At 37.7% G+C, this 144179-nt stretch overlaps 5 protein-coding genes across 5 annotated transcripts in view; 4 read left to right on the top strand and 1 right to left on the bottom strand.

The window, feature by feature from the left end:
* Nucleotides 1–26809: 26809 nt before the first annotated feature.
* LOC149837147 (hyperosmolality-gated Ca2+ permeable channel 1.7-like) lies at nt 26810–89903 on the top strand. The gene is made up of 12 exons (XM_090007977.1): nt 26810–26924; nt 31403–31737; nt 32663–32812; nt 33048–33183; nt 43032–43133; nt 48393–48512; nt 48640–48720; nt 53835–54175; nt 88233–88478; nt 88758–89082; nt 89207–89440; nt 89679–89903. The coding sequence occupies exons 2-12, from the start codon at nt 31424–31426 to the stop codon at nt 89901–89903; spliced, it is 2274 nt and encodes a 757-aa protein (XP_089864103.1). The 5' UTR covers nt 26810–26924; nt 31403–31423.
* Nucleotides 89904–104076: 14173 nt separating this feature from the next.
* On the top strand, nt 104077–109014 carry LOC149837146 (putative serine/threonine-protein kinase PBL7). The gene is made up of 6 exons (XM_090005850.1): nt 104077–104513; nt 104839–105077; nt 107151–107542; nt 107828–107960; nt 108415–108504; nt 108708–109014. The coding sequence occupies exons 1-6, from the start codon at nt 104207–104209 to the stop codon at nt 108918–108920; spliced, it is 1374 nt and encodes a 457-aa protein (XP_089861976.1). The 5' UTR covers nt 104077–104206; the 3' UTR covers nt 108921–109014.
* A 21684-nt stretch (nt 109015–130698) lies between these two features.
* Nucleotides 130699–136482, top strand: LOC149837145 (uncharacterized). The gene is made up of 3 exons (XM_090007976.1): nt 130699–130775; nt 135963–136043; nt 136239–136482. The coding sequence occupies exons 1-3, from the start codon at nt 130699–130701 to the stop codon at nt 136480–136482; spliced, it is 402 nt and encodes a 133-aa protein (XP_089864102.1).
* Nucleotides 136483–136899: 417 nt separating this feature from the next.
* MEF18 (mitochondrial editing factor 18) lies at nt 136900–139138 on the bottom strand. The gene has a single exon (XM_090007975.1). It carries the CDS (start codon nt 139136–139138, stop codon nt 136949–136951), a length of 2190 nt encoding a protein of 729 aa, XP_089864101.1. The 3' UTR covers nt 136900–136948.
* A 1730-nt stretch (nt 139139–140868) lies between these two features.
* LOC149837143 (F-box protein SKIP24-like) overlaps nt 140869–144179 on the top strand; it is a 4098-nt gene continuing 787 nt past the window's right edge. Inside the window, exons 1-3 of the mRNA XM_090005849.1 lie at nt 140869–142432; nt 143381–143543; nt 143874–144179. The exon at nt 143874–144179 is cut by the window's right edge and continues 787 nt beyond it. Coding sequence (XP_089861975.1) covers nt 142170–142432; nt 143381–143543; nt 143874–143876 — 429 coding nt within the window. The 5' untranslated portion in view covers nt 140869–142169 and the 3' untranslated portion in view covers nt 143877–144179. The remainder of the gene's footprint in view (nt 142433–143380; nt 143544–143873) is intronic.

The raw sequence follows: 144179 nt of genomic DNA, 5'->3' as shown, positions 1-144179 counted from the left end.
ACCCAACAATGGGCATTCTATGGGCATGCATACTTTCATACCTTCTTGCACAATCACAAATCATGCCATATGCACAACCCACAGACACCACAATAGTTTCTCTTAACCATAGGCTCACACTAGAGCCAGCACCTATGCATGCATAAGCATCACAAAATCAGGTATACCTACCACATGCCACATAATATAATCATGAAATCATGAACATGCACAAACCATAGCATATTGCACATCATCACTCATGAGCCATGCATGCAAACTATCATATCATGCATGTGTCTACCATAATATGCTTGCTCATTGGATTATGTGACTCATTAACTTGTCATGAATGCATACACTTAATAATAAGTGTATGCTATTTCCATGCGAACACACCATCATGCATACCTGTTAACATGTCATACATAGTATCATACCACATTTACATGTTGGTACTTCACACATGCATTACCCACATATATCAATTCCCTCGTTAAAGACAGAACATACTTGTTGGAAAAAAATTCACCAGAACTTGTACCGAGCATAGACGACTCCAAAATTTATTCTAGAGCAACACCTGCATACCAACTTTCATTACCGATCGACCCATGATCTAGAATTCAATAAATATCTGGAGATAAGATTCTTGAACTACTGGCTGTTTTAGATGGCATGACATAACCAAAAATTCTATTCGGTCTGTCCCACAAAGAGTACATAACCAGTAATTCTACCTGCTAAATTTAAATTTCTAGTTTTTACTAGAATTTCCCACATGTTTCAGATTTCAAACAAGCCAAACCTCATGATAAAACTCATTACCCAAATTTTTCTAAAATTCTGGGATCAGACCCAGTTTCTGAAACTAGGCAGAACCGGTTTTCGCAAAACCTTGATTTTTACCCATACTTCTTGTAAATTCTGGGATTAACTGCTAAAGATCCAGCCTCAAGAATCTTTTTCATGTGTTCTGCTATATGTCATCTAATACACTAGAAAATCTTGGCTACAGACCGTGGATATTTAAAATTTTGAAATTTCTACAAGATAACTGGTCTGCGCATCTCTGTAAACATGGCAAAATTTCTAACCTGATTTACAGAGAGCTCTCAAACCGTAAGGCCTTTGAAGCCAATTTTTGGTATGGCGCCTCTTCTATAAGTATAAAAGGTTCTCTTAAATTTTGTGTCAACAGACTCACGATGTGTGAGGTCTGAATTTTCCTTCCGTACTAGTTAGGTAAAAAATGTGAAACAACATGCAGAAAAATTCAGGAATCACTTGAAATCGTACAAACTTTGCACAAGCAACCATTGAATATAAATCTCGTTATTTTTCACATGTATACACATTAAAAGTCACCAGTTAAACAAGATACAAAACCCTAAGCGAGTGTTGCAAATAATCAGATCTAACCTTTAGCATGCATACAAGGAAAAATTCCAACATTTCACTAGAAAACAACCAAGAAACTCATAAAATCATTTCCCAAACTTAAATAATCATCAAAACACATGCACATAATTATAATCAACCAGTGAGTAGGCTGAGAGTAATATAATCTAGTCTACATCCATAAACAATCTCATCCATACTTAGAGACCTCAAGGCTACACGATTTTGCCCAAAACACATTAGGATCTGATCTCGAATTCATGGACCTACGTATGGTACACTAATAACCCTGATCCAATCTCAGATTCATGTACCAATCAAACACATCAAGAGCATACCCATCTAAACAGACATAACTCAGACGTTGTTTTCTTTTTCAACTGATATACAAGTCATACATTGAACCATCGATCCAATCATAAAATGTGTTTCCAAGTTGCATCATCGATCGACATATTATATATATATATATATATATATATATATATATATATATATATATTAAATCGTGCTCCAAAAAAATTGTTTTGAACTTCAATCATTTGTATTCCATAATGTATCAGCCATGATCTATGTTCATGGCTAAATATATGTATCATAATACATATATCCCACCTTTGTATGTTATTCTTGTGCAACTTAGCACGAAGCATATACATAGAGTTTGTATGTATCTATTTTTAACAGCCAATGAGAAAACCAAAAATGTGTAGATCGGGCCTCCTCTGAAACGTGTAGATGGTGGGTTCGGTTGGCAGATCTCCCTCCTCCAAGCTGCAACACCTCAAGAAAGTATTCTACCTAGGGCGGCGTGAAGGAGAGAGGAGAGAAGAAACTAACAATAATTGAGAGAGAGAGAGAGAGCTTGGGGGGGCATGTGAAGTCCCTACTTATAAGGTGGTTGACCCAAGTCCAAGGTGTATTGGAAACTTTCCTTAGCTGTGATTTTCTTTAAGTCTAATTTCTAAAGTGATTCTCCCAGAACCTGTAAGAGGGATAAAAGTCGAAGCAGGTTATATGTCCCCCCCCCTCTGAAGATGGTTGTTAGCCACAATGCGTGTTTGGGGGTCCCAATGAGTGCCACGTATATAAGCTCGTGAGGCTCGTATCCTCGTGTGTGTCAGCATCACTTAGCATCAGAGTCTAGTACAATTACAAAGACTTAAGTACCCTTTCTCGCCATTCTTGCCATGAAACGACGGTTCGGGAAGATGACAAAAATGTCCTCCATTAAAGAGAAACGACGGTTCAAGATCCTTCATCTAGAAAAGTGAAACGTCGGTTTGATAATGATGTTAACTCTTTAAAATCCAAACGTTCCGTTTTTGCCTTAATCAGTAAACTTTCTGCACCATCTGTTGTAACATAAGCTCTCTTTGACGACACAAACTTTGTCGTCATCTCCTGCCACCAGACCCTCTTTTGCCATCGTCTGCTGTCGTCGAAGCACCCTTTGCCATCGTTTGCTGCCGCCGGAGCACCCTTTTTCGTTGTCTGTTGCCGTCGGAGCACCCTTTTTCATCGTCTGCTGCCGTCAGAGCATCCTTTGTCGTTGTCTGCTCAGTGACAACATTGTTTTCACCATCGACTACGTCTACCTTCTGGGTGTTTCTCCTCCACTGTCGGATTACCAAGGTTTTGTTATGCAAATAAATCGATTTGTAAATATGAATGCTAAATCTTACAATTGGTTTTACTATTCATGCTAAATAACACCTATTTTCATACCGAAACAAATCTATTTTTACCTATCCACCTTCTGTGCATAGAAAAATAGTTAGTACGATTTGTTCTTATGAAGGCCAAACATTTCAACGATGTGTAGTTATGAAGGCTATATTTCTACAACAATTTGTACGTTTGATGCAACAACAATTTATATGTTTGAAATAGTAATGATTTAATGAAACTACCACAAATTATTCTTAAGTTTGATAAATCATACAACAATGTGTACGTATGAAGCCAAACGTTACAACGATATATACTTATGAAAGTTGTGATTTATACAATGATTTGTAAGTTTGAAGCAACAACGATTTATACATTTAAAGCACTAGCGATGTGTATTTATGAAGTTACGTCGATTTGTACTTAGGTTTGCTAAATATTACAACGATGTTTACTTATGAAGCCAAATATTGCGATGATTTGTAATGTTGGTGATTGTTTAACGAATTGTATAATTTATATTATTATATACTTTGGGGAGACAATTGTAACGTATAATGATGTGGTTAAATTTATGTGTTGTGCAGGTTAGCAATGACTGAAGCTTGTCAGACAAGAAATCCCCCGTCGTTCTATGGGATGAATATTAGATAAGTTATTCGCTAGTCTTATCTATATGAGCGTTATGAAAGGTACCAAAATATAATGGAGATTAAGAATAATAAAGACAGGGACAAAGCATTGGAATTGTATTATGCGGAGGATTATCCATCAGATATTGAGGTTGAAGACCAAAGAAAGAATGGGGAAGAACTAAAGATGATGAAGAAGAAGAAGGATGACGAAGAGAAGGAAAAGCAAAGGAAGAAGAAGAAGGAGAATGAAAAGCAAAGGCAAAGGAAGAAGGCGGAGGAGAGGGAAAGGCAAAGGAAGAAGGACGAGGAGAATGAAAAGCAAAGGAAGCAACGGCAAATGAAGAAGGAGGAGGAGAAGGAAAGGAAAAAAAAGAATAAGGAGGAGGAGGAGGAGGAGGAGGAGGAGAGGGAAATGCAATTGAAGAAGAACAAGGAGGAGGAAGAGAAGGAAAGGCAACTGATGAAGCAGAAATATTTTGAAATGCAAAGGAGGATAAGGCAAATGAAGGAGGTGGAGGAGAGGGAAAGGCAAAAAAGGAATAATGAGGAGGATGAGAGGGAAAAGCAATTGAAGAAGGAGAAAGAAGAGAAGGAAAGGCAAATGATAAAGATGGAAGAGGAAAGGCAAAGAAAGAAGCATCATGATGAGGAAGAGAAGGAAAGACAAAGGAAAAAGAAAGAAGAAAAGGAAAGACAAAGGAAGGAGGATGAGGAAGAGAAGGAAAGGCAAAGGAAGGAGAAGGAGGAGGGGGAAGATAAGAAAAGAGAAAGGAAGAAGCAGGAGGAGGAAGAGAAAGAAAGGAAAAGGGAAAAGCAGGAGGAGGAAGAGAAGAAAAGGGAAAGAAAGGAAGAAATTGAAAAGCAAATGAGGGAGGCGATGGAGCGAAGGACGAAAGAAGTAGAAAAGAAGTGGGAGGTGGCAGAGCAACAAGAAAGACAGAGGATGGAGGGAGGGGATGAAGAAGAGAAAAGTATGACTAAGGTACATAAATTGATCCTGTCTGTCATGATTTACCGTGATAGGTATTACTGTGATAGTGATTACTATATATAGTGATTATTGTGATAATAATTAATATATAGCAATTACTGTGAATGATTTACTGTGATAGGTATTACTATGTATAGTGATTACTATGATAGCAATTACTATGTATAGTGATTACTATGTACAACGATTACTGTGTTAGCGATTACTGTGATAGTGTTTGTGCAACGATTATTATTTATAGCGATTGTTGTCTACATCGAGGTGTAGAAGTACAAATGAGACTAATTTACAATTGATACAAATAATATTCTATTTTGTGTTATAGGGAGGTAAGAAGAGAAATAGAGCACCAGGTGAAAAGCTTGGAGGGCGGTGTCAGTGGCATGTGGTTTTGTCGTGGTATGGACAGCTCAGTGAATATTAGAAGGATCGATCATGAAATATACACTTTGACAGCCTTCTGGACCAACATTATTTTGAAACATGATGGAACACCATGACCCACCTGGTAAATAAGTGGAATCATCAGACAATCACATTTCAGTTTGATTCTTTTGAGATCACCATGACCCTAGAAGATGTGGCGCAGATTACTGGCCTTAAGTGTTATGGCAGTGTTGTCCTATTATGGGATTCAAACTATAACGCAAGGGAAAAGTGCATGGCCCTTCTAGGAATGTCGATGGATGACTGAAGTCAATATATTTCTGGTGGAAGCAATTCTACAACGATGAAAGTTTCTTCTTTCCGTAATAAATGGGAAGGCTGGTCCGCTACACGTGCATATGAAAGAGCTGACCAAGAGTTATACAACTTATTTTTATATTTTTTTGGTCTTACTTTATTTTTCGATTGTTCTGGTTCGAGAATAAGTTATTTATGGTTGCAGTTCCTGGAAGACTTAGATGAAGTCGGCAACTATGCATGGGGTGCTGCTATGCTCGCACACTTATACAATCAACTTTATCGTGCGAGTAAGAGTACAAAAATCGCCAGGGGTTTTTGGTCATTTGTTCAGGTATTTGTTTATTACATATTTAGTACTTGTAGACTAAGCTTATTGAAGGTTGTAGTATTACTAATATTTTGTTTTTGTAGGCCTGGGCGTGGGAGCATTTTGTCGCGTTGCGTCCTGAGTGTGGCTCTGCGATTTATGGTTTTCCAAAGATCGGTTGGTAGGGTAGAATAAATGTCAATGAGGATAATGCTAAGTTCATTTTAAATGGTCTGCAACTAAATGAGGTAAATAGTTTAGAATCATTTACAATCGTTTCAACATTTATCATTCAGTAGTATAAATCACTGAAATGTTTAGCATTCTTAAGTAATCATCGTTGTAGGATTTTGTCTTCGTTAGTATAAATCGTTATCGCTTTAGCATTTATCTTTTAGTACTGTAAATCATAGTAATCGTTTGAATTCTTAGTAACAGTCATTGTAATATATTTAGCACTTGTTATTATAAATAATTTTAATATTTAGCATTCATTAGCATGAATAATTGTCTATACCTAAACTATAATCTCCAATATACAAGTTGTGTGGAGACCGTATGAAGATGGGGAGGACGAGGATAAAGAGCTTGTTGCTGAGGTTGTGAGACTGTCTGATCGTGATATTTGGTTGTTTAGCAATTATGAAGCTGAGTTGCAGCATGGTAGTCGAGTTCTTCTACAATCTCGCTTGGGACAGTCTATCCCAAAGAAGCCTGTGAAAGTCATAAGGAAGATGAATAGTGGTGGGGCCAGGAACATAAATTGGCATGAACGTTACAGAGAACAATTGTATAGCTGGAACAAAGGCGGTGTTTGTTCCATAGTGTATGATTATAAAGAACGACAATATGATCCCAACTATTTTCAAAAATATTGGAAACCCATGCGTCGAAATGTGGAGATTAAGAATATTGAAAACACATGCCTCCATCCTGTCTCCCATCATGTCACATCCTAGTATAGAAAACACGTCCATCGTCTCCCTCCTGCTACAACAATGATTACCTCAATAACAATACACGATTAAGAGCGAACACAACTCACAAAAGAGAACGTAGTCTCCAGCACAAGGTTCAAGATGTTAGAGAGGAAGAATAAGGACTTACAGAAGGAGGTGAGCAATTTGGAGAGACAAATGCGGTCACTAGTAGAGATGATGACTAGTGTTTATAATAAGATCGAGGGAACCAAGAGGCCACCGAGGATAAAGAGTCCACCAAGAAAAATAAAGAGACAATTTGTATGTCATAGTCTGGTCATACAAAAAAGTGTTGCCTAATATACAACTCTGTGAGTGATGGTTCACTCTCACAAACTACGCAAATGACCATTGTTCAGTATTAATCTTCATTGTCGTATAAAAAACAAGTGCATCATTAAATCATTCATAATCTACTGTTGACTTTGAATCTGCCCAAAACATATTCACAACATATCCATCTTTATCTAGTTGCATTGCACTAAAGAAACTAGGGTCAATGTTTGATTTCTTTTGTAAGTAATCAACCAAATAATAGATTTCTTCATTCTTCATGTTAGCTGTCGTCTTCCTTCTCAAGTGATTTCTTAGATCCATAGGTGTGAATGACACATTCTTGCGACCACCATCTATGTGCGTGCACAAATTGTATGTCTTTCTTAGTGCAATGTCGGCGCTATCAGCTATTTTAGCAATTGCAGCATGCGCTTCAATTACTTTACGATATGATCTTAACATAGGAGTCATAAATGAAGCAGATAAATCATGGTTATGATCACTGATTAAAGTACGAACTACATATTTTTCATTCGAAAGTCTTCTTAACACCACTCTCGCTGGACAACCACATCTTGAATCTGGCTTGCTCCTTGTTAGATTTCCACTTGACTTCTTCCAACCTTCCTTAGAACAAACATATATTTTTCTCACCATGACACCTTGTGCATTTTTTGATCAAGAATACCTTCTAACACTGAAGCCAAATTTTAAGGCATATTCATTGTAAAATTTATACGCAACATCCTCATTATTAAACTGCATTCCTTTTACGGGAACAGAGTCAGGTGTACCATCATGTACATTCCTAGTGCCTGCAACTTTATCAAGTGTACTGTCATGATCGTCTACCTCATTATCCAATTGCATTTCTTCTGATAGAACATTCAAGTCAAGAGTGAATCCAATGCCTACACCCTTCTTATCATGTGCATCATTAGTGTACATGTTCACTTCTTTAGGTGCGTCATTAGTACAAATGTTCACTTCTCTATAACTATCTAATGATTGAGATAAATCATCTTCATTATAACCAGATGATAAGCTCAACACTATTATAAGCAATATATCAATTTGTGATAGCCAGCGCAGACGTTTACTACGATTTATTCAAGATGCATATAACAATGGATACCGATAAAGGTTAAGCAAGTCAAAGAAATGATTGAATAAATCACAGTATAAAAGCAACAACGATTTGTTATTTGATTATACTATGCATAGAGTTGTTATTTACCATGCCAATAAAAGAAACGATTTGTTGTATATGTGTGTTGACGATAGTGATTCATGTGACAATGATTTAATTATATCTACAATGTTGTGAAGCAATTTCTATAGAAATCGCTAAATGAGGAGCGATTTGAATACGAAAATCGCCACCGCAAGCGCGTAACAATGTATTTCTGCATGCACATGTTTTAAAGGTCTTTCTACAAATACCTTACAAATTGATACTAGAAAACACATAATATCTTACAAATCGATATACATATCGCATAATATATTATAAATTAATACGACAATTCAGCATAATAGCTTACAAGTTGGCACTATAAAACACATAATATTTTACAAATCGATATACATATCGCAAAATATATTACAAATCAATATGGATATTCAGCATAATAGCTGACAAATTGATATTAACAAACAAAATAATATCTCACAAATCGATAGTATGGTACTACAACCGTGATTTGCAATACATTGCATATACTGAGTGAATAAAGGATATCGGATGGGGTAGAGGCCCTTCCTCGCATCTGTAAACAAGCATTCTTATCAACAGGTCCCAACGTCTTACAAATATCGTTAAGTTTCCAACCTTTAAAAGGACAAGATCCATCTGCAATAACAAAACAACGCTTTAATGGCACTCACGATGACATACGTTATTCAATGATAGCATAACGACATGGAAAGGTACTCACGATGCCTTAATGACACTTGTTGGAATGTTTGTGCATCATTGTTTTTTTTTCATACTTCCTAACGATAACGAAAAAGAAGCAAAGATTGTAAAAAGAGATTGTCGACAAATGCCCACCAATGATCAAACTAGTCGATCGCGAACCCGAGAATGTTTTATAACACAAGACAGGAAGGAGAAAGCGGCAATGTGTTGTAACACAAGCTAAAAACCAAGGTGGGAATGTGTACTCGAGACGATGGCAGCAAAGGGTGCGTCGTCAAAGGGAGCTTCTGTTACAGCAGATGGTGCAAAACAGAACGTTTGAACTTTTTAGAGTTAACATCATCCTTGACTTTCCGGATGCAGAACATTTTTGTCCTTTTCTTGAACCGTCGTTTCTCTTTTTTTGAATGGAGGACATAATTATCCTTTTCTCAAACTGTCATTTCATGGCGAGAATAGCATGAAAGGGTACTTAAGTCTTTGCAACCACACCAGACTCTGATGCTAAGTGATGCCGACACACACGAGAATACGAGCCCCACGTGCTTATATACATGGCGCTCATTCAGACCCCCAAACATGCATTGTAGCAAACTGTGCATCTTCGGGGGAGAACACACAACACCCTCTCGATAAAAGTAATTTAAACATACCTTGTGTGTCATGCTATGCTTACTTGGTCTATTCTCCTTCCCTACCTTAGTCTTTCCCAAAAACGTAAGAGATGGAGAGACATCCCAACCTACCTTGTTTTGTTTATGTTGGAACCAGCGGTGACCAAAAACAGGACTTAGGAAAATCGAGATCCCAAGCCTAGAGGCACGTTCTTAAGATCACTATCTTTAGAACTTTAATCGCCCTACTTTAAGAATTTCGAAGATACAAAAAGGGCTTGTTACGACTGAGTTCCTAAGTTACAACTAAGCTTGAACCTCAAGAGAGTCAGGTGACCTCTCCCACACTTGAACTTGACAAGCCAAAATCAAGAACAAAAGAATAGAAAGAGAAAGCTTGAGAATACGAAAACCTGATGATCCAAAATATGAAAAATGAAATTTATAGACTTTAAGAAGGCCAAGACATTTTTGTGATAAATGAAATTAAAGGCCATAAATCCAACGGTTTAAAAATTGAATAAAAATGACCCTGAACGGTCACCCACCTTTGACTAATAATCAAAGACCTCCAAAACTATCCAACAGTCACAATGCCCCCATAAACGCTATATAAATGCATTTTTTAAGTCTTTCAAAAGGTCAAACCATTCAAAAAATGGAAAGTCAAAAGATGGCTTGGTCAAAGCAGACCTCAGCACCATACATGCACCTCGCGCTGCTACGAGCGTGCGAAGTGCACGATCAAAACACTACATTATGCCTCAAGTGCCGTAGCGCACACACGCGTGCGCGTGTGCATGAACGACACGTCCATTTTTGCGCAAAGCACAACAACGTTCTCAAGTCACCCTAATACACATGGTTTACTAAAGTAAATAATAGAGAAGAAACACTATATTTAAACCACCAGAAAAATTTCTCCCTCTTAGATATGGGACTAAACATTTTAAAAGCACTTTTGGTGGGAAACAATATATCACCAAAAACTTTACAAATATACTATATTTTAAAACTTTTTCCAACAATCTCTCACTAGTTTCAAAATATACTTGGCTTGTATATAAAACTTATGCATTAGTGAGAGTGTCTACAGGACTTGAACTCCCACTTAGTGAAAGAAAACCTAAATTAACCAAAGTGCTAAGTGGACTTACCTTGAACTTAGCTCCTTATATTATTAACCAAGTTTTCAATTATACATTGTTTTTCAAAAGTTCAATTATGTTGATTTTAACTTGGCACATTTAGATCCTTGTGCTTGCCTGAATTCATGAGTGCTCTAGAGAATTGTCAATTCTCATAAGAAGTGACTCACACTTCTACACTCACTTAGGTGAGTTTGTTTAGGTGTTCTGTAACACACATTATAGCCTTAAGGCCTACAAACTCATTAAGAGCTATTAGCTCAACCCTCACATTAGTTAAAGCTCATGAGCACACATTAGGAATAAACTCACATAAATATGCTCAATACTTATCATTCATCAATTAGTTTTCCATTGAACCTAGGCATGTGGGATCTCCAGCGCTCTAGGTTGGGTATCCTTAGAAGATTACTTAATTAGCTTAATTCTCATTCCCCTCGATGTTTTACTATTGACATCTCTCAAAAGGCCTTTTATAAATGGGTCTGCTAAGTTTTGATATGACTTTACATATTTCAATGATATAATATTGTCATCAATCATTTGTCTTATAAAATTGTGTCTTAAACTAATATGTTTAGACTTTTCATTGTATTTCATATTACCTGCTTTACATATAGCTGATTATCTTTCACAAAATATTGAAATAGCAGATATGGGCTTCTCACCTAGTGAAATATCCACTAGCATATTCTTAAGTAATTCAATTTATCTACAAGCAGATGCCAAAGCAATAAATTCAAATTTCATTATAGAATGAGTTATACAAGTTTGTTTCTTTGACCCCCATTTAATTGCTCCTCCACCAAGGGTAAAAACCCAACCACTTATAGATTTAGAATCTTCAAAGTTAGTGTTTCAACTTGCATCACTATACCCTTCAATAATAGCAGGAAACTCAGTATAGTGGATTTCGTAGTCTAAAGTATGTTTAAGATATCTAAGAATCTTGTTCACAACATTCCAATATTGATGTCTATGATTATTAGTATATTTATACACCTTTCTTATTGCATACATAAGACTACCTACAACACTAACATATTTTTTAACACTTACACCATCATTAAGAATCAATTTCAGATTTGGATTATATGGAGTGCATGCAGGTGAGCAATCAATATATTCATACTTTGTAAGAATTTTTTCAATATAATGTGATTGACATAATGCAATGCCATTATTATTTCTCACAATTTTGATTCCTAAAATAACATCTGCAATACCCAAATATTTTATACAAAATATGAAAGATATTTTTTTTTGTTTATGCATTCACTATTAGAACCCAAAATAAGCATATCATCAGCATATAAACAAATAATAATATTAGAATTATAATCTACTTTACTATAGACACACTTATCAACATCATATATTTTGAAGCCATTATTTACCAAAAAATTATCAAATTTCTCATACCATTCCTTAGGGGCTTGCTTTAATCCATATAAGGATTTCTCAAGTTTGCAAACTTTGCGTTCTTGCTCTAGTACTACAAAACCTTCAGATTGCTTCATATATATCTCTTTATCTAATTTTTTGTTCAAAAAGGTTGTTTTCACGTTCATTTGATGGATTTTAAGCTTATATATGGTAGCTATGGTAATCAGAATTATAATAGTAGATATTCTGGTTACAGGAGCATAAGTATCAAAATAATCAATACCTTTTTTTTTTTAAATCCTTTTACAACTAAATGAGCTTTAAATTTATTAATTATACCATCAACTTTTAATTTCTTTTTAAAAATCCATTTACAGCAAGTAATTTTGCAACCAACAGGTAAATCCACTAATTTCTAAACATTATTAGATATAATTGAGTCAATTTTATCATTTATAGCTTTTCTCCAAAAGGTAGCATCTTGAGAAGACAGCCTTTTGAAAAGACATAGGATTATTCTCAAATAGAAATGTATAAAAGTCAGAACCAAAATTAGTTGGTTTTCTAATGCATTTACTGTAACTAACTTCAGTTTCAAGTTCAGTATCACAATCATTGGAATATTCAATCATGTCATTAACCAGATATTCATAAACTACATTACGACTGCCATCAAGAAGAGAATCAAATGCATTTTTATATTCTATGAAAGATGCATCTCTAGATTCAATAATAATATCCTTAGCAATATCTAGAAATCTATATGATTTACTATGTTCAGCATATCCAACAAATGCACATTTGAATACTTTAGGTCCAACCTTCTTTCTTTTATTTTCTGAAATTTTAACATATGCTAAACAACCCCAAAAACAAAATAACTAAGATTAGGTTTTTTACCAAAACACAATTTATAAGATGATTTATCAGATTTGGAATAAAGAACTCGGTTTAGAATATAACAAGCAGTAAGTAGAGTCTCTCCCCGCAAGTTGAGATGTAAAGTTGTATTAAGAAGCATAACATTCATCATTTCTACAAGTATTTTGTTTATCCTTTCTACTACACCAATTTGTTCAGGAGTTTTAAGAGCAAAGATTTGATAAATAATACCATTATCTCCACAAAATTTATCAAATTTTTTACCTAAGTATCCACTTCCACTATTTGTTCTTAAATGTATAATCTTGGTTTTAAACCTATTTTGCACTTCAGCAAAATTTATGTTTCATCAAGTAAATATAACAGAATTTTAAGTAGTCATCTATAAAGAGAATAAAATACCTATTGCCACCACGACTCAGAATATTATTCATCATACACACATCTCAATGCACTAACTCAAGTAATTTATAATTTTTTTCTACACTAGGAAATGAGAGTCTAGTTAGCTTAGTTTGAATGCATGTCTTACACTTATGATTATGTTATACTTTGTCATGACAAGGAAGCAGACCAAAATTATTCATATTATGAATGCAGTGAATTTAAATTAACGTCTTAATCGTGAATGCCAAAGAAAATAGGATTCAACCATATAAACAAAACTAATAGATTCATTTATGCTTATCTTGAACATATCACTAATGGCAAACCCTTTTTCTACAAAGATTTTCCCTTTGGTCACAGTTACAATCTCAAACTCAATAACAAATTTAAAACCATTTCGTGACAGTAGATATGTAAAGATTAATTTTTTTCAAACTTCTAGAGCATAGTGGATATTATCAAGTGTTAGGACTTTACTGGAGGTGAACTTAATTTTCACACTCCATTTTCCTAGCATTTTAGTTGAAGAAGAGTTTCCCATAAAGATATTGCATCCCTCCTCCACTACTTCAAACAACTTAAACAAATTCCTATCATTTGCCACATGAACAGTGCATCCAGTATCTAGGTACCAGTCCTTATTAGTAGCTACCATGAAAGTTTTAGAGATTATAGCAACAAGCCTCTCATCTGACTCATTGGGCTTGGGACCAATCCTCTTCCATTCTCTACATTCTCTAGCACAATGGCCAAACTTGCCACAAATATATCAGCTGATTTTCTTTTTACTAGTTAGATTTTTTTATTTCACTAAATTCTTTTTGTTTTTTTGGGTGTTCATGATTTTCCCACCCCTGTTACTAAAAATATTCACTTTAATATAACTCTCTTTAGGACTCAAATTCTTTTTGTCACTAAGACGAGTCTCCTCTTCAATTCAGATGTCCTTAAAAAGACCATCTAAAGTGATTTTCGCTTTTTTATGTTTTAGGTGATTTCTATATTCTTTTTAGGAATCAGGTAGTTTTCAATTATGACTACAACTTGAAAGTCATCATCAAGATATATACATTCTCTCTTGATCTTATAAGTCAATATTTGCATCTCATGAATTTAAGCAAGTACATGTTTATCATCAATAATAGAAAATTAACATATTGGTCTACAATAAACCTTTTATTATCATCGTCTTCTACATTATACTTGATCTTTAGAACATTCCATACTTCTCTAGCCGACTTCAAAGGAGAATACAAGTCAAAGAGAGAATCAGCTAAAGTGTTTAAGATATGCCCTTTGCATCGGTAGTTGTCTTTGTGCCACTTCTCTCGCTCTTTCTTCTATTATTCGGTCTCAACTTTTTCAGCAATAATAGTGGGACAAGACTTTTTGAGAACATAGTCAATGTGCAACTCGAACAACAAGAAAGAGACCTTCAATTGCCACTGCTTGAAGTTTGAACCATCAAATCGATCAAGTTTCTCAAGGTCATGGCTCAACAGATTGATGGAGTTGGATGTCGAACTAGAGGCCATTTTGAAGTTCTAAAATTTTTGGAACAAGCGGTAACCAAAAACATGATTTAGGAAAATTGATATCCCAAGCCTAGAGACACATTCTTAAGATCGTTATCTTTAGAACTTCAATCGCCTCACTTCAGGAATTTGAAAGATAAGAAAAGGGTTTGTTACGACTGAGTTCCTAGGATACAACTAGGCTTGAACCTCAAGAGAGTCACTGCTTCACGATATCAGGTATCACCCATACTTAAACTTGGCAAGCCAAAATCGAGAACAAAAGAATAGAAAGAGAAAGCTTGAGAATCAGAAAATCTGATGATCCAAAAGACAAAAAATGAAGAAATTTATAGTCTTTAGGAAGGCTAAGACGTTTTTATGATAAATAAAATTAAAGGTCATAAATCCAATGATTTAAAAATTAGACAAAAATGACCCTGAACAGTCACTCACCATTGACTAACGATCAAGGACCTCCAAAATTGTCCAACAATTACAATGCCCCATAAATGCTATATACATGCATTTTTAAAGTCTTTCGACCAAACCATTCAAAAAATAGAAAGTCAAAAGATGGCTTGGTCAAAGCGGACCTCAGCACCTCACATGCGCCTCACGCTGTTGTGAGCATGCGAAATACGCATCAAAATGCCACATTGCTCCTCAAGTGCCCTTGTGCACACATGCATGTGTGCGTGTACACGAATGATGCGTTTGTTCTTGTGTGAAGCATAACAACGTCCACAAGTCACCCTAACACACACGGTTTACCAAAGTATAGAATAAAGAACAAACACTCTATTTAAACCACCAAAAAAAAATCCTCTTAGATATGGGACTAAACATTTTCAAAGCACTTTTGGTGGGAAACAATAAATCACCAAAAACTTTACAAATATGCTATATTTTGAAACTTTTTTCAACAATTTATTATTACATTATTTTAGAAAACTCTTTCAAGAAAGTCTTTAATATTACAAGTAATATCTATTTTGATAACCATACTTAATTAGGATTTTCATTCCCAAATGTGTTTAACTTAGGAAATCCTAGTCATTTAGGATTTTCCCTATTTATTAGCCATATTTGATTTAAATCATGGATATGACAAGTAGGTGTGGATGTCCCACCCATCTTGGATTGGGTTTGACCCATTGGATCTATTCCTTATTGGGGCCCACATAGGGAGCATTCCACTCAATGGGTCCAAGTTGCTAAATAAAATCCAATTTAATATCTGAATCCATAGTCTAATTCAAACACACATTTAACCAAACCTAAAATGCACATTTAACCAAACCTCAAATGCACATTTAATAAAATCCCAAATTTAATTGCACTTTTAATTCACACTAAATTTGAACCAAGTATGAAACACAAAATTTTCATTTTTATTTTATGAAAAATTCACAAGTGTTTCATTTATATTCATGGATTTACACACACATTAGGTACTTATTCAAATGCATATTTGAATAAAATTAAATCCCTAATTGAGACATAATTTATCTTTATTAATTTTTATAAATGCCAAAAATTTAAAGGTATTACAGCAAGTGAAGTTGCCTCTCATGCATATTCATCAACGCGATCTAGGTCTTACACCAATTGCATATATGATGCATAAATCGACTTCTCACTAGTGTCGATGAATACATAGTTGCAAAAGAAACAGATCGAAAATGCCCTCAACTCCTTGTCTACCTTATGATCAACCTTCCCTCCAACACAAGCTAACTTTTCTTTTCATTCTTCTCGCCTTGCTATAATCATAATTGTTCATCAATCATGGCAACTTTAACCTTTCACCTTTGAATGAAGCCTTGTTTGCTACCAAATAAATTTGACATAGGCACTTGAACTGTCCAAACCTTGGTGCATTCACCGACTCCCCATGAAACTTCAGTCTAGTGATGTGTGCCATGTTTTCTAAGGTGATGGTCATCTCACAATTGGAAAACTTAAACATGTTGGTTGCTGGATTCCAGAACTGCACCATGGAATCTATGATACTATAACCAATCTTCTATGGTGCGAGCTCTAAGAATTTTTCAAAATGCATTAGATCCAGCCAATACTTTACTTTCTTGAATAATGTTAAGAATCACTCATGTGCTTGAAACTAGTAGAACTGATGCATAAGGCTTGTTAGATCCTCTACACAATTGTTCATGTTGCCATTGAAGATGTTAGATGCTTCTTATTTGAGCATAGATTTCTAGGCTTTCACTTACTGATACTACAGTTATTATGAAATATGTCGAACACCCATACTAAGATCCACATATTAGGTTCCCTCTCTATCCACGTGTCAAGCCTCCTTTGTACTACATAATAGGATTGGTCAACTAGTGGATAATCTCTTGTTCCTCTGTTTGCTCTATTCCATTAATAAGTGTTGGTGTATCTGTTGTTACCTCCATGACAATGTCTTCAATCATTATTTTATAAGAAATAAATAAATAATTTTCTACCAAAGCAAAATAAAGCAACTAGTGATCTATATAAAATTCATGTTCATAGCAGCTAACAATATTTTATATCTTTATGCTTGACACGAGTTATGACCAATAAGTTGGTGACTCTGTTGTATGTTAAGAAAAAACTCTGAGCCTTCATTGTTAAGAGATCGTTATTATTGTTGAAATAAAAGGAACAAAAGTAGGCATCAACTCTTTACATTAAAATATTGAAAGCATGCAACATAAATAGATAAAAACCATTCATAATGAAGCAAGAGTAGTTATTCAGATTTCATAGAAAAGTTATACTTTATAAATATATGGCCATAGTGATGAAATTGGAAGCACAAAAAAGGGCATGGGATAACATCTAATATAATTTTTCTTGTAAGGGGTTTTATAAAAAAAGTACAAGGTCATAAGCATGAAGATGTTCAAAATCCATCAATCACTTCTCATAAAGAACTATATTTAACAAATTTAATGATCAAAGAAAAACAATGCACTAAATACAGGAAAAACAATGCATTAAATATAGTTTCTTTTAGTGTAAAGCCCATGACCACATCAGATAAACAACTACATGAAAATGAATGCATACCAAAATAAGGAAACAAATCGAAAAGCGAAGACTCACATGAAAATGAATTAAACAAACAAAAACAAAATAGGTTGTTAACATGTAAAAATAACTTGAGAACCATTCAATTCTTTCACAAAATAACTTATTCATGCCAATGTTTCAAAAAATAGCTTATTCATGTCAAAAAATTTAAAAAAAATAAATGATTCAACCATTAAAGATGTGCTTATTAGAATATCTCACCACCGATGATGTCTCAGATGCTTAAAAAAATGTTGATGAAGTGTTGTCGTGCGACAAAGAGCAAACAATAGCGCCAAAGAATTTTTCCAAAATAGTCATTAAAAACAGTCTTCAAAAATTTTTGCCAAGGGAAACACATTGATGAAAATGGGTAGGGAACTACAAAAACCTTAGTTTGTGCAAAAAAACCCTCAAATGCAAACCATTGCTTAAAAAAAATGAAATGTCTCATTTAATGCTTGTACGAAGATTCATAAAAACATGGGGAGATTTGCATTAATGTCTTGAGAAAATCTATGAATCTCATGTTCAAAGTGTGAATGTTCGACAAGTTCGCAAATGAGGTCAAAACGTTCGCATACATAGAGGGTGTTCACGAATACATTCACAATAGAAATTTTCAAATGTTGGAAGACATTTACGGATGTACGTGAAGAGTATTTAGTTAAATGAGGTTCGCAAGTTTTCTTCGCAAAGGTCATACTATATTTATGAAGGTCATATTCTATTTACAGAGGTTGAATTAGAGTGAAAACGTCAAAAACATTCACAATAGGTGATTATGAATGCCAACACACATTTGTGGAGCTTGGAGGTTCACAAGTTTTCTTCGTGAAGGTGGTATATTTGTGGAGGTTGAATCAGAGTGTGAATGTTAGGGATATTCACAAAATATGACTGTGAATGTCAACACACATTTATGGAGTTCCTTGAGCTTAAGGGAAGTTTGCATGTCTTCTTCATGAAGGTCATACCATATTTATAAAGGTCACATTACATTTGAGGAGGTAGAATCAGAGTGCAAATGTTAAGGACATTCACAATAGGTGACTGCAAATGTTAGCACACATTTGTGGAGCTTCTTGAGGAGTATTTACTCAAGGGAGGTTCGTATCTTCATGAATAGCATACTATATTTGCAAAGATCGTACTATATCTGTGAATCTTCTTTGTTGGGATGAAAGTTAGCCTGGTTTACAAATTTGTTTATGTGAAATTCATGAGGTCTGCGAAATGGTCGTGTGAATCTCCTTTTTATTGAAAGGTTGTGAACTTCCCATAATGTACCTATATATCATGCAAACCTCAAGAGGTTCACACATGCAAAGGAAAAAATCTCCTAAAAAAGTTAGGAATCAGAGATTTTGGATATGTGAGGGATTTCATCAAATTGGCAGGCATTTCGAAAAGTGCACCATTTTGCAAGGATAGTATGTTCATTTTTCATTTATAGAAAGACATCCTTTTCCATTTAACTTTTGAAAAACTATAAAGGGGGGTTGGCATAGTGGGTTGGGGCCTTGGCCTCTAAACTAGATGGGCAGTCAAAGTTCAACTCCCATGGGCATCACCCCTCTATGCAAGCTGATGCCCAGCATAGGCCCTGGGGGTGTGGGTCTTAGCCTCAGAGTTTTACGTTGTTGGCATGATGACCATAGGTATGGCACATTGAGCCAATGTGACCAGGTCATCTGATTGAGTGCATTGTTTTTGGGTTATAAATGAACAAAAAAGGGTCTAGACTCTTCTCAACCATCGTTGAATGAAATTATGTGATAGGTAAGTCATCTTGCTCTTGCTTTTATAATATTATGTTTATTAATTAATTTTCCAAAATAATTATGACAGTAGGCACTCTTAACATTAGATGAAAATCCTAGTAATGGATAAATTTGATTGGAGAATATTTGAAAAAGGCGAAAACTTTGGTGGGTATTGTCACTACAAGAAAAAGTGCTTTTACTAGTGCATCCCCCTTGGCAAGCCAGTAAAAGAGCATTTTCACTAACACTATTTTATATAGCACAAGTGAAAATGTGGGTTATATTGGTGCTAGATGTACTTTGCCAGTATCAAAACTTTTTTGGTGCACACAAAACGTGCACCAATAAAAAAAATGGCACAAAAATAAATGCACAAAAAAACACATTTTTTTGGCTCACAAAAAAAGTGCGCCAGTAAAAACCAAACACAATTTAAAAAAACTGGTCTTTTTTATTTGTTCGCAGTCTCTCTCTCTCTCTTGCTCTCTCTCTCGACCACCACTGTTGGAGTCTCCTCTCTCTTCATGTATGTATGTGTTTCCTTTCTCTCCCTCTAATTTGCCACCACCACCACCACCACCACCACCAAAAACATCCCCTCTCTTTTTTTGTTTGTCTGTGTTCTCTCTCTCTCCCTCTCCTTCTCTCTACCACCATGTATCTGACTGCAACTCTCTTTGGTGTCCTTCGCTTCTGATGGCATCCTCTCTGGTATTCGTCAATTTCAGTGGCATCCTCTCTGACAACCTCACTAAAAGTATGCTAAATTTGATTTTTTTTATGTATGCTTTAGGTTTTAGGGGTTTTGGATTATAATTCATTTTTTTATTTTATTGAGTGAATACATGCTAAATTCGATTTTTTCACATGTATGTTTTAGATTTTAGAGGGTTTGAATTATAATTTATAATTTTATAATTTATTGAGTGAATGCATGCTAAATCTATTTTTTTCAGGTATGATTTAGATTTTAGGGGTTTTATATTTTAATTGCTAATCTAAAAATTCATTTAGTGAATGCATGCTTAATTCAATTTTATTTTCAAGAATGATTTAGATTTTAAGAGTTTTGCATTTTAATTGCTAATTTTTTTTATTGATTTCATGTTAAATCTCATTATTTTTTTCAAGTATGATTTAGATTTTAGGGGTTTTATATTTTAATTATTATTTTTATAATCTATTTAATGAATGCATGTTGAATCTAATTTTTGTTCTCATGTATACTTTAGATTTTATGGTTTTATATTTTATCTAATTTTGTAATTTATTTAGTGAATGCATGCTTAACCATATTTTATTTTCAAGTATGATTTAGATAGTGAGGGTTTTGTATTTTAATTACGAATTTAAAAATTTATTAAGTGAATGCATGCTTAATCTGATTTATTTTTAAGTATGATTTAAATTTTAGGGGTTTGTATTTTAATTATTAATTTAGAAAATTATTTAGTGAATGCATGCTTAATCTGATTTTTTTAAGTATGATTTAGATATTAGGGGTTTTATATTTTAATTACTAATTTAAAATTTTAATTAGTGAATACATGCTTAATTTAATTTTTTTAAGTATGATTTAGATTTTAGGAATTTTGTATTTTAATTGATAATTTAGAAATTTATTTAGTGATGCATGCTTAATCCAAATTTTTAGTTTTTCTATCACCCTCAACATTGAACCAAGTCCATACATATATTTTATTCAATCATGAATCTATAGTGTTGTATCTTCAATAAGATTATGATTGTTTTTATATTTAATTTTTTAAAATAAGTTTATGAAGTTTGGGCCAAATTTTGAACTTATAGGCAACACTTAATATTGCTTTAGAATCAGCATGGGTCATCATGAACTTGAGCTTATTCATAAGGCCAACTTTGCAGATACCATGTAAGAAACAACTATTTGTCCTCTCATGCATATTTTTAATATGTTTAATCATATTTCTAATGTAATAGATTCTTCAACTATGTGATGGAGGTACCAACGATGCACTTCAGAATGAGATAATATTGTTTTTCTAGTATACTTGAAAAGTTGTAAGGAGATATATGGGTTTTGTCATAAATGGTTTTCGGTTTCATAAGAAATGGCAAAAAAAAAAGAAGTTTCAAAATAGTGGTATCGTTGTCAGTGCCCAAACTTCAAGTTATTCAAGTGCAAGGGATAAAAAACTGACACTTGACGATGTTATCTATTATAAATATATTACTGACATCATTAAAGTTGAATATTATGGAGATATGTATTTTGTTCTATTCAAGTGTGAATTGTATCCTCAATCCTTGTGCAAAAGGGAAAATGAAATATGAATTTAGTTTCACACTTGTCAATATGAACTTGTATTGCATGGAGGACATATCATATGTGTTTGCATCTTAAGTATAAATATATGGTTCACTAGCATATTGGTAGGTTGTTATTAGAATAAAATCACAAGATGTATTTGATATGCACAACAAACAAGTAGGTGAATTACATGACATGAATGACGATGATCCAAAATCATATTGGGCGAGTGAACTACATGCTATTGATGTTGTTTAGAGTGTTAATTATGATGTTGATATAAATTGGGTCATGACGGATATCCCTAGAACAAACATTGAAAGCCTAATTGACACACCCCATAAAAGAATGTTTACATGATAGTGGTAAGTTTTTATTTATTTGGTAATATCTTTGTGCTTTATTGTGATATTCGTGTTTTTATTAATATTAATTGAATGCATCTTAAATTAGATTTTTTTAAGCATGATTTAAATTTTAGGGATTTGCATATTAATTCATATTTTCGCAATTTTCTTAGTGAATGCATACTAAATCTATTTTGTTTTCTCATGTGTGATTTAAATTTTAAGAGTTTTGTATTATAATCCTTATTTTTGTAATATATTATTGAAGATGTGCTCATTTTGTCATAAATATGGCTAACTTATTGTTAAATTATCAATAAATGCTTCATAGATGTGTATAATTAGAAACATCGATGCAGAGATAAAATCATAACGTTGACAATAATATGTATGACCAACCCATAGGGCGAGATGCACAATACCTAAGTTGCTTCATAGGAATAATCACACGAGATCCTGACCAGCCACCTTTACATTTTTTTCCTAGCATGCATTACTAGAGGAACAATCACAAGATGCTTGGACTTTAGTGCTGGTATGCATATTCTTTATGTATGTATAATGTTTTTTTTTTAATTTTAGCTTTTATTCATTCAACTATAGGTATGATGCATATATTATTATTGCATAAAAAGTTTGGCATTCTTAAAATAATGAAAGCATGAGTGTTGAAGGAATACACAAAAACCTAGAGAAACTTCAGGTGCGAGCTTAGGAAGATCTTCAAGCATCATAATACTCTTGATAAGCGCTTGACAACACGTCTACCTTACATCACTTCTTATCAATGAATACAATTGATACAATATTTTAAACTATAAAACTTTAAGTTATGAGATGTTATTTTCTTATTTTATGAACTATAAAATTGTTTGTACATATTTAAAACAAAATTTGTTTCTTTTTTTGTTAGTTGTCATTGTCTAACATGTAAATTCATAATTTTTTTTAATATTTTAAGTTTTGTTATTCAAATATGAATATTGAAGTTATATAGGATTGAAACAAGAAATATATATAATTGTATGTGTATATATGATTTAAATATTATATTTTTTGCAGAGCTTTAAATATAAATATTTGAGTTATAGAGGTCCATATGTGAATGTTGGAGTTAAAGATAATTGAATGAAGAAATATATGCAATTATATATACATGTATGCTTTAAATGTTGTGTTTCTTACAAGGCTTCAAATGTGAATGTTGGAGCAATAAAGGTTGAAGTTATAGATGTTCATATATGAGTGTTGAAGTTACTGAGGGTTAAAGAAAAAAATATATAATTGTGTGTATGTATGCTTTAAATGCTATATTTTTTTAGGACTTTAAATGTTAATATTGGAGTTATGGAGGTTCATATATGATGTTAGAGTTATGGAGGGTTGAATGGAGAAGTGTATACAATTGTGTGTGTATGAATGCTTTAAATGTTGTATTTCTTGCAGGACTTCACATGTAAATGTTAGAGTTATAGAGGTTGAAGTTATGGTGATTCATATGTAAATGTTGAAGTTATAATGGGTTGAAGGAAGAATATATATATATATATGTGTGTGTGTGTGTGTGTTTTAAATGTTGTGTTTATTATAAAGCTCCAAATGTAAATATTGAAGTTATGAAGGTTGGAGATATGAAAGTTCATTATTAAATAAATGAAATGAATGAATGTATGAACTACTTCAAGTTAACTGAATGACTATATGTATATATAAACATGTTTATTTTTTAAAGAATATATGTATTTATTTAGTGATGAATGAATTAATGAATTATTGTAAAAGTTGGTTTATATTGAATTCGAAAAATGAATGTATATATGAACATGTTCATTTATGAATGAATGAATGAACAAGTTTATTTTGAATGAATGAATATATGAACTATTTTATTTTTAAATGAATGAATGAATGAATGAATATACATGTGAGTATATTTATTTTTTAATGAATGATTTAATGTGCGTACGAGCATGTTCATTTTTGAATAAGTGAATGAATGCATAGGTTTATTTTTGAATGAATACATATAGAATTGTGCTCATTTGATGATGAATGAATGGATTGATTTATATTGAATGCAAAAAAATGAATGTATGTATGAGCATATTCATTTTAGAATGAAAGAAATGAATGAACAAGTTCATTTCAAATGAATATATAAACTGATTCAATTTTAAATGAACGAATGCATGAATAAATGTATGTATAAGCAAGTTTATTTTAGAATGAATGCATGTATCTATGAGCATGTTCATTTTTGAATGAATATATGAGCAAGTTACATGATAAAGTTATTAAATTAACAAAAAAATATCAAAAAAATATTTTTTTGGCACTATTATAACCCAAAAAATGATTTTTTTATGCTAATTTAACACTAAAAAAGTGTTATTTCTGGCATTATTATAGCACAAGAAAAGTTTTTGGGTGCTATTTTAGCACTAGGAAAGGTATTTTTTCTGGCACTAGCTAATAAATGCATTGCTAACAATACTTTTATTAAAGAGGCAGACTTTTACTGGTTCTAATTTAACGCCAGTAAAAGTCAGATTTCTTGTAGTGTGTAGTTAGGACCATAAAATTGGTAGGCGTTTAAAAATTATTCAAGAAGTTTTTTTTGTTATAGCGCCCTGATTCTGCAGATGGTTGCGTGCATGCAAGGCATGGTTAGGTGATTGGTCAAGTATTTTACAAGCTTGTGTAGTTTACAAAATGCTCGGGCCAGACAAAACACAGAAAATCGTTACACATGCAGTGATTTTCTGTTTGTTAAGTACTCGGGTTCGATCACTAGATCTGCTCTGCATGCATGCACATTGTTTCTGCTTGTGGGTCTTACCTGACGCAGCCTGATATTAGTAAAACTCAGAAGCAGTTCAGACAAGCTAATTTGGTCGGATCTGTAAACTATAGCACCAAGTGGAGACCCCTAGATTATGATAGTGTGACCCAACTATCTAGTAACTCTTCCCTGATCAGTATCTGGACCTGCACATAGGTGCTATTCCACTATGCCGGCTCAGAAAATACGTATATCCAAACCCGAACTAGGGATGCCAAAGTTCAGAACTCAAACAGGATCCCAACCTGCTCCAAACAATACTGTTTGATCTGGGCAGCATACATTCGAATGTGGATGATATTTGGCATAAAGAGGATCGGATCTATGGGTCACAATGGGGTAAGTACATTTAATCAAAGCTGTTAGGAGGCTTCTTGTCAACGGGTCGGGTATCCAATTGGGCAGGGTGCACCCAAACCCTCCCAAATAAGAAGCACAGGTTCATGTTTGGGTTACGGCTTTTAGAGAATAGAAGCCCAAATCCTAAGCACAAAATTTAGAGGGTATGTAGAATATATTCTTTTTCTTACAAAAAAATTATAAGAAAACAATTGGGTCAGCTGGGTTGGATTGGATATCCTGCAGAAATCATAGTCCAAACCTGGCCGACATATTGCGTGGGATCGGGTTCAGGTTGACCCGGCCCAACCTTTTATTCGCATACCTGGATATCTGGGCTCCAGTCTGGTCGGGTAAATGAGATAGACCTTACATTGGGGCATGTAGCACTCGATCCGTGTCATAATTGGGTCTAAACCAACCCATCCTAGTTTTTATGAAAAATTAACAGAAAACTCATTTTCAGTGTATCTATTAACGCGTAATATAGGTTAACACCAGATCTGGGTCTTAAACCTATATTAAGATAAAAAGTTTATTTTGGATCCAGAACGGAACTTGATTTTATAAAAAAAGAGTTAATTTAAGATCAACTATGTTCAGATCACATATCCGACCCGTTTCCAGTTCTGCACTCGTTGTGAAATCCTATTTTTGGGTCCGAATCATGCCCAACACGACCTGTATCCTTCGCATCTGGAACTGAAGCCCACCCTCACTGTCCCGTTTGTCGATGGTAAACCATGTCACAGGGACACACCATTTTTGGTGGCGTGTCCTGAGTGACACGATCAGACACATGGAGACAAAAATGACACACATGAGGCAATATTTTAATATAATTTTATTATTTTTGAATATTTTAAAATTTTATTTCAATAAAAATGCATTTTTAACATTAAAATATGAAAAAAATAGTTTTTATTGAAAACAAATTAAAAAATTTGGTGTCCCCGTGCCCTATTTTCTAAAGATTTTTCGAACTTGAGTGTCGAACCCACATCAAGCGTCCTCGTGTCTTTGTGACATAGATGGCAAGAATGATATTTAGGTGGTTTGTTTAGGTCAATTTCATAATTAGATAAGACAAAACATCCGGTCAGCCGCGACCCGACCCATATCCAACCTGTTTCCCTGCCCCGAAAGGATGGCAAGAGTGATATTTAAGTAGTTTGCAGAGGCTAAATTGGTAATGAGGCCTTCTTCCAGGCGCTCTTTGAAAACGTTAACTCCTCTCCCTTCCTTCCTAACGAACAAAAGGCAGCGAGAGAGAGAGAGAAAGAGAGAGAGAGAGGAGCAAAGGCGGGAAGAGCGGGGAAAGAAAACAAGCCGTTCCCCGCTCTTCCCGCCTTTGCTTCTCTCTCTCTCTCTCGTGTACAGAAGAAGAAGAAGAAAAGGGAAAATCTTCGAGGAGGTTTTCTGGAAGTATTTGTTACTTTTTCACCTCTTCCTCCATCAAATTTTCTATCGGCGATGGATCTGATTCACTGAGGTTCTCTCTCGATCGTCCTGGATTTTTTTCCTTTTTTTGCTTTTCCTTAATCGTACATGATTTCTCCTATTTCTCATCGAATTCTTGCATGTTGATCCGATTATCAAAGAATCTCCCCGTTCTTTTTTCTCTCATTTTTTTTTCGGGCGGGGGAAATTGTGCGCCTCGCTGCGTTGGACGGATTATTGATTTGTCAGCGCTCCGTTGAGGGGTCCGCATCTATTTTTTGTCTCAATTTTGGTGCATTGTGTTCATTTGGAGGAAACGATGCTAGATTTCGCGTTGTTGCTTATTTTTCCTATTTATAGATCATAGGTTTCTCCTGTTTTTTTTTTCTGTTGAAGTTCTGGAGAATTATGTTAGTGACTTTGGATTAAGATGGAAATGACTATTATTCTCGAAAAGAAAAGTTTGTATAACCAGATAAATGAATAAAAAAACGCGAAGCCTTCAAGCTTGAGAAACATGTGAAATAATTTTTTATAAAAAGCATTCTAAGGCATGCTAATTTGCCACATTCTCCAAGTTAACAAATATAGACAACCATGGATGCTTTGACTTACTGCATTCGTGCATCGGCATTGATTTTACTTGCTTGTGTTAAGCTTCTTGATATTAAAATTAATCAGTTATAAACATGAATAAAGTCTTATTGGGAAGGTGGTCTCATATGGTCTCTTTTGATAACCATTACCAAACCAATATACCCAAACAAAAACACGTCCTTTTGTTAATTTTTTGGACTTCCTCCTAAATATTGGACTTAAGGAGTGGACCTAGATTTTCAGTTTAATGCTCTCCAAGGCATAAATCAGTAGAATCTTTTGAGAATACAAAAGCTTTATAAAGAAGAAAGAGTGTTGCAATATTTTTTGAAATTTACATGCGTATCCTTTTCTAGCCTGAAACCCTTATCTTGAAGCCAAGAGTTCCAAGGTGTTCACCTATTAATAAAGCACGCCATTCTTTAGCATCCAATTCCAACACATATTTTGAGGACAAGAAGTGAGAGGGAGGAAGAGTGTTGTTCACAGCTAAATCCCACTCCCTAATGATGTGTTAGGGCCCTATTAAGAATATTTATAATGTAGGGTTACATGAACAATTGCATAAATACTCTCACACATGACATAATATCTTTCATGCGCAAAAGATTCATATGGCCCTTTTGTCCTATTCATGTCATACATCTCCTTTATTTGCCTAGTCAATTATGATGATTCATAATTGGGGTAATAATTGTTACCCGTTTGGGGCATGTGACGAAATAACAAGAACTATGTTCTGTCAAACTGGTGCTATTTCATTCCATTCTATTCAACAATTGATCAAAATTGGAATTAATTGCAATTGGATCAATCAATCATCAAATCTTGATATGGGATGATTCGCTTTGATGAATCTCTTCGTTTGTATCGATGTGAGATAATGACACACGTTGCAACAACAACTTCTAAGTTATACATGTGTAAGGATCATGACTAGTTACAAACGGGGGCTCCGTGTGGTTTGTAGGAGCTGTCAGTGCACGTCTCCTTGTGGTGGCACATTGCAGGTTCAAACCCCAGTGGTACGTTGAATAATAACTGGTGGGGGTCTGCCTAACCCCAGCTTGCCTATAAAAATAAAGAATCATGACTAGTTTGCCCTTTAATTCCTAATTTCTTGATCTTGTGAAGGCCTTTGTGTCACTTGGTCTTTTTCATGCACAAACTGTTTCCAACTTTTGTGCTTCAATCTTTTCACATACAAAATGAGTATGAAATTCAATATGCTTCATATTATTATGTTGGATAGGATTTCATGATATGACTACTGCACTTTTATTATCTAAAAACATAGTCACCAATATTGTTTTCGTCAAGGTTTTTCTCATGAGTTTTTTTTTTCAAAAAGTTGTTTTTCTCAGAAAAATCTTGGGAAAATATCGGAAACTTTAAAAATTGAAAAAATATAATGAATAATAAAAAAATAAGAAATAATAGGTTTTATCCTATTTTTATTGCAAAATATAAAGAAACAATTATAAAAGTTTTTAAAATATAAAAGAAATAAAAAAAGATACTTAAAATATATAAAAAAGATGTTTTTTGAAAATCTTAGGAATATTTCAGGAAAATCTAGGGAAAATATCATGATATTTTATGTTTCGAGATATTTTGAAAATATAAAAAAAATCATAGGAAAATATCAGCTGACCTTGAAATACCAATAATATCGTGATATTTTCAAAATATCAGTGACTATGTCTTAAAATAAGATGGACTTAGAAATAGGAATGCTAATTGTGATTTACAAGTTTCTCATTCATGTAGCTTTTGAACCAGAGGACGTTATTAATTTATGTCCAGATTTGATGTTGGATTGAGCATTAGTTTTGTGCTTTTTGGAGCCAATTAGACTTGTTTTCATTTAATTTTTTGGCGTTCTGAAGGTTCAAAGAGGGCAATAAACATCTCTCAAAACTAAGTTCAAACAAATGAGATTTAGGCCCGAAAATCCATTCTACCAAAGAGGGCAAACATAGAAAGAGAAGGAACGTCTATTATAATATGAATTCCCAAGAGAATAAGGGATTCCTAGGAAAATGACACACTAAGAGAAGGAAAGGGGACATACCAGCAACAAGAATAGCATGAGAGCTTGGTTTTAGAGCAAGGCAGCCCTAAAAACCGAAATTAATCCTTGTAGCACATGAAGACTAAGTGGATGTAGTGATCGCCATGTTTTTGGATAATTTCAGTAGAATTTGGATTTATTGAGTTTTTTTTTTTTTGAGAAAGTTGCTTGGGGGGTTTGTAGTGAAGATGTTGGGTCCTACTCATATAAAAAGCATCATTCTCTTTCCTTTAAATGAGGATAATTCTCATGGTGATATCCAAACCCATTTTTCTTTGTTTTTTCTTTTCAAGTAAGTTTTTCTCAGCTTTTTACCTATAAATTTCATTTTTTATAATATATAATTATCTAATATAACATTTTCACTTATAAATTACATATTATATATATATATATATATATATATATATCATAGTCACATATATTGGTGATATTTTCGAAATATCATGATGTTATCACTGTAAAATAAAAAAATGATTTTAGAAGCAAAATCTCGCAATATTGTGAAAATATTAGGAATTTCAATTATCGTGATAATATCTTAAAAACTTTGGGAATTTATATTTGTGTTTTATGTTCATGTTTTCTTAACATACATTTTTTCTTTTTGTATTTATATTCATGTTTTATTGTTTCTTTGCTTAACATGTATTTTTTCTTATTTTCCAACTTTTTTTTAAATGTTTTTATTTTATGAGATTTTCCCGATATTTATCAAAAAAAAAGGATACTATCCTGAGAGTTTTTCTTGCCGAGATATAGCCCAAACTGATATTGTGACTATGATATATATATATATATATATATATATATATATATATATATGATACAAGATCAATGCTAAATATGACACAATGCTAAATGAAACATTTTATTGGATTTTTGGTGTTTTTTCAAAATCCTGGCTATACAGATGTATAAGCTTGTTTTTATAGGAATCAGTAGGTTTTTATAAAGTTTCAAAAATCAATGGCCTACAATTTTCATAAATTTTTGAGGCTCCAAATACCATTTTTCTATCCAAAATGCATGATCCAAGTGTCGATTTCTAGTAAATCAATCATGATGAACACATCTCTATGGTTAGAATTTTGAAAAAACACCAAAAATCCGATAAAATGTTTCATTTAGCACCGTGCCATATTTAGCACGGATCTTGTATCCTATATATATAATGTTATATTATATATAACCGTAGCCCTGTACTTACACTTAGAAATTCCTGTGTTCTGCCCTCCACACCTGCTCCCATGCCATATATATATATACATATATATATATATATACTTATATATATATATATATATACACACACACACGTATTCCTGTACTTACACTTAGAAATTCCTGTGTTGTGCCCTCCACACCTGCATCCATACCCATGCCTATGTGACATAGGAAGACAAGTTTTCTAAACTGGGCTCTCCTCTGATGTTTGTAGAGAGATCATTTTTTCAATATTAATTTAATGACGCATAAAGGTAAATTGTTAAGATTAAAACTTTTATTTTTGTGAATTATTTGATTAATCTTTGAATATAGAGTACACCACAAGAGAATGCATGAAGGTGATTTTTTGGTTAATATGAGTTGTATGAACTGTAGAAGTTATGTGAAGTTCTATAGTTCCTAGAGTCCATTCATGTATGGGAGCATATTGCTGTTTGCTTGCATAGAAGTGGATTTAAGCCTTCCTATAGCTGTAAGTTAGAAAATACTTTTAATACCTGACCTTTGCTTCTTATCATGCATCTCTTTCCACCTGCTCCTTCTTATAGTTTTGTAATTTTGGTTTGATGGATGATTTCTGTTTCCGTTCCTTTTATCACGTGTTTTCTTTTTCTTTTTCTTTTTTACAGGGTTGCAGACAGAAGATTTAAATGGCTGCCTTTGCAGATATTTGCCTTGCAGCAGCTATCAATATTCTTACAGCTTTCGCTTTCCTTCTAGCATTTGCAATTTTGCGGCTGCAGCCATTTAATGATAGAGTGTATTTTCCAAAATGGTATCTTAAAGGGTTAAGAAGTAGCCCCAGACATGCTGGAGCTTTCGTAACAAAATTTGTCAACTTGGATTTCAAAACGTACATAAGGTTTTTAAGTTGGATGCCAGAAGCACTGAGAATGCCAGAACTTGAGCTTATCGAGCATGCAGGACTTGACTCTGTTGTATACTTACGGATTTATTTGGTTGGGTGAGTTGGATCATGATGTTAAATGATTTTGTACATCTCACTGACATACACACAGGCACACACATACACATCAACTTTCAAATGATAATTGTGTATTGTTTTAAAATGACAAAATTCTTGCAGTTAAGTTATTTTACATTCTTGAAGCTACTGTTAGATCTGTTTGCTGGTATATGCATTGTCTTCCTTTTTGTATGTATTAAGATTTCCAAGGCACTCTGGACTTTGCATCTGAGGTAATTCTTGACACATTTCCTTGGTGGCTCTTTGCCATGTAATTGTAATAGTATAAAATACAACAGCATGTTTGGATATCCAAACATTTTAAATTGTAATTTTAGTTGCTATCATGTGTTACTTCAAGATTTATAATTAGAAAAGATGGGAAGAAGAACTAGCCTCATGTTTTTAAGGAGAAAGAGGCTAACTAGTTTCATATTTACAAGAAAAGAGGGGGCATAAAAGAGATGGATAGTTTCCTGTTAAACCGTTTTGATATATTCCTTGCTTACACATTCAAATCTTTAGTTTTTACATAATGCTTCTAAGTAACGAAAGTACCTTTTAGCCTATTATGCATATCGGAAAAGATAACCAAGCGTAGTGAAATTTGAAAAAAATGGGGCCATAATATCACCCAATATTCTATTGCAATGTTTGTTTATTGAAACAGCCTACAATTACAATTAAAAAAAGGTCTGATGTGCTTTAAACTTTCTATTGGTGTGACGATTTTTATATGCACATTTAACTTATCTTCTAAGAAATATTGCTAGGTTTTATCATCTTGAAGTTTTACTTATTTATTTTTAGTGTGAAATATAGTTAATACTTTTTATTGTTAAGAATCTTTTCTGTGTTTATGTAAATGCGTTTTTTTCTTTCATAAAGATGCATCTGTTAATAATTTGTGTTGCTTTCTTAGGTTGAAAATATTCGTCCCTCTTACGGTATTGGCTAATCTTGTCTTGGTACCTACCAATTGGACTGGTGGAACTCTAGAGCGTTCAAAAAACTTTACATATAGTAATATTGACAAGCTTTCACTATCCAATGTTGCTTCAGGGTCCAAAAGGTAATGAATTTTCAATTAGCAGTATCCATTAAATGTTTCTACATTGTACCAAAAGTACAACCTGAAATAGTGCTGATAACTCGTGTTCCTTAAGGGCTCTTCATTTTATCTTAATGTAGTTGTAATGGAAATATTTTGTGCTAATTTGTTCCAGTTGATTAGTTGAACTTTGCATACATATTTATGGCTTCTAAAAGAGTGGGTTATATGGGTCTAGCTTATTGTTCCATTGCAGGTTTTGGGTCCATCTGGTAGTGTGCTATATATTCACTTGTTGGACATGCTATGTGCTTTACAAAGAATATGAGATCATAGCTGCTATGAGATTGCGTTTTCTTGCAGCAGAAAAACGTCGACCAGATCAGTTCACAGTGAGTATATCCATTGGACATTTTTTTGGTTTCTGGTTCACACTTTCTTGATTTTTTTTTAATATGTAATTTTTTTAGAAAATTTAGTTTCCGTTTCAACCTGACAGTGGTATAAATACATTTATGTGTGTGCACGTGTTGTAAAGATTGGCTTGTAAACTGTAGTCAAAAGTCTAAAATCTCAGGAGTCAGGAATGAGAGAAAATCTTGAACTAAAATCTCAAGAATGAGAGAGAAAATCTTGAATGAATCTCACAACTATTGGCAATCAGAATGTAAATATATTACTTTTCAAATAGTAGATCACACAAGCTTTCCAACAAAGTTTCAATCCCCATTAGAGAGATGTTCAAAAACACATTCTAAAGAATGCACATGATGCACACACATGCACACACACATATGCCCCCACATGCATGCAGTGTCTGAGTGATCAAGCTTCAGATAACCACCCTGGTATGTGCTGTTCTTGGGTCGGCTTTGAGCTGAGCCTGTTTTACTTGTGCCTTAGCATGGTGTGGTTGTAAAAATATCTCAAAAGAAGATAATGTGCAAAACAAGCACCAATTCCACGAAGGGATACGTGCACAATGGCACAAGAACACTTAGAACAAAATGTACACAAGGTACAAATGAAGAACACAAATGCCAAAATATAAAGAATTTTATTGAACAATTGGAGAACAATGCTCCAAGCATTGAATACATTTATGAGGGGGGTTCACCCCTATTTATACAAAAGAGGGACCCTTGGAGGGGCTCCCACTAGACGTTTTCTAACCGTTGGTCCAACGTCTACTGTTGGTCCCCCTCCAAGAGCTGACTAAGTCAACAAGGAAGAAAAGAAAGAAAAAAGAAAAAGAAGAGGAAGAAAAAAGAAAAAGAAAAAAGGAAGAAAATGTACAAACATATTCACTAATGTGAATATGCGCAAAAAAGTGGAAAATACCGAAATACCCTTGTGGGTTACATGATGTGAAATATATATAATGATAGATATATATACATATATATATATATATATATATCATACATATATGTATATGTATCTCTCTTTATATATATATATATATATAAATATATATATGTATACAAAAAATAGAAATACAATTTAACACCTTCCCTCAAATTTAGGGCGCAATGACCGAGAGTTTGCCGAGAAGAAAATTGAATCTTGGAGAGCAGAGCGCCCTGGTGAAAAAATCTGCCAACTGATACTCTGAGGTCACGTAGGGAAGATTTATAACTCTTTGCAAATATGCTTCTCTAACGTAGTGGCAGTCCATCTCAATATGCTTTGTGCGTTCATGGAACGTGTGATTTTTAGCAATGTAGATTGCACTTTTATTATCACAACATAGCTTTGTAGGTTCTTGAACCTGAATCCCCATGTCTTGTAGCAGTTGATGAATCCACACAATTTCCATGGTTATAGAAGCCATGACTCGATATTCTGCTTCGGTGGATGATAGAGACACCTTCTGTTGTTTCTTAAATCTCCATGAGATCAGGGATTCACCTAGAAAAATGCAAAAGTCTGTAGTGGAGTGACGATTATTTGGGTCACCTCCTCAATTAGAATTAGTATATGCAATTAAATTTAACTCAGAAGATGAGAAAAAAAAACTCCCTTGTTTAAGGTTCCCCTTATATATCTGACAATTCAGAGAACGACGCCCATATGGAGGATGTAGGAGCATGCTGGAATTGGCTTACAGTGTGCACGACATGCGAGATGTTTGGCCTTGTAATGCTAAGATACATTAGAGACCCCACAAGTTGCCGGTAGGGAGTAGGGTCCTCCAAAGTAATCCCATCATTGATCTTCATCTTTGATCCCACAATTTCAGGGGTCTCACAGATTTTATCGTCAGAAATACCTGATCTGTCAAGAATCTCACACGCAAGTTTAGTTTGAGACAAAAATAGCCTCTATGAGAGTAGGCTACCTCTATACCAAGAAGGTATGTCAAATACCCCAAGTCTAACATTTCAAACCTTTCTTTTAAAGTAGTTTTAATACTTTTGATGCCCTTTATGTTACTACCTGTTATCAACACACAACAGTAAGCATTAGACTTTTTGACAAACAGAGCAGTGTCAGTGTAGCATGAGGTAAAACCTTCTTGAATCACAACTTCATTAAATCGATCATACCAAGCCTTAGGGGCTTGTTTTAAACCATAGAGCGCTTTTTGCAAACGAAGGACTTTTTCCTTCGGTACGTCCATGCCAGGAGGAGCATCCATGTAAACTTTTTCATTAAGATCCCCATTTAAAAAAGCATTTTTAACATCCATTTGGTAAATGTTCTATTTTTTAATAGATGCAATGGTGATCAAACATCTTACAGTGACCATCCGAGCAACAGAGGCAAATGTTTCTTCGTAATCAATACCGTATTCTTGACTATATTCTTTTGCAACAAGGCGGGCTTTATATCTTTCAAGAGTGCCATCACTCTTGGTTTTGACTTTAAAAACCCATTTACATCCTATTGATTTCTTTCCTTTTGGAAGATATTGAAAGATCCAAGTTTTGGCTTTGTTGAGGGCTCTAAGTTTGTTATCCATGGCGTCCCTTCATTCTATCATTTTTTTAGCTTCAAAATTCGTAGGCTCTTGATATGAGTGAATGACACTGAGACATGCCCTATGTTTGGAGAAAAAGACTCATAGGATATAAATCTAGAAGGATTTTTCCTAAATCTTTCGGTTCTTCGAGAGTGGTTGGAAGGTTCACTAAGGTCACTATACTTCTCTATTGCACTTCTAAACGTACTTTTATCTCTATGTGTATAGGTAATTGGTTCAACTGTTATTTCTTCTTCATGTTGGATGGGTTGTGAAATACTTTCACTTATGTCCTCATCCTCATTTAATTCATCATCACTAAACAAATCCTCGTTCCTAGATAATAACTCAAACAAAAAAGAGTAATCGACATTATCTTCATGAGTTTCATGTTCTTCAAAACCACTCATATTTTCTAAAAATGTTACGTTTCTTGAGACATATAGTTTGTCATTTTTAATATCATAACACCTAAATCCTTTTTGTGTTTCTGAATATCCCAAAAATGCACAAGGGATAGCTTTGGGAGATAGTTTATCATTCTTGTCGGTGAGGACAAAACATTTACAACAAAAAATTCTTAGTCTATTGTAGTCGGGTTCCTTTTTATACAAGGTTTCAAAAGGGGATATTTGATTCAAATTTTTGGATGAAAGTCGATTTATGAGATAAACGATGCAAGAGTCGCTTCGGCCCAAAATCTTTTTGGAATTTTTTGAGAAATGAGTAAGGTCCTTGTAGTTTCTATTATATGTCTATGTTTTCGTTCGGCTAATCAATTTTGTTGAGGTGTTTTTGGGCAAGACCTTTGATGAATAATTCCATTATTTTCAATGTAACTTTTGAACTCATTTGAAAGATATTCTCCCTCGGAATCAGTTCTAAAAATTTGTGATTTACTATTGAATTGATTTTGTATCATCATACGATAAACCTTAAAGGTAGAGAAAACCTCATGTTTATGTTTGAGGAAGTAAATCCAACTATAGCTTGAGAAATCATCAACATAAATAACATAATATGAAAAACCTCCCTTAGACACTACGGGTGCCGGTCCCCATACATCCGAATGCACAATTTTAAAAGGCTTAGATAAAAACATAGTTCTTTGTCCAAAAGGTAAGCTTCTCATTTTACCAAGAATACAATCATTACAATTGAAATTGTCTTTACCTAAAGTTTTAGCAAAATGTAAATGAGAGAGCTTGGCAATATTTGGATGCCCATGGCGTTTATGTCAAACATTTATATCTTTATGTTGGGCAATATTACAAAAAGATTGTTTTGGAATTTGAAGAAATTTCATAAAGTATAGATCTCCCTTCCTAAAGCCTTCCCCAATCAACTTCCCGGACCGGCGATCCTGTATCCAACATTTATTTGATGAGAACTTGATATCACACCCATGATCCGATAGTTGAGAGACGAAAAACAAATTTAAATTTAGTTTTGGGATAAATCTAACTTTAAGAATAAAAAATCCTTGTCTTTCAAAATTTCCAATTTCTTTTATTTCAAGAGAAGCCCCATCTGCGGTAGAGACAAAAGAAGGTGTTTTTTTTTAGTATTTAGAAAGAGCAAAAACATTTGGAGTCATATGAAAGGATGTACCCGAGTCTAAGAGCCAAAGAGTCTTACCAAGAGGAGAGAAGGTGGTCATGGCGGCTCCGGAGACGGATCCCTTGAGGAAAGGTTGAAGAGCTTCCATGATTTGATTTAGAGACAAAATTGCATTGTTAGAAGTTGAAGGTCCTTCCTCCTTGGTTGGTTGGAAAGTTGTAGACATAGCCACCATCCTTTTCCATTTAGGACATACCGGTTTAATGTGTCCCGGTTCTTTGCAAAAGTGGCATATGATCTTACTATAATCTCTTCTTCCATAATGCCTACCATTTTCTCTTCCTCCTTAACTTTTGTTGAAGTGAAGGGGTTTATATGTTTTGACATTATTCCCCGGTCTTGAGACGGCATAAGCACCCTCATCCTCATCCTTAGAAGGAACAACCAACACACTTAGATTGGTTTTATTCATCCCCAATCTAGTTTCTTCTGCACTTAGTTTAGTAAGCACATCTTTTCAATGGAGGAGAAGAAAACGAAGACAAAAGAGAGGACCTAGTTTGTTCGAATTCGGGTCTAAGCCCATTTACAAAAGTTGAAGAAATGATCCTCTTCTAATTGTTTGGCTCTCAATTCAATTGCCTCCCCACTCCATTTAGGTTCTTGGAGAGTAAGTTCATCCCAAATCGTGGATAACTCTGCAAAGTATTCTCTAACGGTCATTTCACCTTGTTGAAGAGTTAATGCCTTCTTTTGGAGATAATATTTATGAGGCAAATCTCTTGAAGTATACATTCTTTCAAGATACTCCCATACTTGAAACACTTTCTTGAACTTCAAAATATTGACATTTATTTTTGTTTCAACGGAAGAGAAGAACCATGAAAGAATTTTGTAGTTCTTCATCTCCCATTCTTCATGCTTTTTGTTATATTCTTCAAAGGCTTTTTCTCTCTCTTCATCATCAAGAACTTTGATTTCACCCCTCTCAATAATGGTGATCTTAGGTTCGGGTTCGAGAATGGTTCCTTTGACGTATCCCCAAAAACCTTTCCCCTTAATGTGAGTCTCCATATTTCCGACCCAAACATGTTAGTTGGAGCCATTTAATTTAAAACCAAGTGAAAAATGAGACTCTTTTTCACCCGTTAGAGAGAGAAGAGTGGAGAAAAAATACGTACCACAAAGGGACTTTTAAATCTTGACGCAAAAACCTTCTAAAATAATGAAGAAAGAGAAACCTCCACGCTTTTCACCAAGAAACCAAAGGCACGCTTTTCGAGGCACTTGCAAATACGAAGAATCCCATGATTTTCAAACTTCAACCTTGCTCTGATACCATGTAAAAATATCTCAAAAAGAGATAATGTGCAAAACAAGCACCAACTCCATGAAGGAATATGTGCACAAAGGCACAAGAACACTTAGAACAAAATGTACATAAGGTACAAATGAAGAACACAAATGCCAAAATATAAAGAATTTTATTGAACAATTGGAGATCAATGCTCCAAGCATTGAATACATTTATAAGGGGGTTTACCCCTATTTATACAAAAGGACCCTTGGAGGGGCTCCCACTAGACGTTGGAGGGGTACAATGTCTAGTGTTGGACCCCCTCCAAAAGTTGACTAAGTCAACAAGGAAGAAAAGAAAAGGAAGAAAAGAAAGGAAAAAGGAAAAGAAGATGAAGAAAAAAGAAAAAAAGGAAGAAAATGTACAAACATATTCACTAATGTGAATATGCGCAAAAAAGAAGAAAATACTGAAATACCCTTGCGGGTTACATGATGTGAAAAATATATATTTATATATATAACGATAGATACATATACATATATGTATATGTATCTCTCTTTATATATATAAATATATGTATACAAAAAATAGAGATACAATTTAACATTGGTATCCTGTGTCACACTGACTCGGCTGGGGAGGCGACGCACCCGCGTCGACACGCCCCGACACGGGTGCGGACATGGGTGCGGCTTCGGACACGGGCCAGACTCGGTCAACGCACTGAGTCCGAGTCCGTCCACTTTATAGACTCGGTCAACTTTGATCGAGTCTATTTTGGTCCATTTTTAGGATAAAAACAAAAAAAAATATTTTTTATATATTAGAAAAAAATATATAGCCAGTGCAATGCAGTTGCACAATCACAGACTGTGCAACTGCATTGGGTGTGATCAGACATGTGTTCAGGCTTCCTTACGTACCTCTTCCTCAAGCTAAAAGGTTAGAGTTTGTCGATATCATACGAGATCTTGGCAGAGAGAATTTTGTGGGTGAAAGAGATGTTCAGGTTCTTGATGATGAGGATTTTATTTTGATAGGCAGTTATTAATCTTTACGTAGTGGGCATTTTTTGTTGGGATAATCACATATATAAGATTTTGAAGGCCCATTGGTTTACTGTTGCTGTTTACTTTTATATATAATTAGTGAATCTTATATATATTTGTTGCAGTGCACTATGGATGACCCTTGTCTCAGTTGGATGTCAAGAATGCCTTTTTGTATGGGGATTTACATGAAACAGTCTATATGCAACAACCCCCAGGCTTTGAGGTTCAGGAGGAGTGTCAGAAAGTGTGCAAGTTGAAGAAGGCTATTTATGGCCTGAAGCAGAGCCCTCGGGCATGGTTTCAAAAGTTATTTGAGGTAATGTCAGATTTTGGATTTGTTAGGTCAGCTTCAAACCACTCCTTGTTTATCAAGAAAACTAGTTCTGGAATTGTGGTTATGGTGATATATGTCGATGACATCATATTAACAGGAAGCGGTGCCCAAGATATTTCTGCAACAAAGGATCATCTTCAGAAACATTTTGTTACTAAAGATCTTGGTTCCCTCCGATATTTTTTGGGTATTGAGGCTGCAAGAAACAAAGATGGCTTAGTTTTGTCACAAAGAAAGTATGTGTTGGACTTATTAAAAGAGACTGGAATGCTAGGAGCGAAGCCAACTAACATTCCGATGGATCCCAAAACTCATATGTTCGATGAGAAGTTTGAATATGTGGATAGTACCAATTTTAGATCCTTGGTGGGTAAGTTGTTATATGTGACTGTTACTAGACCTGACATTTCATTAGCCGTGAGTAAAATTAGTCAATTCATAGATAAACCTACCAAAGCTCACTGGGATGCAACTATGATGGTTCTCAGGTACTTAAAGTCATCTCTTGGTAAAGGACTGTTGTTTAAACAAAATCCTTCCTTGGACGTTGTTGCTTACACTGACGCAGATTATGCGGGGTCTATCGAAGATAGAAGGTCAACAACTGGATTCTGTGTTTTTGTGGGAGGAAATCTCGTTACCTAGAGGAGTAAGAAACAAACTGTTGTAGCCAGGTCGAGCGTTGAATCAGAATACCGAGCTATGGCTCAGACCGCAACTGAGATCATGTGGGTAAAATCAGTTTTGACCGAACTTCAGGTGAAAGTATCCCTACCTATGTTGATGGTGTGTGACAATAAGGCTGCTACATATATTGCCAACAACCCAGTTTTTCATGAAAGGACTAAACATATTGAAGTTGACTGTCACTATGTACGTGACTTGGTTCAGGCTTGTTATATTTGCACAGATCATGTATCTTCCGAAGATCAAGTTGTTGATGTCTTTACCAAGGCCCTTGCTAGACCTAGTTTCTCCCATTGTTGTGACAAGCTAAGCATGATCAATATATATGCTCCAGCTTGAGGGGGAGTGTTAAGATTAGTCAACTGAATTCTTTTTTATTCTTAAAAGTGTCTTTTTGATGTTTCATTCATAATAAGGGACCCATATGTAATTTCCTCTTGAGACTAACTTCCTCTATTTAAACTAGAGGAGAGTAGCCCTAAAAAAACAGAAAATTAGTTTTTTTTCTCTCTCTCTATCTGCCGACCTCTCTTTCTCTCTCTCTGCCTCGGTCCTGCGTATTCAACAATATATATGCAAAGTATTTTAACAAAGACATGCCTTGGTAATCGGAGTTAGAGGCTTCTTTGCTTTTCTAAGTAACTTCTAGGGTAGCTACTATTTTCTCATCTTTTTTGAAATTCGGGCAAAAAGGTTTGATGTGCCCCAATTCTCCACAATTATGATAAGTAATTTTTCTTTTGTATCATATTTCCTATCATTGTTCCTTAACTTTCAAGAATTATTCTTGTAGAAGTAAGGAGACTTATAGCAATGAGTATTGGCACCAGGTCTAGAAACCACCAATACATTGTCTTTGGTCTCCCTAGATTCGGTCATAGATTTTAGCCTTGTTTCTTTCATATAAACTTGGGCTAAAATCCCATATAAATATGAAAGCTCCTCTTGATTTTTGTTCTGGTGGATGATAGAAACACGAACATGTTCAAATTCGAGCCTAAGCCCTCTCATGAATTGAAAAAATTGCTCACCAAGGATTTGATTTTTTATATGGTGAACATCATTAGGGGTATCCCAAATAGGCTCAATTTTAGCCATTTGGTCCTAAAGTCTTTTGAGAGCACCATAGTAATCTCTAACACTTCTATCACCTCTCTTGCAATTGTGAATCTTATCTTGTAATTTTCATTTACGAGCACCATCATGTTGGATATATGTTTGTTTGATATAAACCCATGCTTCATCAGCCCTCCCAAATTCCAATATATTCTTGCAAGGTTCTTCACATATACTCTCCATAAATAAGGATAAAACCTTGGCATGTCCCAGATCCCATGCCTTAATGGCTTTTTTGTAATCTAAGAGAACCTTTTCTCTCTCTTTGTTTTTAAGAGGTTCCTCTTTTGTAACACCACTTTCCCCACAAATGGATTTTGTGAGAATAGGTTAAGGTTCCGATATGAATCCATCAACGCAGTCCCACAAATTTTTGCCTACAAAAATTCTTTTCATAGCGGTGGCCCACATGTTATAGTTTTTTTCATCAAATTTGATGGGAACAACCGTAACTACTTTTTCGGCCATTGTTCCAAGAAAAGAAAGAGTAGGGAAAGAGAATAGATAGAGATAAAAGAAGAGAAGATTGCAAGAAATATATTGAAGAAGTTTGATGGTGCGCTTCCCAAGGCAATGAACCAACGGACTAATTCATTGTAATCAAATTCACGATCCTCTTGATCTTCACGTACACGTTACAACTCAAGAGTGTCAATGCTTTGATACCATGTAATGAAATGGGCAAAGTAATATAAGAGAGTGCCTCTTATGGGCATACAAGAACACAATAGCAAATGACACTAGAACCTCTTATGGGTCAACACAAGATTACAATCACATAAGCCACTTATGGGCCAAACACAAACAAAAAAAATATAGGATCTTATTAAAACAATGCTTGAGAACAAACTTGACATATAAGATGGGTTACAACCCTTATTTATATACAAAAGGAAGCAAGGAAGAGTCATTGGGAAGTGCTCTCAACAATTCTAGCTGCTGGGAGCACTTCCCAACAACTAGAGATTTAGTTGTTGGGAGCACTCCCAATAGCTCTATTTTAGGAGCATTATAAGGACTATAATGCCCCTGATAAAAAGAATAAATTACAAAAATAATAAAAACCTAAAGTGCCCCTAATGAACACAACTAATTACATAAGAAAAAATGACTAAAGTACCCCTAATGGGTTTTACTTATTACATCAAGAATTATATATATACTTGAACATATCATAGGTTTATGATATATGTGCTTCTTTTGTGGTGCTTGTTGGCACCTTGCAGGTTTTGGTTCGAAATGTTCCTCCAGACCCTGATGAATCGATCAGTGAGCATGTGGAGCATTTCTTTTGTGTGAATCATCCAGATCACTATCTCAGCCATCAGGTTTGCGGCAGAAGCAGACATTGTTTATGTGTTTATTATATCCACATATCCATTTGTTCTAAATAAAATTACTTTGTTGATTAAATTTAGGGCTGGGATAAATTTATCATGTTTCATTTTTGGCATTTCATTCTCTTCCTACTATTGTTCAACCACTTATTTTAGCACATTGAATATATTGTGATAGGTCTGATGTCAATAATAATGTCATGCAAAATGAGGAAGGCTTCTTAAATTCTTCTATTAAAAATTTTCCAGGGTGTCTACTAGGTTAGAAACTAGTATTTGAACTATGTGGATCGAGATGAATATATTATTCTTGAAGTTTGTTCTACATCAACTATTTTCTAAGCTTATGTTTGCTATATACTACCTATAGTTGAAGTAGCATAAGCTATACAAGATGTCCACAAGATATGTTGGTTGTTAGACATTCTTACACTTGCAATTTTACTTGGACACTGATACGAGTGTCAATATCAAACACAGGTATGAGGTGTCAAGCATGTCGAACTTTGAAAATTTGAGTATGCAGACATTGCTCTCTTTTTCTCTCTCTCTCTCTCTCTCTATATATATATATATACACACACACATCTATGTATATATATATATGATGTAATAAAAAATATTACAAGCACTCACTTTATAGCCAAAAAGAGAAAAGGGAGACAAAATATGCATGGTAAGAGAAAAGAGGAAAGATGTGAGATAAAGAGAAAAGATAAGGAAAGTCATTAATTGTCAACTAGAAGATTGTGCAACCCCCTTGTCATTACTTGAAGTAATATGTTTGTGTGTTTGAGAGAGAGAGAGAGAGAGAGAGAGAGAGAGAGAGAGAGAGACCAAAGAAAATGAAAAAAAAATCATACTTTAAAAAATAATTTTATAAAATTCTTGAAGTTTAAATTGAAAATCACTACTCTTTTAGAAAATGAAACTCAAAAGGCCATTTGGGGCTCGAGGTCATTATTGTTCACCATATAGTCAATGCTTGACAAAACAAAAAGTAGTTTATGAAATATCAAAAACTTCTTTGTTTTTGAAGTGTCAATACACCACAAACTGAGTGTCCAACACTTGACATGTTGTGTCCAACGTGTCCAATACTTATGGACACTTGAAAGTTCAAAAATTGTCCATGTCCAGACCATGTAAAGAAGTGTTCTTGTTAGTATCAATGTCAGACATGGCTAGACACAGACATGTTGGACCACTAGTGGTGTCTAGGTAACATAGCTTACCAGCCAGAGTGAGAAAGTGGTAGACTTGGAGAAAACTTGAGAAAGAAGTTAAATTCATGAATGAAAACAAATTAGATATAAGTGCAAGTTTAGTCAGGAAAGCAAATGAGAAATAGGTTGTAATTGTTGAGAAGTGTAATATGTTAAGAAATGTAATCTGTATATTACTGAGTCCTGTGCTACCCCCTTCTACTCATGTATATATATGATTATTTCAGAGGGGTATGTTTGTAACTCAACCTTTAATGCATAGTCAATTATTTTGTCTTTTAGTGCATCCAAGGGGGTTGACCCTTATATGTGTTGTCTTCCTTTATTCTTTAGAAATTAATAAAGTCTTCCTCTTATGCTTCTCTTTCTCAGTTTTGTTCTTCTCCTATTGTGCTGTAATATGGTATCAGAGCCATATTTGCAAAGGTAAAGAAGATTTGAGAGGGCTTTTGAAGAGGATTGAAAGTCTGTTCATTGACTGGAGATTTGGTGGTCGCAGTCACATTGCTGATGTCATCTTTTAAAGGGGTGCTCAATCCACATTGGAATTGTAGTTTGGGGGTTGTGGTGAGCATGGAGAAGGAGACCATCTAGATCTTACCCATAAAGTTTGATGGACCAATCTTTGCTTATTGGGTTGAATTCTTGAGGACTATATTTAAAGGCTTTGGCTATATTGCCTACCTTGATGGTACCAAATCCATGCCCAAAAAGGGTGACACCAATTATGATGTTGGCATTGTAGAGTGGGAAAGGGATAATGCTAAGTGAAATCATGGCTCTTGAGCTCAATATATTAGAGTATATTGTGGTTAATATCATGAAGTATGAAACAGCCAAGGATGCTTGAGGGTATTTGAAGCAAGTTTATGAGCAATCAAACTGGGCTAGAAAGTATCAATTAGAGCAAGAACTAAATGCTTTGAGGCAAGAGCTCGGTTCCAGCAATTTTCAGATTCCTTAGCATTAATTATGTGTATTGTTAAGTGTGCAAAGTGTGATGAATGCACTGAGCGGAAAGCAAAATTTTGTTGTTAGGCCATGAATTGAGGCAAAAATGCAATCACAGTGCATATGAAGAAAGATCTATGCAAATCTATTCTTGAAGATTTTTCTATATAATCTATATTTTCTTCTAGCTTTTATGTGACAACCAAGTCACTTCCTGTTTTTGGTGAATCGTATTCACCATAAAAGAGGAAAACAAATGGAAGTTGATTGTCACTGTTTCTATCAAAAGCTGAAGCATTATATTTTGTAGACTTCATGTGAAGTTGGAAGACCAGTTGACTGATGTTTTTGCTAAAGATATGGGAGACAAGGGTGGAAGATATCATGTGAAAGTTGGATATTAATACAAGAGAGAAAGAGTAGTGGAACATAGCATTATATTCATTGTATCAACACAATACTCCTAATGTTTTCATAGGCAAGCAAAAAGCTGTGAATAGTATATATATATATATATATATATATATATATATATATATATAGAGAGAGAGAGAGAGAGAGAGAGAGAGAGAGAGAGAGAGAACTGCCTACTCCGATCTGTGCCTACTGCCAGTCTACCAGGCTTTTGATTTTTTTTTTCATGTTTTTCTCAAATATGTCCATATAAATGTGTTCTACATGCTTGATTTTATAGGAATGGATTCTTCTTGAATCGTCTAATTGCATCATGTGGGTTGGTTTTTTATAAAGTTTAAAATCGATGGTCTACAATTTTCATAAATATTCAAACTTAAAGATTCACATTTTTTCATAAAAAAACATGATCTAAGTGTCGTTTTCTAGCAAATAGACCATTTTGATTGCATCGGGGGGGGGGGGCAGATTTGAGAAAAACACCACAAAACCCCCTGTTTACTTGCAGTTGGCTCTTAACTTTGGTAGGCACCTACTCCTCACTCTCTCTCTCTCTATGTATGTATGTATGTATGTATGTATGTATCACTACCCTTAAGCTAAGTGAAGGAAGAGACTTTGTAAAGAAGTTACTATGCTTCTATGGAGGATAAAGAAACATAACTGTTCTTTGCAATGCTAAAAAATGAGGCAGTATTCCAAGAGAACACAAAGGCCAGTAATAGAATTCTACTTGGTGAGATCTCCGCACCAATCAGCAATTGAACATCCTTACAGCTCATGAGATGAAGTGGAGGATAGAAGTGAAGATCGAAAAATTATATGATTGATGTATGGACAAGTATGAAGTAAAACAATCATATGAATTTCAGTAGAAGCATGTTGAGGCGGCTAACAGAAAAATTACATGGATCTAGTGATTGTGAGATATGTAAGATGCAAATAAGTTGCCTATAAGGTTTAGGATCTGCTAGAGGTGCACTTTTTGTGGTTATAGTAATGAATTGGTTGAATATGTGATTAGATAATTGATTAACCCAGTTTTGTCATCGGATTTAGGAGGAACTAAGGAGATTTGAGTTGAAAAAAAACTGGTTTCATAAATACTTTCATGCCTGATCATGTTTGTGTTTAGATTTGGGTAGATCAGATAGGCACTGGGTTTAATATCCAACCCAACCATTTTCTTTTTCATAATTTTGGGTATCCTACCTGACCTGCATATCTGCTCAGGTGTTTGAGGACATGATCGTTGATGAACAATACCTAAAGAGACCGAAATAATTGGATGCCATGCATTCCACCACCCCAACATACCACACAAAAGCTAGTTTTAATCTTTTTTCTGCATAGGCATGAAATCCAAAATAAATTGTGAATAGTTGTGGCTTGTTTTTCTTGAAAAATGACATGTTCAAATATGATGTGTGTAATCATCAATAAAAGTCACATAGTATGAGGTATCCTTGACAAATATTGGGAAAAGCCTCTAAATATCAGAATTGGAGAATGAGTTATATCACTCAGGATTCATTTTTTCCATCTTATCATCAATACATAAAAAATCCTGAACATCATCCAAGTACAAAATTGCCACAATAGAGTGCCTAAAATTCAGAAGAGACTAGGTGACTGGACACCTGTGCTATAGTAAAATTTGAGTCTTGGTACTTGAAATGATTGAAGCTGCGGCTTGCTGTAGAGGAAGATGTCAAAATTGCATATGAGAGATGCCTTCAACCCTATGCCCTACCACAATTAATTCCTTAACTGGTAATCTTGCACTCCACTTCAATGAGATGAAAAACATCATAGTTATGAACAGTTATTTGGGACACTGAAAACAAATTTAGAGGCAGTTTGGAATAAGACAGACTTGATGAACATTAGATGTATCAGATTTTATGGACCTTCTGGTATCCAACCTTGAATATTCTAACAACATATGATGACACATAGCTCTAGATTGAAAAACAAGAATGTAACAATCTAACTTGGAACCCAATGCATGAATAGCATCTTTACCTCTAATTTTTTTAGGGTCTTCTATGATTATCATGGTCTGTTTGATGTTTATCTCATTAGCAATATTAGTCTGTGATATGTAGGAAAATTTTGCATGTGACCCTTGCTCATTGTTTTAGCTGTTGTTGTGTGTCATTATTACTATTTCTTTTGTGTACCTGTTTAGGTTACTCTTAAGTGCAACTAAGTTTTTCAGTTCTGGAAGCATGTAACATGACATCTTTTATTGTTTGGTCCTTGGAGAAGTAACTTTTCATTTGATGCTAAGGTTATAGAATTTTCCTATACTCATTGTTCTTTGAGCTTTTTTGTTCTACACTTATCAACAAACTGTGAGGATCTAACTTTCTGTTACGGCTAACAGAAAAATCTGTAACTGAAGTTTTAGAGTACTGAAAGTCATGAATCTTTTCCCTGGCTATTGGATTTATTTTTTGTATGAGTTGATTGAGGCTATTTGCAAACTTTTGATTGTTGTTCTACATCTCCTGCAAGCAATAGTATAAAGTAGTAAAATACATAAGCTGGAAAAGGTTGTTGCTATCTTCATAGATTTTCTTTTTCTATCTCTTGCATTATTGAGCTTTCTTTTTCATTTCTTTTTCATAATTCCTTAGTGACTGATTGGACTTAGGTTGTATACAATGCAAATAGACTTGCTAAAATTGTGGACAATAAGAGGGGTTTACAGAATTCACTTGATTACAGTGAAAGCAAATTTGCCCAAAATCCAGCAAAAAGGCCTACAATGAAGGTATTCTATTTTCTATAGCGCATAATGCGTACAGTTTGTTTGCCATATATTCTGAATTCATTCATAATACTTCATATCTAGCCTCTTCACTTTTAGCTTGTCTAATCCCATTATCTTGCAAAAACAGAAGGGCTTTTTAGGACTTTTTGGGGATACTGTGGACGCTATTGACTTTTATACCGAGGAGATTGATAAATTGTCCAAAGAGGTACTTTTTTTTTGCTTTTATTAATTATTTTCCTGTTAATGTCAATTCATTGAGAACTTCTTGAAGTAATCTAATGTTATACAAGAGATGAGCTCTGGTGGCAAATTAAAGACAATTGTGAGACGTCCTAGTTTATCTTTTGCACATCAAGTTACTAAAGTTCTTGAGGTGCGAACTTACTTTGGCTAGATCTGATCAAGGTGGATCATTGAAGGCTATGTTGCTGTTGATCTGATGGATCTCATCAGGGTGGGCCACTGAAGGCTATGCTGCTGATCTAAGCAATAAGCATGCTGATGCCTGTCAGTCTTATAGATTTAGACGTGATGAATCCCTGGATCATCTCAGGATCTGGGACCATATCTGTCATATTGCAGCACAGAAAAAGGAGAGGAAGAAAAAGGGGAATAATCAAAGGCAAAGAAAGGGAAATAAAGAGAAAAGTGGTAGAGAGAATCAGAGAGAGAATAAATGAACATGTCTTATGCAGTTTGAGAAGGTGTGTTGGGTGGCAGCATAATTAAACAAGCGGAAATAATAAAATCCTCTAAGGGCATTCAAAGAGCACAAACAAAAACACAAGTCCACAAAGGGGAAATACAAGAAGCCAATCAATGGCAAACACAAAGAGCACAACAAGTGCATACAATAGCCACTAAGGGAAATCACAAGAACAGAAAAAAATATGATCTTTATTAATGTTAAATGCTTAAGAAAAAACATTAGAAACAAGAGGGGATTTAAACCCCTTTTTATGGACTACATGAGAGCCATTAAGTCGTTGAGCCGTTGGGGAGATCCCAACGACTATATTGGTCTAAGACCAATATGCCCTTACACAATATGTAAAAAAAAAAAAAGCAAAAATGCAAGTCTGCCCCTAATAAGCAACACTTATTATATACATGTAAAATGACTAAAATGCCCCTATAAAGGCAAAAACCTATTACAATGAGAAAACTATATATTAACACTCCTCAAGCTTACATTGTAATTACCAAAAGTTTGCCAAGAAGAGAATAACAATGAGGTGAAGGTAAAGCTTTAGTGTAGAAGTCTGCTAGCTGACACTCAGAGGTCACATATGACAATTGAACAGTTTCTTTCAGGTATTCTTCTCTGACATAATGGCAATCCATTTCTATATGCTTGGTTCATTTGTAAAATGTGTGATTGCTCGCAATATAGATAGCACTTTTATTGTTACAGCACATCTTCGAAGGACTAAAAATGGTGACATCCATATCTTTGACATGACTCCTTACTAAGATAATTTTCATAATTGTTGTCATGACTCGATATTCTGTTGATGATAACTAAACCTTTTGTTACTTCTTACGCCTTCAAGATATAAGAGTCCTAAAAACACACAAAAACTAGTGGTTGAGACCAGAGTTATCGGAAGCGCCCCTATAGAAGGGAAAGCGCGCTTCCCCGATACGCGCTTCGGAAGCGCGAAACGTCGTGCTTCCGAAATACGTGGGGAAGCACACATTTCAAATGGGAAGCACGTACCCCTTTAATGGGGTGCGCGTACCCCATTAAAGGGGCTGCGCGCACCTCATTAAAGGGGTACGCGCACCCCCATTAAAGGGGTACGAAGGGGCGAATTTACATATTTGTCTTTTTTTTTAAACTTTTTTTCCAAAAAAAATTAAAAGAACGAGTTTTTTAAAAAGGGAAAAAAGGAGATTTTGAAAAACCTGTGAAAACAAAACCCGAAAGGGCTTTAGGGTTTTTCACGCAGCTCAATCCGAGTCTCCTCCCTTCTTCTCTCCTCTCTCTGGCAACCGATCGACTGAACCCAGAATCCGGCGACCTTCTCCGACATCCGACGACCTCCACGGCGATGAATCCATTCAGGTACGTACTCTCCTCTCTCCATCTCTTCTCTCTGTATCTCCCACGACCTCTCTCTTTCCATCTCTTCCCTCCATCTCTTCTCTCTGTATCTCCCACGACCTCTCTCTTTCCATCTCTTCCCTCCATCTCTTCTCTCTGTATCTCCCACGACCTCTCTCTTTCCATCTCTTCCCTCCATCTCTGTTCTCCCTTTCGTTTTCAGGGAACAAGCAATCCTTCTGTAGTCATACAATATGACATTTAGGTTATGAATAGCATGACGAAATGGGAATATGTTTTACACTCTTTGTCGGTTCTGCAGAATTGCTTATTCATGTGCATGATGTTGGAAACAATTTATTCTATCTATGTTTATCATTATTTATTGGGTTGCTTATAGCTTACCGTTGCCTTGTAACCGTAACCTTGATCTTCTGAAAACGGAAAGCTTATCAGTTTTATTTTCTAAAAGTTTTGGTCCTTGGAGATCCGATTCTCTACCTAGGGTTTGGGACATCATTGTCTAACTTAATTTTATTTTGGTGCACTTTCTGGAAATCTGAGATTTGTGTGGCTACTCAGAGGGCGTTAAGGTGGGGAAATAAGGTCAGTCAATGAGTTTAGACTTTAGACTTGTTTCGACCCATCCAAATTGTTTCCCCCAAATGGTGGGCCCGTATTTCGCGTTGATGAAGAGTTTTCAAGTGATATAGGGCTGGTGTCTGACCTGTGTGAGGTTCAACTCGTGAGTAGAGGTTTGTGTTGCAGGTTTGATCCCTTCATTCTCTCTAGAAGGTACATTTAGGGAATAGGGGATTGTTAGAGACTATTTGTTTCATTTTCCTGTTGCATTAACATGGTGGTCTTTATCTTTTGTGTTATCAATACGATGGTGATTTATATTCTTATGTGAGTCCCATGAAAGAAAAGAACAATATATTGGTTGAGAAGCATTTCACATTTTGTGTTTTAACTGAGTTTATTTGGTCATCTTTCTTATTTCATATGGAAGCTGCACAAAATCTAATGGTATAGTTGTATGACTGGTAGGGATCTGAGTCCTCACGCAGTGGTACTTTGAAGTTAAAAAAAAATTCTGTTTTAATATTTGGGTTTATTACATGGTATAAGTAGTCCCACGTTTCCCGCTTCCTAAAATTTTGAAAGTGCCTCGCTTCCCGCTCGCGCTTCCCGTATTGCTTCCCGCTCCCGCTTCCTCGACTGGTAACTCTGGTTGAGACTCTATCATTGGGATTACCTCTCCAATCAACATCAACATACACAATTAAATTTAAAGATGAGGATGAGGATAAGAAAAACTCTTTAGTCAAAGTATTTTTTATATATCTAATGATCTTTAAACGGAACCCATATGCATGGTAGTTGGTGCATGTTGAAACTGACTGGCAGAATGCACAACATGAGCAATATCTAGTCTTGTAATTGACAAGTAAGTCAGGGATTCAATTAGTTGTCGGTATGAAGTTGGTTCTTCAAGGAGTGTTCCATCTTGTAGTCTTAGTTTTGCATTGATGACCTCAGGCGTATCAACTTTCTTATCATTATAGATTTCTGATTTGACAACAATATATACAACCGACTTCATTTGGGATAATATATATCCTCTAGGTGAGTAAGCCACTTCAATACCTAAAAAGTATCTTAAAAAACCAAGATCAACATATAAAAAATGTTTTTTAAGAATTATTTTGATTTCAACTATTTTTTTGTCACTTCCTGTAATAATCATATCATCTATATATAATAGAAGAACAACAATGTCAACAACTATATCTTTGACAAAAAGGGCAGTGTCAGTATAGCAAGATCTAAAATCTAGATTTAACATGACATTACTAAATCTATCATACCGAGCTTTTGGAGCTTGTTTAAGCCCATACAAAGTTTTTTTCAAACAAAGAACTTTCTCACTCTAGATCTCAAGACCGGGAGGAGTGTCCATGTACACTTCCTCATTTAGGTCTCCATTTAAAAAAGTATTTTTGATATCAAATTGGTAAATAAACCACTTTCTAATGGATGCTAAGGAAACATGGGTTCTTATGCTAGTCATACGTGCTACGGGTGCAAAGGTTTGCTCATAATAATTTTCATTCTTGAGCATATCATTTCGCTACTAGTCTAGACTTAAATCTTTCTAAAGATCCATCCCCTTTTGTCTTTAACCTTATAGACCCATGTACATCCTATAGTCTTTTTCCCTTTGGGTAATAATCAAATTTTTCATGTTTTAGCTTTTTTTAGTGCTCCTAATTCTAGGTTTATTACATCTACCCATTTTGGATAGTCTTTAGCATCCTTGTAGGTTGAAGATTCATAAAAGGAATGAATTGACATAAGACATGCTCTATATTTAGGAGAGAGAGAGTACAATACCGTTCTTCATGGGTAATTTTCTCAATATGTGATGCCAACTAATCCAAGATACTATTTCCTTGTGTCAAACTGTTGCATGATATTAAGCAGAAGTATGAAGTTCAAAATCTTAAAAGGAATTTTTGTTGGGGGATACAGACAAATACACAACCCCAAGCGAAGATAAGAAAATGCTGAACTGGAAGTTTTGCAAAATTACATCCAGCAAATGATTTTGAAGGATGATATTTTCTGATTGGTCAGCTTTTGGTAACTGTGCTATTGATTGATGTATCACATTAACTTAAATGTGCTTCTTGTTTCCAAAGCCACTTTACAAATTCTCTCGGTATCTTTGGATGGACTTTGGTTTTGAAGCTCTTTTTCAGATAATTTGTTTTTAATTTTGCTTCAAGTAATTTCCTTTCTTTAAAATCAAATACCAATGGGTCCTGAGATTCATCTAACATTATATGCTGCCTCTTCCTGTTTAGTTATTTCGGTGTTACTATTTTTCACATGCATAGTGAAATCCAGTTATTGTGGTATAGAAATTGTATGTGCAGGCATTCTTCCTTTTTCATGCTCTATTATGACCAACTTAATATGAGAAATACTGTATGATGTTTTGAAATGGCAAATGTATGTTGGAATCATTAACCACGGCCATTTTCTTGTGGTTCTTTTAGAATCATATTTTACTTTGTTTTGAATGTGGAAAGCTATTTTCTCATGACCAAAGAGAAGGGAAAAAAACTAAGGCTACCTTCTGTTGAATTCTCTATGGGCAATTAGCTAAACAACTTCTTGTTTTTGTAGCTTGCAGCCTCTCTATTGATTTGTGTAGTGGTTTTTCTCATTTTAGATCCTGTTTGTACTTCTGATAAAATTTTCAGGAAGTTGAAGAAAGAGAAAGGGTCATAGCTGATCCTAAGGCCATCATGCCTGTGGCATTTGTTTCATTTAAGTCTCGATGGGGAGCAGCAGTTTGTGCACAAACTCAACAATCAACCAACCCAACTTTATGGTTGACAGAGTGGGCTCCAGAGCCTCGTGATATTTACTGGGATAATCTTGCAATACCATTTGTTGAACTGGCTCTTCGGAGACTGATTATTTCTGTTGCAGTCTTCTTCCTCACATTTTTCTTTATGATACCAATTGCATTTGTGCAATCCCTTGCTAGCATTGAGGGGATTGAAAAGGTTTTTCCTTTTCTAAGGCCAATAATAAAACAGTGAGTGTTTCCATGGATAATGCATGTGACCATTTAATTACTTTTTGCTGCTATTTAATTTCTCTTCTTTTTACAAAGTTAAATTGTTCAAATAATTTTAAGTACCATTTATGTTATTATTATCTTTTAGTATGTGTCCCAGATAATGTTGTAATAACAATAGAACAGGTTGCCACAAGGATGGATGTTATCTGGTTTTTAAAATATTTGATGCTTATGATAGAGCAGAAACAGCCATAAATTGGAGTCGGTTTATCAGTACTTAACATTTAAGATCTTTTTCTTTGTGTCACCTTGGATGCCTATAGGTTGTACCAAGATTGCATTGCATCTTATCATGTAATATTGAAAGGTAACCTACCATTCTGCCAAATAAGGCAAAGTCAAGCTTATACTGCTTAATGGAACAGTCTACTTGATCTTTTGCAACTCAATTTGGAAACTATAAAAATATTTGTTGTACAAAGATGCAGTAAGCCCCCTTTCGTGCAAACCAGACTTCCTCATCTTGTTGGTGACAAGGGAATAATGCATTTTTGTGCATGGATATCACAGGTTGAGAATAGTGTTTTTCAATGATATCATTTTAGATAAAGAGAATTCTCCAAGGTTTCTAGTTATACAGCTCTTCATAATGTTCAGTACCCCTTCTAATTTATCAACTGCAAAACTTCTTAATTTATCTTTGGCTAACATGATTGACGTAATTTGCTACAGTAGAGGCTTGGATACTGCAAAGAGTCCACCACATTTCAAGTTATTGTTTTTACTCCACAGAAAAGCTTATCACACCATAAAGAAGAAGAAGACAGAAGATAGAAGAACCAGAGGAAGAATTCATTAGCTCTAAAATGAAACGTTAGTGAGAAGAAGGGATTCCACTATTGATGGACGATGTAGGTGTTAAAATATATATATATATATATATATATATATATATATATATATATATATATATATATATATATATATATACATACCCAATAGGGGTATTTTTGTCATTTCACACAGTTGTTTTTGGAAACAACTATTTTACTAGGTTAGATTTTCTTTTTTAATTAAATGTATTTTTTGTTTTTTATTCTCTTTTTGAAATACATTGGGGGCCCACCATAGAGTCGTTGGGGCCCAACGGCCATAAATATGACCGCTGGGGGCTCCCAACTACTCCATGTGGGAGCTCCCAATGGTCTCTCACTCTCTCCTTTGATGTGTATAAATAGGGTTCTCCCCCTTTGTATTTTTGTAGTGTTCTCAAGCTCTCTTCAATAAAGATCTTATTCTTTACTTGTTTATGTTGCCTTTTTAAGGCTTTTGTATTATCTCATTGTGGACTTCTTATTTATATTCCTCTTGTGCCATCATGCTTGTCTATTATTGAACGTTGTTAATGCTTTTGTATTCTTGGGTTATATTTCTGCATACTTCATTACATGGTATCATAGCAAGGTTGTGCTCTTGATTTTTGTTAAAGTTATCTATTAATAGATTGTGATTCAGGAATCTCTTTTATATTTATTTTTCGTATTCTATTTAAGTCACTATGGAGAATGAGCATAAGATTGATCTATCCTTCAAGTTAAATGGCACCAACTATATGATGTGGGCATCTGCCATGGAGAACAACCTCAAGGAAAAAAAGCTTTGGGGATATGGGATGGGCTCAATTCCGGAACCACAACTCTAGCTTACCAAAATGGAAGGAGGACAAAAAAAGGCTCTTGAAGGAAATGCTCGCACCAAAGCCATTGAAAATTACCAATCCAAGATAGAGGACTGGGAAAGTAAACATGCAAAAATCCTTGCATGATTTATGAACAATGTGAAACTCAAGATATATGCCAACATAGCCAAATTCTGCAAGGCAAATGAGGCATAGTTTTTTTATGAAAGGTATGTATACTAAAAAGACCTTGCAAGACAATTTTTTCTTCAAGAAAAAATCCATACCATTAAGCAAGGGGACATGAGTGTCCGTAATTATTTTAGCACCCTTAGTCACTTGTGGGATGAATTATATCTTCTTGAACCCAAGTGGGTTGCAGGTAAAGATGTTGAACTTAGAAGAGAACAAATGAAAAAAAAATACTTTTCCCAATTTTTACATGAGTTTAGGCCCGAATATGAACAAATTAGATCTTTCGTCCTTCATAGATCTAAACTTCTTCTCTTAGAGGATGTCGTTGCCGAAATATGCCAATAGGAAACTCGTGGCATGATAAAAGGAGGAGATTGAGTATTAGCCGTATCCAAGCCCGGCAATCATGTTAAAACTTATAAACCCCCACACTTTAGGAGGCAAAATGACTATAATGGAGGCTATAGGAAAGTCATTTGCCATCATTGCCATGAACTGAGACATATCCGACTTAATTGTCCAAGTTATATAAAACCCTAACAAACAAGGTTGCTCCCGTCGAAGAAGTTACACCGAGGAAGGAAGAATCAACCAAAGGAAAGGATTTCTTTTCGCTTGCTCAATTATCGTAGGCACTTCAAATTCTACTCAAATCCCCATCTATAACAGGTGTCGCAATTGCCTCTTCTTCACCTCTAGGTATGTCTTCTTGGATCCTTGACTCGGGAGCCTCTTTTCATATGACACCTCTTGATAATGGTTTATCCGACTTATACATTAATTCAAAAACTTGTTATGTTTCAACTGTCGATGGAACATCTTTACAAATTAAAAGTATTATAACTTTAAACTCTTCTGAAAACTTTTTTGTGCCAAATATAAAAGTTGTGGCACAATTAATTTTAAATCTTCTTTCCGTTTCTTAAATTTTCAATCATGGATGTGAAATTTTCTTCTCATCTAAGGGTTGCTCTGTTCAGGATCTCCAGTCTGGGAAGCTGATTGGATAAGGCCATAGGAAGGGAGATCTGTACTATATGAATTGTTTAAACCTTCCTACCAACTCTTTTTGTAATTATGTCTAAGATAGAAATATTGAAATTTGGCATAAAAGACTTTGACATCCAAGTTTCTCTAAGATGTACCTTTTTCCTTTTGGAAAACAATTTGTAATGAGAAAAATTTTGCTTGTAAGGATTGTATCTTTGGAAAAATGAAATCTACTCATTTTTCAAATAGAACTTTCGTTTCTAAGAAACCTTTTGAATTAATGCATTCGGATGTTTGGGGTCCTTCTCCTGTCATATCAAAAGGTGGATACTCATATTATGTGACCTTTATTGATGATTTTACTAGATATGTATGGATATGCTTTCTTAATTTCAAATCCGATGTCTTCTTATTCTTTAAAAAATTTCATATGATTGACCCATTATTTTTGTTACAATAGTGACATATCACTCCCTTTCTAGGCCCATTATTTTTGTTAAAGTGAGGAGGTCTATATGCTTTTACATTTGATCCTGGCCTAGTAACGGCCAAAACTTCATCACTCTTAATGCTTAGGCCAAGTCGAGTTTCTTCTTGGCATATTTCGGCAAGGGCGTCTTCAATGGGTAAGGCTTTACTTCTATGGAGAAGGGATGCCCTAACTTGTTCAAATTTCGGTCGAAGACTATGAAGAAATTAGAAAAAGTGCTCTTTTTCGATTTGTTCCCTTCTTAACTCAATATCTTCCGGAGCCACCCATTTAGGCTCAAGAAGAACAAGTTCATCCCAAAGAGGGGTTAAACAACTAAAGTAGTCCCGGACACTCATATCCATATGTTTGGTGGAACGGATTTTTTCTTGACAAAAAAATTGTTGAGCAAAATCCTTTTGGGTATACATACCCTTAAGGAAGAACCATGCCTCATTGGCCCTTCTAAATTTGGCAATATTAGCACAATTTTTGAGGTCCACATTGTTCATAAACCATGCCAAAATTTTGGCATGGTTACTTTCCCAATCCTCAACTTTGGATTGATGGTCATTGATAGCTTTGATGCGCTCATCGCCATCTAAAGCTTTTTCAACTTCATTTTCGATTTTAGTGAGAACAAGAGAGGGTTCGGGAGTAGTTCCTATAACAAAACCCCAAAGTTTCTTACCTCTTAGATGATTTTCCATAGCGGAGGCCCACATAAGATAATTGGACCCATTGAGCTTAAAAGAAAGCTCAACTTTAGAATCACGTTCCATCGGCACCAAATATTCTTTCTTTCTTCAAAAGCTTGAGAGGCACATGTCCCGAGATAACAAAGAGAAGCCCAATCACCAACCGAGCTCTAATACCATGTAATGAAGAGGGGCGGAAGCACCAATAGAGCAAGAACACTCTTTAAGAGTGACCACAAGAGTCAAGAACACAAACACTAAAAGTGTATACACAAAACTCACAAAAGTAGAAAATGACTTAAAGTCATAAGTTGAATATTATTGAAGAAAGAAAGTGGAGGGTGAAAACCCAATGCCTTTACAAGTGTGAGCCTCCTCTATTTATAGAGGAGGAGAGCTAAAGGGGGACCATAAAGGGGGCTCCCTTCTAGTCATTGGGAGCCCCAACGACTAGATAGGTGGGGCCCCTTATGGTCCTTCAAAAGTAAAACTAAGAAATAAAAAAGAAAAGAAAAAGGGGGAAAAGAAAGAAAAAAGAAAAAATGCAAAAAGGAAAAAGTACATGTTGATTTACCAAAACACCCCTATCGGGTTTTTGGTTGTACAGAAAAAGAAAAAGAAATAAATTATGTATATAAACATATATACATATGTATACTTATATATACGTATGTATATATATATATATATATATATATATAAGTATATGTATATATATTTATATATACATAATTTAACATATATGGAGGCACCATCTGGTATAAGTATTCTTAAGGGTAAGATACTTCGTTTAGAAAAAACTCTTTATGGTCTTAAACAAGCACCAAAAGCCTGGTATGACATGTTTAGTTATGTTATGCTCGATATTGGATTCAGAATTACCCTGACTGACATTGTTTTGTTTGTTAAGATTTCTGATAAGGGGTAATTCTTCTTCTTCTTTATGTGGATGACATGATCATCACCGAAGGATACAAATTGAGAGTTGATCTTAAAAATAATTTTGAGATGACTGATTTAGGTTTATTGAGATAATTTTTAGGAATTGAAGTTGCTTATTCCCCTCGAGGTTATTTATTATCTCAATCTAAGTTTGCTTTTAATATTGTTTTTCAGGTTCGGAATCATAGATGATAAGAAAGTGGATACTTAAGAAGTTGTCAATACCAAAATGATAATTGATGATGGAGAACCTCTTAAAGATCCCACTCCTTACAGACAAGTTATTGGAGCACTTTCCTCTCTCTCTATTACTAGACCTGATATAGTACATGTTGTATACACAACTAGTCAATTTCAGTACGCTCCCACTTCTGTTTATATGGGAACAATTTTGCATATTATTAGATACATTAAGTCTTCCCTTTCACGAGGCATCTTCTTGTCTGCTTCATCTTCATTAGAATTAATTTCTTATACTGATACTGACTGGGGAGGTGATCCTAATAACAGGCACTCAACCACTGGTTTTTGTGTTTTCTTAGGTGAATCATTGATTTCATGGCGGTGTAAGAAGCAGCAAAAGGTCTCTCTTTCGTCAACCGAAGCTGAATACTGAACCCATAGCCACTGCAATGATGGAGGTAGTCTAGCTGAGAAGACTGTTAGCTGACATGGGAGTTGAAGTGACAAAAGCCTCATGCATGTGCTGTGACAACAAGAGTGCGATCTACGTTGCCAGCAACCAAACATTTCATGAACGCACCAAACATATCCAAATGGATTGTCACTATGTCAGAGAGGAGTATCTATATGAAACCATTGATCTGCCTTATGTTACATCAGAATACCAATTAGCGGATTTTTTCACCAAACATCTCGCTGCTCCTAGATTTCATTTTCTCTTAAACAAACTTTCGCTCATTGTACTGTAAGTTGAGGGAGAGTATTAAAAAGTGTATATACATATATTTATAATTATATATAATATATTTATATATTATTTATATTTTATTTTTCTTTTATTTATTTATTTATTTATTTTTGTCTTTTTAGGCTATCTAGTTCATTTTGAACTAGACTCAAACTAGTCAACTTTTTGACTAGTTTGAATAGTCGCAACGACTCTTTTGGAGCCTTCTAAAGGCTCTTCTCTCCCTCTCTCTTATGTATATAAATAGGGGTAACTCCCCTCTCATTGTAATAATGTTTCTTAAGCATTTTATGTGAATGAAATAAGTTGTTGTTTTTCTTTTTGAGTTCTCTCATTTGTGCCCTTTTGTCAGTTATGATTAAGGTGTCTTTAATAGACACTTGTTGCAAGCATTTGTGCTTTCGTGTAAGATCTTCATTTCATTATTGCTTTAACACTAAAAACCTTGAAGGAAGAGATATGAATGCTTTTCTGAGAAGCATCCCTGAACGGGTTCTTCTTGATTGTCAATTTATAAAAGAGAGGAGGATCATGTCTCTCCTCAACTGCGTTTCTTCACTTTCAGCACATGGGCAATTATGTATGCGAACATTGTGGTATTCTAAACTTCCAATGTAGGAAAATCTGCTTTAGATGTGGGAGGAGCATTCTTCTAAATATTCCAAATCTCTTTGTTGTTCCCTCACAACAATCACCTCTGTCTGACAGGCCTTGTCGTCCTTCTAGACCATCGAGGTTTTCCCATGTATCTTTGCCTGCTAATACTTCGACGTCTCACGACTCATAGTCTCATGGTGCCCGTCTGAATGTAAGATTGTCCTCTGGTGGCACGTGCATGGATGCCAACAAGATGTGATTTTTTTTAGCTCCCTTTGGATCCCCATTTCACTGCAAATCGTCTCTGCAGAAAGATCTCCCTTATCTAAAAGTGGGTCGCCAAATTTTTCTCTAGTGATTTTCTTGTCGTTCTCTGACCGTCCGGCGCCCCTGCTTCCTTCATCCAATTCCTCTATTGTCGTCAATCTTGTCGCCTCTTCCCAAAAGTTGCCACCTTGCCAGTTGTTGGTTCCTTTCCTGAGGCGTCATAATCATTGTGAGGATCTATCTCGCCTTTGTTAAAATATGTTGTATATATATATATATTTATATATTTAGATTATGACATATACACATATATATTGACATATATATGTCTATATGTCTATCTATATATATAAATATATATATTTATATTGTAATACCCGATAGGGGTATTTATGTCATTTCACATGTACACGCATATCCTAGATATGCTTCCTTTTCTTTTTCCTTATTCTTTTTTCTTTTTCTGTTTTTTTATTTATTTCTTTTTATTGTTAAAGGGGGTCCCACATAGAGACGTTGGACCCCCCTCCAACGGTCATAAATATGACTGTTGGAGGGGCTCCAACGTCCCTATGGGAGCCCCTCCTTGGGTCCCTTGCTGTGTATAAATAAGGGGCATGGCCCCATGTATCTCTTAAGCTTCTTGTGAAGCATTTAGTGAATGAAATATATTTTTTTCTTCTTTGTGTGCTTGACCATCTTTTGTGGTTTATTGTGTGCCCTCTAGTGGCCTCTTGTGTATGTGCGTGCTTCCGTGCTTGCTCTTGGAGTTCTTGCCTCTCTCGATTGGCACTTCATTACATGGTATCAGAGCCTTGGTTGAAAAAGCTTCATCGGATTCTCTTTTGACAAGCAATATCCTTCTCTTTCTTGCCTTCATAGTCTTCTTCTACAAATGGCAAACAAGGATGCAAAAATCGATCTCTCATTCAAATTGGATGGGACCAATTATCGCATGTGGGCAGCCGCAATGGAGAACAATCTCAAAGGTAAGAAACTTTGGGGTTATGTATGTGGAACCGTTCCGGAACCACAATTGAAGTTGACTAAATTTGAAGGTGGTGAGGAAAAAGCATTAAATGAAGAAGAAAAGGAGAAGGCTATCCTTGACTATTCTTCTAAAATAGAAGATTGGGAAAGTGAGCATGCTAAAATCTTAGCATGGTTCATGAACAATGTCGAATTGAAGATTTGTGCAAATCTTGCCAAATTCAAGAAGGCTAATGAAGCTTGGTCTTTTATGAAAGGCATGTACACTCAAAGGGACCTTGCTAGACACTTTTTTCTTCAAGAGAAGGTAAGGGCTACCAAACAAGGTGATATGAGTTTTAGGGACTACTATAGTGCCCTATCCTCTCTATGGGATGAACTTGTCCTTCTCGAACCTCAATGGGAAGGTAGTGCTATTGCCATGAGGCAAGAGCAAATGGAAAAAGAAAGGTTCTTTCAATTTATTCATGGGCTTCGCCCCGAATTTGAGCAACTTAGAGGATCCCTTCTTCATAGGGCCTCTACTCCTCTAAGTGATATTTTAGCCGATTTATGTCAAGAAGAAACTCGTTTGGCTTTAAAACGAGATGTTGATGAAGTTCATGCCGTGTCTAGACCCGGCAACAATGTAAGAACATATAAACCACCACATTTTTGGAAGAATAATGGTGGTGGAGGAAGGAAAATCGTTTGTCATAATTGTAATGAACCGGGCCATATTCGTCCGGATTGCCCCAAGTTCAAGAAGAAGGTGGCTTCCGTTGGTGAAACTCCTCCAAACGCCAATGAAGATTCAAAGAAGGATGGAGACATAAAGGAGTCCATCGCTCATCTAACTGAAACTCTCCAACAATTCATAAAGATGAACTCTTCATCATCGTCTTCACCCTCCACGTCCGGTGCCGCCATCTCCTCTTTTCCAGGTATGACCTCTTGGATTCTTGACTCGGGTGCCTCATTTTATATGACCCCAAATGCATCACTTTTGTCAAAACCAAGTCTCAATAAATTTAAATCATACGTCTCCACTGCCGATGGAACATCCTTGGGTGTTGAAGGCATTGGAAATCTTGAGAAAATCTATGACCAAAATAAAGAATTTTTTGTTCCCAAAATCCGTATTATTCCAAAACTTAACCTAAATCTTTTTTCAGTGTCTCAAATTACCGATTTTGAGTGTAATGTCTCCTTTTCACCTACTCATTGCTATGTGCAGGATCTCCGGTCCGGGAAGCGGATTGGGCAAGGCCATAGAAGAGGGGATCTTTACTATATGGATTTTTTGTCTTTGCCATCCAAATCATTTTGTAATCATGTCCAAACTAAAGATATTGAGACTTGGCATAAGAGGCTTGGACATCCTAGTATTTCCAAGTTAAATCTCTTTCCATTTTTGGAAAAATTTTGTAATACAAATACATTTACATGTAATGATTGCATTCTTGGAAAGATTCACTCTCTTCCATATTCACATAGTAATTTTGTGTCAAAAAGACCTTTTGAACTTGTGCATTCCGATGTATGGGGGCCGGCACCCGTTATGTCCAAAGGAGGTTATTCTTACTATGTCTCTTTTATTGATGATTTTACTAGATATACTTGGGTTTACATTATTAAAAATAAATCCGATGTCTTCACTAATTTTAAAGAATTTCATGTTCTTATTCAAAACCAATTTCAAAACAATATAGCCATATTTAGATCGGACTCAGGAGGAGAGTACATGTCTAAAAATTTTCAAAATTACTTTAAAATAAATGGAATTGTGCACCAACGTTCTTGTCCTAAAACTCCGCAACAAAATGGTCTTGCGGAAAGGAAACATAGACATTTAATTGAAACCACAAGGACTCTTCTTGTGTCTAAAAAAGTTCCCAAAACCTTTTGGGCCGAAGCCCTTCTTACCGCAACATATCTTATAAATCGTATGCCTTCCTCCTCTTTAAAAAATATTTCACCTTTTGAAAAACTATTTCAAATTACTCCAGATTTTAATAGACTAAGAATCTTTGGATGCAAATGCTTTGTACTTAGTCAAGGACAAGATAAATTGTCTCCTAAAGCTCTTGAATGTGTATTCATTGGCTATGGTGAGAATCAAAAAGGCTATAGATGCTATGATATTCGAAATAATAAATTGTATGTGTCAAGAAATGTGAACTTCATTGAAGAACAAAATGGTTTCGATATCCACACATCTAGGGAAGACATTGATTATTCTTTTCTATTTGACTTAGCTCCTAGACTTGAATCCCCTGAGGCAATTGTTTGTGATACTACTTGTGATGGCATCTTACACTATAATGATATCTCACAACAAGATAATGGTTCCCAAAATGAAATTCTAAATGATATAAATGTATATACCCGGCGGTTAGGAAATGAACATCAACCTGCTATTGACAGATACTCTCAAGACTTCTCCTTAGAAGAATCTATTGACAACAATCCACCTAGGAGATCTTCTCGTACTAGTAGGCCACCACAAAAATTTGTGTCTTATGAATCCTTTTCTCCGAATTATAGGTCTTGCCTTATGTTAATACATTCATACCATGAACCTTCGTCATTTAAGGAAGCTAAAGATCATCCACATTGGATTGAAGCTATGAAAATTGAGTTAGAGACTCTTAATAAAGCCCAAACCTGGAGCATTATTCCTCAACCACTAGGAAAAAAAGCAATTGGGTGTAGGTGGGTATATAAAGTCAAAACCAAATGTGACGGATCCCTAGAAAGATACAAAGCTCGCTTGGTTGCAAAAGGCTACGCCCAAGAATATGGGATTGATTATGAAGAAACCTTTGCTCCTGTAGCTAGGATGACTAGTGTACGAACCTTAATTGCTCTAGCTTCCATTAAGCAATGGCCGATATATCAACTTGATGTTAAAAACGCGTTCCTAAATGGAAATCTGTGTGAAGAAGTTCTTATGGATCCTCCGCCGGGTCTTGAAATTGGGAAAGGAAATATTCTAAAGTTGAACAAAGCTCTCTATGGTCTTAAACAAGCACCAAAAGCTTGTTATGATCTTTTTAGCAAAGTAGTGCTTGATAATGGCTTTTCTTCATGTTACACCGATACTGCTTTGTTTGTTAAATCCTCTAATGAATACATAACTATCTTATTGCTATATGTTGATGATATGATTATCACAGGTAATGATAAGAAAGGTATTGACCTTATTAAAAATATTCTTAAGAAAAAATTTGATATGTCTGACCTGGGTTTTCTAAGGTATTTCTTAGGTATTGAAGTTGCATACTCCCCCAAGGGGTATGTCCTATCTCAGATGAAGCTTGCCTCTGACATTATTGCTAGGTCTGGGTTGACAGATGACAAAAGGGTGGAGACTCCAGAAGTCATCAATGCCAAGATGAGAGCCAGTGATGGCACTCCTTTAGCAGATCCCACGCCTTACCGTCAACTGATTGGATCTCTAACATATTTATCTATCACCAGGCCCGACATTTCTCATGCAGTTCATAGTGCAAGCCAATTTCAGACTGCTCCCTCTACTATTCATATGGCAGCAATAATGAGGATTATCAGATACTTGAAAAATTCCATAACTAAGGGAGTATTCTTATCCTCTTCTTCACCTCTTACTTTACTTGCGTATACTGACTCCGATTGGGGGGGTAACCCCGATGATCGTATTTCTACCACAGGTTATTGTGTGTTTCTTGGTGATTCACTTATCTCATGGAGGTGTAAGAAGCAGCATAAAGTCTCTCTCTCGTCTACCGAAGCAGAATATCGTGCGATGGCCACTACCACAACTGAGATTGTATGGTTAAGACGCTTGCTTAAAGATATGGGTGTCTCCTTCTCAACTCCTTCAAAGTTGTGTTGCGACAACAAGAGCTCTATCTATATTGCTAGCAATCACACCTTTCATGAACGAACAAAGCACATTGAGATGGACTGTCATTATGTTTGTGATGAGTTCTTACGGGGCACCATTCAACTCCCATATGTTCCTACTGAATATCAGCTGGCGGATTTCTTCACCAAAGCCTTGCCATCGCCTCGCTTCTTCTTTCTCCTTAGCAAACTCTCGGTGATTTCCCCGTGTGTTTGAGGGGGGGTGTTAAAATATGTTGTATATATATATTTATATATTTAGATTATGACATATACACATATATATTGACATATATATGTCTATATGTCTATCTATATATATAAATATATATATTTATATTGTAATACCCGATAGGGGTATTTATGTCATTTCACATGTACACGCATATCCTAGATATGCTTCCTTTTCTTTTTCCTTATTCTTTTTTCTTTTTCTGTTTTTTTATTTATTTCTTTTTATTGTTAAAGGGGGTCCCACATAGAGACGTTGGACCCCCCTCCAACGGTCATAAATATGACCGTTGGAGGGGCTCCAACGTCCCTATGGGAGCCCCTCCTTGGGTCCCTTGCTGTGTATAAATAAGGGGCATGGCCCCATGTATCTCTTAAGCTTCTTGTGAAGCATTTAGTGAATGAAATATATTTTTTTCTTCTTTGTGTGCTTGACCATCTTTTGTGGTTTATTGTGTGCCCTCTAGTGGCCTCTTGTGTATGTGCGTGCTTCCGTGCTTGCTCTTGGAGTTCTTGCCTCTCTCGATTGGCACTTCATTACAGCCTCGTGTGCTCATCGCTTGGGCCTCTTGACCATTATAAGGTCTCCTGCACGGTTCCTCATGCCAAAACCGTTAGTTGTACCTGTGTCCCATCACAAGTTAGCCACATCCACCCTATCTCATTGGCCAATTATTTCGATGGTGGGTGGCCCCACTCGTATGTGCTCATTATGGACCTTTGGGGGTTGGTCCCAACCTGTCTCCTCATTTGCCATTTTTTGAAAATTCCTAGACCTTTGCGCTCGTGGGCCCTTTCTTTGCTTTTACCAAACCTGCTCCATGTTTCCCCACCTGACTGTCTCCTTGTTGGGTCTTGCGGTTGACGTAGCCTTCCCCTGTGGTTTTGCGAGATCCGCTTCTCCCTTGGTGCCTTGTCCTACCACCTACTCTTACCCCGCTGCCCCCTTTCGGCCCTGTTGCATATCCCTCACTCAACTGCCGACCTTTCCCAACCATTTGTTCACCCTCTCAGCCACCCGGTGTCTCTTGACCCTCTTCATCGTGTCTGTGGTGACTCCCTTCCTTTGGTCTTGGAGCGATTGGGTTGTATTCTCACCCTAGTGCAATCTCGTATCCTTGAAACCCAATTGCATGGACAGTAAGCCTCTATTCCTACTTCACTCCAAAAACTGAAGAGAATCACAAGGATGTAAACCTCAACTGAAGCAGAGTCCCTTCAGCGGTCCACTAGAGGAGTCCGGTCTTCACAAGAGGGCTCACAATGAAGTTTATGACTTGGAATATACAGGGTTTGAACTGCCCCTGCAAGCAGTTATTTCCGGTGAACTACATTTGGCTCAATAGCTTTGATGTTCTGGGTATCGTGGAGTCTAAAATGGCCTCCATTGATTTCCAGTTCACTCACTGTCTATGGTGGCATTGTGGTGGATTTCATTACAAGCCTGCTATGGGTAGGAAGGGCGACATTCTAATTTTTGGTGTCGCAGCTTGACAGTCTCTCATTTCTATGGGCGATTTCTATCTTGTGCTTCGCCTTCATAGCCTCTACCAAGACCTAGATTTCCTCTTCATGGTGGTATATGACCCTTTCACCTCAGCAAGTCGACTTTCTGGGCTGAATTGGATTCTCTTCTTTCCAATACACAACTTTCATCCATTCTAGCAGGTGATTTTAGTTCTCTTCTCTATTTGTCTGACTCTAATAAACCTTTTAATTTGAGTGACCGTGTTCCTTTCCAGGACTTTATCAATCGTAACAATTTGGTTGATTTGCATCTTGGGGGTGAGGATTATTCCTGGTCCAATAAACGCAGTGATCCAAGCATTCACCATCTTGATCGTGTTCTCCTTTTGAACCACTTGGTGGATGCTGTCTCTGATATTTGCGGCCTCATACTACCAAGAACAATATCAGACCATGGGGAATTGATCTTCTCTTGGGCCAACCATGACTGGGGTAAGCGCCAATTTTGGTTCGAGCAATGGTGGCTTTGTGCACTCTGTGATGCTATTCGGCATTTGTGGGGCTAACCTGTCAATGGGGTTTGGGCCGCTTTCTGCATTCACCAGACATTGACCTGATTGAGGTGCGACATTTGGCGATGGTTTGCCTCTAATCAAGCTTCGATGTTCCAACTTTTAACTTGGGAAGCTGAATTGCAAGAGACTAGTAATGCTTTGAGCTCCCAGAACGGCCGGTTGGACCCCCTGCAGTCTTCTCGTCTCTCTTAGTTAATCTCTTATATTAAAGAATGGAGGATTCAGGATGAACTCAAATGGCGTCTACTTTCTAGAATCAGTTGGCTGAAGGTGGGCGACAAAAACTCTAAGGTTTTTTCACTCATGCATCTAAGAGGAAACAAGCAAATAGAATCATGCATATCAGAATAAATGACTCCATTTTCTTGGGTCCAGACGGCCTCCCTTCCATCTCTAACTACAAAAAAAAATTCTCCCACCCGAAGGTGGTGGGTGGCTCTCTCTCTCCCACACCATTTTATCAAAACTGAACCCAGAGGAGGCGTAAGGGCTTCAATCTCCATTCTCTATTACGGAAATTCGGGTGACTGTTAAGGATATTTTTAAGCTCAAATCACCGGCGATGGTTTTCCGCCGAATTTTTTTCATTGGTTTTGGGATGTTATTGTTAAATTATGTAATCAATCATGTAATGTAATATATATATTTTATATATATAAGGTAATACATATACATATATTAATATATATGTATATGTATCTACTTATTATATATATAAAATATATATTTCTAATTGTTTAGCCATAGGGGTAGTTTGGTCTTTTTACACATATTCTTTTCAGAATATGTTTTGTAATTCTTTTTCTTTTTATTTTTTATTATTTATTTTTTGTTCCTTTTTGTAAAAGATGGAAAGTACCTTGTAGGGGCCCACCATCTAGTCGTTGGGCCCCTTCCAACGGTCACATTTGTGACCGTTGGAGGGGCTCCAACGGCTAGAGGTGGAGCCTCTCCAAGGACTCCACCTCCTCTATTTAAAGGGGCTCTCCCCTTGTGTATTCTCATGCTTTTGGGATTATAGCCCAAGCTCTTTCTAGTGAAACTTATGACTTTTGTGTTCGCATTTGCGCATTTGTGAGTTTGTATTGTGTTCTTTGTGCACGTGTTCTTGTTGTGCGTGTGAGCTCACATTTTCCAAGAATATTGTTCTTGGTTTCTTGTTGGAAATACTTTCACATGGTATCAGAGCCACGTTGGTGATAAAGGATCGTGGATTTATTTGTTGCTCGTGTACCTTGAAAAGTGTGCCTTCGGATATTTAAAGATTGAAGTAGTGGAGCTTACTTCTCAAATATTTTGGAAGAATCTTGTGCAAGGAAGAGCTTAAAATCTTGTGTTGGTGTGTATTTCTCCCTCTTTCTTTACTCTTTAATGGGTAAAAAAGAATCTCATTTTGCTCTCGACTTTAAGCTAAATGAATCCAACTATCATGTTTGGGCCAGGAACATGGAGGCTCACATAAAGGGGAAGGGTCTATGGGGTTATGTGTAAGGTACAATCCCCGAACCGGAACCAAAAATTACCATTGTTAATGAGGGTGAAATCAAAATTCTTGATGGAGAAGAAAGAACCAAAACTCTTGAAGAGTATTAAAAAAAGCATGAGGAATGGGAAATGAGGAACTTTAAAATCCTCTATTGGATTTTTCCTTCGTAGAAACAAGAATCAATGCAAATATCATCAAGTTCAAAAAGGCCTCTCAAGCTTGGGAATATCTTGAGAAGATGTACACGTCTAGGGATTTATCGTATAAATATTATCTTCAAAAGTGGGCGCTAACGCTTCAACAAGGGGAAATGTCTATAAGAGAGTACTTTGCCGAGCTCTCTTCTATTTGGGACGAGCTTGCTATGCTCAAACCAAAATGGAGTGGAGAAGCAATAGAGCTTCGCCACAAACAATTGGAAGAAGATAGGTTCTTCAATTTTTTGAATGAGCTTAGGCCCGAATTTGAACAAATCCGGTCTTCCCTTTTATCCGCTTTCACTTCCCCTTCTCTTGAAGATGTTATTACTAAACTTAGTGGGGAAGAGACTCGCATAGGAATTAGCAAGAACCATTCAAGTGTTCTTGCTACTCCTCACATTGAAGAACATGAAGGTGCAAATGTCGTATCAAGACCGGGAAGTAATTTAAAGACGTATAAGCCTCCTCACTTCAAGGATCAAAACTCAAGTGGTCAAGGAGTGAAGAAGGACTATAGCAAGCTTACATGCTATTTTTGTAAAGAACCAGGGCACATTAAACCTATATGTCCTAAATGGAAGAAAATTCTTGCTATGGCCATGACATCTCAACCGGAGGAACAACCATCAACATCAAATGGGTCTCTTTCTCTTCATCAAATTGCAGAAGCTTTGCAACCTTTCCTCAAGAGAGGAACTTCCAGAGCCGCTATGTCTACCTCTTCTCCTTCCGGTAAGATATCTTGGCTTTTAGATTCCGACGCATCTTTTCATATGACCCCAAGTGTTTGTTCCCTTTCCGAATTTTCTAAAAATTCTCTTCCATCTTTTTTCTCAACGGCGGATGGAACACCTCTTGAAATTAAAGGAATAGGAAATTTTGAAAAACAAGATTTTTTTATCCCCAAAATCCGTCTTATACCTAAACTAAATTTAAATTTACTTTTGGTCTCTCAACTTTCGGATCATGGTTGCAATGTAAAATTCACTTTTGATAAATGTTGGATTCAAGATCGCCAGTCCGGGAGATTGATTGGGGAAGGCTCTAGGAGAGGCGACCTCTACTACATTGACTTTCTTCACGTTCCCAAGAATCAATTTTGTAATGTTGTTCAAAACAAAGATATTCATATATGACATAAGAGACTGGGACATCCCAACATTGTTAAAATCTCTTATTTGCCTTTTGTTAAACATCTTTGTAAAGGAGATTTTGTTTGTAATGATTGTATTCTTGGGAAAATGAAAAGTCTACCTTTTTCTCAAAGATCCATGTTTTCAACAAAACCCTTTGAAATTGTTCATTCCGATGTATGGGGTCCCGCTCTTGTGATATCTAAAGGAGGATTCTCGTGTTATGTTATTTTCGTGGATGATTACACTAGGTTTTGTTGGATATACTTTCTTAAACATAAACATGAAGTTTTTTCAACATTTAAAACTTTTCATATGATGATTTTAAATCAATTTAATGGAAGTTTAAAAATTCTTAGGTCTGACTCTGGTGGTGAATACCTTTCAAATGAATTCAAGAGTTATCTTGAAAGTTATGATATTCTCCATCAGAAATCTTGTCCAAAAACCCCACAATAAAATGGGTTAGCCAAACGGAAGCATAGGCATATTATAGAAACAACTAGAACCTTGCTTATTTCGCAAAACATTCCAAAGAAACTCTTGGCTGAGGCTGCCCTTACCTCGGTATATCTCATAAATAGACTTCCATTGAAAAATTTGAGTAAAATTTCTCCTTTTGAAAAATTATATGAAAAAGAACCTGATTATAGTAGGTTAAGAGTGTTTGGATGTAAGTGCTTTGTCTTTACAGATAAAAATGATAAGCTTTCTCCAAAGGCCATCCCTTATGCCTTTCTTAGGTATTCAGAAACCCATAAGGGTTTTCAGTGTTATAACATTAAAAATGACAAACTGTATATTTCCAGAAATGTGAGTTTTTTGGAAAATCTTAGTGGTTTTGAAAGTTCAGAATCACATAATGAAAATGTTGACTATTCTTTTTTATTTGAACTATTAGCCAAAGATGATGATTCTAGTGATGATGAGTCAAATCAGAATGACTCAAGTAATATTGATATTGAAGAAATCTCCTCACACCAACCTATCAAAGAAGGACCATCTAGAGATCCCATCACCTATACTCACAGAGATGGAAGCACCTTTAGAAGTGCTCTTGAAAGATATGATAATAGTCAGACTGTTCCTCATGGAGAGGAAAACCTTTGTAGAACCGAAAGACACAGAAAAGCTCTATCTAGGTTCATATCGTATGACTCTTTTTCACCCAGATATAGAGCCTGTCTTACTGTCATTCATTCTTATGTAGAACCTAAAAACTTTGCGGAAGCTAGTAAGAGTCCTGAATGGATAGTTGTGATGAAGAATGAACTCAGAGCTCTAAAAAAGGCTAAAACTTGGGAATTTCAAAATCTTCCTAAGGGAAAGAAAGCAAGGGTATAGATGGGTTTTTAAGATTAAAACTAAGAGCGATGGATCTCTTGAGAGATATAAGGCTCAATTAGTTGCCAAGGGTTATAGTCAAGAGTATGAGATTGACTATGAAGAAACTTTCGTGCCTGTGGCCCGAATGGTCACTGTTCGATGTCTCATTACTATTGCATCCATTAACAATTGGAACATCTATCAAATAGATATTAAGAATGCCTTTCTGAATGGTGATTTGAATGAGGAAGTTTATATGGATGCCCCACCTGAAATGAAGACTCCCAAAGGGAAAACGCTTCATCTTAGGAAAGCACTATATGGCCTAAAGCAAACTCCTAAGGCTTGGTAGATAGGTTTAACTCCGTAATGTTGGTAAATGAATTTTCTTTTTGTTTTACTGACACTGCTTTGTTTGTTAAAAAATTCAATGCAGGGATTGTGATTTTATTGTTGTATGTGGATGATATGCTCATGACCGTAAGTGATTCTAATGGGGTTAAGAGTATAAAATCAATTTTAAAAGATAAATTTGAAATGTCTGATTTGGGTTTTCTAACTTATTTTTTGGGAATTGAAGTAGCGTACTCTCATAGAGGGTATTTTTTATCACAAACTAAGCTTACTTCTGAGATAATTGACAGGTCAGGAATTACAAATGAAAAGGTTTGTGAAACTCCTGCCATAGTAGGAGCTAAAATGAAGATTGATGACGGTGTTTCCCTTTCAGATCCTACTCCCTACCGACAACTTGTAGGATCACTGATGTATCTGAGTATTACCAGACCAGATATCTCTCATGCAGTGCATACTGCAAGTCAATTTCAGCATGCACCAACATCCGTCTACATGAGTGCTATCTTACGAGTCGTAAGATACATTAAGGGTACTCTAAACAAGGGAGTTTTTCTATCCTCTTCGTCTGATTTGAAATTAATTGCCTATACTGACTCTGATTGGGGTGGTGACCCAAATAACCGTCACTCCACCACTGACTTTTGTGTGTTATTAGGAGACTCACTGATTTCATGGAGATGCAAGAAGCAACAAAAAGTGTCCCTATCATCAACTGAAGCCGAATATCGTGCCATGGCAACTACTACAATGGAAATTGTATGGATTCATAAGTTGCTGGAAGATATGAGGATCACAATTGAAGGGCCTACCAAGCTATGCTGTGACAACAAAAGTGCGATTTATATTGCTAAGAATCACACTTTTCATGAGCGGACCAAACACATAGAGATGGATTGTCACTATGTTCGTGAGGCGTACCTCAAAGGAGTCATTGACCTTCCATATGTCACGTCAGAATATCAGTTGATTTCTTCACTAAAGCTTTGTGTGCTCCGCGCTTCAACTTTCTTCTTAGCAAACTCTCGGTCATCCTGCCCTAAGTTTGAGGATGGGTGTTAAATTATGTAATCAATCATGTAATGTAATATATATATTTTATATATATAAGGTAATACATATACATATATTAATATATATGTATATGTATCTACTTATTATATATATAAAATATATATTTCTAATTGTTTAGCCGTAGGGGTAGTTTAGTCTTTTTACACATTCTTTTTACACATATTCTTTTCAGAATATGTTTTGTAATTCTTTTTCTTTTTATTTTTTATTATTTATTTTTTGTTCCTTTTTGTAAAAGATGGAAAGTACCTTGTAGGGGCCCACCATCTAGTCGTTGGGCCCCTTCCAACGGTCACATTTGTGACCGTTGGAGGGGCTCCAACGGCTAGAGGTGGAGCCTCTCCAAGGACTCCACCTCTTCTATTTAAAGGGGCTCTCCCCTTGTGTATTCTCATGCTTTTGGGATTATAGCCCAAGCTCTTTCTAGTGAAACTTATGACTTTTGGGTTCACATTTGCGCATTTGTGAGTTTGTATTGTGTTCTTTGTGCACAAGTGTTCTTGTTGTGCGTGTGAGCTCACATTTTCCAAGAATATTGTTCTTGGTTTCTTGTTGGAAATACTTTCACAGTTATGAGCACAAAACTTCAGTTATTTTTCAATGAATTTTATGTGAACTGGAGTTTGTTAAAGGTCTTTGGTCGGGCTGAATTGATTCTAATTCCAAAAAGAGGTATTGTGAAGGATATTTCCGACCTAAGGCCCATATCAAACTTGGGTACTGTCTATAGAATATTGTCCAAGGTCCTCGCTAATCATCTCAAAAAGGTGGCTCCTAAACTCATCCATTCCTTGCAGCGAGCTTTCATCTCTGGTAGGCACATCCAAGATTGCATCCTAATGGTGAATGAGGTCCTGCATGACATTTCAATTTATGCTAAAGGTTGATCTATCAAAAGCTTTTGATAGTGTCTCATGGGATTTCCTCATTCAGACCCTTCAAAATATGGTGTTTGGTATGAAGTGGGTTGTGTGGATTCAAGCCATTATCTCTTCTGCTTCTACGGCTGTAAATGTTAATGGCTCACTTGGGGAGTTTTTTCGACTGCATAAAGGCCTACAACAAGGATGCCCATCTCCTTTTCAATTTGGTGGTTGAAGCTCTTTCAGCTTTATTCCTACAGGCTGCGACTATTGGTTTTATCAAACCGCTACGATTCCACGGCAAAGACTTCATGTTGCTTCAATTTGCGGATGACCTAGTCATTTTTGGTGAGGCCTCTATTGAGAAATTTGTTTGTATCTCCTCCATTCTTCAAGCTTTTGCGATGATATCTAATCTACATGTCAACTCATGGAAGAGTGAAAATTTTCTGTTTAACTTTGATCTACTCACCAAGTCAGCTGCTAGTACTATCTTTGGTTGTCGGTAGGGGTCTCTACCAGCAAAGTATCTGGGGATGCCTATTGACAACCGTCTCATAAAAGCTTCTCTTTGGCAGCTGATTCTTGATAAAATTGATGCATGATTGCAGTCTTGGTGCACGAAATACCTCTCTCTACCGGGATGGGTACTTATTATTAAACATGCCCTCTCTTGCATTCCTAGTAACTATATGTCAGTGTACAAGATGTCGGCTAAGATTGAAGAGCAGATCAACAAATGGCTCTGTGCTTTCTTGTGGAGGGGGCAAGATGACCGTGGTTCTATTCCTATCGTTTCTTGGTCTACGGTTACTCTTCTTATTGACTGTGGCGGTTTAGGCAGCCGTTCGCTCAACCTCCAAAACATTGTGCTGCTCGCAAAATGGTGGTGGTCTCTAAGTGTGGGAAGAGATACTGAGTCCATTATTTTCGCACCAACTACTGCCTAAATGATGACCCATGTTCTTGGGAGCCTCAAATTTGCCGCCAAAACACCTCTATTACATGGTTTTATCTGTGTAAAATTTGGCCTGAGTTCAGATTAGGATTAATTCATTCTGTTTCTGCTGATGAAGGAGTTGGTCCTTGTATCCAAAGGTGTTCTACAAACAAGGAGTTCACTGTTGCATCTTTCTATTTTCCTCTATCCTCTCCCGGCCTGAATCCCCTTCCAAAAAAATGCATTTGGGGACTGGGCCCTCCACCGCGTGCTAAATGTTTCGCTTGGCTCATCCTTGTAGATCATGTGCTTACCCATGAAAATCTCTGTCGAAGGGGCATTCAGGTAGTTAGTGTTTGCAGTATGTGTGGCAATGCTGTTGAAACTTGAAACTACTTTTCATCTGTTCTGGGAATGCTGTTTTTTCCAGAGTCTGTTGGAAGCATCTTGGAGGTTAAGTGATCTTCGTGTCAGGCCCAACTTGTTTGCTCGGGATCTTCTTTTGCTCCCTCCCTCGCTAGCCAGTTCCAAGCACTCGTCCTTTGCATGGCGTTGTTGGCTTATTTCTTCTTGGTGGGCAGTTTGGAAGGAAAGAAATGCTCGAATTTTCAAAGGAAGCAATACCACACTGCAGTCTATTCTCGCCCATGTGCTTATGGATGCCTTATACATGATATGTAATGTAATAGGTGGGGTAAATCTGATCTGGAATGGGCTGACCCCTTTTCTCAAAATGCCCTGCTCTCTTCTCTTGTATTCAAGTCGATCTCTTTTCAGCCTAATTTCTTCCTATAAATAAAATTTGTTTTCCTCCTCAAAAAAGAAAAGTATTCTCTCCTTGAATCTGAGCGAAAAATGTTGATCTTAGAAGAAATTGAGTTTTAATCATCACATAAAATCTTCTAAAGATGTCAAAAAGTTCATTTCTATTCTTCATAAAGTAAATCCAAGTGTATCTTGTACACTCTCTTGTCCTGGTTGAAAATTGAATATTTCTCAAGTTTGTCATTTTCATCATTTGCTATGAACCTTATTACTGTTGGGCAATTGACCAAGCTTTTTCTCTACTTGATTGTATTGTGAAGGATCAGCTATTAGAAAGGAAGATTGGGATGGTTGTAGGAGAGATCTATACCACCTAGATTGGTTGAACATGAGTTTTCATAAAGGATTAAAAGTCAGTCTAGGATCCGATAACTCCATGCTATGGCATCAGCGGCTTGATCATATTTTCAATTTTATGCGGTGTAATGAATCTAATTTTAGAGATTGGTCTAGGAGGATCATTTGCAGTGAGAACGGAACCACTGCAGAGAAGACAATTGGCTAGAATGAGCATTCATATGATATAATTCCCTTATTGTAATACCCGTAAAATTTGAGTGATTTAATTCCTATTGGGTCCGGGATTAGTTACTCGGATCCAAAAGGAAATCTATATATATAAATATATATATATGGGTATTAAAGGTATATACGTAATAATAAGGTTTAATAAAAGAATAATTTAAAAAGTATTATAATAAAGATTTGGGTAATTGGGGTTTGGACCCACAATGGAACCACCCAGATGCAATTTATGGATCCATTACCTGAATTCAGGTGGATCCATGTGGATCTGTCAAATGGCTGCCAACTCAGATCCACATTAGAGTGGATCCATAACTTATTATTGACCCGGATCCACGTTAGAGTGGATCTGGTACAGCGGCACCGCGGGTCGCGAGACCTGTACCCGGACCCGACCCCATCTTAAAAGATTTACAGATGAAGAATCGTGCTGGGGGAACGATTCTTGCCCAATACAGGAAGAATGGGGGAGGGTTACAGAGAGGCTGCAACACATTTTTTCTGACATTCTCGGTGAGGGAGGGGACCTTAGCTCGATAAAGGGGAGAAGAGGACCTCGCCCTTCGGCAGATCCCCTTTCCCCTCTCATTGTTCTCTCGCCTCTCTCTCGTCTCTTCCCTCCCACCTCGCTGGAGCCCCTTCTCCTCGTCGTCGACGATCTGGCACTTGCTTGCAGAAGCCCCGACGCTGGAGGAAGCCGACCACCTGTTGTTGCCATCGTCGACGTTCTTCTCACAGCAGGCATTGATCACGATTGAGGTAGGATTTCTATCTCTGATTTTGTTGGGTATGGATTGAATCGAGCTGGGGTTGGGTCGATCCAGAGAAACCCCAATTTAGTGGGCATGTATGAGCTTGCCAAGCGATTCTTGGATTTCTGGAAAATCCAACGTTGTGGCTTGGGGTTTCCGATAAGGGTAAAGATAGTAATTGGAGGGGGAATATGGTTTCGTGCCTAGCCCTAAACAAGAAATCCCCAAATCAAATTGGATTGGGGGTGCCGATTCTTGTTTACCTTTCTTGGTGCGATCAAAGAAAAAAAATTAAAAAGGGGCTGACTGACTAATCCTTAAATCTTTAATTTATAACATTTTGGGCATTCGGTTGGATCTTATTCACTTTCTTATTAGGATTTGTTTTTCTTTTATCTGTCAGACTGATTTTCTTGCTCATGGTGGATTTGTGGTAAATAGCATTTTCTTGCATCCGATCCTAATCTATAATTGTTAAGTTGCATTGTTCAGTTAACTTCAGATGAGTAACCAGTGGTATTGATAAGCCACTATATATGTATTTTTCCTTTCGTTTCATCTGTGTTCTTGAGAATCCAAAAGTAATGATAGTTTTAAATATCGGCAGGGCTGTGTGAAAGGTATATATATATATATATATATATATATATATATATATATATATATATATATATATATATATATATATATATATATATTATAAACTGCGCCAGCACCCTTCTTGATTGACCTGTTGTATGGGCATCATGCTAACACAGACTGTTTGATACTTTTCCGGCATTTTTGTTCTATGCATGATTGTATTGAATCCTTTGTTTTTTATTTGCTGAAGATGTTGATTCCCTGTTGACATGCAAGGGTAGTTCCAGAATGAGTTTCTTTTCCTATCCATTAGTGGCTAATTCTGTCAGTTTATCTTAGCCGTAGGTAGTGAATCATGTCAGTCCATGAGTGACCTGCATATTGGTACATTTGGAGCCATTATTACTTCTCATCTTAAATGGTTTATGACGGATTATTCAATTTGGAAATTTGTTTGATACGCTACTGCACCCCTATGTATGAAATGTTATATTTTTGAACTAATTCAGTGTTCAACTGCATTCTATATTGAACAAGTGTCAACACAAAGTAGTTTACCACAAATTTCAGAGTAGCTTAATTGTTATTTTTGAAAAGATATCTAGCTGGAAACAAATTGGTTAGAACAAACTCTCAAGGTACATGATACTTCTATTAACAAAGCAATTGGGTCATATTTATCAGATAGATACATATGATAGGTACTCATGTTTAGTTTATGGTGAACAATGAACATATCACATAACAAGGAAATTGGGTCTCAATGTTTGAGTGTGTGTGTATTACTAAGAATGGGTTAATGTTATGACAATGATTAGAAGTTGTGAAAATGTTCTAAACTTCGGGAAACTAAATAAATTAATAAAACCCAATTACTCAGTTGAGACCTACTTTAGAGAGGGTGGGTGGTACAAGACTTTGAGGACTTGTGTTTGGTGTCGAGCGTGAAGCGGCTCGTGGGTCCCCGTCCTCGGAGTTAGGGACCAGGATTACCTATATGTCCTAGGTGGTAGTTCCACATCTTCTGCAGAAGTTAGGGATGCATCCTGTTTTGAGTTGAGCCCTTGGGAGATTCTCTCGGCTATTGGTCGCTCCCTTGGGGATTCAGTCTCCGTTAGAATGTTCGGGTTAATAAATTACCTGGAATAATATACCCCCAAACGTTCTCTTCTGAGATGGTCACGTGTGCCAGTGTGTACCCACGGGATAAGATAATTAAACATCATTTAGAAGAGTTAGGTTCACAACTAGTGAAGACACTAGAGAGATATATGTAAGTTGTATTTCAGATGCTTTATATTATCAACTTGTAAATTAGTAAAATTCTTAACTTGGTGGATACGAGGTAATTAAATTGTTATTTGAAAGTATATATGTTATTACATTGATTGTGGCATACCTCACCTGCATATCAATGTTGCACATTTGTTATTGCTAAATAACTGCTCACTTGCATATTAATGTGGCATAGTTGTTATAGTTACATAACTGCTTACCAGCTCATGTAGAAGAATTTAGATCTTTGTTATATAGTGCTTATTTGTCTTGATATACACTAAAGATCAACCATGACACTCATACCACACACTCGATTCACGATATACTTGTACTATCAGTACAGAATTCCTGCTTAAACGTGGTAGTCTAATTTCTATAATTTTTACTATTTTCAGGAAAACGAGTAGACTCATGAGCGGTTGCAGGATGAGGCATTGGATCGTGCTTGTTGATTTACTGTTCCAGTGATTCCTTGGGTTTATGGTAATTTAAATATTCATATCATAATGAAATGAAATACCTGTGTTGAGTTTCTCTCAAATGTAATGTTCCGAAATGCTTAACCCTCTATTGGTTATTCTTTCCGCTGTTATAAAAAAAAATCACATAAATTTTGGTTAAAAATTTCGGGGCGTTACACTTATATCTATCGGCCAATCAGCAGAACTATCAAAGATGCCTGTCAAGGCAATACCAAAGGAAGTAAAAGGAGCAGAGGGATGAGAAACAATAACTAACTGAGCTAATAGCCGCTAGACACATTCAAGAGCCTGAGTTTACCCACTTGACAAGATCTCTTCAATGTCACTCATGGCAGTTGAGGATAGTTGGGCATCACCGACTGCCTGCACCTCCTTAGGCTTCACACTGTCTTCATTAGATGAGGCCACAAAAGCTCCTGTCCTCTTCTTTTTAAGAACAATACAAGTATTTTTCATATGCCCAAGCTTTTTGCAATAGTGGCATCTCATTGAGCTCATATCACTCCTAAAGCTTCTAGATCTACCACCTGTTAAAATGTATCTCCAAAAATCATTATTGTAAGTATATATATATATACTTATATACATAGAGATGCATATACATATATATCATAGATGTATATGTATCTCTATGTATATAAATATATATATATATATTATTTTCTTACCCAAAAGGGTATTATTGTAATTTCCCATCTTGCACATATTCCACTTGGAATATGTTGTAATTTATTTTCTTTCTCATTGTTTTTTTTTTTATTTCTTTTTTTATTTTTATTTTTTCATAAAGGTACATTGGGGGTCCCCCCAATAGAGTCGTTGGGGACCCCTCAACGGTCACAAATGTGACCGTTGGGGGCTCCCCAACGACTCCTTTGGGAGCCCCCCTCTTGTACCCCTTTGCTCTTGTATAAATAGGGGTGTTCCCCCTTATGATTTCTTAAGCTTGAGAGCCTCAAGCATTTGCTCTTTTCTATAAAATACATGCCTTAGTGCATGTTTGCTATTTTTACGCTTTTTGGCGTATTTTGTTCAAGTGTTGTGAGAGTGCCTTCGTGCACATCTTTTATAAAGTATTTGTTCATGTATGCGTATTGTCTCTTCGTAGACAATTTCATATGGTATCAGAGCAAGGTTGGTGATAGAGGATCGTGGAATTCTCATTTTTTCGAGTGCCTCGAAAAGCGTGCCTTCGGCTGTTTGAAGTTTGAAGTGGTGGATCTTGCTTCTCAAATATTTTAGAAGAACCTTGTGAAGTTAGAATTTGAAATATTGTGTTGGTACACATTTTCTCTCTTCCTTTTTACTCCTTAATGGGTGAAAAAGAGTCTCATTTTGCTCTTAGCTTCAAATTAAATGGGTCCAACTATCATGTTTGGGCCGGAAACATGGAGGCTCATATAAAAGAGAAGGGGCTATGGGGTTATGTGCAAGGCACAATTCCGGAATCGGAACCCAAAATTACCGTGGTAGACGGAAGTGAAATCAAGATCATTGAGGGGGAAGAAAGAATCAAAGCCCTTGAAGAATATTCTAAGAAACACGATAAATGGGAAATGAAAAATTTCAAGATTCTTTCTTGGTTTTTCTCATCCGTGGAAACTAAGATTAATGCCAATATTATCAAGTTCAAAAAAGCATCGGAAGCTTGGCATTATCTTGAGAAAATGTATACATCAAGGGATCTATCTCATAAGTATTATCTTCAAAAGAAGGCTCTCTCTCTTACTCAAGGGGAAATGATTATTAGAGAATATTTTGCCGATCTTTCCTTTATTTGGGACGAGATTGTCATGCTTGAACCAAAATGGAGTGGAGAGGCAATTGAACTCCGTCACAAGCAACTTGAAGAAGATCGGTTTTTCAACTTTTTGAATGGGCTAAGGCCCGAATATGAGCAAATAAGGTAATCTCTTCTATCATCGTTTACCCCTCCCTCTCTTGAAGATGTATTCACCAAACTAAGTGGTGAGGAGACTCGTATGAGTTTATGTAAACAAGGATCAAATGTTCTTGCGGTTCCTTGTAATTATGAAGAAAACAATGAGGTCAATGGTGTATCAAGACCCGAAAACAATGTAAAAACCTATCGTCCTCCTCACTTTAAACCACAAAATCAAGGTGAAAATGGTGGACAAAGAGGAAAAAGGGACTATAGCAAGATTATTTGTCATTTTTTTAAAGAACCGGGGCATATCAAACCCATATGTCCCAAATAGAAGAAGCTTCTTGCAATGGCTACCACCGGTGTACCACAAAGGGAGGAGGCATCTTCAAGTGGGACATTCTCTATAAATCAAATTGTGGAAGCCCTTCAACCTCTCCTCAAGGGAGCTACCTCCGGTGCTGCCGTATCCACTTCTTCCTCTCCAGGTAAAATCTCTTGGCTTTTAGAATCCGATGCATCTTTTCATATGTCCCCAAACATTTTTTAACTTTCCGATTACTCAAAAAATGTTTCTCCATCTTTTGTTTCCACTGCGGATGGAACCTCTCTTGAAATTAAAGGAATAGGTAATTTTGAAACTCAAGATTTTTTTATTCCAAAAATTAGATTTATACTTAAACTAAACTTAAATCTTCTCTCTGTCTCTCAACTCTCGGACCATGGTTGCGATATTAAATTCTCTTGTGATAAATGTTTAATACAGGATCGCCGGTCTGGGAAATTGATTGGGGAAGGCTTTAGAAAGGGAGACTTATACTATATGGAATCTCTTCAAGTTCCAATTTTTTTTTGTAATGCTGCCCGACACAAAGATATAAATGTGTGGTACAAAAGACTTGGTCATCCTAATATCACCAAGTTATCTTATTTACATTTTGCAAAAGACCTATGTAAAAGCTCATTTTCTTGTAATGACTGTATTCTCGGAAAAATGCGAAGTTTACCTTTTGAGCAAAGAACTATGTTCTCTTCTAAAACTTTCGAAATTGTTCATTCAGATGTTTGGGGACCCGCACCTGTTGCTTCAAAAGGAGGCTTTTCTTATTATGTAATTTTTGTGGATGATTTTTCCAGATATTCGTAGATATATTTTCTTAAGTTCAAACATGAAGTTTTTCCGTGTTTCAAAACTTTTCATTCAATGATCAAAAATCAATTCAACAGTAACATAAAGATATTTAGAAGTGATTCTGGAGGAGAATATCTCTCCAATCAATTTAAGGTATACCTTGAGGATTACAGAATTGTTCACCAAAGGTCTTGTCCTAAAACTCCTCAACAGAATGGGTTGGCCGAAAGAAAACATAGGTACATCATTGAGACCACTAGGACCCTTCTTATATCCCAAAACATTCCTAAAAACTTTTGGGCTGAAGCAGCTCTTACTTCTGTTTATCTAATAAATCGCTTACTATCTAAGATATTAGGGAAAATATCTCCTTTTGAGGTATTACATAAGCTTGAGCCTGATTATAATAGGTTACGAGTCTTTGGGTGTAAGTGTTTTATACTTACGGATAACAATGACAAGCTCTCTCCCAAGGCTATTCCTTGTGCCTTTCTTGGATATTCCAAAACTCAAAAAGGGTTTCGTTGTTATGACCTTCGATATGATAAGTTATATGTCTCTAGAAATGTAACATTTTTAGAAAATGAAAGTGGCTTTGAAAAAAATGTTTCTCAACAAGAAAATTTTGATTACTCCTTCCTATTTGACTTATTGTCTAGTAATGATGATATATCTAGTGATGACGATGTATCATCAAACCATGATGAGGAAAATGATGGTGATGTTGGTGAACATAACCCACTCAATGAACAAGAAAGTAGAATTTCAAGTGGTCCAATAACCTACTCTCGTAGAAACCAAAACACCTTTAGAAGTGCTATTGACCAATATAGTGAACTTGTTCCTACTCTCGATCACAGAAGATCTGAAAGGAATAGTAGACCTCCAACTCGTTTTGTCTCTTTTGATTCTTTTTCACCCCGATATAGGGCTTGTCTTAGTGCCATTCACTCTTATTTTGAACCGAGAAATTTTGAAGAAGCTAAAAAATGTATAGAATGGCAAGAAGTTATGCAAAATGAACTCAATGCTCTTAAAAAGGCTGAAACTTGGGATTTCCAAACTCTACTCATAGGAAAGAAAACTATAGGTTGTCGATAGGTTTTTAAGGTTAAAACTAAGAGCGACGGATCTCTGGAAAGGTATAAAGCTTGCTTAGTCGCAAAAGGGTATGGGCAAGAGTACGGAATTGATTATGAAGAAACTTTTGCTCCTGTAGCCCGAATGATTACAGTTAGATGTCTTATTACTATTGCATCTATTAAAAATTGGAATATTTTTCAAATGGATGTGAAAAATGCATTTTTAAATGGTGATCTTAACGAAGAAGTATATATGGATGCCCCACCAGGCATGAAGATTCCTAAAGATAAAGTTCTTCATCTTCGAAAGGCCCTCTATGGTTTGAAACAGGCCCCCAAAGCCTGGTATGACAGGTTTACCAGTGTAATGCTAGAAAATGGATTTTCCTCATGTTATACTGATACTGCTTTATTTACTAGAAAATCTAATGCAGAGATTGTGATACTATTACTCTACGTTGATGACATGCTAATTACAGGTGATGATGTTCAAGGGGTCAAGGGTATTAAGTCCGTCTTGACTTCAAAATTTGAGATGTCAGACTTGGGTTTTCTGACATATTTTCTTGGAATTGAGGTTGCCTATTCTCAACGAGGTTATTTTCTATCTCAATTTAAACTTGTTTGTGAGATTATTGACAGGTCAGGGATTTCTGATGACAAAGTTTGCGAAACTCCTGAAGTCGTGGGATCAAAAATGAAGATTGACGATGGTGTTCCTCTAACCGATCCCACTCCTTACAGGCAGTTGGTAGACTCTTTGATGTACCTTAGCAGTACTCGACCCGATTTGTCACATGCTATCCACATCGCCAGTCAGTTTCAGCACGCTCCCACAACCGTTCATATGAGTGTTCTTCTTCGCATCATCAGATACTTGAAGGGCACAGTGAATAAGGGAGTATTTATGTCTTCCTCTTCGGAATTAAAATTACTTGTTTATACTTACTCAGATTGGGGAGGTGACCCTAGTAACCGTCACTCCACCACTGGCTTTTGTGTTTTCTTAGGTGAGTATTTGATTTCATGGTGATGTAAAAAGCAACAGAAGGTCTCTCTGTCATCCACTGAAGCCGAATATAGAGCCATGACATCCACTACCATGGAAATTGTATGGATTCGACGCCTTTTAGAAGATATGAGAGTGCTTATCGGAGAACCAACAATGCTATGCTGTGACAATAAAAGTGCAATCTATATTGCCAAGAATCACACCTTTCACGAGCGAACAAAGCATATAGAGATGGACTGCCATTATGTCAGGGAAGAATACTTGAAGAAGGTCATTGATCTACCATACGTGACGTCTGAGTATCAACTTGCTGACTTCTTCACAAAAGCTCTTTGTTCACCCAGATTTCATTTCCTTTTTGACAAACTTGCGGTTATCACACCGTAAGTTTGAGGGGAGTGTTAAAATGTATCTTCAAAAATCATTATTGTAAGTATATATATATATACACTTATATACATAGAGATGCATATACATATATATCATATATGTATACATATCTCTATGTATATAAATATATATATATATATATATATATATTATTTTCTTACCCAAAAGGGTATTATTGTAATTTCCCATCTTGCACATATTCCACTTGGAATATGTTGTAATTTATTTTCTTTCTCATTGTTTTTTTTTTTATTTCTTTTTTTATTTTTATTTTTTCATAAAGGTACATTGGGGGTCCCCCCAATAGAGTCGTTGGGGACCCCCCAACGGTCACAAATGTGACCGTTGGGGGCTCCCTAACGACTCCTTTGAGAGCCCCCCTCTTGTACCCCTTTGCTCTTGTATAAATAGGGGTGTTCCCCCTTATGATTTCTTAAGCTTGAGAGCCTCAAGCATTTGCTCTTTTCTATAAAATACATGCCTTAGTGCATGTTTGCTATTTTTATGCTTTTTGACGTATTTTGTTCAAGTGTTGTGAGAGTGCCTTCGTGCACATCTTTTATAAAGTATTTGTGCTTGTATGCATATTGTCTCTTCGTAGACAATTTCACACCACCTTCACATCCACCCTGCCACTTTGCTGTCTAGACACAGCTAGTGCGGTCTCCTCAGAAAGTCATACACCAAGAGCCTTGTTCTTGGTTTCCTCTGCCATTAGCTCAGTTAGCGTCTGCATCAAGGTAGGGAGTGATGCTCGATGTAGAATCCCATTGCACACACTATCAAACTCAGTACACAAATCCATTAGTAGATCTATGATTTGTTGCTGGTCCTTAACTTCAGCTTCAAGCTTTTTACACTCCCCACACTTCTTACATTTTGAACACTTCACATTATGAAGCATAGAGGTGAGAGCATCCCATAACTACTGAAATTTTGTGAAGAAAGACTCAATTGGTTTTTCTTCTTGCCTCAAGCCTTTGAGATCTTGAGTCAACTGGCACATGCCTGCCCAATTATACTGCTCATAAATTTGCTTCAATTACTCTCAGGCCTCTCTAGCTTCTTCAAACTTCACAATATTTAGAACAATATTTTGTTTTACTAGTCGTAATTTAACCTTGGCATTGTCTCTATCTCATTCCTTAAAAGCAACCTTATAGTTCTCATCATCACTCTTTGGTTTTCTTTTAGACCCATCCAAGTATCCACCATATCCAAGACCTTTCATTCCGGTCTTTATATGTTCAGCCTAGTATGAGTAGTTAGTCTCATCCATCTTGATGGGAATGATGTGAGCAGCATCTTTCTTCTCCATTTCTCACCAAACCCCCGACTACAATATTAAGAAAATCTGCACAAATAAGACAATAGGCACACCAAACACACTACAAATATGTTGTATAGAGCCTCAACACAGTAACTGAATCCTTAAGTATGCCTACACTATCAAAACTTCAATCACAATCACAAGCAAATGATGCCGACTAACAGAACTCACTAACAACTCCTTAGAGACAGCAACAGTCAGTCATAAGAGATCCCAGATAAGGACCAAAAGCTGACCCACTCAAACCCCAAAAGAATTAACAAACTTCCAGCCAAACAATATGACTATAGTTACTGAGCTTCAAAGCCAAAAGAAATTCAGCAAAGAGTTCCCAAACAACATAAAGCAACAACCAAGTCTAACACAATCCCTTGGGTTAATAGCCAAGATTTATGCTAAATCACACCGCATAAATTAATAGCAAGCAATCAGGTTTAATAGAGGCGAGATACAGTTTACCGCCTGCTGTAACACCCCCCAAAACTCAATGAAACTCCTTCAAATTACTACAATTCTCAGCCAGACGGCATCCATACACTTACTCCTTCAAAAATGACCCTAACAGATACAATCTGAGTTATCAAAAGTTCCATTTCAGATCAGAAATGAAGATCTAAGAAAAACTGGACAGAATCACACCCACAATGCAGAAGATATTGAAAAGTTTCTACAAAATCATGTATACACTGATATGGCTCAATGAATCGCACCCAAAGCATATGATTCTTGATTCAATGAGTCACTAAAATCGACCATCATTAAAGCCCCACATCAATTAAGTGAAAAATCACAAAACCAAAATAACTCCAGATGGTCTGATGATGTCAACAGTGAAGAACCAGATGCAGTTGACCAGCCAACACTGAATGCAGTCTCCTCTTTTGTGTAGCAATCCAATCCTCTTTCACCTCTGATATGGCTCTGATACCATATCACATCATAAAGAAGATGAGAGAAGATAGAACAACCAAGAAGGAAGACTTCATTAGCTCTACAATGAAAGGTTACAACAATATATGGGAAAGACCCCTATATTACACTAAAAGACAAAAATGGTTGACTCTACAACTAACTAAAGTGTACCAGAATACCCCTATAAATAATGATATATACAAAAGAAAGGGGCAGCACAAAGAAGGTAAAACACATTACATCTCAACAAATCTAACAGTATGATGAAACACTGTCATTCTTTATTTTATGCGATGTCATAGAAAGTCAGCAATGAATATGTGTTCATCTAGTATGTGCTTTTTTATTTAGTCTCAATATGTGCTTTTAGGCTAAAATGTTTACCAAGTTTTTTCCCTTTCTCCCCGTTTATGGTCTACCTAAGATGCTACTTGTGAAACATTCAGCATGCTCTTTTCAATAGTAATGCTTTGTTATATAGAGATACATTTCTTATTTCAGTTCATATCTTTTAGTTATTATAATGGATCAGTGAGTGATATTATTTCCCTTCTTTATATTGTGGATATACATTTGAGAAATCAATATCTTCATTGAACATTGGAAATTCAGGAAGGCCATCAAGTCCTTCATTCAAGGTGTTCTTCCTGGGATTGCTTTGAAGATATTTCTGATCCTTCTTCCATCAATACTCATGACAATGTCCAAGATTGAAGGCCATGTAGCACTATCAGCCTTAGAGAGGCGATCTGCTGCGAAGTATTATATTTTCATTATGGTCAATGTATTTCTCGGGAGCATAATTACAGGAACAGCATTTGAACAGCTTCAACAATTTATTAACCAGTCTGCAAATGAGTATGTTACCTTGCTTTCTATACTAAGATATTTATTTACAATTGTGCAATGATATGTTGCAAAATTAAGTATATTATAAAGGACTTTTAAGATTCAACCCTTTTCTTTTGTAGGAAATATAGGAAATATTTCGTATTTGCAGACCTTCATGTTCCACTCTTAAAAGATTTATGAGTTATATGTACATATAGAAAATCTTAAATTTCACTAATTCATGGTTTAAGACATTTTTTTTTGCTTGCAGAAAATCTGTTTGATGAATATTTGTTTATTTTGCAGAATTCCTAAGACAATTGGGGTGGCCATTCCTATGAAAGCAACTTTTTTCATAACATATATTATGGTTGATGGCTGGGCAGGAGTTGCTCTAGAGATTCTTAGGATAAAGCCTTTGGTGATGTATCATGTAAAAAATGCTTTAATTGTGAAAACGGAGAAGGACCGAGAGCAAGCAATGCATCCTGGAAGTTTGTCATTTTCTATATCTGAGCCACGACTGCAGCTTTACTTTTTACTTGGTCTTGTGTATGCTGTGGTTACTCCCATCCTTCTCCCATTCATAGTTGTCTTTTTTGGTCTTGCCTATTTGGTATTCCGTCATCAGGTATTTTTTGAAGGGCATGTTGATTGATTTTTCTTTCCATAGGAATTTCTTCTGTAAAATTGAGATAGTTCCACTGAAGTGCAGTTTATTTTTGTCTATGCTTCCCTGGTGCTCATTGCTCTAGGTTATAAATGTTTACGACCATGAATATGAAAGTGCAGCAGCATTTTGGCCAGATGTGCATGTCCGTATCATTATTGGTTTGATAATATCACAACTTCTCCTCATGGGATTGATGAGTACAAAGGATGCTTCTCAATCAACACCATTGTTGATTGCACTTCCAGTACTAACCATCTGGTTCCATATGTACTGTAAGAATCGGTTTGAGCCTGCATTCATTAAGTTTCCTTTACAGGTTGGTATACAGCACTGACTCTTTGTTTTGAAGTGGAATATAGTGAACCTTTCACTATGAAGTACATGTTTTCTCTTTCCTGATTCTATCATCTATTCTCATGTAATATTTGAAACTTAACATACTTTTATTGTTTGCTTATTTCTGCATGAAGATGAAAGATCCTTGTGCTCTTTGATCTTAGGATGCCTTTGTCATGCATGAACATGAAAGAGCTTAACTTACGCTTTGATTGCAGGATGCAATGATAAAAGATACATTGGAGAGAGCTACAGAACCGAATTTGAATATCAAAGCCTACCTTCGTGATGCGTACATCCATCCAGTTTTCAAGGATGACGATATCGAGCGGCCGGTGCCATTATACGAAGAAGAGATCAATCCACTGGTGCCTACAAAACGGAGGAGCACACCTCTTCGGAGCAAAGACAGCTCTGAGTTGGTCTCTGACGCTGAACAGTGAAAGGGAAGGTGATGTTCTCATTGAATGAGACGCACTGCTCCCATGCAACTGTCAACTGAAGCCTCATTGGCTGCTTTTTCCCGTTGTTGAGAGTGATTTATTTACATGAGAAGGGAAGCACAAATTTTGATTCTTTCTGAAATTGAAGAGTCAAATGTTTGCAATTATCACATGAGAAAGAAGGCTCTGTACATATAGGGAAAAAGTTGGCTAACACTCATCGTTCCAAACCCATGAGTGAAAACATATTATATATTTTTAATTATTTTTCTTTCTTTTGTTTATATCAGACCATTCAGACATGGTTGGTAGTACGGATTGACCCTTGGATCATGTTTTTCCGACTTGTATGTAGTAGGATGGTTTGGGGTAGAAAAATCAAATAGCCTAACAAGTAGGGGTGTCAACGTGTGGGGTTTACCGGACCAGACCCTAACCAAACTATATAGGGTCTGAGTATGGTGATAAATAAGAAGACCCGATTAAGACCCGGGTTCAGACCCGAAGGTCCAATTAATACATGGACTCAGGTATAGTTTGTGAATTTATATACCAGACCCATGCCCGACCCAAGTTCCGATTAAGACCTGCAATTTTTCAATGTAAAAATGATAAAAAAATATTGTTTTACCGGGTATGATCCTGGTCTGGTTCACGTAGTTCTTATTGGGCCTGGGTATGGTTTCTCTTATGGTGGATCCGATTAGACTCGAGTTTGGACCCGATACCATACCCAAAAATTGGGGCCAGGTCTGGTTCCACCTGGGTCCGAACCAAACCCGATCTGTTGACACTCCTACCTAAGCCTGCAGACTGGACCTGTTGTGGGAGTTGACCCGAAAGCTGATACCTGCCAATTAAAGGTAGTTGATACTTTCAAGTCATCTTAGAAATAATTTGCCACAATTTATCCGAAGCTTCTCATACTGGAAAAAGTTTTATATTAGAAAGAAGAGTTGGTGTTCACCTGATTGGGTTGGATGCAGTTGACTCCGGGTCCTGTCAAGATCCGAGGTTGAGCCGTTTGCAGCTGATTGTGGGATGTCCCGCAACTTCGCCCAATTGTGCGAAGATGCACGGGAGAAAAAGCAACAAACCCACTTCCTTTCATGTTTCTACTACTACTACTACTACTAATAATAATAATAATAATAATAATAATAATAATAATAATAATAATAATAATAATGTCATTATTATGATCTTTGCGCATTTCTTTTCTTTTATTAAGGGGCATTTGTTACAGCCCCACTCAAGGGAAGCTATTTTGCCCTTGAATGGTACCAGGGGAAGTTTGAACCTGTTTTTATAGGAAATATGTTTCTTTGCATGTATCATGTTTGTTTCACTTTCCTTAAGAGAGACCCTAAAAGTGGGACTCTTTCATAGGAAAGGGCATGAAACAAACACCCCCTTTATGGGTACAAATCAGAAGTCTTATTGAGAATTTGAGAAGGGGTATGGATGGGATTGTAGGTAAGTCTCCATTTTATTTGGAAATTGGTGGAAGTGGGATCTGATTTTATGCTTTGTTTGGGAGCCAGAGAAGGGAATGGAGATGGGCGCTGACGTGAAAATGGGATATGAGAGTGGATTTGTCAACTAAATCCTTTTTAAGATGCAGCTGAAAATGGTAGGTGAGATGGTCATCTACACTCCCATCTGTTACTGTCCGACCTGAATGGATCGGTTCTTACGCTTCAGGATCACCAAGGTATCGGCTTGTGCAGGCTGTCCCGAATCCAAAACCACTGCAATGGATCTGGTTCGGGTCTTTACTGGGATCTGATCTAATGATGTACTGGTATGAGTTGGGCAGTTGGTTTGGTCTTGGGATATGGGACTCAGGTCCTAATAATGCCTTGGCTAGAGCTGATGGGTTTTGAGTAGAGGGGTTCCATATTCAAACCGCAATGAAGACTGGAGCTTATGGGTCTCAGCTACGATATGGTCCTATTTGGCTTGATTAAGGATCAGCTCGGAGCATTGACTATGGAAAATGGGTTGAAACCGCGACGGAAATGGCAATGGAAATGGATACAGGTCAAGATGGGTTAGGGTCCAGTTAAGAGTGAGGAAGTGTTAATGCGTTGAGTATATGGTCGGGGAAGGGTGAGTTTCAGAGGTGGGCCACATAAGGCAGGGTGGTCGGGGGGGCCCACTCAGGGTTTTCCTCGCTTCGGCAAGAGTTCCTTGTCATAAAAAAAGAGAGTCCAGTTCGGGTTACAACCAGGGATATGGCTTGGGTGTTTTAAGTCGGGGTGGAGGTTGGTTCGGCCAGGGTTCAATGACCGAGTCTATATTTTATAGTTTAGGGAAGGTTCAGTATGGGCTATGAACTAAGACTGGCTGGGCTGTTGTAAGACGAGCGTGTGTCAACTTGATGGGTTGAAGAACAGGGTCGGTCAAGGTCAGTGTGTGAATGGAAGGATCGGGGTCAGGGTTGGCTAGCCAAGTTTATGGGGTTCAGGTAAGCGTGGGTTGGGTCTAATTGAGTATGTGAATGAGAGGGAATGAAAGAGTGGCAGCCGGTCTGCCCACCTGGTTCAAGCCAGTCGAGCCTAGCAACAACCACTTAATTAGCTCCCTTCTCCTTAGACGCATACTGGCACCTGGTTATGCACGTACACCAACTTGAGATGCCACCAAGACTGAGTGACTGCTGAGCTTGGTCTCCCACACCTAATACTTTGGTCACTTGCACCTAGGCTCCTCACCCTCGTACACACACCACCAGACACGCTCTCAGATTCACTTTAGAGGATGAACCCATGGTATTTTTTTTTTAAATAGCCTGAAGAAACCATACTGGTATAAAGACCTAGTCCAGCTTGCCATACCTATAGTTGTGCTAGCGGCATAAAACTTCAAGTGGATGAACCCATAGTTTTTTCGGAAAATGACTGTATTGTACGACAACAATGACGTGTTTCTTGAAAAATCCTACATTTTTTTTAAAATCCTCTGATGTCTAAAATCACAACTTTTCGGCTATAAAATTATATTTTCACTCTTCTCACATGCGAATTTTCTCCCGATATGCGAGCTTCTCTCTCAAATATCCAAATACTCAAATTTCCTTCTTTTTTGTGAATTTTCTCTCACACTTGCGAATTTCCTCCCAAAATATGAGCATATGCAAATGTCTTCCCAAATATGTGATTTTCTCCAAAAATATGTGAATGTCCTACTGTGTTTTGTGATTTTCTCACCCAAATATGCGCTTTTGAAGTGGCACTAAAATGCTTTAGCGGCGCTTTTGAAGTATCTCTAAAGGCTCATCACGCTTTTGAAGCATCGTTAAAGGCTTCAGCTGCACTTTTGAAGTGTTGTTAAAGGCTCATCACACTTTTGAAGTGTGTTTTTTTCAACAAACTCCTTTTACTAAAACTCGCATAAAGGGCAAAGACAGAAAGACATTCTCAAATGTATTATAACATTCATGTGCGAAGGTCAGAATAATCTTAAATATGAAAGCATGCAGGAGGACATTCACAAATGTGGAAGAAAATTCACATACTGGAGAGAAAATTCATAAATACAAGAAACAATTTGGATATTTGATATGGAAGTTCACATATCTGGAGAAAATTCACATGTGCAAAAGGTGAAAAGATCCTTTTACAACCGAAAAGTTGTGATTTTGAACATCGGTGGATTTTCAAAAATGTTAGGGTTTTTCAAAAAATGCATTATTTTTGTCATACAGTACTATAATTTTTTGTAGTTTTTTTTTATAGGCAAACTGGATTTAGGCAAACCCTCACTACTTATACAAATGAAAAATGATCGTACTGTATAACAAAAATGATGTGTTTCAAGAAATGTCCTATAATTTTTAAAATACTCCTGATATCCAAAACCACAAATACTCGAATATAAAAGGACCGTTTTAACCATTAATTTTCTCTCAAATATGTTGCTCAAGTATTGCATCCAAGATCTATAATAGACTTTGTCATCACTTTTTGACCCCAAAAATAAAGAATTTTAGAAAAACATAAAAAAGAACAAAGAAACTATACATAAATACATTTCTAAAGACACTTGATTCGTTGAAAAAAGATGAACGTACACTGAGATATAGCCCCAACAATGTTTCTAAAATAAGAGATAAACAAATATGGTTAAGCCTATCTTGATTAGTCTATACTATTTTTTGGCCATCTACATCAAAATTTGAAAAAATAATAAAAAGGACAAAGATAGACCAGAGCATTAGATTTTTAATGCCACCGAGATCACCTTGAGTAGTTGAGAAGAAACGTCCTCACGAAGATAGACTATTTGGTTGTTCCTGCCTGCGAAACATGTTTTAGTTTTAGTCTTAGAACTAAAAAATGAGAACCCTAAAGAGGGTTTTGGTTCTGACTTAAACCAGTAAAGTTATAGGCTTATATCTTAACTTTTCAATCACTATAAAAACGTAGGATGTCAGATCAGAAAGATAAAGATTTAATAACATAGATTGTTCTGCAGAAAATATGTGAATATGTAAAATTTCTCATATATATGTGGATTTTCTCAAATATATGTAAAGTTTTTCTTATATTTGCAGATTTTTTTTTTAAACATGTAAAATTCATCATATTTATGTAGATTTTCTCTTAAATATATGTGAAGGTTCTCTTATATATGCAGTTTTTCTTCTAAATATATGAGTTCTTCCTATATATGCTAATTTCCTTCTAAACATGCAAATTTTCTCTTACAATATGCAAATATGTGAATTTCCTCATATATATATGTGGATTTATTTCTAAATATATGTGAATTTCCTCCTAAACATGAGAATTTTCTCACATATATATATATTACTCCTAAATATATGTGAAATTCCTCCTATATATGTAAATTTTCTCCTAAATATATGAATTTCCTCTTAAAATATGTGAATATAAAAATTTTCTCATATATATGAATTTTCTTCTAAACATACAAAATTTCTTCTAAATATATGCGAAGTTCATCATATATATGCATATTTCACATGTTTAAGAAAAAATTCGCATATATAAGAGGAATTTCACATATATTTAAGAGAAAATTTGCATGTTTAGGAGAAAATTTATATATATATATATATGAATAAATTCACATGTTTATGAGAAAATATATATATAAGAGGAACTTCGCATATATGTGAGGAAATTCACATATATATGAAGAAATTCACATATTCGCATATTCTCTGTAAAACAGTTTCAGTTCTCATATATGTATCTCTTCAATTAAAAGTCAAAAACTTATGTTTTTATAGTCGTTGGAAAGATAAGATATAAGCCTATGACTTTATTGTTTTAAATCAAAACTAGAAACCCCTCTAGGGTTCTTGTTTTCTAGTTCTAAAACCAAAATAAAATTATGTTCTACAGATAGGAACAATCGAACACTCTATCTTGTAGAAAATGTTTCTTTCCAACCGCTTATCATATCAAAGTGATATTGGTGGTGTTGAAATAACACCTTGATCTATTTTTATTCTTTTTCAAATTTCTAACAAAGATGACCAAAAAATAGTATAGAATAATCAGGATAGGCGTAACCGCGCATGTTAATCTCCTATTTTAGAAATATTTTTGAGAAGATATCTCAGGACTCGTTTATTGTTTTTCACCAAATCAAGTATAGTTGAAAAGATATTTCTATCTATTTTATTGTTTTTGTGTTTTTCTGAAATTTTTTATTTTTTAGGTCGAAAATCAGTGACAAAGTCTATCATAAATCTTGGATAGAATACTTAGGCACATATTTGGGACTAAATTTGCATATAAGGAGAAAATCCATACATGTGAGGTTAAAATGATCTTTTTGCATTTGAATATTTGTGGTTTTGGTCATCGAGCAAATTTTAGGTTTTTAAAAAATTACGTCATTTTTACCATACAATACAGTTATTTTCTATTATACAAATGTACCATTGGGTTTTGACCTTTCAAAGTCCCTAACACAAGGTGGCATGAACTAACTTCTCCTACCAGATAATGTGAAACCATAGTTTTTTTTTCAACAGAGAAAACCAGGGTTAGGCAGACCCCTACCAGTTATACAACCATACCATTGAATTTGAACTTGCAACGTCCCAACACAAGGTGACGTCCACTAACTGCTCCTGCCAGACAAGCAGAGCCCCCATTGGTAAGGTGAACCCATAGTTATCAACACGTTAAATGACAAAAAAATATTTGAAAGGTTTTTCATTCAAAAAGATGGCTGAAGGAAGAAAATTCAGCCAGGTTTGATTCAGTTTTAATTGTATAAGATGGGGTCAAAAAATGGACATGTGCATGAGATTTTTCCTTAAAAAACAAGTTAGGGTATAGGAACTATGCGATTTAGGTTCAATAATCATTGTTGTCTAAACCCAAAATCCATAATTGAGTTTTTGTAAAAAGTATTTTTTTTTAAATAAATCTTTGTGTTCTAAAAGTTTCTCTACACGTCATGCAAGCACAAAAAAAAACACAGAGAACGCAATATGAAGTGAGGGTAGAAGCAAATAACACATAGAAAGCAATACGAAGTGAGGGTAGAAGCAAATAAAACACGAACACTTATAAAACCAACATGTTGAAAGCTTACAACAACAACAAACAACAACAACTACGCCTTCATCCCAAAACAATTGGGGTCAGCGATATGAACCAAAAAGGAAATTCATTTTGGGTCTTCCACATGAATCCTTTTCCTCCAATCATTTCTATCCAACGCCATGTCCTCGGTGAGGTTCAAAGCATTCATATCCTTTCCTATCATCTCCATCCAAGTCTTCCTAGGCCTACCCCGACCTCTTTTAACTAATATATTTTCCCATTTCTCCAACCTTCTAACTGGAGCATCATTAGGCCTTCGCCGAATATGTCCAAACCACCGTAAACGATTCTCTCGCATCTTATTTTCAATGGGTGCAACACCTACCTTCTTACGTATCTCTTCGTTCCGAATCTTATCTTTTATTGTATTTCCACACATCCATCTAAGCATCCGCATCTCAGCTACACTCATTTTTTGAATATGATGTCTCTTGGCAGCCCAACATTCCGTACCATATAGTAAAGCGGGTCTAATAGTCGTCCTATAAAACTTTCCCTTCAACCGCAATGGCATTCTACGATCGCACAGCACTCCAGTAGCACTTTTCCATTTCATCCACCCAACCTTTATCCTATGATTTACATCTCCATCAATTTCTCCATACTTTTGAATGATGGATCCCAAATATTTGAAATAATCATTCACCGGTATATTTTGCTCACCAAGCTTCACTACACTCCCATCACTACTTCGTTGCTTACTAAACCGACATTCCATATATTCAGTCTTACTCTTACTCAACTTAAAACCTCTAGCTTCCAATGTCTGTCTCCATAATTCTAACTTAGCATTAACCCCATCTCTAGACTCATCAATCAAAACAATATCATCAGCAAACAACATACACCACGGTACATTTTCTTGAATTGATCTCGTAAGCTCATCCATCACTATTGCAAATAGGAAAGGGCTTAAAGCAGATCCTTGATGTAACCCAACCGTTATCGGGAAATTGGTTGTCACCCCTCCACAAGTGCGGACATTGGTTACTACTCCTTCATACATATCTTTAATTATACTAATGTACTTGAGAGAAACATCTTTCTTCATCATTGTCCACCAGAGAACGTCCCTAGGTACTCTATCGTATGCCTTCTCTAAATCAATAAAAACCATATGCAAATCTTTGTTCCTCTCTCTATATCTTCCATAGTTGATCTTCCAGGCATAAAACCAAATTGATTCTCCGATATCATGACAACCTTCCTCAACCTAGACTCAATCACCCTCTCCCAAAGTTTCATAGTATGACTCATGAGTTTTATACCACGATAGTTTGTGCAATCTTGTATATCACCCTTATTCTTATATAAAGGCACCAAAGTACTCTTCCTCCACTCATTAGGCATCTTATTTGTTCGCCAAATCAAGTTAAAAAGATTTGTCAACCATTCTAAACCTTTCTCTCCCAAGCATTTCCAAGCCTCGATAGGTATACCATCTGGGCCAACTGCCCTTCTTGATTTCATTTTCTTCAAAGCCTCTGCAATTTCTTTCTTTTGAATCTTGCGCATGAAGTCACGATTTATCTCATGAAAAGGAATGGAGAAGTCTCCAAGATCTTGAGCATGACTATCATTAAATAGCTTATCAAAATAATCTTTCCATCTCTCCTTAATCTCCTCATCTTTGACTAAAACCCCTTGCGTTTCATCTTTGATACATCTAACCATACCCAAATCCTTCGATTTCCTATCTCTCATCTTTGCAAGCCTATAAATATCCTTCTCGCCTTCTTTGGTATCCAACTTGTCATAAACCTCCTTATATACCTTAGCCCTCGCGTTTCGAACAACTTTTTTAGCTTCCTTCTTTGCTATCATATACTTCTCCAAATTCTCATTATCACGACTCTTACTTAGATTTCTATAACACTCTCTTTTAACCTTAATAGCTAATTTGACATCCTCGTTCCACCATGATGTATCCTTACCTAGTGGTGCACCGCCTTTAGACTCACCCAATACCTCCTTAGCTACTTTTCTCATACCACCCGCTATCTTATTCCACATTGATTCTGAATCCTCCTCGAGACACCAATCAACTTCCTTAACTACCTGCTCTACAAACATTCCTTGTTTAGCTCCTTTCAGTGCCCACCACTTAATTCTAGGATCTATCCTATGTCTATCCCTTTTGCGGCATTGTCTAATTCTAAGATCTAAAATTAAGACTCTATGTTGTGTAGCTACACTTTCTCCTGGTATAACCTTACAATCGATGCAACAACCCCTATCTCTCTTTCTAAGTAGGAAAAAATCTATCTGACTCGTATTAACCCCACTTTTAAATGTTACTAGGTGAGACTCCCTCTTCCTAAACCAAGTGTTTGCTAAGATCATATCATAGGACAAACAAAAATCTAAAATCCTTTCTCCACTTTCATTTCTTTCTCCTATACCATAGCCTCCATGGATATTCTCAAATCCATCCCTACTAATGCCTACATGTCCATTAAGGTCACCGCCGATGAAAAGCTTTTCTCCATAAGATGTCTCTTGTACTACTCCATCTAAATCTTCCCAAAATTGATGCTTAATGGAATCATCTAAACCTACTTGAGGTGCATAAACACTAATAATATTAATAATATTCGTACCTAATACTAATTTAATAAGTAAAATTCTATCACCCTTCCTACGGACCTCAACTACATTATCTATAAACTGACGACTCATAACAATCCCTACTCCATTCCTATTCCTATTTATTCCTGTATACCAAATCTTATATCCCCAAGGTTCTATCACTTTAGCTTTCTCACCTACCCATTTGGTCTCTTGAAGACATAAAATATCAATCTTTCTCCTACACATAACATCTACTAACTCTACCAACTTACCAGTTAAAGACCCTATGTTCCAAGTGGCTAACCTAATTTTATGGTCTTGGACTAACTTCTTTACCCCCACCCGTCCAACAAAGTGAGGGAACCCTTGCCTATTTGACACCACACCCGGGCGCCGGTGTGACGTGTCGCTTCTGGGCGACGACCTAGCAACCCTTGCACATTTATCACTGCCTCCGGGCCTAGAGAGTACAGCGCGTCGCTCAGTAGGAAACGCCCCAACGAAATTCTCATATTGGTTCATTTTCATAGGATATGACAAAGTTTTTATGCTGGCTGTCACAGGCCTACCGCAACCCTCCTCCTTTATCCGGGCTTGGGACCGGCAGTGTATAACTACACAGGCGAAGTTAACATGTTGAAAGCTTGTTATAAAAAAATTATTTGTTTTTTTAATATAAAAATATATAGGAAGTGATAAGGAAGCCAGAAAGATACTTTAAGGAAGCAAAAGATAATCGATTTTGGAAACAAGGAGGAAGTGAGCTTCTCACTAAAGAGAACCGAGTTTTCCATATTTCGGAAGCATGTTTTCTAAAGCTTCTCCTCCTTGAGTTTCTTTCATCCGAAGTGAGTTTGTTCACGTAGGAAGAAGCTTGCAGTAACTATTGTGTACCCTTGTATAGTATCGTGTAACCCATTTACGGTTTGTCCCCATTCATTGTGGATCCAAAGATCCATTCCTCAATCCTAATTCCATGTACATCTTCATGACACCATTGAGGTCCGAAATCAGGTCGCAATCCACATAATTCTTGAGTCTGGTCTTTTTTGAGTCCGGGTTGGTCTGCTCTAATATCCGCAGGTTGTGTCACCATCTCCACCACTCCCATCTCCCAAATATGGAATTTCAAACAATGGGGGGGGGTTCATTAATTCCCTATCTCAACCCGCATCTCTCCAGCTCCCAAACAAAGCCTTAGGTTATAGACTGTGTTTGGAGAAGCAAGTGAGAATTCTCATGAACAAGAGTTCTCATTGTGTCCCACACTTCTTTTGTTTGGAGGCTGCTTTCAAGTTTCAACTTTCCCTAAAACTCCACTCCCTTTCCTTGTAGACTTTATTAAAACAAGGAAGCAAGTAAACCCTTCTCTTTATATCTCGATATACTATAGACCCCGGGGGCAGGGGTCTTAGCCTGCATGACGACCTTAGGTATGTAAACTGAGTCAGAGGGTCTTTGTGCCTGGTGTGGTTTCTTCGGGTTATAAATCCAAAAAAGTAAACCCATCTCTTTATATCTCGTTATACTATCTATGAAAATGGCAAGTGCAATTGCTGAAACTTGTGGGCCTTATAACTTTCTACTTTTTCTCAAGCTAGCTATTAAGAATTCACATTACCTAATCAACTCTAAATCCAAGTATACTCTCTAAGTTCACATCCAAGCTTTCAAGTGCCTGGCACCGTAAAGTAGGGCTCTCAATTGGTCAGGTCTGTGTTGGACACCTGACCCAACCCAAACATAAGGGTGTGGCATAAAAATGATGTGCAGATATTATTTTGGTCAATCCAAACATTTCAGATGTTCTTTAAATTATTCAGGTCAGGTTTGAGATTCCATTTTCTTAACTTGATATAACTGAACTTAAACCAGAACCGGGTTACTTGTCAATTGGCAGGTTTGGGTGGAGTACGAATCCCATCATTTAACATAAGATGGTGGTGACTACCATCCTACGTTTATCTGAAGTTGTCAACCAACAGGTAGGATTTGTCCATATTTTCACCAGGATTTGGACTGATCCTAGCCATTCATATGCACTAGTTGGATGGCTGGGATTTGTTAGAGAACAGATCTAACATCAATTCAAATCTTACATAAGTTGAAATACAAGAATACAAACACAAGCACATACATAGTTTTGCGTGGTTCGGCCAGGCGTGCCTATGTCCACGATAATCTCTCTCTCTCTCTCTCTCTCTCTCTCTCTCTCTCTCTCTCTCTCTCTCTTCAATATTTTTCTTGAGATAGGAGAGATTTAATTTAATGCTCATTTGATTTCAAGATGAAATAGGTTTCTTAAACCTTCCCTATTCAGATCTCGACTCTCAAGACTATATATGTTTGGAGAGTCCTTCAGGTGATCTCGACTTTCAAGACTATATATGTTTAGAACTCTCCTTTGAATATGTTTATCTTCCTTAGAGTCTTCTTGATTGATAAGGTTGATGAGTGAGTTCTTCCAAAAGTGCGACTCTTGATTATTCTTGGAGTCTTAATCTATCTTAAAACCATATGAGCCTACTTAAGGATGTCCATCTTTATCCCCCCTTGCAAGTTCATATCTTTAACAGTTAATGTCTTCAAACAACCTGGTACATAGAGGTTTGGTTAACTAACACAATGAATTTAGCTTCAAGTTTCTTTTATTTTACTCAGACAGTGAAAATCTATTTCAACAAGATTAACATAGGACCTATGTCAAAGGGTGGGATCCTTTTTTTTACCGACACATTGACAACCCTAGGGGCAATTACCAATTGCCTCTGTTCAAAAGGGAACAGGAATGTGGCAGAACATTGGAAACTAATTTGTGCAGGGAATTGACAGGTCCCTGCTCCAATCATGTCTCTTTTTAGAGCACCTATTTCCAAAAACAGCCACAACCATTTGTTGCCAAATTGGCTAGGCTTGGTGCACTGGGCTGACTCGGTGCATTCTTTCTAAGCTTTGTCATCTCATATTGAACTCAGCTGACTCTTGATTCAAACTTAGTCAAGAATCTGGTTCAAGTCAGCCATCTATTCAGCTAAATCTTGGCTCAAAAAGCAGAGCCTGTGAGCTACTTTCACTCCTGAGAAAATAGACCGTTTTCTCTCTCAAGTGGGAAGGTACTTTAGAGCTTTGCAAACATGTGATTCATTTTCACAAAAGAAAAATGATCAAAAGGACATTATTTTCACAGGTGAGAAAATAAATCCACAAAAATGCTCTCGACTCTTCGTTATGGTTCAACCACTTTCTTAGGGGGCAGTAATCTACTTTCCTGTTTGTTTATTATAGTGTAAAACACTAAAATCTATGTGAGAACAAAAATAGTTAACTATTGGCTTATTGAGCCAAAAAAGAGAAAACCACCTGTTATTCTAAAAGGCCTAGAGGAAAATGCGGAAAAATATTTTTAAAATGATTTAGGACTTTATAAAAGCATAAATTAAGCAATTATTTGATGACCAAGTCACGGAATTTGTTGTCTTCGAAACGCTGAAAAGGATGGATGCTCTCAGAGAGAGAAAGAGAGAGAGAAAGAGAAAACAAGCTAAAAGCCTAAAACAATGTTACATTTTATTAATTCTCCTGCTTTTAACGGTTTTTCAAACATAGGAAACTCGACAGAATATTTATATGGGTACCTAAACGTACCAAACAAAAAGATACCATCAAAGTGTTCAAACAAAATTAACATTTTTGGGCATGAGCTAAAAGGGTAACCAAGATGCGGATTTATCATCTCAGCTACAGCTAACGGTAGCCAAGGTGGCCCTTTCTTTTCATGGGACCACCCACAGGAAATGAAGCCATATATGAAAGTTACCTTACCATGGAACACTTTCATTAAGCTACAAAAATTTAGCTGTAAAAGTATGTCTAGGCATCACGTGAAATGCAGCCAAGTTGAACAACTCAATCCTTTCCTTACCAATCTAACACCATCGAAAATCATGAAGTTTGGTTGCACTTCTGCAAAAAAAAAGAAAAGGAAATATCGTGTTCAAACTTGGTCATTGGAGTTCATGAACTTGCTTATATTTCTTTGGTGATAGATGTCTCGAGTTTAGGAGGCCCGTTTTTTGACACATTTGATTAGAAGCAAAGCGCAAATGGGCTCCAACTTTGAGATGCATATTGTTAATTTTAGTTCATACATGCATTTAATACAACTAGTTGTATTGGAAGTACAAATAACCAGCTGTCATTGATGTCAATCTTGAGGAAATGCATTGCAGTATTTAAGAGTAGTGTTTCGAGATCACCATCCATGGCTGGGTGATAGTACTCAGCTTTTTTGGCGTTTCCTATGCAACAGGTATGAGCAGCAGTCATATTGTTGCACAGGATAACTGATATGGTCCATCCATCTGGGGGACTCACATGACCAAAAATCAAGTGCATCGTTTTCTCTTTTTTGTGGCCCTTGAGACTTCTGCCTTGGGTTGTGGTAGGAGCCCCATGGTAGTAGCCAATTCCCAAGGTTGACGGACACATTTAAGGCCCGTTCCATAGAAGGGAATACCCTTTAATGAGAAAAGGCATAAGCTTTAAAAAAACTTTAATCAGCATCACTTTCCCATGAAAACCCATTCACACGAGGGAGGTGTAAATGGATTTTCATGGTATCGGAGGGAAAAACTTGAGTCCACACTTGCCAGCATTGAACTTTTGTTATTCAGTTTGTTTTACTAATGGTGAGAAAAGTTAGGTATTTCCTGCCAACGTGGCATTTTCCCATAAAAAATGAAACAAACGACCCTTTAAGAAATAAGAATCATGATTATATATATATATATATATATATATATATATATATAGAGAGAGAGAGAGAGAGAGAGAGAGAGAGATTGTTGATGATGATGTCGGACAGTCTGGCTGTTACCCCCCCCCACATGATTCCACGCTCGTTCACGTGCACCTTTTGCTTTCTCTTTCTCCTTTCTTTGTCTCTTTTGTCGTCTCTAAAGCCCATGAATTCAATAAATACAAAACTACATTAGCCTCTCTCTCTCACACACACACAATGGATGGATTACCCTCACAAAACCCAATGACATTCTTCCTCTCATTCCACGACCGCCCCTCTTCTCCCATCTTCTTCTGCTTCATCTTCTTCTAACACTTCCTCTTTTTGCCCCCATACTCATGGGACACCGTTCTAAATTTTCCCCATCGAGTAACCTGCCATCATCTCCTCCTCCAATAAGTAGCCATCATGACCATCACCACCACCATGGAATCTCATACACGGCCTTCATCCTCATTATCATTATTCCCACCTTTCTGATCTGTTCCCTTCTTGGGATCTTCATCTTTTTTATTTGCTTCTCCAAATCCTCTAAAAGTGAAAAGGGCAGCAGCAACAATGACAACACCAACAAAGGAAAACGTGATAAGAAGCTTTCTGAATTGGGGATCTCTGGCTCCACATGGTCCATCAGTTCTAGTCCAGGCAAGCTTCTTACCTACCTTCTCATTAGCACTTGTTGGTTAGCTCTAGCTATTGCTCTAAGTACATTGGTGGTGATGTACATTGTCCATCCTTAGTTATATTTGCAATATCTTAATTGAAAATATGCTGATGAAAAATCCACCTTTATGTAATTCAATAAGAAGTTGACATAGAAAGCTTTTCACTGCCTAGGTGTGTCTAAAGTTGATGTAATTTTGATACTTAGAGCAAGACCCTTGTGTGGTTTTTGTGCAAGTTTTCTCCTTTTTAGGTTTTATTGATGAAAACTAAAGCTTATTAGTCATTTGTGTTTATGAGAGAGCAGATGCGAGGAATTGTATGTATGGAGAAGTGGGTAGGCCGAGTGTTGCTAAATTTAGGGGAGGCCAGGTTTTCACATACAGGCAGCTGGAGTTGGCTACTGACAAATTTAGCCAAGGAAATGTGATTGGTAATGGAGGTTTTGGGGTGGTGTATAGAGGGGTTCTAAGGGATGGAACTGTGGCTGCTGTCAAGAGGCTGAATGGTGACGGAAAGCATGGTGAGCGTGAGTTCAGAATGGAGGTAGGCCAACCTCTCTCTCTCTCTCTCTCTCTCTCTCTCTCTCTCTCTCTCTCTCTCTCTCTCTCTCTTATTTCAGGGTTAATGAAGGTTATAAGAAGCAAAAATTGCTCTGCTTCTTAATTGCCTTCTTGCATTCATAAATTACGAGATTGATTCTGTTTGTTTTATAACATAAGAAAACAGTGGGAATTAGAAGACCAATTCAAAAGGGTTTCAAAGGATTTTAAAGAGTTCGTGATTGAAAGGCTCTCTTATTTATTATGTATTCACAAGACTTTCCGCTTGATAAGATTTGAATGGGGTTTAGAGAAAACCAAACAAACAAAATTTCATTTACTTTCATTCGAGAAATTTGCCGTTGGTGAATTTTCCCTTGTATTTTCCATAACTTGGGATGCTGCAGCCTTTCATACGCAAATATAATAGAATTTCTTTTAGTTGTCTCTGTTTCTTTAACGTTGTAACGAAGTCAAAGCGGTGAAGGTAATATTTTAACCGAGTCAACAACTGTAAAAGACAGTCAAGCATGATATAGTGATACAACATGTGAAGAGACTCAGAAAAACCAGTATGATGCTTAAAAAAACAACTCTGCCCATAGAAAGTGCAAACCACCCCAAACCCAACCATATCTCATTCTCTCTTGAATGGGAGGTGTGTTGCGGTTTCCCAATGTGCCTTCATGCTATCTACTGTCTGTGAGCAGTAGTGTTACCAGAACACTGCATTGGAAATGGAGTTGGCAGGGTTATATCATATTTCAACACCATTCACAAGTTCATGCTTTTGGCAACTCCATCCTCAACATGACATTTTGACCAAACCATATTTTGGCAACACATGAAAATGATGTGTTCATCCCAACGCAAAGCTCCGGAACAGAGCCTTAGGTCCTGTTTGGAATCTAGGCACCGGAGGCAGCAGGAGTGGGAAGTGTGGAATACCCATTGCTAGTTGTTTGGGATGGATGCAGTTGTAAGAAATGATGGAACTGGGATGGTATTTGACGCCTCCAGTTCCACATTTAGAAGTGGTAGTTGCTGAATGCTACACCAGTTCCCACACCGGTGCATACTCCGACAACCTCCCCAATGCTCTTCCAGTTATAATTTGAACTTTTCAGCTGCATTCCAAACAGTTGCACAAGTGAAAGTGGTAAATCCTTAGCTGAACAGGTCCACTTATCCCAAACAACCATGTGGATTTGCTAAAACCATAAATTTTGGGGATTCAGCATCCTTAACTACCACCGACTGGACGATTCCAAACATGGCCTTAAAGTAGCTTGAAGGCTTTGAGTGGGGTTGGTGCCTTAAGGGGCCTCGACAAAGAGTCAAAAGGACTTGGGAGTATAGTTATTAGGCGCAGCTCTGAGTTAAGCATCTCACATTATTGAACTAAACTCATATAGACTGATGTTTTTCCAATTGAATTAGCTCCACTGTCAAAGACTTGTGTGAGGAAGACTAGACTAAGTCATACACTAAGTCGGCCATAATTGAGACTCAATCTTATATTCGTTGTCCCCCCAAGGACATAATCGACTGGAACATGTTCTCAACCACACTCATAAATCTCGTTCTCGGGTTTTTCTCATCAAAAGAAAAACTCATTACATTTAAAAATATTGGGAAAACCTCAGTATTTATAGTATTGAAATGTATAAGAAAATAAATTATATACCACATATTAAATATTAGAATCATAAAAATCGTGATGATATCACTATAAAATTGTGAATATCATAATATATTGGAAATTTGCAAGATTTTCAAAATCTTATGAGGCCGTCTGGATTTTTACAGCTTGTGCATATCCCCTCATCATTAGATTTTCAAGATCTGAGTGATATTTTTTACAACTGTCTCAAAATGAGTCTACACCAAGTCATCAAATGTATGCCATAAGGTTTTGGACCTTGTCAAATGCAAGTCAGTTTTGCCAAGTTATGGAATTCCAGTGTTTTCATCTCTCTCTCTCTCTCTCTCTCTCTCTCTCTCTCTCTCTCTCTCTCTCTCGGGGGTTGCAGATAGCTAACTACACATTGCTTTGCAACAACTGCAAACATGACAGGTTGATCTTTTGAGCCGTTTGCACTCTCCATACGTGGTTCAACTACTGGGCTACTGTGCGGACCAACAGCACAGGCTTCTTGTATTTGAATTTATGTCCAATGGAAACCTTGAGGAGCACCTCTTTTCCAGCGGGCAAGAGGGGAGCCCCCCACTTCTAGATTGGGAGACCAGAATGAGAATCGCCCTCGACTGTGCTAAGGGCCTTGAATATCTGCATGAGCTTATGTCTCCCGTGATCATCCATAGGGACTTCAAGAGTAGCAATGTCCTTCTTGATGGTGATTACAGGGCTAAGGTCTCCGATTTTGGGCTTGCCAAGATGGGTTCGGATAAGATAAATGGTCTGATCGCCACGCGTGTGCTTGGTACTACCGGATACGTTGCACCTGAGTGAGTTTGCTTGCTTGTCTCTCATGCCATCTTTCTCTAACCATGCATGTACAAGGCTTTGCACTTGTATAATTATGTGCATCTCTTGGGCACACATGCAGTGCATGCTTGCACGCGTGCGCACACACACACACATGCAAGCCTATCTTTCTCATCAATGGAGCACTTTGTATATGAAGATAATATAACACGCAAATGAATACTGAACAAAATAAGTTCATTATTATAAAAATGTTATTTGTATATGTATATTAGTTTAGTTTTGATAATCTGTTAAAACTGCAGGTATGCTTTGACCGGCAAACTGACCACAAAGTCAGATGTTTACAGTTTTGGAGTAGTGCTGCTTGAGCTTATCAGTGGAAGGGCTCCAGTTGATACAAAAAGGCCACCTGGGGAGCAGGCATTGGTCTCATGGGTATGGCCTCCAAGACTAACAAATCAACGGCCACCAGTAGTAGCAGCAGTAGGAATAGTGGTAGTGCGATAATGTGTTTCCATGGGTTGGTTACAGTGCGCACACCCAACCTTTCTGCTGCAGAACATTTATCTCTGAGAGAAGTTGGTGTTGGCCATCTCCATCACCATTTCATAAAGACACATTATATGCAGTGTCGCATGCAGCAACCTATCTGACAACCATCCATCTTGCCATTTCCCGAGATAGGTGTGTTGGCTATCTCGAGAAATGTTGAGATGGATGGCCAACAGTAGCGGAGCTGCATGCTCAGCATGCCGTGCCGTTGCATAAAAAATGGCCTCTTTCATAAATGCTTTACCCAACACAAGCTCATTAAGTTTTACCATAAATGCTTTTTCCAAGACAAGCTCATTACATTGTACTAAAAACATTAAACACTATGCTTTCTCAGGCACTACCAAGATTGACCAGCAGAGATAAAGTTGCTCAAATGGTTGACCCAGCTCTAGAAGGGCAGTATTCGATGAAAGAACTCATACAGGTCAGTTAATCATCCTCCTTATCACCTGACCTAGGACTCATATATGGCTCAAGCTAGTTCAGGCCCTTCAGTAACACGGCCTAAGACTTATCTGTTGGAACAGACAAACACATATGAGCTTATGAAATCCTGTTGGTGATTTATGCTTTTAATTATCATCACCATCATCCTTGACACTGTCAAATAACAAAATCATGTTGCAGGTAGCTGCCATTGCTGCCATGTGTGTACAACCAGAAGCAGATTACAGACCCCTAATAACTGACGTGGTCCAATCCCTCGTACCTCTGGTTAAGCACAGAGCTACTGTTACTATTGCTAAAACCCCCAAACTTCGGCATCAAATCATCACCCTTAGATCCTCATCCATCGATAGTGGCAGCAGTGGAACCAGCATCAACAGTCCACGCTTGTGAAACAACTACAGAATTCAACAGAAGAGGCTTATCCACGCTGAGATTGTATTTGTTTTACTGTTTCTCATTTTGTCAATATGATTTATATGCAAAATTAAGAGGTGTTCAACTTCATTACCTGTTCAAATTATAAAACCAGACATGCAAACGAAGATGAGGAAAAAAAAACATTAACTGGAAGCATAGACTACCTGAGAGAGAGAGAGAGAGTCGGGAATCTGATGGCTCAGATGTTAGCACATGCATCATTATTCAATAAGGAAATCGACTTACAAGAGGAGCTAACAGCTTCACAAATAGAATGTGCTTTGTACACAGGAAAAGCACAGAAAAACATCATCAAGGACATGAGTACAAGAAATGATATGAAGCTACAAAGCTTGGCTATAAGGTCTTGTCTTCAAACCCTTGTTATTCAGGCAAGGAATATTTGCAGAAACCCAGCCAGTGATTTTAGGCAAACGCTGCACATTTGCTTCTGGTATTACAAGAGTCACCTCATGTCTTGAAGATGACATTTGTTGTGGACTGCAGATGAGGTCTAGATTTACATCTTACCTTCAGTATTTTCAATAACAAAACTTAAAACTTTGATTTCAATAAATCAATATGAAACTACTATTTATGTGCTCTATACTTCTATTTGCCAATGAACTTTCAATTTCAGTAGGTGAATCCAGAAGTGCCAATGCTTGAACCCCATACCAGGAGTGTGTGTGCAAGATTGGCATTCAATAGCAGCATAAAGTGGCCAAGTCATACCTCGTAGCATATGTATAATTGATGGTACATCATATATCTCTACATGGACTTGCTTCAAGTTGCTTATGACCAGAATCCATAATGCCAGTTAATGAGCAAAATCAGTCTCTAGACTCAATAATAAATCTGAGCCTTGTGCTTTTGACATGTACATATAAATGTAATTTGCATTTACACATAGTTACAAGGACACTGTACCTGAAGTCAGACACAAGGATAATCATCAAGGCCAGGTTTCCTACTCGAACTCAGCTTTAAGGAAGATTTACAAATTTGCTTGTGAAAGGATTGCAACAACAACAAGCTAATCTTTCATTTGGCAGCGCAAGAGATTTTTCACACCATTTGATGCTGGAGAACCAATTTATCAAAAGAATCCCCATCTCAATTTTCTTTGTTATCTTTTATCGTTTGCTCATGAATCAAGATATTGCAGGCAGGATCCAGACCATGACAAGTAACTTTGCATCTCTCAAAGCAGCAGTTGGCTGTCTTGTTCAGGATTTGTGGCATCTTGAAACGGAACGCAGCTATCCAATGGTTCCGCTAACTGACTTCTTCGTGGTTAGAACAATCTTCAAGAAGAAATCTAACTTGTTTAGCTGGCCCCCACTAGGAAGCTATATGAAATGGTGAAACTGATTCTAAGGGTTTTATGTACCTCTTAGCAACCTTTGGGCTTCTTGGCAGAGGAAAAGTTGGCATTCTTCTGCACTCCTTTATAACAGGAACAATATCCAAGAAGAAAGCATAAGACTCCCAGGTGATCTCATGTGACGTTAGCAATAATCCATGCATGACCAGCACCCATTGATGAAATGATGAATGCGATTCCGATCTGTAATTGAAATTTTCCTATTATAGATCATCGAGACTAACTTGATTGCAGAATAACAATCCCAGCAAATCCGGATGTTCTTCACCATACAGAGTGGAGTTCCAGGAGAAGTGCTGATAAACCCAAAAGCAGTATCCAACCTCTCACTATGATGCCCAACAACAACTTCGCTTCCTCCAAATCAAAGGCCACCCCTTTTGTATTAGCCACATAGCCAGCATGCGTTATCTCTCTAGATATGTCTTCCCACATTTCATATATTTGTGTTGTCTTATGTGTTAAATCACCTGATATGAACTCGTAGATGATTCCATTCACCTCAATCAAACTACACCCTGGTGCTCGCTTCACCAGGTGTTCTGTCAAACTCCTCACCTCTTCTGCTTCTTCTATGGCATTCCTTGTATAAATTAGAAAGTACTTCCATCATGGCGAGAATCAGTTTCTAATAGGAATCTGCCTATTCTCTCTCCCATTTCAGCGTTACCGTGAATTTAACGTGCACAAGAAGAGCACCCCATATAGCAGGATCTGTGGAGAATCATAGGAGAAACACATTGTGTATAACACATTGGTGAAGAGATATCGTCACATACCTGTCCCTGCCATGGCGTTTATGCGAGAGACGGGCAATCTCCTCAGCCGAACTGCTCCTATCGATGAGTACAGGTCTTCAAGCAGTGGGAGAGCAGGAACCGATCTATATAAGCCTTCAATTTCACACACAGCCACTGCCCATCATGTGGTGTATGTGTAGGTATCCAAAGGATACTTCCGAAGGGTCACCATGCATCATACCAAAAGGTATGATGTATGAGAAGAGGCACTTCCGAAGGGTCACCATGCATCATACCAAAAGGTATGATGTATGGGAAGAGGCACTTACGAAGGGGCACCTTGTTTCCCAACATTCTTCCACTTGACCCGAGTATGTGAAAGTTCATGTGGATAGATCTTAAGTCCACTTTATCAGTCCAAATTTTGTTGTTATGCTAAACTCTTAAATTTTATGAGCAAACTTGATGCATAACCAACAAAAGAAAAAAAGAGAGAATCATATCTTAAAGGATCAGCTATCATTTCCTTAGTCCCAATGTTATCAATATACACCAAAAGATTCTCTGTCCTCTCCTTTACAACAAAATAATTCAACTCCATATGCTTACAAGATGTAGTACTTTTATTGTTATTGGAGAAGGATACAACGGCTTCATTATCATAGAATACTTTCAGTGGTCTCCCAATGGATTCAACCACCTGAAGTCCTGAGATGAAGTTTCGCAACCAAATGGCCTGTAAAGTTGTCTCGAATAGAGCTATGAACTCAGCCTCCATGGTGTGGGCAGTAGTAGTGGACTGCTTCCCACTCCTCCAAGAAATCGCACCACCGGCTAGCAGAAAAATGTATCCTGTGGTAGACTTTCTACTGTCAGGACAACCTCTCAGATCTGCATCTGAATAGCCAATAACCTCAAGGTGGTCCGCCTTTCTGTAGGTTAACATATAACTCTTTGTCCCTTGCAGATAGCGCATGACTTTCTTAGCAGCCTTCCAGTGAGCAAGACCAGGATTCGACTGAAATCTGCCAAGGACCCCGACTGAAAATGATATGTCAGGGCGAGTGCATGTCTGAGCGTACTGCAAGCTGCCGACCACTTATGCATATGGTATCATGGTCATATGTTTTTTTTCTTCTTGAGTCTGTGGGCAGTCTTTAAGGCTCAGTTTATCTCCTTTTAATATGGGTGTCGTAGTAGGAGCACAATGCTCCATCCCATATCTTTTGAGAATTTTATCAATATAAGCTTTCTGAGAGATGCCTAGTACACCTTTAGACCTATCTCGACGGATCTCAATGCCGAGAACATAGGCATCCTCTCCCAGATTTTTCATTTCAAAATGGAAGGATAGAAATTGCTTGGTTTCTGTCAGCATATCCTTATTGTTGGTTGCAAGTAAGATATCATCCACATAAAGTATCAGAATTATGAACTTACTCCCACTTGTCTTGAGGTATACACATCGATCAACGATGTTTTCTGTGAATCCAAAGGTCAAGATGACTTTGGTGAACTTCATATACCATTGACGGAAGGCATGTTTAAGTCCATATATTGACTTTTTTAACTTGCAAACCAAATGGTCTGACTTATCTTTGTAGAAACCTAGAGGTTGTTCCATGTATACCACTTCACTTAATTCACCATTTTGGAAAGTTGTTTTTACATCCATTTGGTGTAACTCTAGATCAAAAGGAGCTACTAGGGCAAAAAGAATCCTCATTGACTCTTTAGTCGAGACAGGAGAAAATGTCTTGTTGTAGTCAATGCCCTCCATTTGAGTGAAACCTTTAGCAACCAGCCTTGCCTTATACTTTTTGATATTGTCTTTAGAGTCTCTTTTGGCCTTGAAGACCCACTTGCACCCTACGGGCTTGACTCCTCTAGGCAATTCGACAAGGTCCCATACTTGGTTTTTGGCCATAGAGTCTAGCTCTTCTTTCATGGCCTCTATCCAAGATGAAGATTGCTCACACTCAACAGCTTCCTTAAAAGAAGATGGATCTTCAATATCTATGAAATCATTGGGCTCCTATAGATACACCACATAATCTGGATGAATAACAGATCTTTTAATTCTTGTGGATCTCCTGATAGATGAACTAACTTGATCAACCTGTGGATGCTCTTCAACATAATCCACAAATGGTTCTTCTTGAGTTGGTGTATTATTAACAAAATCAACTTCTGTTTCATCATTCGAATGAATAATGAAAGGAAGTTTTAAATTTTCAGATGGAGTAACTTTATCCTGAATTTCCTCAAAAGAGAGGTTTTGCAATGCATTTATACCAACAGAACCATCTTCTAAAATCTAGCTTTATCCGTTTCTACTATTTGTAGTGTATGAGAGGGACAATAAAACCTAAAACCTTTTGACCTTTCAAGATAACCAATGAAGAAACCACTGATTGTCCTGGGGTCAAAAGCTTTAATGTGAGGATTATATAATTTTGCTTCTGCAGGACAACCCCATATGTGCATGCAACTTAGACATGGTTTCCTACCTGTCCACAACTCATAAGGTGTTGTCGAGACAGCCTTAATAGGGACCTTGTTTAAGACATGTACAACTGTTCGCAGAGCTTCACCCCACAGGGTGATGGGAAGAGTTGAATAATTCAACATTGCACGTATCATTTCTTTAAGCGTACGATTTCTTCTTTCAGCTACACCATTCTGGTATGCACTTCCTGGCATGGTGTACTGAGGGACTATTCCTTCTTCCTTAAGAAATTGTGTTAATGGTCCTTCCCGTTGACCCATCTCAGTGAAACGCCCATAGTACTCGCCACCTCGATCTGATCTAACTATTTTTATTATGTCCTCTGTTTGTTTATCTACTTCTTTCTTGAAGTCTTTGAAAACATTATAGACTTTAGAATTTTCAAATAATAAGTAGAGATACATGTATCGGGAGTAATCATCAATGAAGGTGACAAAGTACCTTTCTCTTGTATAACAAGAAGAGAAGGGTCCACATACATCCGTATGAACAATTTCCAACTTGTGGTTGCTCCTTTTGGAACCTTTCTTGTATGTGTTGGTTTGCTTGGCCTTTATGCAATCCAAACACGGTTCCTTAACTGTGAAATCAATGGATTTAAGAATCCCTTCTTTCACAAGTCGTTGGATCCTATCTTTAGAGATATGATCGAGACGACGATGCCAGAGCATATAGGATTGCTCATCTAATAAGCCACGTTTATTGCCAATCAACACATTTTTTGAGGAAAGGGTTTCATAAAATTGGACATTAGTTTCCAGACGATACAATCCATCACATACATTCGCAGAACCAACAAGAACTGAATTCTTATAGATAGCATTTTTTAATTTTCAAATTTTAAAAAATATCCAATGGAATCCAGTTTTGACACAGAAATGAGGTTTCTGTTGTATGTAGGTACAAAAAATGTATCAAATAAGTCCAAAATAAAACTATTTCCCAAAGTTATTCTGCAAGTTCCAACGACCTTAACATGTGAGCGCATCTTATTTCCTAAGAAGATGCTCCTTTAATGATCCGTTGGATTCCTTCTGTTCAGGAAGACCTGCAAGGTATTGGCAATATGTACAGTGGCACCCGAATCAATCCGCCAGCTATTAGTTAGAATATTGATTAAATTACATTCATGAGAGACGAATGACAAATTACCTTTTTTTGCCAGCCATTTCTTGTGCCTCATGCAGTCTGCCTTTAAATGTCCCTTCTTTTTACAAAAGAAGCACTTGATAGAAGATTCTTCATGGGACTTGGGGACTGACCCATTGGACACAGACACATCTGAGCTCCTCTTTGCCTTTTTCTTAAAGACATTCTTCTTTGGTCCATGCCTTTTGTGACCTTTATAAGAAGATACGTGAGCACTATGTATTTTCTCTCCTTTCAGTCTCTCTTCTTTCTCAACACACTTGGACATCAAGTCATTGAATGTTCATTCATCATTATGAGTGTTGTAGAAGATCTTGAAAGGTCCATATTCACTAGGCAGAGATGTCATTATTAAGTGGACCAGAAAGGAATCAGATATGTTGACTTTCATGTCATTCAATTGAGTTGCCATATTTCTCATTTCTAGAATATGTTGTCGGATGTTCCCCCCACCGGTATATTTCATAGATATTAACCTTGTCATCAAGGTGCTAGCCCTTGCTTTATGTGAACTGACAAACTGCGCATCTATAGCTTCCAAAAATTCTTTTACTGTTTTGCATGTGGGTATGGCGGTCCTGATATTCTTAGCCACACGAGACTGCAAAAGCAGTAGACTAAGTCTATTTGAGCACTCCCACTTATCAAAATCAATTTTCTGTTCAGCTGTACTATTGTCAATTAAAGGTGCAGGCTTAAGCTTGCGCAGAGCTAAATCTAGATCCATATAACCTAATGTGAATTATACAGTTTTCTTCCAATCATTAAAATGTGAGCCGTCTAGAAAAGGAATATGACTTGGACCATCAGAAATCACAGAATTGGACATTGTAATAACAAAAAGAACATTAATAAAAATTCAAGCATATTCAAGATTTGAAAAGGTAAATGCAATAATAAGACCTCTTTATCATTTACACTTTTCTAGGCAAGTGCTAGGGGTCATTATGGTCCCACTTTGGTGAGTACCCATAACACGCAAATGCACTTTGCCTCCCACTATTTGATAAAACTGAAAAAGACATGTAGCCAGAGACAAGTCGACATGGCACCTTTGGGTGCTACATGTTTTATGTACTAGGATACATTCTTTTCATTTTATCCTGCTAGACTCTGAACATGACATCACTGTCTTTGGGAAGTCCATCATTTCATCAAGTCTAACACAATTCTAATATTGACTCATCTCATTATTGGTACAGAATAACTTAATTAAGCATACATTTGATCACTTTGGTGATTACAAATGCATTTTAATCACAATTCAAATATCATTCTTTATGTCAATATTGTTCATATGATGCACAAAAATACATATTTCTAAGACATTAATGAAAAACATCATGCATTATAACATAATGTGAGAAATAAACTAAGTATTATACATGTAAAGTGCTTAAAACTTCTTAATTGATTCTAAACTGAATGAATCAATCACAACGATACTCCAAAATGGTCCAAGCGAGCCTCAAAAAACATTGAACCAACACCATAACCATTCAAACCGATCATTTTATACATAAAATATTAAAAAAGAATGAAGAAACGGTGAAAATGGCTTCTGAACCGGTCATAAAGCAGTGAAACGGTCCAGAAAACCCCCAAATTGGTTTGAAAAAGCTTTAAACCGATCAAAAAAGTACTGAAATGGACTAGAACAGTCAAAACCGGTTCTATAAAACATTGAACCGACCCTCAAACGCCTAGAACCGGTTTGGTTATGCCTAGAACTGGTCCCAAAAAACAAGGAACCGGTCTGAAACTGATAGAACTGGTCCCAGAACTGGATGAACCGGTTCTGGAACCGATTTGTCCAGTTCCGGACAGATTTGTTCTGGAACGGGCTTTTCCAGTTCCGAACAGATCAGTTCTGGAACCGAAATTGTTCCCTGTTATCCGGTACGAGAACTGGATTGGGTCGGGTTCAATGAGGAACAATATCCGGGATCCAAAATCCAAATGGATCTGGGTACCGGGTCATTAGTCTGGGTCGGATACAGTGTCAGACCCGGATCCAGAAAGCTTTATTGGATCCGAGTTGCGGGTCCGGGTCTCCGAATCTGAAGGAGACCCAAACCTCGACACGGCCTGGGTCATGACCCCCCGGATCGGGTCTACAAACACCAGACCCGATCCAAAAAGTAAAATAAAACCTATTAGGGTTTTATTTTCATTCTTCTTGAAACCTCAAAGAGAAAAAAAGGGGGGGAATGGCTGGCGGTGGGCCGACCACCAGCGACCGACGCTGTAAGACCCGCAATTTTTCAGAAAATATCTGAATAAAATTCATGAGGCATTTACCGGTAAAAATAGCATTTTTTCTCAGAATGCGAAACGAATCAATTCCTGCGAGCCAGTTATACTTAGAATATTTGTCGAATTGCGAATATATGCTCAAACACTCTGGAAGCCATAACTTCCTAACTAAACGAAATCAATAGATTCGTACGAGCCAACTTTCTTAGTTACGTCAATACGAAGAAAATGTCATACTCAGAATTTTTCGAAAAAAAATCGCCGGAAACCCGAAATTCTTGCGGGACCCACGAAAATATTGGTGGGACCCACAGAAATATTCCTCAGAAAATATCTTGTGGGACCCACAAAATATCCTATGGAAATATCTTGTGGGCCCCACCTCAAAAGGAACCTCCAGGAATTTAAAAGAAGCCAAGGGGTAAAAGGGGCATGGAAAAACCCAAGAGGAGGTGGGCTTGGGCTATAAATAGCCCTCCCCACTCTCTCTCTTCTCATAATTTCGACCCCCCCTCTCTCTCTTGCCTTCTCTCTCTCTCCTAAACCTCCCCTACCTAGCCTAGCCCACCTGAGCCCACTTGACCTAGTCTGAGCCTGCCTGACTTAGCCTGAGCCTGCCTGACCTAGTCCTAACCCACCTGACCTGGGTCTGAACCCACTTGACCTGGTCCAAATCCAGTTGACTTGACTTGAACCTAGTTGGGTTTAAAGTCAAAGTCCTTTTTGGTCCAGATTCCAGTTTGGATTTCTGAACCCAGACTTAGCCTACTTGAGCTGAGTTCGAACCTGCTAAACCCAGTTGACTTGGATTGAACCCTGTTTGGTTCAAACCACTTAGGTTGAGTAGCTTGACCTACTCTACCTCTTTCTCAACTAAGTCAGCTTCATCTGACTTAGTCTGACCTCTCGAAGGAATGCTTGAAGCCAAAGAAGCAACCCAGAGCCGTTTCTTCCACGATTTGAAGTAAGTTCGCTTCGTTGATCCATCTCTCTCAAGTATTTGATTGTTTGTATATAGAATATACTTTCTGAAGTAGTATCTTGCTTTAGTTCTTGATTGAGCCCTTTTTGGACACTTCGGTGTTCACCCGCTCGTCTCGTAACTATCGTCGGATATATCTATGTTCAAACACGCAGTATATGCGTTTTTAAAATGGTATCTCGCCCTAGTTCTTGGTTGAGCCCTTCAGAACACTTCGGTGTTCACCCGCTCGCCTCGTAACTATCGTTGGATACGGATCTAGGTGTATATCTGTTGATTCTGCCGACGCGTCTTATATCGCACAGGCTATGTAATTTACCTTTGCCGTCGCGTCGTATGATGCCAAGGCTCCCTGTTTTCTGCACTTCCGATTACTGCACTTCCGATTATGCATTTACTTACGCCGTCGCGTCGAACGATGCCAAGGCTCCTGCTTTCTGCAATGTATTTACTTACGCTGTCGCGTCGAACGATGCCAAGGCTTCTGCTTTGTTATATATGTAGAATATTTCGTTCAGTTACACACTCTGAACAATAGTATATGCATTTCTTTACGCCGCCGCTGTATAAAGCACAGGCTTCTGCTTATACTACATATATAGCGCATAAATGAGCGTTCAAATGGAGATCAACTCCAAATCGCCCATGCGATTCCTTGACCGCTCCTCGTTCAAGATTCTGCTTGACGAATGAAGCCCCTATTGGAAAGGCTTCGCTTTTTGGCAAAATGCTCTTTACGTAAAGACTAAGTCAATTACGTACGGCCTGGCTATGGCCAAGGGTTCCTGCAACCTTGATGGATGCAAAGTACGCACAACGGTGCGCATCCATTTCCCCGAATTAAGCGTGGCGATTTCCTACCAAAGAGGGGAGATGCCGCTGAAATGGATAAAAGAAACGCACGCTTTCTCCGTAAAAGAGAGGAAGTGCTGCTGAAATTTCTGAAGAAGCTAAGAATAGCTCAGAAAGAACGTAGCAGGATACTCTGACATATAGCAGAGTGCTACCCAGTTCATGGTTTGCCCTCTACAACGTAGAAGGGTTCGTCGCACCACTGCCGGTAGAGCAGGGGAGGTGCTGACGAAATGGTCGGCAGAAGAGCTGCCGGAACCAATGGAACGGCATAATGATGTCTGTTGATGGAACGATGCCAGATCGGCTCGTATTCTTGTGCCTGCAAGGGCACCTTGCTCGTAAGGGCCGCTGAGCCAGAGTAGAGGTTGCGCCTTGGTTAGGTTTGGACTCGTTGCGTAAAAATACGCCGAGTAGACGATCTATTTAGATCGAGTCATATGCATGCTCATTGAGAACGGTTACACAACCAGACTCGTAAGGGCCGAAGAGCCAGAGTGTGTTGTTTCCACCCAAAGAGGTATGATGCTCGTGGTGGCCGAAGTGCCAAAGAGCGGTGTTCTGCATGCATATGAATAAGACTTAAGGTCGCACATACCCCGCGGTTGAAGATCGTGTTAGGGGTACCCCATCAGTAATGACTGTGTTGGGGAAGACTGAATGGGGTCGGGTACATACTCTCGTAGTGCTGAAAGCACGGGCTGCCTAAATGGCATGCAAATTCTGTCCAAGTAATTGTAAGACTGGCAGACCCCTTCAGGAATTATGCTCACTGTGGAATGACAGTGATGGTACAGCCTTGAGTGACATGTATTTTACTTTGGACCTGATAGAGTCCACGATGGCCTCAGTCACTCATGGGTTTTGGGGTCGTGGTTATCTTTAAGATCTAAGGATTGAACCCAACTACTGCAAGTAGAGGATACATCCGAATATGGGCCTAGTAGGGTTCTCCCAGTTGAAACACACTGCCCTACTATGGATAGGGTCAACAGGCCTCTGGGGTATCTAAAATACATAGAATAATCAACCCCCAGAACGTCGCGTTGATGCCCGGACAATAGCTCTACCTGCGTACCAAAGGTGGGAGCGGTTAATTATCGAAACAATGCATTAGCTTAGGTTCAGCGATGCTTTGAATGTATGAGTGGATGACGTGTTGAGTCAGTCCTGCATAACCTTTGTGAAGGTGTCATGTTCGGTATACTACTGGACCGACTGGGCAAAGACCCGTGTTGTATCCGCACGACTAAGCGAAGCTCGAAGAGTTGTCCTTAGATGCGTGGGATACGGATGTGCCAAGTATGAAGACTTGAGCTAGACATCACTTTGAGACCCGGAAGAGGTCATGGCTAAGTCGTGGAGACTTAAGCGGCTATTCAAATCACAGCCCTGAAAAGGCTTGCTCTAAGTCATGAGGACTCGAGCGGATGTTCAACTCATAGCCCTACGGAGGCTCTTGCGATATACGCTAAGTCTTGGAGGCTTGAGCGTCGTTATTGCGTATTGCGACCCTGAGTGGTCATTATCGTACTTGAGTTGAATGGATGTATGACTGCATGCTTACCAGACCATCAGTGGTTCTGACCCCGTTTTATGGGGATTTCAGGTGTTGAACGTGCGTGGCGATATGCGGAGCAAGGCGGCATCGAGTTCTAGGGTTTCTCTAGACAGAGTTGTACTGCTTCCTTTTATTGAACCTACACTGCTTTTCTAAGCAGTAGTGTTGTAATAAACATGAGTTTTCGATAAAATGGAACACCTTGGTGGTCAATGAATTGCTTGGCCACATACCTGCAACGTGCTCGGAGTTTTCTAAAACCGACGACTCATTATCGTCTTATTCCGCTGCTAAAAGCTTTTCTAAGTTCCGCTGCAAAGAAAAAAAAAAGAGAAATTCATGAAAATTTTAACTTAACTTTGTTTTGGAAATCCGAGGCGTTGCAGAATTGGTATCAGAGCATGTGTCTGAGAAACCTGGTTCAAGATCCGTCATGGTCCCGATATCGCACTGTAAGTATATGTTTTTATACTTTTGTTCTGATCTGGGTGCATCTTTGTATAGATGGCAACTCATGACTCGCGTGGATATTGCTATCACTGCAAGGTCATGCACGATGAGTGGATATGCCCGTATGAAGTCCAAGACTGCCAATACTGTGGCGAAGATGGGCATTTCGCCAATGAATGCCAAAGGAAATATACCGCCGATATGGGTCGGCGGGCTTCAAAGGGTCTCAGGGATGAGACTTCGCGTGTCAGTGGACCGCATCATTCTAGTGTTGGGAGCAACCATACCCCAACATCTTTTGATGAATTACCAAGGCTGAGGGATTTTGATTTGAACTTCCCTGCGGAGGTCTATCACTCGCCAAGCTACCATCCGGCATCACATATGCCGAGCTTAAATGGTAGGAACAAAAGAAGGGATTCTTTCTGTTCGCCGATCATTATTCCAGACTCCCAGAGTCTTGATCTTGCTGACTGGGAAAGTGGACTGGAGTCCCTCATATATCCCCAATATTCGCTTGCTAGTGCGGAAGTGCCGCCCAAGCCAAAGCTAGTAGTGCCTGCTCCAAGGTCATGTGGCAATAGATGGACCTTTTGGAGTTTGTCATCATCAAAGAAATCCAAGTCTTAAAGAGACTGGTGATGCTTTGGAGTCAGTAGACTCATGTATATAGTTTCTCAACGCCTAAAGTCTGCCAGTGCGGCATGACATTTCGTTTAAGGCGATGTTTGTGTAAATATGATGTATATTAAGTAAATAAAGCTTTTTACTTCCATATATACATTGAGAAACTAAAAACAAGTGATTATGTGTGCATAGATAAATGGCTCCTACGACGAGGAGAACCATACCAAGCGAGGAGTCCCATACGCAGGGATTCATGTTGGAGACACTCAACAACCTGGTTACAGCCATCCGTGAAACGAGGCCAGAACCAGTCGCACCACGAAACGAGCACCTGGGAGGAGTGACTTATGAGAAGTTCCTCAAGCTTGACCCGCCAGTTTTCATTGGCAAAGCCGATCCTGAGCTCGCGGAGAGTTGGATCGAAGAGACAGAACATGCCTTCTTAGTACTGGGAGTACCAGAGGAAAAGAAGACTAACTTTGGCACGTATCGGTTGAAAGACAATGCACGGAAGTGGTGGGATACCACTAAACTTATCCAGTTCTCACAAGTCGAAGTCATTCCTTGGACTGACTTTCGGAGGACTTTTATGGATAACTACTTCCCGTTGCATTCCAGAAACAAGAAAAAGATGGAGTTTCTGAAGTTGGAACAGGGCGGTATGAGTCTAATGGACTATACCACCAAATTTCAGAATCTAGAGCGCTACTGCTCTCGATTGTTCGAAACAGACCAAGAAATGGCCGACAAATATGTGAATGGTCTGCGCGAAGGGCTGCGATCTCGAGTGATAACAAGCATGCCTTCGACCTTTCAGGCTGCGGTAGCAGCGGCTTCAAAAATCCAAGAGGATTGGGCGCGATCTAAAGTGATCATAGCAAAGAAGCCCATAGTGAATGGTGGGAATCGTAAAAGGACGTTCCCAAGTGACCAGGGTTCACGACAACCCTTTCAAAAGAAGAAGTTCCAAGGAGGGAACAACACTCAACAAGTCGTGAGGCCAAGACAGAACACAACTCCGAATGATCAGCAGTCCAACTTCAGCTGCCCAAGGTGTCGTATGAACCACCCCGGAAAGCCATGTCCTCGTGACATTGGTGGGTGCTTGTATTGTGGCAAGATGGACCACTTTATAAGGGATTGCGCCAAGAAGGCTGCAGATGAACAGAGGAGTAATGCCGGATCTGCCGGACCCTCTCGACCAGCACCACAACGTTCTCAGTTTCAACGACCTCCACCTAGAATAGAACAAAGGCCTGCTGCAGGTCGTGTATATGCTGTAACGACTGAACAAGTCGAAAATGGTGACCTGATTGAAGGCACCGTACCTGTTAATGGACATGCAGCTTACGTCTTGTTTGATTGTGGTGCTACTCATACGTTTATCTCTGACGATTTCACCGAACAACTCCACGCCTCGGTGCAACCGATTGATAAAATGATCGAAGTATATAACCCGTTGGGTTCACGCACCAAATGTATCCGGTGTGTGAAAAATTTGGATATTGAGATAGCAGGGCAACACTTGCCTACCGACGCCTTCCTGATCGATATGATACAGTACGATGTCATTCTGGGAATGAATTGGTTGGCTCAGAATAATGCCAAGATTCTGTGCCGCGAGGGCAGAGTGATTCTATCTCGACCCGGATTGCCTAAGATGGAGTACCGGTTATCCAAACCAGTTCCACAGAAAAGGCTCATATCAGCACTTAAGGTACAAAAATACCTTAGGAAGGGTTGTGTGGCCTTCCTGTTGAGTCTCTCGGTGGAAAAATCCAATGACCAACCCCTTGAGAGTTTGGAAGTGGTGCGGGAGTTTCCCGATGTGTTTCCTGAGGAATTGCCAGGACTTCCGCCACTTCGTGAGGTTGAATTTAGAATTCAATCCTTACCTGGAACAGCGCCGATATCCAAAGCCCCGTATCGAATGGCGCCAGCTGAACTCAGTGAGTTGAAGTGTCAGTTGGAAGAACTGATGGAACAAGGGTTCATCCGTCCTAGTGTGTCACCGTGGGGAGCCCCAGTGCTGTTTGTAAAGAAGAAAGATGGATCCCTTCGGTTATGCATCGATTATCGGATGCTTAACCAGGCAACTGTTAAAAATAAGTATCAGTTGCCTCGGATTGAGGACTTATTTGATCAACTCAGAACAGCGAGGGTGTTCTCCAAGATCGACCTCAGGTCTGGATACCATCAACTCAGAGTAAAGGAAGAGGATATACCTAAGACTGCCTTCAGAACGAGATATGGCCATTATGAGTTCGTAGTAATGCCCTTCGGACTCACTAATGCGCCTGCTGCCTTTATGGATCTAATGAACCGGATATTCAGACCATATTTGGATAGCTTTGTCATCGTCTTTATTGATGACATTCTCGTATATTCTGAGAACAAGGAACAACACATTGAGCACTTGAAAATCGTCTTGAAAACCCTTCAAGATAACCAACTCTATGCTAAGTTTTCAAAATGTGAATTCTGGCTAGACAAAGTGATGTTCCTTGGTCATGTGATCTCAAAAGATGGAATCGCAGTGGATCCTGCGAAGGTGGAAGCTGTGATGGACTGGAAGCAGCCAGAAAATGTCACTGAGGTCCGTAGCTTCCTTGGACTTGCCGGATATTATCGGAAGTTCATACAAGACTTCTCCCGAATCGTCGTACCGATGACGAAATTGCTTAAAAAGGGAGTCAAGTTTGAATGGACTGACCAGTGTAAGGAGTGCTTTGAGGTTCTCAAACAGAGGCTTACCACTGCCCCTGTCCTTACCTTACCTTCTGGTCAGGGAGGCTTCGTGGCATATACCGATGCCTCAGGAACGGGTCTGGGTTGTGTGTTGATGCAGCATGGCAAAGTAATCGCCTATGCGTCACGACAGTTGAGGGTCCATGAGAAAAACTATCCAACCCACGACTTGGAGCTTGCCGCGGTAGTGTTCGCGCTTAAAATCTGGCGACACTACCTGTATGGAGAGAAATTTGAGGTCATGTCGGACCATAAAAGCCTAAAATACCTCTTTTCTCAAAAAGAACTCAATATGCGGCAACGGCGATGGCTGGAATTCCTCAAAGACTATGAATTCACGCTTTCCTATCACCCTGGAAAGGCGAATGTTGTAGCAGATGCCCTTAGTCGCAAGACTGTTGGCACTTTGGCCAGCCTAACCGGACAATGGAAGTTGATGGAGGATTTCGTCAACTGGAAGCCATTTTTGGCTGATTCTGGCAGAATCCAAATGTCATGTTTGACGATCCACATTGAGTTCCTCGATCGCATCGTAGCCGAACAGTTCAAGGATCCCCAGTACTTGGAATTGAAAGCTCGTGCTGAAAAAGATGATACTTTCTTCCATTTGAAAGAAGATGGAGGAATATGGATGGAAGAAAGGATTTGGGTTCCAAATAACCCTGAGCTAAGACAGGAAGTACTCCAGGAGGCTCATAATAGCAAGTACACCATTCACCCTGGAGGTACGAAGATGTTCCGAGATTTACAGAGAAAGTACTGGTGGAGGGGTATGAAACGTGATGTGGCTACGTTTGTCTCGAAGTGTTTGATCTGCCAGCAAGTTAAGATCGAACATCAGCGCCCTGGTGGAAAGATGCAACGGATCGAGATTCCAGAATGGAAATGGGAAGGCATTACGATGGATTTCATCGTTGGATTGCCTCGATCCAAGAGACAACATGACTCAATATGGGTGATCGTGGACAGACTCACCAAGTCTGCTCACTTCCTGCCAATCAACACTCGATACTCAACTGAACGATTGGCGGAGATCTACATTCGGGAAATCGTTAGACTCCATGGAGTGCCGATTTCGATCATATCCGATCGTGACCCGAAGTTCACCTCTCACTTTTGGGAGCAGCTTCAGAGAGCCCTGGGGACGAAACTCAAGTTCAGTACAGCATTCCATCCCCAAACAGATGGGCAATCAGAACGAACCATACAGACTCTTGAAGATATGTTAAGAGCCTGTATGCTGGAATGGAAAGGTGATTGGGATTCCCACCTAGCGTTGGCTGAATTTGCTTATAATAATAGCCACCACGCTAGCATTGGGATGGCGCCGTATGAAGCCTTGTATGGACGACCCTGTAGATCACCAATCCATTGGGGTGAAGTGGGTGAGCGAACCTTGGACTCGCCCATTGTGTTGCAGCATTATACTGAGCAAGTCCACATGATCAGAAAGAAGCTACTGACTGCTCAGAGTCGACAGAAGAGCTACGCCGATCAGCGGCGTAGGGAACTCGCTTTTGCGGTTGGAGATAAGGTTTTTATCAAGGTCTCTCCAACCAAGAGTGTGTTTCGTTTTGGAAAGAAGGGGAAGCTCAGCCCCAGATTCGTTGGTCCCTTCGAAGTTTTGAGCCGGATCGGAGAGACTGCCTACCGAATAGCATTGCCACCACAATACGCGCAAATACATGATGTATTTCACGTATCAATGCTTAGAAAGTACGTTCATGATCCTTCTCACGTCATTCAACATGAAGACATTGACATCCGAGAAGATATGACGGTAGAAGAAAGGCCAGTGGAGATCATGGACCGACGGGAGCAAGTGCTAAGAACAAAGGTCATTCCACTTGTTAAAGTGAGGTGGCAGCATCATGGAATCGATGATTGCACTTGGGAGCCTGAATCGGATATGCGGGATAAATATCCTGAACTCTTCACCTTCTACTCTTAGTTGAATTTCGCGGACGAAATTCCTTTAAGGGGGTAATGATGTAAGACCCGCAATTTTTCAGAAAATATCTGAATAAAATTCATGAGGCATTTACCGGTAAAAATAGCATTTTTTCTCAGAATGCGAAACGAATCAATTCCTGCGAGTCAGTTATACTTAGGATATTTGTCGAATTGCGAATATATGCTCAAACACTCTGGAAGCCATAACTTCCTAACTAAACAAAATCAATAGATTCGTACGAGCCAACTTTCTTAGTTACGTCAATACGAAGAAAATGGCGTAATCAGAATTTTTCGGAAAAAAATCGCCGGAAACCCGAAATTCTTGCGGGACCCACGGAAATATTGGTGAGACCCACAGAAATATTCCTCAGAAAATATCTTGTGGGACCCACAAAATATCCTATGGAAATATCTTGTGGGCCCCACCTCAAAAGGAACCTCCAGGAATTTAAAAGAAGCCAAGGGGTAAAAGGGGCATGGAAAAACCCAAGAGGAGGTGGGCTTGGGCTATAAATAGCCCTCCCCACTCTCTCTCTTCTCATAATTTCGACCCCCCTCTCTCTCTTGCCTTCTCTCTCTCTCCTAAACCTCCCCTACCTAGCCTAGCCCACCTGAGCCCACTTGACCTAGTCTGAGCCTGCCTGACTTAGCCTGAGCCTGCCTGACCTAGTCCTAACCCACCTGACCTGGGTCTGAACCCACTTGACCTGGTCCAAATCCAGTTGACTTGACTTGAACCTAGTTGGGTTTAAAGTCAAAGTCCTTTTTGGTCCAGATTCCGGTTTGGATTTCTGAACCCAGACTTAGCCTACTTGAGCTGAGTTCGAACCTGCTAAACCCAGTTGACTTGGATTGAACCCTGTTTGGTTCAAACCACTTAGGTTGAGTAGCTTGACCTACTCTACCTCTTTCTCAACTAAGTCAGCTTCATCTGACTTAGTCTGACCTCTCGAAGGAATGCTTGAAGCCAAAGAAGCAACCCAGAGCCGTTTCTTCCACGATTTGAAGTAAGTTCGCTTCGTTGATCCATCTCTCTCAAGTATTTGATTGTTTGTATATAGAATATACTTTCTGAAGTAGTATCTTGCTTTAGTTCTTGATTGAGCCCTTTTTGGACACTTCGGTGTTCACCCGCTCGTCTCGTAACTATCGTCGGATATATCTATGTTCAAACACGCAGTATATGCGTTTTTAAAATGGTATCTCGCCCTAGTTCTTGGTTGAGCCCTTCAGAACACTTCGGTGTTCACCCGCTCGCCTCGTAACTATCGTTGGATACGGATCTAGGTGTATATCTGTTGATTCTGCCGACGCGTCTTATATCGCACAGGCTATGTAATTTACCTTTGCCGTCGCGTCGTATGATGCCAAGGCTCCCTGTTTTCTGCACTTCCGATTACTGCACTTTCGATTATGCATTTACTTACGCCGTCGCGTCGAACGATGCCAAGGCTTCTGCTTTGTTATATATGTAGAATATTTCGTTCAGTTACACACCCTGAACAATAGTATATGCATTTCTTTACGTCGCCGCTGTATAAAGCACAGGCTTCTGCTTATACTACATATATAGCGCATAAATGAGCGTTCAAATGGAGATCAACTCCAAATCGCCCATGCGATTCCTTGACCGCTCCTCGTTCAAGATTCTGCTTGACGAATGAAGCCCCTATTGGAAAGGCTTCGCTTTTTGGCAAAATGCTCTTTACGTAAAGACTAAGTCAATTACGTACGGCCTGGCTATGGCCAAGGGTTCCTGCAACCTTGATGGATGCAAAGTACGCACAACGGTGCGCATCCATTTCCGCGAATTAAGCGTGGCGATTTCCTACCAAAGAGGGGAGATGCCGCTGAAATGGATAAAAGAAACGCACGCTTTCTCCGTAAAAGAGAGGAAGTGCTGCTGAAATTTCTGAAGAAGCTAAGAATAGCTCAGAAAGAACGTAGCAGGATACTCTGACATATAGCAGAGTGCTACCCAGTTCATGGTTTGCCCTCTACAACGTAGAAGGGTTCGTCGCACCACTGCCGGTAGAGCAGGGGAGGTGCTGACGAAATGGTCGGCAGAAGAGCTGCCGGAACCAATGGAACGGCATAATGATGTCTGTTGATGGAACGATGCCAGATCGGCTCGTATCCTTGTGCCTGCAAGGGCACCTTGCTCGTAAGGGCCGCTGAGCCAGAGTAGAGGTTGCGCCTTGGTTAGGTTTGGACTCGTTGCGTAAAAATACGCCGAGTAGACGATCTATTTAGATCGAGTCGTATGCATGCTCATTGAGAACGGTTACACAACCAGACTCGTAAGGGCCGAAGAGCCAGAGTGTGTTGTTTCCACCCAAAGAGGTGTGATGCTCGTGGTGGCCGAAGTGCCAAAGAGCGGTGTTCTGCATGCATATGAATAAGACTTAAGGTCGCACATACCCCGCGGTTGAAGATCGTGTTAGGGGTACCTCCTCAGTAATGACTGTGTTGGGGAAGACTGAATGGGGTCGGGTACATACTCCCGTAGTGCTGAAAGTACGGGCTGTCTAAATGGCATGCAAATTCTGTCCAAGTAATTGTAAGACTGGCAGACCCCTTCAGGAATTATGCTCACTGTGGAATGACAGTGATGGTACAGCCTTTAGTGACATGTATTTTACTTTGGACCTGATAGAGTCCACGATGGCCTCAGTCACTCATGGGTTTTGGGGTCGTGGTTATCCTTAAGATCTAAGGATTGAACCCAACTACTGCAAGTAGAGGATGCATCCGAATATGGGCCTAGTAGGGTTCTCCCAGTTGAAACACACTGCCCTACTATGGATAGGGTCAACAGGCCTCTGGGGTATCTAAAATACATAGAATAATCAACCCCCAGAACGTCGCGTTGATGCCCGGACAATAGCTCTACCTGCGTACCAAAGGCGGGAGCGGTTAATTATCGAAACAATGCATTAGCTTAGGTTCAGCGATGCTTTGAATGTATGAGTGGATGACGTGTTGAGTCAGTCCTGCATAACCTTTGTGAAGGTGTCATGTTCGGTATACTACTGGACCGACTGAGCAAAGACCCGTGTTGTATCCGCACGACTAAGCGAAGCTCGAAGAGTTGTCCTTAGATGCGTGGGATACGGATGTGCCAAGTATGAAGACTTGAGCTAGACATCACTTTGAGACCCGGAAGAGGTCATGGCTAAGTCGTGGAGACTTAAGCGGTTATTCAAATCACAGCCCTGAAAAGGCTTGCTCTAAGTTATGAGGACTCGAGCGGATGTTCAACTCATAGCCCTACGAAGGCTCTTGCGATATACGCTAAGTCTTGGAGGCTTGAGCGTCGTTATTGCGCATTGTGACCCTGAGTGGTCATTATCGTACTTGAGTTGAATGGATGTATGACTGCATGCTTACCAGACCATCAGTGGTTCTGACCCCGTTTTATGGGGATTTCAGGTGTTGAACCTGCGTGGCGATATGCGGAGCAAGGCGGCATCGAGTTCCAGGGTTTCTCTAGACAGAGTTGTACTGCTTCCTTTTATTGAACCTACACTTCTTTTCTAAGCAGTAGTGTTGTAATAAACATGAGTTTTCGATAAAATGGAACACCTTGGTGGTCAATGAATTGCTTGGCCACATACCTGCAACGTGCTCGGAGTTTTCTAAAACCGACGACTCATTATCGTCTTATTCCGCTGCTAAAAGCTTTTCTAAGTTCCGCTGCAAAGAAAAAAAAAAGAGAAATTCATGAAAATTTTAACTTAGCTTTGTTTTGGAAATCCGGGGCGTTACAGACGCCTCTGGAGGAGCACAAAGCATCGTCGTTTCCCGGCGTTGAGGCTCGACCCAAAAGCAAAAAAAGGGGTAAAGACGGGGCAGCGGCGAGCGGACGTCGCTCCTCCGGCGACCGGCGTCTCCGGCAGCAAGGAGCAGAACAACGTCAGGAAAAGGTTTTTCCGGCATCACTCAGCCACCTTACGCCGGCAGACATCCCTCAGATGCCGCATGTCGTCGGACGGTGAAAGCAACCCATTTCCCGGCGATAAACCTTCTCCCCTCCAGTGCTTTAGCCTGCGGTGACACCGGATCCGACTGTCCTGGCGGTAAGGCCCTTCCCTTCTCTAGTTTTTTTTTAGCAGTATCCCGACGACAGATGCCATCGACCGAGACACGAGAGAAGAGAAAAATGGCATAGCTGAGTCGCCTAGTCGGTTCTCGAACCGAAACGGTTTGATTCCCGAGATGAACGATTCGACCCAGTTTAATAAAATTGGGTCTCTCTACGGGTCAGGTCCAACTAAATCTGACTCAGATCCAAAAGGATCCGAGTCAGAACCGGTTCCAAAAATGGACCCAGCCCTAAGGAAAAATGTCGGTTCCTGTTTTCCTTCTTTTCTGTTTAACAGAAATACAGAGAGAAGAAAAAAACATGGATCGTAGGGGAACGAGCCAGACTTATAACCTGGCTCTGATACCACAATGTGGAGAATCATAGGAGAAACACATTGTGTATAACACGTTGGTGAAGAGATATCGTCACATACATGTCTCTGTCATGGTGTTTATGCGAGAGACAAACGATCTTCTCAGCCGAATTGCTCCTGTCAATGAGTACAGGCCTTCAAGCAGTGGGTGAGCAGAGACTGATCTCTGTAAGCCTTCAATTTCACACACAGCCATTGCTCATCATGTGGTGTATATGTAGGTATCCAAAGGATACTTCCGAAGGGTCACCATGCATCATACCAAAAGGTATGATGTATGGGAAGAGGCACTTACGAAGGGGCACCTTGTTTCCCAACAGGATCAGGTTCCAGTGACATTGACCGTATAAACTTCTCGGCTTCTTCTAACCTTTCTACTCGACCAAGGTCAACCATGCATGCCTAATGATCGAGCCGTGGTTCAATTTTGTACATGCTAGTCATAGAATTGAATAATTCCCAAGCTTTTTCAACCAAACCCGCATGAGCACAGGCACACAAGACCGCAAGGTAGGCAACATTACCTGGGACAACGCCATCCTCTTTCACCTGCAAAAACATTTGAACCGACTGATCCCTAAATCCATGCATAGCTAGACCTCGAATTGCTGTTGTATATGTGTACAATTTTTTGTCTGAAGCATCATAAAAAGCTTGCATTGCCAGCTCAATTGACCACACTTTGAATACATATCAACTAGAGATGCACTGAGAACTGAATCAAGCTTCACATTGTTTCTTCGGATGTAAGTGTGGATCCACTGCCCCTGATTCAAGGAACCCAATTGCGAACGAGCCGAAAGAACACTCACAAGGAGTGCTTCTTTGGATCTCTGACCTGAAACCATCATTTTACGAAAGAATAGCAATGCATCCTTAGGCCTTCCACAACGAGATAGCCAGCAATCATATAGACACCCGAGAAGCTTTATTTTTCCAAGGCATTTCATCGAAAAGATGTCTGGGAAGGTCCACCTGCCCAGATTTCACATACGCACCAACCATAAAGTTCCAAGACGATATTTCTCTCAGGCATTTGAATAAAGAGGCTTAGTTCATCACCAATTAGCTCATTTTCAATGTACCCATAAATCATGGGAGGGTGGTGTGTGTTCTCCCCGAAACACAAAGTGTGTGTTCCTGTATGTACGGAGGAATATCTTGGGACCCGAGATAATTCATATGCCAATATTGCCCACAATGACTTTATAATAAAATAACATATAAAAAAGGTAGATATGCTTTTAACGAAAATGTCCTTCGGTAAGATAGATATGCTTTGGATGAAAATATCCTCCCGCTCTCCGTAAACAGATTTGCATGTTTCGCCTTTGTTTTTAGCTTGTGTTACAACACATGATCGCCTTCTCGTTCCTGCCTGCCTGATGAGTTGTGGAGCCTGATTCATAGTTTTTTCTCTTACAGAAAAAAGGGGGACCGGGGGTTCCCCCGCGGGTCCCGCTGCACGGACAACAGGCGGGGGGGTCTTTGGGGGGCAATGCCTCCTAGAACAAAATTTTTTGGGGCTTATGTTTGAGACTCAGTTTCTTATGGATCAAACCCAACTTGTTTAGGTTTAAGGTTGTCGCCCTTGCATTGTGTAAATTCTTTCTTTTCTTTCTCTCTTATAACTGTTGAAAAGAGCAATAAGATTTCTCTCTGAGCGGCCGTTGTTTTTTTTATTCTCTCTCTGTTGAGAAAAGCGATTTACAATAAAAATCAGACAAGAGAGTAGCGATTTATAGTAGCAATCAAATCAAAGAGTAACGATTTACAGTAAAACTCAGATCAGAGAGTAGTGATTTAGAGTAAAAATCAAATAAGAGAGTAGCGATTTACAGTAGAAATCAAATCAAAGAGTAGCGATTTATAATAGAAATCAGATAAGAGAGTAGCGGTTTACAGTAAAAATCAAATCAACGAGTACCGATTTACAGTAAAAATCATATTAGAGAGTAACGATTTACAGTAGAAATCTGATTTGTACTGTAAATCGCTATTCTCTGATTTGATTTCTACTATAAATCGCTACTTTCTAATCTGATTTTTACTGTAAATCACTACTCTCTGATTTGATTTCTACTGTAAATTGCTACTCTCTGATCTGATTTTTATTGTAAATCGCTACTCTCTTATTTGATTGCTACTATAAATCGCTACTCTCTTATCTGATTTTTATTGTAAATCGCTACTCTCTTATTTGATTTCTACTGTAAATCGCTACTTTCTTATCTGATTTGTACTGTAAATTGTTATTCTCTGATTTAATTTTTATTGTAAATCGTTACTCTCTAATCTGATTTTTACTATAAATCGCTACTCTCTGATTTGATTTCTATTGTAAATCGCTACTCTCTGATCTGATTTCTATTGTAAATTGTTACTCACTGATTTGATTTTATTGTAAATCGCTACTCTTTGATCTAATTTTTACTATAAATCGCTACTCTCTGATTTGATTTCTACTGTAAATCGCTACTCTCTTATCTGATTTCTACTGTAAATCACTATTTTTTTAGTTGATTTTTACTGTAAATCGCTACTCTCTGATTTGATTTCTACTGTAAATTGCTACTCTCTTATCTAATTTCTATTATAAATCGCTACTCTACTCAGTTTGACGTTGCCATCATTATCTTTACTGTAAATCGTTATTCTCTGTCTACTCAGTTCGACGTTTGCACCCTTGTATCATGATGAATAATAGACACAATGCTATTTTTTTGGTAGTTCAACTATTTCTTGTGAACAAATGACGACAAAGGGTGCTCTAACAATAATAGATGACGACAACGACAAAGGGTATTATGACAGCAATAGACGATGATAAAGGGTACTCCGACGACAGCAGACGGCAACAAAGGGTGCTCCAACGACAGCAGACGACGACAAAGGGTGCATCGTCAATCGGAGCTCCTGTTACAGCAGATGGTGCATCGCCAAAGGGTGATCCAGAATGTTTAGAGCGACATATTGCAATGAGCTCCTGTTAAAGCAGAGGAGTTTACTCCTTAAGGCAAAAACGATGATGATTTTAACCCTTTCTGGTGGGAGGACATTTTTTGTCCTTTACTCGAAATGTCGTTTTATGACACTAATGACAGGAAAGGACACTTAAGTCTTTGCAAACACACCAGACTCCGATGCTAAGTGATGCTGACACACACGTGGAAATGAGCCCCACATGCTTACATATGTGGCGCTCATTCAGACTCGAGAACACGCACCTGTGTGTTCCAGGGGGAGCATATAACCTGCTTCGGTAAATCATGGTGTTTCAAGAGACAATATCTCTCTCAGGCAAATAGTTATTTATAAACTATGCCTAATTAATATCAAGTGGATGATTACAATTTAATTATTCATTAATTTGTGAATTTAAGATAAGGAGAATTTGTTAAAGTATTAAAAAAATTAATATTCTTTTTAAAGTTCGAATCTTGCTTGGATTTGGACCGAATTCAATTAAAGTCGGATCAAACTAGAAGACCCAAAGTCAAAATTTCATAAATTGAAGTTTCTAAAAATAATATAAGACCCCATGTAAAAATTTCATAAATTAGAGTTTCTAAAAGTAATAATAAAAAAAATCAAGACATATAAGTAAAATATTATTTCAAAAAGGTAACTAAAAGTTAGACCTAGTTGAAATGAAAACAATTAAAGTCCAACCAAGGGGGGGCGATTTTGGCTTAGTTCCTACCTTAAAGAGTGTGAGGGATGAAAGCCAATGAAATTTCACATGTATCCCAATGTAGAATTTTTATAATTTTTAGGAAAAACAAAAATGAAAAAGACTAGGCATGATAGCATTTTATAGCTTACAAAATATGTTAAAGTCTTCACGTGACTAAAAGAGGCCAAGGGTCAACCTTGAGAATATTTTTTGAAAGGAGAGTTAGACTCCATCTCTCTGCTCAACCACATATCTCACCTACACATAAGCATTTGCCTATAAATACCTCTCAAAAAGTAGAAAAGAAGCATTCTTGACCTCTCTCTCTTTCTCTATCCTCTAACGTTTTAAAGTTTTTCCATTTTTCTTCACTTAAGTATAGCGTGAAATACTTTAGAGGGAATCCATCCTACACACTTTGTGGTAGTAGAATATGGTTTGAAAGATCAAGTTCTACTATAACAAAAAAGAAAAAAAATGTGATCTCTATCCATTGTATATTGAGTTTTATTTAAAGCTTCTCTCTTTTCAATCCATACAAACATGCAATCTTGTAATGCATGTGGGTATGAACAAGGATTCTCATGGATGAAACCATGAAGATATATATATATATATATATATATATATATATATATATATATATATATATATATATATATATATATATATATATTCTATGTAATTTTCATTATTTTGATATAAATGCATGGTCGATGGAGATATACACCAATACTAATGGTGTTTCATCATTTTGACTCATGATTCATCTTAAAATATGGTTCATTTGTGATTCATGTTGCTTTATCATGTTTAAAATATTGTTTGTGCATAATGTATGATGTGTCAGCTGTGAAAACTTTTGACACGCTTGAGTTATTTTTAAGATATTTGGATAAGTTATTGGCATTTGGGGTCATATAAAAAGAAGTACTAGAGTAAAAAAACAAAGAAAAGTTACCGGAATCAGAGAATAATGAAATGATTACTCTAGTTGAAGAGGATACTCTTTTGAGAAGAGGTTGAAAAATCTCTATTAATTGAGCCATACATACCGGTACATCTTGATTTTGTGATTCCAATCCAACAAATGCAACTTTCTTTTCATCTCTTCTTTTTAAGTTAAGACATTGAGCCTATAATGCCCTGGCTCGTGACAATGACGTGTCACGCACCAGAATAAACTAAGTTTAAGTTAGAAACGCTCAACAAGCTTAAATTACAAAAGCACTTTTTAGTGGTGGCATTTTTGAAATTGATGATTTAATGTTGCACTTAGTGGTGGTAATTTTGAAATTGATGATTTGATGTTGTCATTTAGTAGCTTTAGTTGGTAAAGTTAAAGTGACTTTTTGGACCATGAAAAGTAACAACGAATTTCAAAGGTGCCACCACCTTAAGAGTGCTTTGGTAACTTAATTTAATCCAGTTGAGCACTACGAACATCGAACTAAAAAGGTTTGCACTTTCACACACACATGAGAGAGAGAGAGAGAGAGAGAGAGAGAGAGAGAGAGAGAGAGTTTTATACCCTTTCGGGTGGAGCAGGTTTGAAGTTACAATTTATAACTTGAAAATATCTAGTTTCAAATTTGGCTACCACTACATGGTGTATATGCTATTCATCGAATGTATCTTGACATTGTGTATGTATTTCAGGGACACTTCAGAGTATCTTCCATTAATGAGAACGAACCATATAGATCACTCCCTCAAGTACCTCACTCGAGCTTTCCTAGGGTAAGTTTCTTTTCTAGTTTTAATGATTTAGTGGTTACAGGCTTCAGGATATGTTGCATAAATAGTTTACTGATTTCTGCCTTTTCCTAGAAGCAAAATGTTGGTGACATAAATGGCTGATTGGATTTCCTTGCCTCCACTAAATGCTGTTAATGTTCATCAGCTCGTTGATACTTATGTTGCATCCCTTTGCAGATATAATATAGAAGAGGACGTTCATCAGCCGTTCGAGGATGCAATTGCTGCATTGAGGCTGTACAAGAAGATGCGTTCGCTAAACCACCAGCCTGAGGATCCTATAGGTTGTACCGGAGCCCACACACCTGATATGTTTGCCGGAAGGTCATTGAAAGAGTTGGAGAGTATGACTCCAGAAGAGCTGATAACATTTTCTAGATCAAAATACAAGTGTTGGTGTTTGGATGTAAGACGTGAATAGGAATCTTCTGTTCTGGTCACATTCTTATATCAACCTTAATGGAAATCTTAATGGCTGGGTCTCATTTTTTTGTGTGTGAGTTTTTTTCTTTGATCCTTATTGGTCCCAGCTACATACTGAATAATTCCATAATTTGTAGGTGATGGGTGGTACCTGTCACAAATTTGCCCACTAAACATCTAATATAAAATGGTAAACTAAAATTTGCCATAAAAAAGGCTATCCCATGTAGCACCTTCCTAAATATACGTGTAAATTCTGGATCTCGCTTTTATTGTTTTCATCTCATACTTTTTTTAAAGATTATGCACCTTGTTCAACAGAGAGAATATCAAGAGATGATAATATTCAATCAGTGAAAGGACAAAATTTTGTATTTAGCAAAAGAATGCTAGGACTGTGTTGAAGTGTCAACAAACTCTTAGAAGCTGCACACCAAATTTGTGCCTCATATCACAGCCTGCTTCTACACCATTGCAATATCAACACCACTGTATCCAGCCAATTTCTTGACCCCCCTCCTTCTCATAGCTCTTCTTATTTGGAGCACGTCATCCCACCTGCCTGCTCCAGCATAAATATTAGATAGGAGGACTCTTCCCCCACCATGACCAGGCTCCAAGCCAACCAAACACTTGGTTACCCGTTCACCCATCTCCACATTCCCATGAAGTCTACATGCAGCCAACAAGGTCCCCCAAATCACAACATCAGCTTTCATTGGCATGCTATTTATCAACCTCTCTGCATCTTTCAGCCGCCCTGCTCGGCCTAAAAGATCAACCATGCAGCCATAATGCTTGATGTTTGGTTCAATGTTATACTGCTTCATCATGCAATTGAAGTGCCATTCACCCAATTCCATCAAACCAGAATGGCAGCATGCACACAGGACACCAATAAAAGTTATGGAATTGGGCTTGATGCTAGTCTTCTGCAAGTCAGAAAAGATACACAGTGATTCCTCAGCATAGCCATGCATCGCCAACCCGTTGATTATGGCATTCCATGGAGATATTGACATACACTTGTCACGTATATAACAAAACAGATCCAAGGCACTGTTAATGCTACCACACTTTGCATACATATCAATAAGCCCTGCACTCAAGTTATCATTCAAAGAGATGGAGGTTTTGTATATATAGTCGTGGATCCATATCCCTTGTTGGAGGGCACCAGAACTGGCGATCGCTGAAAGGACACTCACAAGTGTGATTTCATTAGGCTGAATACCAGTGTTTTGCATCTCACAGAAGAGTTGTAATGCCATTTCAAATTGGCCATTTTGGACATAGCCAGAAATCATGGAGCTCCAAGAGACGACGTCTTTGTTCAGCATCACATCAAACAGCTGACGAGCTTCATCAATCATGTTGTTTTTTACATAGCCAGCAATAAGTGCATTTGATGAAGAGATGTTTCTATTCGTGCCACTAATGAATTGCAGGTGAGCAAGGTCTATCTGGCAACAAGCTGCATACATGTGAATTATGGTAGTATGAATAAAGTCATGCAAATTAAGGCCTGCCTTTATGATCCGACCATGAAGTTGTTGGCCCTCGAACAGAAGAAGTGAGTCCCCACAGGCAGAAAGCAAATTGGTGATGGTAACTTCGTTTGGCCTCACGTTGTCATGTTGCATTCTGCAATAGAACACCAAGGCTTTCTCAAATTGACCCGTATCTAAGCACCCATCGATCATTGCACTCCATGAGATAACATCTCTTTCCGGCATATTCATGAAAAAACTCTCTGCATCTTCTATGTACCCTGATTTCACATAGCCATTCAGCATAACATTCAAAGTGACAATATTCCGACGAGGAATCACGTCAAACAATCGGCGAGCATCATCCAGGCTCGAAAATTTTATGTACATGTTAATCAAATTCGTAGAAACCAACACCTGAAACTCCAAACCCATCTTTACAACGGCAGCATGTATCGCCTGGCCGCTAAGAATGGCTCCAATTCTCGAGCAAGCAGAGAGCACGCTTGCTAGAGTGACTTCATTCGGCATCATCTGGTCAACCCACATTCTCCTAAACATAGAGATGGCACCAAACGGGTCGCCGTTCTGATCAAGACCCATAATTACGGTGGTCCACGAAACGCAATCTCGTTCAGGCATTTCATCAAACAGGCGGCATGCTTCCTCCACTCTACCCAATTTCACATACCCACAGATCATCGTATTCCATGACGCCAAATCCAACGGAAATCCCATCTCGAAAATCCGTCGAGAGATTTCGATCCTCCCACATTTCGCATACAGGTTAATCAAGCCATTCCTAACATAGATGTTCAACTCGAAACCGGCCTTCGCTGCCAACGAATGGATCTGTTGGCCTTCGCCGATTGCCGAAAGCAACGAACAAGACTTAATTGCATAAACCAATTGAAGCTCGTTTACGGGAAGTCCACCGTTCCGGGCTTCAAAGAAGAGAGAGAGTGTTTTCCCCGGCTGGTTGCTGCTCAAGAAATCTCTGAGATCGGCATCGACGGAAACCGATTGCTGGCAGGTTTCGGCGAATTGGGTGGAGTCTGATCCAGTCTTTTGTAGAAGAATTTGGTGGGGAACAGAAGAAATCCATCGGACGGAGAGAGCGCCAAATGAGTTGAGAAGGTGGGGTGTGAACTTCACATGTTTCATGAGAGGGAAGAAGATTGTTTGAAAAATTGAAATCTTCTGGTGACCCAAAATCGTATGTTTGGTTCAACGTTTTGTTGTGAAACTAACAGAGAAAAGAGCCAGGCTAGATTCAACAGACCCGCTCACCCAACCTTTTTTTTTTTTATTTAGGAGGTCTGAAACTATATTAAAGGTGTGTCAAGAAGTTGCAGCCATACATACGAGGAGTTGTGCAGATCGAACCATCAAACTGATAATTTTGATTTTAGCACTTACTAATTTTAAAGAAACAAAGTAGGGGGCTCTACTCGATACTCGTAGATTAAAGCTCATATGCACACGCATATTTCGAGGATGTGGAATTGATATGCTTATGAGTATGCACACATTCAGTTCGTTACGACTCAAAAAAAAAAGAACAATTTATGTGGTTTGTTTCAAAAAGCTAAATTGGTTTTCGAAAGAACTTACGTGTGTTTATCATTTCAAATCAGTGGTGACCTTGAATAAATTAAAATTGTGGTTTTATTTAAACTCAACCCATAAAAAGGAAAAAAATAAAAAAATTATAGTTTTTTGCTTCGAAGAATCAATAAAAAAAATATGAAACATGGGTTAGTCGTTTTACCTGAATGTGTATACCCAACTATGTGTGAAAGATCTTATATATATTTGATAAATTGATCATATCTCTCACTAGAAGGAGTTTTTACGAACGATTTAAAATATTGAAAAGCTGACAAAATTTTACATATTTTGTGAAAATTTAAACTCTGTGTTCAGACTATGCATAAAACAGTGATAATCGGAACAACAAAGCATATACGATCTTAAATCAATTGTATCTCCCTCAGCCAGATGTGTTTTTATGAATAATTTGTGGCATTGAAAAGCTGACAATTTTTTTTACATTTTATAGAAGCTTGAGCCTTATTCTCAAAGCGTACACAGAACTATGACAGTCAGAATAACAGAGCAGATATGAGCTTAAGCAAGTCCCAAACCGACTATTGACTGGTTTAAGCAATCCATGAAACAAATGTATGATATGATCCTATGTTTTTAAATGCTAAATGAACATGTATATTCAAACTATAATGTTGTGTTTATGCAAGTGCTAAGTGCCTAAAAAGGTATGGCATGAAAAAGCTCATTTTAGCTTGTTTATGAATGAATACATATGTTATGAAAGTGCACATGTTATGCATTATTTGTTTATATGATTGTGTATGGATGCATATAATTAATATTGATCAATGCCTAAGTTATAAATTGTAAGTGTGACATGATAGCGGCAATGATGCCGACGATGTCTGCGGAAGAGGTCCCCCTAAGCTTTCTAGTGACCGCAGCCGAATGGCCGACCAGAGCATAGAGGGCAAATGCCCTTTTTGTGTCTAGTTATAGGGGATGTCGCCGGTGATGTTGTTGGTGAGGTGGCGACCCCCGACGACATCAACTCTTGCTCCCCGATGAGGGCACCTCCAGCAGCCCGGCGATAGCGGCATCAGGTTGGATGGCCACTAATAAGGGCACATGCCCATTCGGCCTCCCTGTTGAAGGGTATGTCACCGGCGAGGCTAACGGTGACTCGGTGAAAGTCACCACCGACGAGGGCATAACGCAGCCAGCGGTGTTGGCGAGACCGTCGCCTTTCTATGGCCCTCCCTCCCCCTGCAACTCACCGGCGAGGTTGCATCGGCAGAAACTCTCTGTTATTTTTTCTTTTTTTATCGCCGACCCAAGCAGTTGGGGCAGAAGCGCGTCTTTCGGTTTTTGAGAAATCAAATCGGTTTCTCAAAAACTGAAAAACACTCTGGACGCCAGGCAGCCACCGTGGCAGTGAACCCGCCTGCGAATGCAACGGCGAAGGCCGATGGTGACGGCGGCAGCGTTCATCTCCTGGCTTTCCCTTCCGTCCCTGCGAAAACCGATTATGCGAAGGAGTACACGGATCCTCCTCTGTTTTTTAAAATTTAGCAGAGGTCTAGAACGTTGCCAGTCACCTGGTAGCAGAATGGGTATACACTCATGCCGGCCCCGATTATGTTACCCATCGTCTACGTTACCGGTGACTGCTATTGTCAGTAGCACGGGAAAAGTCCTGAGCCTACTCACCATCGAAAAACTGATACGCCAAACGCTCTCGACGCACCTCCATATGCAATGAAATGTGTGATACATGGGTCCATAACCCAAAATTGGCCTATTCCCAAAATCAAAACCGGGATGCAAATACACCCAGCAGCAGATGCCGTGCTGGTGCTCGGCGTTCTTCTCAGCCCATCGACGCCCACAATGAGCTCATGCCTTAGGTAGATGGTGAGCAGGACCCTGAACCCTGTATTTAAAAAAAGAGAATGCACCTTATGGTTGTTCTCATCATGCAATCAAGCCCCTTCTTATTAGTGGGAGGCTAAAATGGGTGGTTAACTGGTTACCACTATACAACTGCCCTGAAACTCGATGTACCCATGTCAAACCTGTTCGCATCAGATTGGTATGATCCATGTTCCAACAGAAATCCCTGTGGTCGGTCCTCCTCAAAATTCTCCTCGCCGCCCAACCCGCCTTCCCCATCCAAGGACGCCTTCAGGCTCAAGTTAAGTTCTTTACTTCTCATGCTTTTTCCTTCCAGATTTCTGCAAGGACATTGCAACACGCAGGTGCATATGTTTTTTTGTTTCCCTTTCTGAATAGGGATTTTGGTTAACTTTACTTTTGCTATAGTTTCACGCGGAACTTTTGTGATATTTGCGACTTGAGATATCACGAGACAATTTTGCTAGAAAATCAAGTTTTTTTCGGCAGTATTGGGAGAAAGTTGGGAAATATAGTAAAATTTGCTCTTCTTGCCAAGAATTGTTGCAACTAGCTACCACAAACACTCCACCCCCCCTGAATTTCTTGCTAGATTATTGCAGGAGATTCGGCGACTTTATTTTTTGCTATATAGTTTGATGTGAAGTTCGAGACGTTGGCACTTGAATTAAAGATATCTGTTTCCTGAACCTAATTGCATTGAAATGGTATCATCAGCTTAAAATAATGGATGTTTGTTGTTGAAAATTTTAAGTCTTTTTTGGTGTTTTTTGCCCGCGGTATCTTGTTTGTTATCTTACATAGTGAATTTGGAATCAGGTATGAAAGACATAAAGCTCAGAAGCTTGCTGCGCATAGAAGAGCAGTCCTCAATGTTGAGAGCCGCATTGATTCTGGTTTGAGGGAGATGAAGGATGTGAACAATCAACTGATGGCAGAGACGGAGAAGTTGGAGATGGCACTCAAAGAATTGAAGAATTTGAAGAGGGCAAGGTACTTATTCAAGGTTTCCACTTGCCTTCATATTGTATTACCTTTACATGTCAAGTCGGGATCGTGAAATGAAAATTGCAGAATTCTCTATAACACTTTTTCTGCTCACTGCCATAGCTCAGTGGAAATGGAATTTTTGATTTCTGTATGGCCTTAAAATGTCAGAGGTGGTTGGGACGGGGAGCTAGCTAGAGGGTTCAGATTCCAAGAATCAAAATGTTTCGAGTTAGGCTCTACATCGCCAAATGAGTTCACTATTTGAAGCTTGTTTTGCCTATTCAAGTGGCTGCAAGACAATGTGAACTTAACTTTTAGGTTTTATTTTGGATATCTGGGGCCTCTTATTACTACTTATTTCTGAATCCACATGTGACATTTGGAAAATGAATTTGGTAGGTAAGGAATACGGTCTGTGGATGCTGCTGCATTAAATTATACAAGTAAATCTTCTGGTTTTTCAATTCCTACATTGTGCATCCAGAATCCAGATATTTTTCACATGAGTTACCATAATGGTATTCCAAATCCTCCGAATATGGAAATATAGGTGAACTGATATATCCCTCATTTACTTTTTTCAGTTGGCCAGCAGAGTTCTTTCTATTGTCAACTTATTATAATGATTTTTCATGCATGGTTTATATGTTCCAAACTGTGCTAGTCTGTGGCCGTCATGATCCTAATTATGAGTGGCCCCATCTTTTTCGAAACTTATAGTTGTAATTTTTAATATGGATGAACTAGGAGAGCTTTTTCTGGTAACATCCATGGAAAATATAGAATTTTGGGTGTTTCCTTGCCAGAATATGTATTTCATCCCATCCTACTGTGTGTGTGTGGGGCGCATGTGTTTGGGTGAAAAGGAAGTTTTTTTTTCCAGCTTGTATGATGAAAAATGCTCCCCAGTTTTTTAAATATTAACAAAATTATAGCTGTTCCTCTTTTTAGGCAAGCTTCAGTGGCCTTGAACGTGTGGCAAACAGAAATTGTACGTTCTAGGCAGAAGCAGATAATCGAGCAGAACCCTGTACCTTTGGACTCTCGTATCCATGCTCTGGAGATGGAGATAAAAGTATGCAAGCAACAGATAGGAAGGTTTTCTAGGCGTCTTGTAAGTGTTTCCTTTTCCACAAAATGCAGATGCAATATTAAAACAAGTTAGTCTCTTCATGGATGGTGGTGTTCTGTTGACAGAAAGATTTAAAGCAAAAACTAGATGCTTCGAAGGAATATTTGGCATCCCTTAAATATCATCCATTGCGCAGTATTCAATCTGTAAATGATATTGGTGTTGGCAAAGTTAAACAGAAAAAGGTGAAGCTGCAGAAACAATGCAGTGATGGCAAAGTGTTATTATATATGATCACCAATTATAGTTGAACAGAAAAAGGTGAAGCTGCAGAAAGAATGCAAGGATTGACCCTGATCTTATTTGCTGCAGTGAGACGAGTACAGTGGTGTTTCATTCATGCTGCAACTACCTGACCATGCTGAACGTGCAACTGTTGAGAACATCAGTCGTGGGCCACATTTCAACATTTGCTTTGTAGTATAGGCAGCGAGTTGATGATTCAAGTTTTCAGCTACTACCTGAGAATGCTGAACTTACAAATGCAATGCTGTTTTGTTTGCTGCTGCTTGATACATCTTGAAGCAAAGTTCATGCCCTCTTAACATCTGGGAAAGCAGGTGCATAGTATCTGTTGTATCTGCTGAGGCTTAAGCTGGCCCTGATCATCAAAAGAGG

The sequence above is a fragment of the Nuphar pumila genome, chromosome 5, assembly GCF_984573655.1.
Source record: "Nuphar pumila chromosome 5, dmNupPumi1.hap1.1, whole genome shotgun sequence".
In the NCBI taxonomy this organism is placed as follows: domain Eukaryota; kingdom Viridiplantae; phylum Streptophyta; class Magnoliopsida; order Nymphaeales; family Nymphaeaceae; genus Nuphar; species Nuphar pumila.
The sequence above is the reverse complement of the archived record's forward strand: the minus strand, read 5'-3'. Positions and strand labels throughout refer to the sequence as shown.

Excerpts from the sequence above, each read along its gene's own strand:
- LOC149837147 (XM_090007977.1), top strand. The coding sequence starts at position 31,424 with ATGGCTGCCTTTGCAGATATTTGCCTTGCAGCAGCTATCAATATTCTT. Across the intron at positions 43,134-48,392 it reads ATCACTATCTCAGCCATCAG|GTTGTATACAATGCAAATAG; the intron begins GTTTGCGGCAGA and ends GATTGGACTTAG. Across the intron at positions 89,441-89,678 it reads TCATTAAGTTTCCTTTACAG|GATGCAATGATAAAAGATAC; the intron begins GTTGGTATACAG and ends CTTTGATTGCAG.
- LOC149837146 (XM_090005850.1), top strand. The coding sequence starts at position 104,207 with ATGGGACACCGTTCTAAATTTTCCCCATCGAGTAACCTGCCATCATCT. Across the intron at positions 104,514-104,838 it reads GTCCATCAGTTCTAGTCCAG|ATGCGAGGAATTGTATGTAT; the intron begins GCAAGCTTCTTA and ends ATGAGAGAGCAG. Across the intron at positions 105,078-107,150 it reads AGCGTGAGTTCAGAATGGAG|GTTGATCTTTTGAGCCGTTT; the intron begins GTAGGCCAACCT and ends CAAACATGACAG.
- LOC149837145 (XM_090007976.1), top strand. The coding sequence starts at position 130,699 with ATGGTGTTTATGCGAGAGACAAACGATCTTCTCAGCCGAATTGCTCCT. Across the intron at positions 130,776-135,962 it reads TACAGGCCTTCAAGCAGTGG|GGACACTTCAGAGTATCTTC; the intron begins GTGAGCAGAGAC and ends TATGTATTTCAG. Across the intron at positions 136,044-136,238 it reads CTCACTCGAGCTTTCCTAGG|ATATAATATAGAAGAGGACG; the intron begins GTAAGTTTCTTT and ends ATCCCTTTGCAG.
- MEF18 (XM_090007975.1), bottom strand. The coding sequence starts at position 139,138 with ATGAAACATGTGAAGTTCACACCCCACCTTCTCAACTCATTTGGCGCT.